Source organism: Thunnus maccoyii, chromosome 16 (assembly GCF_910596095.1).
Source record: "Thunnus maccoyii chromosome 16, fThuMac1.1, whole genome shotgun sequence".
NCBI lineage: Eukaryota > Metazoa > Chordata > Actinopteri > Scombriformes > Scombridae > Thunnus > Thunnus maccoyii.
The window spans coordinates 4,385,781-4,518,675 of NC_056548.1; the positions used below are offsets into that span (position 1 = coordinate 4,385,781).

General features: G+C 39.5%; 5 protein-coding genes across 25 annotated transcripts; 2 read left to right on the forward strand and 3 right to left on the reverse strand.

Moving 5' to 3' along the window:
- Positions 1-11,930: 11,930 nt before the first annotated feature.
- LOC121881354 (MAP/microtubule affinity-regulating kinase 3-like) lies at positions 11,931-97,856 on the reverse strand. 17 transcript variants are annotated; one of them, XM_042389090.1, is made up of 19 exons: positions 97,743-97,835; positions 97,172-97,290; positions 90,194-90,376; positions 88,841-88,894; positions 78,107-78,155; positions 75,970-76,035; positions 71,447-71,517; positions 69,753-69,809; positions 66,511-66,747; positions 65,377-65,517; positions 62,823-62,922; positions 58,469-58,581; positions 58,097-58,244; positions 56,686-56,903; positions 56,035-56,138; positions 51,500-51,772; positions 28,159-28,505; positions 18,920-19,186; positions 11,931-12,291 (listed from the first exon to the last, which is right to left on the reverse strand). In XM_042389090.1, the coding sequence occupies exons 2-19, from the start codon at positions 97,220-97,222 to the stop codon at positions 11,978-11,980; spliced, it is 2,793 nt and encodes a 930-aa protein (XP_042245024.1). In that variant the 5' UTR covers positions 97,223-97,290; positions 97,743-97,835; the 3' UTR covers positions 11,931-11,977. The 17 variants fall into 17 exon arrangements, with proteins under 17 accessions (XP_042245024.1, XP_042245022.1, XP_042245025.1 ...); XM_042389088.1 differs by having other exon boundaries at positions 97,481-97,835; XM_042389091.1 differs by having other exon boundaries at positions 51,500-51,769; positions 97,172-97,836.
- On the forward strand, positions 28,934-34,846 carry ckba (creatine kinase, brain a). 3 transcript variants are annotated; one of them, XM_042389107.1, is made up of 8 exons: positions 28,934-29,052; positions 32,420-32,607; positions 32,737-32,891; positions 32,979-33,111; positions 33,463-33,634; positions 33,730-33,853; positions 33,995-34,184; positions 34,436-34,846. In XM_042389107.1, exons 1-8 carry the CDS (start codon positions 28,940-28,942, stop codon positions 34,612-34,614), a joined length of 1,254 nt encoding a protein of 417 aa, XP_042245041.1. In that variant the 5' UTR covers positions 28,934-28,939; the 3' UTR covers positions 34,615-34,846. The 3 variants fall into 3 exon arrangements, with proteins under 3 accessions (XP_042245041.1, XP_042245042.1, XP_042245043.1); XM_042389108.1 differs by lacking the exons at positions 28,934-29,052; positions 32,420-32,607 and adding exons at positions 31,185-31,303; positions 31,716-31,917; XM_042389109.1 differs by lacking the exon at positions 28,934-29,052 and adding an exon at positions 31,829-31,917.
- A 4,199-nt stretch (positions 97,857-102,055) lies between the features above and the next one.
- Positions 102,056-112,294, reverse strand: eif5 (eukaryotic translation initiation factor 5). Of its 2 annotated transcripts, none has more exons than XM_042388336.1 (12): positions 112,194-112,294; positions 111,382-111,597; positions 108,786-109,065; positions 108,545-108,626; positions 107,576-107,748; positions 107,224-107,335; positions 106,962-107,092; positions 105,634-105,795; positions 104,996-105,157; positions 104,690-104,854; positions 103,902-104,042; positions 102,056-102,557 (listed from the first exon to the last, which is right to left on the reverse strand). In XM_042388336.1, the coding sequence occupies exons 3-12, from the start codon at positions 108,855-108,857 to the stop codon at positions 102,459-102,461; spliced, it is 1,299 nt and encodes a 432-aa protein (XP_042244270.1). In that variant the 5' UTR covers positions 108,858-109,065; positions 111,382-111,597; positions 112,194-112,294; the 3' UTR covers positions 102,056-102,458. The 2 variants fall into 2 exon arrangements, with proteins under 2 accessions (XP_042244270.1, XP_042244271.1); XM_042388337.1 differs by lacking the exon at positions 112,194-112,294 and adding an exon at positions 112,094-112,118.
- An 896-nt stretch (positions 112,295-113,190) lies between these two features.
- Positions 113,191-118,887, forward strand: vps29 (VPS29 retromer complex component). Of its 2 annotated transcripts, XM_042388338.1 has the most exons (5): positions 113,197-113,261; positions 114,922-114,933; positions 116,656-116,847; positions 117,432-117,667; positions 118,677-118,887. In XM_042388338.1, the coding sequence occupies exons 1-5, from the start codon at positions 113,259-113,261 to the stop codon at positions 118,792-118,794; spliced, it is 561 nt and encodes a 186-aa protein (XP_042244272.1). In that variant the 5' UTR covers positions 113,197-113,258; the 3' UTR covers positions 118,795-118,887. The 2 variants fall into 2 exon arrangements, with proteins under 2 accessions (XP_042244274.1, XP_042244272.1); XM_042388340.1 differs by lacking the exon at positions 114,922-114,933 and having other exon boundaries at positions 113,191-113,261.
- A 2,173-nt stretch (positions 118,888-121,060) lies between these two features.
- LOC121881115 (family with sequence similarity 216 member A) lies at positions 121,061-125,166 on the reverse strand. Its single transcript, XM_042388761.1, has 6 exons — positions 124,805-125,166; positions 124,648-124,676; positions 123,381-123,511; positions 122,957-123,083; positions 122,051-122,222; positions 121,061-121,606 (listed from the first exon to the last, which is right to left on the reverse strand). Exons 1-6 carry the CDS (start codon positions 124,846-124,848, stop codon positions 121,531-121,533), a joined length of 579 nt encoding a protein of 192 aa, XP_042244695.1. The 5' UTR covers positions 124,849-125,166; the 3' UTR covers positions 121,061-121,530.
- Between the last annotated feature and the right edge of the window lie 7,729 nt (positions 125,167-132,895).

Consider the following 132,895-nt stretch of genomic DNA (forward strand, 5'->3'; position numbering starts at 1 on the left):
ATCCCCAAAGACTTGTTTAAATATCTGGATGAAGAAATAGTTTGTCTGCTGCACAATAAAAAAGATTTTTAACCCATTTCCCAAGTTGCCCCTCTCTATCTGAATCAAAACAAAGATGGCTACCTGGATAGGAAGCAGATTGTAGTCTGGTTTGTCTTGATGTCTCCATGTTCTGTCCCTTCTACCACTGTCGCACTGCAGTAATAATTAAAAAAAAGAAAAAAGTTGCAAGAATTGCAACGTGTTCATTCAGCAGATGGAATATTTTTTCATCCAGATGGTTAGAAAAGTCTTTGGAGAGCAGAAGAGCTGTAAGTGTTTTTAAACGACCTTCTGGGTTTTTCAAACATTGCCAGTTAATTTTTAATAATTTTTAGAGAAACCGTTGTTTATCTCTGTGACCAGAATATATGCTAATACAAGACTGTCCTGCCAAGAAAAACACAATAGGTTGTAGCAGCAACTACCACGACTTGCGGCTGAAGTACCTTAAAGTGCCACCGTCAGCTGCTTGATGCTCCAACTGACTCCCATTCAGAAAGCCTCAACTTCTCTCTAGAAAGTGAATTATTTTTTTCAATGACATTTCAACATCATTATGGTCTCAAATGATAAATTCAGGCTGATGGTCATTTTGGAAATTACTGCTCCTTTAATAAGATTTGAAGACTTTGATGTCTGCCGTGTGGGCGTTGATTCAGTTGGTTCATCTGCTGCTCTCCCCGGCTGCGGGACTCACACTGAGTTGGACTCACTAAGTTGAATGTTTCTCGATTATGATACCTGTCCTGTTAGCACTGATCGATGTTCCCAGTAAGCTAGCGTTAGCTTTGGTCTGAGGTAGCAGGGCGTGTTTCCAGAGCGTGACAGGCAACACACCACACTTCTTATTTCAAAGGTCCTGGATCCAAACAGAAGAGATGGTGCCAACTCTGGGCTTCCAACCGGCTCCACTGCAAACAAACGATAGACGTCACACCTGACTGCATCCATCTCTATATACAAGCTATGTTCCACACTTGCTTCAGCCTCCAGCTGTGGAAGCTGTCACTTAGTTCAGAATAAACATAGAGGAAACTAAGAAGTGATGCAAATGTGCACAAAGTCAATGAGAAAGTGCTCAGAGACACAGATTCATGCTAACAAGTGTCTTCATGTTGTTTTCATTCCTTCAGTTTTTTGCTCCAGAGTATGATGTCATTTTATAATCACCTTGTCAGGCTTCACACAGTCACCTCTGCAGAGGACTTACAGAAAACATAAAGATAAGAGCCCGCATTCATGACGCATATCTGCTCTTATATGTACTCTGTTTGTCTGCAGGCGCAGAACAGGCTTCACATTTACACTTTGTCCAGATAAGATATTGACGGCCGCTGTTCGTTCCCTGCAGCTGATACAAGTACAGTATGTCAGCTCAGTGACAAACAGAAATATAAATAGTTTTTGTCTATATTTGTTAAAGTATGGATGCATTTTCTTTTAAGAGCTACTGAAACGTTTTGGAACAGAAATACCTGCTTGTCCTGTGCATCAAATCACACACTGTGGTCCTTCATTTTTCTGTAACTTCACTTCAGTTTTTGATTTTTTTGGTTATGTTTTCTGAGTTTTTGTCTTTTATAATTTGTTGTATTTTCTAAAATGTTGTTGTGTTTTCTAATTTTTTGTTGTGTTTTCTGATATTTGTTGTGTTTTGCACATCAGGGTCTCCGTATAAAAGTGTTTTGACCTGATAATCATCAAGTCAGTGCTTACTTTAGCTCTAACACTTCTCCCTAAAGCATTTAAATAACAAAAAGAAAGCAGAACCAGTGATGCATGGCTTCACATTATGTTACTTAAAAAAAAACCTGCAGGGGAAAATAGATATTTTGTGAATTAGGCTGAGAAGATGGGTGCATTATTATATAAAAATGTTGCACTCTGAAGGACAGGGCATTTATCGTCGAGTTTACAAGCATGTTACTAAAAATGTATTAGAGATATTTAATCTCTTGCCCTCTATAAATCCTCTCAGAGCTCTCAGTGGTTTGCAGCAGAACACAGGAGCCATTTTCAGAGCTGCAGATACTGTAACAAAGACTCAGCTGACGGGTCGATGACGTCAGAGCGAGGCAGAACAAAGCCTCGCCTCTGACCTCTGAGAAATCACCACTGATAACACACATTGACCACATGCAGCCAGAGATACAAAGACTTACAGTGCAGCACACACTTGCTCAGCCTCGTCTTCAGGCGTGGACACTTCCTGTCTACAGTTTTAGGTTTCTTACAAGAGGATCTGTAACGGGGAAGGTGATTCATAACTACCAAGTACTGAGATAATCATTGTTGTTTCAACAATCAGGAGGAGATATGTTGTAACATGTTGTGCATAAAAGTCGGTGACAGATTTATGCAGATAACATGTTTTTGCATGTTTGCACACACACTTTTCTGATTTCCAGTGCTGGGAGAAGAATTGAGATCTTTTACTTAAGTAAAAGTTGAGATACCACAATACAAGTAAAAGTCTTGCATTCAAATCTTACTTAAAGCCGCTATAATCAACATATTTTATAATATCAATGAGCTGATTGTGTGTAATATGTGTGTATAGTAGCAGGATTTCACGACTTTTTCTCGTTCTTTATGCAAAATGTCCAATTCTTAAATACATCTGTACATGTTTCAGCCAGAATTTGAAATATGAGAGTGGACGATGCAAGCAATACATGGAAAAACCTTAGCAACAACCTCAGCAACAGACGGCCGTTTGTAGGCATGCGTGATGATCTGACGTCAGCTCGTCGGCAAGGTAGAAAAAAACGTTGCAAACAAAGCGTTCAAAGCAGGTTGAAGCCCTGATTTTTGACTTGCAGGGATAACTTCTATAAACGTTAGCCTCAAGTTTTGGAATCTGACATCATAAGAGTATATAAATAACAGAAAATCAGAAAAAGTGTAATATGTCCCCTTTAAAGAAAACAATGTCGTCAAATTTTAAATTTCGTTTAAAAACAAGCAGCAGAACATGAATTCTGCCTGCATAAAATGCCTCATATTGGCAAAATGAAGATAAAACTGCTTTTGGAATTTGTCATTTTTTTAATTTAAGTATCAAAATATTTTCAATTATCTCAACACTTTATGTTCCTCTATAACACTTTATGATACTCTGTCCTACTTGCAACCAAGAGTTGTTTTATCAGATTTACACAAATCTGGATAAATTTGTAAATGTTTGTGTAGTTTGAGTTTAGAAAGTTATTTGAGGATTTTGGATTTGAGGTTTTCTAGGGTGCTCCTGGTCTTAGCAGACACACACACATACAACAGCCCTCTTTTCCGGGGACAATAATGGTCCCCAGTGTCCCCACTGCTGAGAGCCCATTTACAGTGTTGGATTCCTGCCAACCAGTTCTTCCATTAAATGAAGACGAGCAGAGCGGCCCTGCTCTCTCTCTCTCTCTCTGAGCGACTGTAGCGTAACGCTGATTAACCCGCCATTGTCGTCTTGCTCAGAGTCTGACCCCACACCTCGGCGTTCAAAACAATTGGCTGCCGTCCAAACTGTGTCGCAGGAATGTCGGTGGAGGGTCGCAGCAAGACGAGAGTGGTGGCGTGTTCTAATGAGCCGAGTTCCCAGGGTACAAATAACTCAGTGGATGGTTGAAAAGCAGTGAAACTATCCTGTAATTCCATTTTTTAAAATCTTTTTGTTTATTTTTCTTTCATGTTGCCCCAGTTACATCATGAACCAGGCTCATATGGCCTCAGTTTTATCTCTCAGGTCTCCTTTTGTCATCCTGTTTTTTTTTTTATATTTTCATTGTTATCTTGTCTATTCTGTACTAACAACAGCTATCGCATGTCTGTTCGTGCTGGGAGAGAGATCCCTCCTCTGTTGCTCTTCATGAGGTTTCTTCCAGTTTTTCTTTCCCTGTTAAAAGGATTTTTTTTGTGGAGTTTTTCCTTATTTGAACCGAGGGTCTGAGGATAGATTATACTGTGTTGCTGTACAGACTGTAAAGCCCCCTGAGGCAAATGTGTGATATGTGATACTGGGCTATATAAATAAAAAATGACTTTAGATATCGTGACCCAGAAAACACTTAAATTTGGAGATCATGTGCCTCTTTTGACCTTAATATGTTAAACACATTATTCCTGACAAAAAATGGCAAAAGTTCTGAAAATCAATCAATCATTTCAGTCATTTATCAGGCATCAAGAGTTTATATGTCAGCGTCATACTAACATACCAGGAAAAAGATATTAATTTCATTCACAGTGGAATCTTTTGTGTTTCCCTGGCAGGACAAACAAGCATCGGTTTTCCATCCTGATCAATTGTAATTCAGGAGACGACTGGAACAGATTCAAAACAAGCTTATCAATATTTTATATATTAATTAGACCACAGAGGAGGCCGGTGGCTTTTTAATGCCCTGCAGAATGGAAACAGTTGCCCCTCACAGACAATGACTGCATGTGAAACTGGGTCACAGACATATTTTTTTTTAACTGGAGTATCTACAATAGCAGGCTCAACAGCCTGTTTGATGGCTGACAGTTTGATTTATTTTGTGTGTGTAAGGAACTCAGGGCAACACACCTCCTGTTAACACACTGTAAAGAGGAATGTGACTCACCAGATAACAGCAAGTACATTGAAATATTTCTAGCTCAGAAAAGTTGTCTGCTAAACACACCTGATCTTCATCAGGAACATTCCTTCAAATTCAACATGATTGCACCATGATGTTTACATTCTTACAGTCTTACCTGTGGTGAGGATACAAATGCAAAGTTTGCACTGTTTTTTAGAGGAAAAGCAACAGAAACATTAAATATTATTAGTTAAGAAAAAGAAATAATGAAAATCGATGCAGCAGAACATCAGATATCCATGAGATTCCACACATTCCTGGTCAAAACATGGTGCCTACATTACCCACAATGCAAAGCAAACTTGAAGTCTTCAACCCTAACTGATGCTGACTCTAGTGACATCACTTGAGGCAATTTATCAGATTTCACACAGTTCCCTCTGGAGTCACAAAAGGCTTCATACTGTTTATGCTGTCAAAGTGCATAAACTGCAAATACAGTATATAAACATATGCATACAGTATATACAGTGTATATGCATGTGTGTGTGTGTGTGTGTGTGTGTGTGTGTGTGTAATTATGTAAAAGTCTAAACAACCTTAAAGGATATATCTGGTGATTTTATATATTTTTCTTATTGTCAAATCTTGTGCAGAGCCGAACCAGCAATGAACTCATCGTACTAACAAGTATTATGTGTGTATCCAAAGCCTGATATATCTCATTCCTCTGTGCCGTCGACCTCCGTTGTTGTCCAAAAACTATTAAAAACACATCAGTGAGCCGCACCGCTGCACTGGGTGACATGTTCCTCTGTGTCATGTTAGTTTGTTTAAAAACGGCTACAAAGACTAATAACAGCGATCACGTTTTCAGTCTCTGGAGAGTAGTTCTGTGTAAGGCCACTGAGCATGTGCGTGACGCTTGTTGAAAACCTCTTGACTTTGTACTGAAGTTCTTTGAGAAATTTACAATGTAGAACAAAGTCAAGAGGCTGAAAATATGACCGCTGTTATTAGTCAATCTCAACAAAACTCATTAGATATGTTGACAATAAGAAAAACGCAGAAAATCGCCGGGGAAATCATTAAAAGTTGACAACCAGGGTTCAAACTGTGCGTGAACTCCTCCTCTACTCAAGTGTCCACGAGCAGGAGAAACCAGGGCAGCTCCACAGCTGTCACTGTGGAGTCAAGACAGAAGAGAATTCATATTTTTATCTCCTGATGATATCATTACTGGAAGCACTTCTTACAAACATGACTCCATCAGAATCGCCAGGCTCACTTTCACTCTGATAGACGCCGTTATTGATCTGATTCGATCTGTTTTTAAACCTCATAAAACTGCCATTTTGACAGAGACAAGAGAGATAAAGTGAAGCTTGTGTAAGAGGTTTATTAGAAACCTACGAGCACCAACACAGCTTTGCTCTCTGCGTCTCTTTTCAGCTCGTAATCTCATCATCGCTACTTTCCTGCCCCCCCTCCCCTCTCCTCTCTCGTGCTCTTTTAGTCCCACCGGGATTAAAGGGTTAAAAGAAAACTGCAGAGCTGAGGCAGCACTCCGTGAACTCGCAGAGTCTCTCCCTGTCATGATACCAGGCTTTTGATGGCATACAGTCAGATAAACACAGATCCGCAACAGCAGGGAGGCGGCACATGTGAACTCCTGACAGCCTTCTTCATTATAAAAGAATGAGAAAATGAAATAGGAATATTGTTTATTTTGCAGAAAAAAAACAATAGAAAATCATCTTACACTGCTGTGAGAGAGATGAGAAATGGGGAAATTTAGATTATACGGTGGTTGAGAGTAAATTATCAAATGAGATGATATAAAATTTCATAACACCAAAACACTGAAAGAGATCCGAGACTTCTCGTGCTCTACTTGAGTGCAGTTTTTTTTTTCACTTTAGCCCCTTTAATCCAATTAGAAACTAGTTTTAATTGAAAAATATTAGTTTAAGGGTGAATTAAAGCATCCTCTTAAACATAAAACCATCTACCTTCACTTCCGTCTCTTCTCTTTTTAAACTATTTTAGTCTTAAACGATGAATCCAATTTCTTGTGTCCTATTTTGATGTCCCTCCAAATCTCTTTATCTCCTTTAATCCAATGAGAAACTAGTTTTAACTGAAAAATATTAGTGTAAACTTGAATTAAAGCCTCCTCTCAAACATGAAACCTCACTTCCGTCTCCTCTCTGGCTGTTACCAACAAAATCTCAACTGTGTTAGTCTGAAAAAACATGGCTCTTGTCTTACGTTGAAGTATATTTTCTCCTTCCAAGTTAATATCTGCTTCAATTAAATTAGAAACTACATTTAACTGAGAAATATGAGTGTGAATTTAGATGAACGCCTCCTCTTTCCACCGTAAAACAAACTATCCTCATTGTCTTCTCCTCTCTGTGAAATATTAGCTCAGTTACCAACAAAACTATTTTAAGCTTTTAAATCACTCACTCAAAGTCAACATCTTGTGTCCAGGTCATCCCTGACCTCACTTAGCACAAACAGAGCTGCGGAGGCCCGACACGCCCCCCCTCACCTCGCCCTGAGCTCTGTGTCGACGTCGCGTGCCGCCCCGGCCCGTGCATGCTCTCTTCGCTCTTTGGCAGCGTGGTGGTTTCAGTTCTGGACTTTTGCCGGGTATCAGCACTCGGCTCAGGAGGGCAGAAAACAAGCTGATTAAGCAGAAGGATTTCCAGCAGCTCAGAGCTGCTATTCCCAGCCTCGGCCCGGCAGATTAGACCCTCCGGAGCAGCCTGCTGCTTCTGGTCTTCACTGACTGCTGAGGAATTATTTCAGCTTTCACTCAATTACACGCCTCAGTTTTCTTAAAGCTGACCATTTAAATAATTATATTTTAAAATAAGCAGCTATTATGTAAAGTTTACAGTCATGTAAAAAGTGACTCTATCCCTGCGATTTTATTTAGGGTCATACACATGGATGTGAGAGCTGGATATGACACAGCGAGTCATTCCTGATGCCAATTTGGGTGATTTCAAACCTATAGTTTTATAATTTCTTTTCACACAGAAAAAAAAAATCCAAGCAAACCAAAATGCATCTCTAAAAGCCAGAAAGTTCTCTCCTCTCATTGGTCACGTGTGTCTGGGGCAGGAGCAACAACGTAAACACAGGAAACAGGTGCTAAAGAAGCTCCTCACTGCCAAATATCCAGAAGGCACAAAAGCATCCAGATCGAGCCTCCATTCATTCTCCAAGCAACCGGACAACTGCTCCAGGTTCACTGCATAACAGTTAGTTTTAATCTGATTACTTGCTAATTTGTTGGGGAACCGGTGCTACTAAAATACAATGTCAGCTGAGGCAGATCCTGAATTTTTATATATTGTGTGGTTATGTCTGGTGTGTCAAAATCACGCTTAAAGAGCGTCATCCTACATTATATTGTGCTCTAATGGTACATATTCCAAACTAACACAATTAAGTGTTATTGCAGCAGCACTGGTTGGACTGGACTAAATGGGAACTTGGAGGCATCCGGCCACGCATGATGGCTCAAGTATTATATAATTTCCTGTTAAACCTGCAATAACTAATTTTTTTGCCACTTGAGGGCAGCGGAAACAAGTAGTGAACAGAACACTTGACATATCAGCACCTTTTAAGTTGATATGTTGAACTTGTTATCAATCAGCTGATTATTTCCACATCCGGCAGTTACGGAGCAACATTATCATTCATTTGGAGTCGCGTTTCTGTCCACTTGGTGAATTTAAGTCCAATATTCACTCTCTTTTAGCTCTGTTTTTGTTCTCCACCAACTCCTGAGAGAAATATCTGGCTCTTTAGCTGCTAAATGCTCCACTATGTTTACCAGCTAGTCTACAGCTAATTGTGTCTGTTTGCTGTTTGGTGCTGAGCAGGTAGCGTACAGTGGCTTTTTCGAGCTTTTTCTCTGAAAACAGCTGCCTGCTTCGGCCGAAAACAACGCCATGAGAGCGCCGAGAGTGAACCAAAACAGTAAAGTTACAGCCGTCATCTCCGCATAATGTACGGACATATGAGCAATAAAATGCATATATATATGTAATGTATGCTGTAAACTGTCATTTACTGTATTTTCAATTTTCTATCAGTCTACGTTAACCCTCACAACAAACTGAATCAGCTGTACGATTCATCATGTAGTTGTGAACATTTTCTTCCTCTTTCTCTCAAGACGAAGCAGAAAACACCAGATTTGACCACAGCAACACCCACCTCTTTAGCAGAGAGCATTACTCACTTCCTCTACCCACATAGTCCCTGCAGAAAAACTCAAAGACACCCAAACAGTCATTATTCTAGTTCAACGACTTCCCGGTTTCCACTGTTGAACGGTACCAGGAGAAGGCTTATTTATGACCCGTGACTCCCAACCTCACTCCAAAATAATTCCCAGTGGGTCTGGTCTTACATTGTTACCAGGTTTCTTTTGATTTTGGGCCATGTTTCCAATGAATTACAGCTGAGATATTGATAGTGAAACTGCATATTTTCCAGTGGCAGAGTGTGACTGGAGCTGGTCTTTGGCCTAGCCCAGAAATGGAAAATTGGCTGTTCTCACTCAGCCACTCGGTCATGCACGCTCACATGCAACAACCTGTCTTTACACACAGACTAAAACAACCTCAGTGCTTATTATAACCCACAGTAAACCCAGGCTTATACTTTTAACCAGCCCGTGCCGTCCCCGACGCACAACAACAGCCTCTAAATGTGGAAGGAGGCTTTCACTAACAGCAGCAGTTAGGTGTTGAAACACTGAAATAATTTGGTCTGATTTAATGTGATTAGGAAATCTGAACAAAATTACTTTGACAGTATAATAAGTATGATTTATCAGATATTAAACTCTTCACTCATTAGGGGACGCCGGCCTCCAGTGAAGCTACAGGAAAGAAACAGTCATGAAAGATGAGTATGAACGCCCAGAGTCCAAATTAAATACAGCAGTAATGATTTTCCGGAGCTTCTGGCAGCACCGGACATGTCTCCCTTCGGAGACGAGGGGGAATGGGAAAGCTCAGCCGACACAGTTGATGCAGCGCAGTCAATCAGCCAGGTTGGTTATGAAAGCTGAAGCTGTCAGTGTGGAAGTCTGGGAGAAGGAAAAGCACGTCATTCTGTAGCTCCTCCGTGTGCAACTGCAGCCTTTTTTGGTGTGCAGGGACGGTGTCTGCAGGGAGATTCTCACAAGTTTACAGGAACAACAGATGTGCAAGAAGAGGATGGTTTAATACAGCCGCTTTTGAGTTTAGCGTTTAGTGAAACTGATTTTTAACTGGATATAAATGAACACTATTAGTTGTACAAAATTGGATGTTATAATTAAGACAAAGTAATCCTGAAATTGTCAATATTTAGGTTTTGTCTCTGTGTCTTTTCTTTAGTAGGTGTTATTACAGCTCGGAGGGCAGAAGCTGCACATTTCAACTTTTTATTTATCACTTTCAGTTATCTGTCTCAACTTGTCTGCTTGCTTGTGTTTTTAGGTGCACTCTCAATCACAATCAAGCGGCGTTAAAGTAGATATAACATGCTTTTTGTTGTTTTATACTGTTATGACGTCAGACGTTAAACATGGTCAAAGGTCCAAAACTTGAGGTGAATATATGTTAAAATACTCCCTGAAAGTCAAAATAAGGGCTTCGTATGCAACGTTACCTCTACTTCCTCCTCACTATGACGTCAGATTGTTCGCACATGCCCACAAATGGCCGTCTGTTCTGTAGCCTTGGTTGCTAAGGTTGTTGCTAAGGTTTTTCCATGTGTTGTTCATGTTGTCCACTCTCATATTTTGCAGTTTATATTTTGAGTAAAGAACAAGAAAAAGAAGTGAAATTCTGCTAAAACTGTTTGTTTACGTAGCCTCCGGAACCAGTGGAAGTCAGCTGAGGGGCGGCTTCTGGAAGCTAACCAATCAGAACATTGGGAGGAGGCCTTAAAGAGACAGGAGCTAAAAAAAAAATATATAGACCTACAAATGTGCATGATATATCCCCTTTAAAGTGGACGTATCATGCACATTTCCAGGTCTATATTTATATTCTGGGGCTTTACTTGAATATCTTTGCATTACAGTTAAAAACTCCTTATTTATCTTGGCTCTTTATGCAGCCCCTCAGTTCAGCCTCTGTCTGAAACAAGCAGTTTTAGCTCCTGTCCCTTTAAGGCCCGCCTCCTGATGAGCCCACTGTGTTCTCATTGGTCAGCTTCAGGAAGCTTCCTCCAGTTACAGAGGATATGTAAACAAACTATATTAGTCAGATTTTACTTCTTGTTCTGCACACAAAGCATTCAGAAGCGTTTGGTTTGTCTGTTCTGGTCTCTTGTAGAAACATGGCGGTCCAACATGGTGGGCTCCGTAGAAGAGGACCCGCCCCCTATGTAGATATAAAGGGTTCATTCTAAGGTAACGAAAACACTATTCTTACTCTCAGGTGATTATACACTAACTAAAACATACTTATAGATATTATATTCTGCCCAAGTCCGTTCCGCTAGATGCCACTAAATTCTACACACTGCACCTTTAAGGTGTGTTCGGTGCTTTTAGTCTATTGTGCACTTTGCACTTTGAACTGGATTTCTTGTATGAAAGGTGCTCTATAAAAAGAGTTTATTATTCTAGCAGGTACTTTCTTGGATATTGTGACAAAGGATCAGTCAAACCAATTTGTAGTTACTTTCCTCCTAAACATAAATATATGGGTATATTTTATAAATCTTTTAAAAAAGTATTTGGGGGGTATTTTTTATGCCTTTGTTGGAGAGATGACAGGGAATGATCGATCTGTGGTAGGTGATCAATGTCTTTCTCAAGGGCAGTTTAGCAGGTCAAATTAGCTGCTGAATGGATTAAACCTTTGACCTTTCATTGACAGTACTTCCTTTTCTGCAGCTTGTTGATGCTGTGACACAACAAAACAAAAAATCAAAAAAAAAAAGAATATTTTCCCACATTTATTGTATTTACTTGAATACAAAAGTGCAAAAAAAAAAAGGAAAAAAAAAAATAGAATTTCTTCCCCCCACAAATGAAAACAGTGATTTTTATAAAAGGGGAGGCACTTTCACAGTTATGATCCTCAAAGTTATAAAGTATATTCTTCTCAAATTAAATTGCTGTCGACTTTATTTTCACTCTCGCTTGATGCAAGCAACAAACCGGTGCCAAGCGACAGGAGCATAAAGTTATGCAACATAAAACTGTAAATCCTCTTGGCGCTGTAGTGCCAGCTGGGACCTGGAGGAGCCTGGTACCCTCGCTGGATTTACAGTCTGGGAAATACTCTAAAACGAGGCACAAAGTACAGATTATGAACCACTTCCTCTTTACTCGTAGTGAACATAAAGTTCTAGGTTCGTGGTTTAGTGGCGAAGGTCAGGTACCCCGTGTGACCCGGTATTTCTCTGGGTGGTGTTGTGGTCTTCATGGTGACAGAGTTGTGGTTCGGAGCAGAGGTCGGAGGCGACTTCTCCGAGGAATCGGGCTGGTTCTGAGCGGAGGGGTCGGGGCCGAAGTCGGGCAGCGGCAGAGAGACGGTTCGCACGTCGTGGACTCTCAGCAGGACCTCCAAGGTGTTGATCTCCTGAAAGCCGTGATCCGCCAGAGTCTCACACGTCCTCTGAACCTGCTCGATGCACGGAGAGAACGAGCACACCCGACCTCCTGCAGAGAGAAAGAGAGAGAGAACAAACCAACAGTGAACAAATGATGATTCTGGTCACGTTTTGGGCTGTTTATAGTTTTAATAAACAACTAAAAAACACAAAATTCTTTTTCTTTTACCCACAAATTCGTTGAATAAATGACAACCAAATGATTTTACTCTGTTATTTATCTTTCACATCCTCTTTTTTCCTATTTTTTCTGTCATTTCACTTTAAACCTGAATGGTGGCGCTAGAGGAAAGTCAAGGGATCACCAGCAAGATAGCTGGTGATCTATTAATCAATTAATTGACTCCAGCACCATTTCCATCTCTAGAGCAACGCTGCTAGTGTGGCTAAAAATTGCATCTGTTAACTTGTGTTATTTATCTTCAAACCTTTGGTTCATATTGTCAAAGCAGTCAACTACCCAGTGACACTAAAGCCTCATGTTTACTCCAGACCGTTTGGGTCTAAATAATTTGATTAATTAGTTAGAAATTTGCACCGATGATGTATAACATCAACTCTGACATCTTGTGGTCCTGGTCTCGAAGAGGGAATCTGTATCAAAATCTAGTTTTAAGACTTTAATAGTTTATATTGAGCTCATTTGTTGTAAAGCTGTGTTTTATCGAGGGACAGGTAGTATTAATCCATCATAGCAGTACTGTAAAGCTGCAACATACTATTATTTTCATTATCAATAGGTCTGACGGTTATTTTCTTTAATAATCGATTGATTGTTCAGTGTATAAAATATCAGAAAACAGTGAAACATGCTGATCATTATTCCCTGAAGCCCAAGTTAACATATTCAGATTTGTTGTTTTGTTTGACAAAAAGTCAAAAACCCAAAGATGTTGAGTTTACTATCAAAGAAAACTGTAAAAACTAGCAAATATTGACATGAGAGAGGCTGGTGGCAGAGAATTTTTGGCATTTTTGCTCAACAAATGCCATCGACTAATTGATTAATCATCTAATTATTTCAGGTCTAGAGTGCTACTATGTGCAGTGGGGGTGTACAGGAGCCCCAGAGGAGGTTAATCCAGCCAGACATGTTGTCAAAATGTAAAACAGAAGCGATAACTCGGTCTTCTGCTTGTATTCAAACAGTGATCTGAGCTATACGTAGAGCCACACCAGGAGGTAGAAAGACTCTACCAGCTGTAATTTACTCTCAGGGATTCTCAGATCAAGACAAGATCCCCGCAGATCCACTTAACCCAGGATGTCTGTTCACATGACTCTTTGGAGGCCAAAGAAACGTTGCTTGGAGCAAATCACACAAAATGCTTTTGCACGGGGATACTAAAAAATATTATGCAATAAACCACCGGTGCAGAGGGAAAAACATGATCATGCATCTGGGCAACAACAAGCCTTCCTCGAAGCATCACATCTCAAAAATAAGTGAAGAAGGGCGGTTCAGTGTTTTTTCTCTCTGTGTGTCATCTGGCAGGATTACACTTCAAAAAAGAAAACAGCTCTGGACAAAGATAAATAATCTGAAATGAGGATTTCTGAACATAATATGGACGTAGAAGACATTTAATCTCCCTCTAGGGAAACCCGTAATACTACAACTACTATTAATAATTTGTTTTTCTTACATCCAAACACAGTCTCAAAGCATATCTTTTCCTTAACTAAGCAGGGTCTGAGAGCCGTCGGGCTGCGGGGATGAGCCGCCGCTCTAATAAACACAGATCACCTAGCGGCTCTGGCCTCTCGCCACTAAATGAAACCCCGCAGTGATTCTCAGCGGGGCGGCCGAGCAAAGAGCCAAGAAAACTTTCACCGGCTGACCTGAAGAGTAAAGAACGTGACCCTGACAAGCGCAGCTGAGGAGGGGTTAGAGTTTTCTATATATTTTATACTCTGAATCTGATTCACTTAGATATAATTTAGAGTGGGGCATTATGGGTAAAAGGAACAGCTATTCATGAGGTGGATTTTGCAGTTAGAGATCATTTAAGAGCTGTTGAAGCATGAAGTTGTTATAACTCAGTTTCACAGACGTTTGGTGTGATAAAAAAGGGATCAGCTGAATAAAAAATGATGATGTCAGGTTTATACATTACTGTGCGAGGACGCTGTTCTCTTTAAAGTAAACAACCGCCATTTTTTCACGCTCGTCGTATTGATCCGACTCACCGAGACATTGTAAATTTCCACAAGAAGTTTAGTACATTGTGACACATAGCAGAGCGTCAACAGACACAGATGTGCGAGATGGCATCTTAACACGGAAACGTTTTCTGGAGAATGAAAACCTGATCGCTGTTATTTGTCTTTTGGAGCCGTTTCTAAACAAACTAAAGTAAACACAGGACAGGAACATGTCACGAGGCGGTGCGTGACTCATTGATGTGTTTTTAATAGTTTTTTGGGCAACAGCGGAAGAACAGGGCACACACACGCACACACACACACACACACACACACACACACACACACACTTCTTAGTAGGATGAGTTCATTGCTGGTTTGGCTCTGCTCATGAGATTCGTTGACAATAAAAAATAAAATGGCCAGTCATATCTAATTTTCCTTAACGACATTTGGAAAGGAACTAAGCTGCAGTGTTAATGGAAGCCAGAGAGATGAATCACCGACCTATAATGCAAACTGCAGAGTTACTAAGCGATGTAAACGAGCGGCCTCGGTGAAGAGCCCATTGTGTCCGAGAAATATTACAAGAGGCTTTCGGGGATGTTTCAGATAGCGGTCGTTCCTTTGGCTAACAGGACCAGTGTTCTCCCTCGGGACTCGGCCATAAATACAACTGAAAGGTCTCCTAGCAACCGGGATGAACACACAGGGAGGGGTCGAGTTGATGATTATACAAGAGAGTCTCGAGTCGGTATTAATAGCCTGGAATATCAACCGTAGCTCCACAGCTGGGATCTATACATGCATGAAAACTGTGATGAACGGTATCAGATCAGCTTAAGCGTGTGTGTGTCTGTGTGTGTGTGTTCACGGGACATGTTTGCTTTATGCTTACATAAGACTCCTAAGTCTACGAGCGAGTAGGGACAGAGGGAGGGAGGGAGGGTTCTTCTCAGAGAGCAGCTTACTCTAAAGAGAGCCGGGCTGCAGGCCAAAACATTAGAAGAATTACAACATGGAGAGAAGAAAAAAAAAAAAAAAAGAGAGAAATATTTCACCAGCCCTTGTTTTACTTTCTGTCCAATGCACTGCAGTAAACAAGCTTTTAGCAACTTCTTGTGGTGCATGAGAAAAGATCAGTTAAGACTCATGTGCAGAAAAAAACATGAACAACGAGGTGATGAATTTTTGTTTGTGGGTTATGTATCTGCTTCCTGTTGCTTTTGCAAACACTGTGTGTGTTGTGGTGAATGGATGAATTTTACACTTTCGCTTTTCTATTTCGCTTCAGGTTGATTTTTGTTAACTTTTTAAAAATCTTTTTGTTTGTTTTGTTGAAGCGTTTCGAGGCTCGGTTTATGCTCTCTGGGAAAAAACATCCAGTCTGAGCAGCGGAAAGTAAATCGAGCCATTCCTTATGGAGACACGTTCACCGGCTCTCCGCCTGCAGCATAACCCTGTATGGTCATGAGACTGGTTCTACAATGGAGAACTGGCTGCACTGTATTTATCTGTATCTCTATGTGTGTGTGTGTGTGGGGCTACATGCTCACGAAAGGAATATGTAGCAGGGGCACCATAAAAGGGAGTCAGAGAGGAGGTGGGAGAGAGAGAGAGTCGCGAAGCAGCATCCTCGCTCCTCTCGCATTCCTCTTCATATTGGGGCTTATTTTTTTTTTAATCATTTAAGTGCCTCAGGAATATTAGCAAGTCCTCTCTCAGCCTCAATGACCTCTGATTCTGTGCGTCTTAACAGTAAAAAGATGCATCAGTAAAAAGATTGGAAGCAGCAGAAAATATGAGTTACTGACGACTTTCCCATCGACTGAAATTGTGCAACAAAACAAATCGTCTGGATGGGAAAGAATCCAGGATGTAACGTATGATATATGATCTATATGATACGAGCCTGACATGTCTGTGACATGTTCAGGTATGTTGTTGGATGAGTTCAAACCTGCTGCTGAATAAAAACACCCCGACTCTCTTATGATAGTTTTATTGCACCTGTCAGACGAGACTATTCACCTTCACGTCACTGGTTTTTCTGCTGCTTCTTTGCGTTCCAGTTTGCGTTCCAGTTTGCGTTCCAGTTTGCGTTCCAGTTTGCGTTCCGGTTTGTGTCGCAGTTTCAATCTCCGCTGGAAAGAAGCTGGAGCAACATTTCTAATATGGTTAACAGATGTTTTTAATACATTTCTGTGGTGTCTTACAAGCACAGATACACATGTGCAGCTCATTTAGTTGTGGTAACAGATGCTTTGGGAGTTTGTACTTGAATACGACAATAAAGCCTTATTGGGGCATTTTTTATGCCTTAATTAAATAGCGACAGTGGAGAAGTGACAACAAAAAATGAGCAGAATAGATTAGTTGATTGACAGAAAATGAATCGCCAACTATTTTGATAATAAACAATTGAATCCCTGATTCAAGCTTCTTAAATGTGAATATTTTCTGGTTTCTTTAGTCCTCTGTGATAATAAACTGAACATTTTTGGGTTGTGGATTGTTGGTCGGAACAAAACAACATTGAAGGAGCTTTGGGAAACACTGATCACCATTTCTGACCTTTTACTGACATTTTATTAACCAAACAACTAATGGATAATATATAATGATAATAACTGTTAGTTGAAGCCCTGCTGGGAGCAAAGTGGATCCAGGACTTCTGGTCTGTGTGTTTATTTAGTGCAAAAATGGACCAAACTGCTCGATACAAGTTTGATGTGAACCCTCAACATCCTGCAGGACCTCTCCACTCTTTTAAAACAAAACTGGGTTGCTATGAGCTGCAGCTAAAACATCTATAGCCTGAGTTTACTTATAAACACCGACCACCTCAGTGATCCGCCAGCCTGCCCGGACATGCTGCAGGTCCCGGTTGCTACAGCAACCTTGACGGACTGACTTTATTCTGTGAGCAGGAACAAACAGAGTAACACACACACACACACACACACACACACACACACAGGAGGGCAAAGTTAATGAGAGTTGCGCCAGGATCGATGATCATTCTGGGAGTGCAGAGCGAGGCAAAGCGGCCGGGGGGGGAAATAAATTCACTGGTTGGTATTTTAAAATGTGCCCAGTCACAGTCATGCTCAGTCACATGACGAGTCACAGAGAAGTCATCGTCAGGTGGCAGTGAGCGTTGCTCCGAGGCCACGCCGTGTTAACACACACATACATGTAGCCGCACAGGCAAAAGATTCATGTTATTTACTCCACTGACCTTCAATCACTCCCTTGCGGTTAGACTGTCATGTAATACTACTGGGAACACTGGTTGCAAAATGGGAAAGTTGTTGTGAAAGATCTTACTGTTTTGCCTTTATTAGACATTTTGACACAATCTGTGTAGCACACGCCATGTCTAGTTACCATCCTAGTGATGTTTTATATCTAATAACAGTCAATAATGTCAGAATCTGCAAAACATAATAAACAGTTTAAGAGAAAATCTGAACGTGTAGACACACCGAGTCAGACCAGTCTGCCAGTAACTGGGTGTGACATTTTGACTGGTGGTGAAATAATAACAGTATCAATAGGAAACGGTCATTACATAACATTATTAGTCAATATTATGACATCATCTGTTAAAAATGTTTCACAATCAGCGTGCTGAACAAACATTTTCCTCGTTCAGGTGCTGAGTTCAAAAACTTTTCTGTTTGTTTCTCTCCTGATTAAAAATATTTGACTTTGACGTGTTTAGAAAAAGTTTAAAGGCCGGATCATCAGTCATCAGGATCAGGAGGATTGTTTGATGCCTGATGAAGAGTCAGTTTGGGGAATAAACATAAATGTTTAAAACGCAGAAATTAAAAAAGTTACACCCTGTTTATAAGATAGTGATATTACAGTTCAGCTTATTTTGAAGGTTTGACTTTAAAGCTGAAACAATTATAAATCCATGAGACAACTGACTGAAGATTAACCGGCAACAATTAAGATTAATCTTTAAATAATTTATCAAAATAAAAATGTACAAAATTATCTGTTTCTAGCTTTTCAAATGAAAGGATTTGCTGATTTTCTGTATTTAAATCAATGTAAACTGAACAAAACAAGACACTTAAACTTGTAATATACTTTTTCTACTGTTTTCAACTGATTAATCAAAAAGAATAGTTAACAGATTCATGTATTTATTGATTATTTAACAGAGATGATGCACAATACACTTCTCGTACCAGATATAGGTAAAAGCTAATTTCTATCTATAGTCGCAGAGCAGAGGCTTTGTTTAAAACGTATATACAGTATATATAAAACATAAAATGCAGACATAAGTTTGAAATTATTGTGTAATCTAGGTTTTCTTCGATCACTAGTTTCTTCAAAGAACAAACAAAATTTCCACATGCAGATCATTTTCTTCACCTTGTTACTCAGTTTTTTTAAGAATCAAAAACATACTCAGGATCGGTGTCGGCTTCCAAGACCCATCAGTCGATTAATTTCAAGATACTTTCTCACACACACACACACACACACACACACACTAACACACGTCTCACCTTGCTTCTTCATGGCAGCCTTGGCGTGTCCCACCGCCTCCCAGGGGCTGGGGATGTCCAGGAAGACGGCGTCCGCCACGCCCGTCACTCCGAACCCATCCTTGCACACGTCCTGGTTCCTGACGGTGACCAGGTGATCGACGCGGTGCTCCTTGAACTCCTCGGCCGCCTTCTCCGCCCGCTGCTGGTGGAACTCCACCGTGTGCAGGTGACCCGTGGGGGCGATGGTACGCAGTATGGCGTGGGAGAGCGAGCCGCTGCCGGTACCTGCGACACAAATACCGCAGACTGAGCTTAAATCTATCAGATGAACAGTTTGGTTCATGTTTAATAAAGACACATTTAATCTTTGTTGTCACCATTTCAGACTTGGAGCTTTAAGCTGAAAGCAGCGTGAGAGAGCGAGCTGCTGCCAGTACCTGCGACACAAAGACCGCAGCAAGATGACAAATACATGATGGATAGAGCTTAAATCTATCAGAAGAACAGTTTGATTCATGTTTAATAAAGACACATCGAATCTTTGTTGTCACCGTTTCAGACTTGGAGCTTTAAGCTGAAAGCAGCGTGAGAGAGCGAGCTGCTGCCAGTACCTGCGACACAAAGACCGCAGCAAGATGACAAATACATGATGGATAGAGCTTAAATCTATCAGAAGAACAGTTTGATTCATGTTTAATAAAGACACATCGAATCTTTGTTGTCACCGTTTCAGACTTGGAGCTTTAAGCTGAAAGCAGCATAAAAAACTGAGGGCAGGATGTCCGTTTAAAAACAATTTTAATCTTCTAATCTTTAAGCTGCATTAAGAATTATTTTGCCAAACAGAAACAGATTAGAAAGACTCCAAAATAAACAAACAACTCTGATAAAACTGTCATCTTATCATCGACCTCGATCTAGGAACAGTCGAGAGAGGACCTGAGGCTGCGATCTGGCTCATAAAGGGTAAAAAGTTCAGAAATGTAGTTTAGAGCTGTTCAGACTTGAATGTAACCAGTAAGATTAAAAAAAAAACTCAAATAAAGCCAAAGAAGAGAAGCCAGGAGAGGGGGGAGAGAGATGTGTGTTTTCTTAAATTAGTTAAAATCTTCGCTGCTGCATTTCAGACCAACTGACAACTTCAGACGTTAAAGCAAAGAGTAAATAGAGCTAAAGGAGTCCAGATGTGATGAGATAAAAACGTGGACCACTTCCTCCAAGTCAGCAGAGGATTTGATTAAAAAAAAAAAAAGCTTTTGTTTATGTGGCTGTAAGTGAGTTAAACAGGACAGCTGAAGTCAGAGTCAAGTAGCGCTTCCAGGTTTCAAGCGACTGTTTGAACATATATTGATAGAATGTCGAAGTTATTGTGGATAAAATGACAATATCTCAGATTTAACTGTAAGAAACTGCTGGACGTCCAACACTTAATCTCACTGAAGCAGTTTCTAACAGATTGTCAATTAATATGCTGATGATTTCCTTGATTAATCGACTAATCGTTTGGTTTATAAACCATCTGAAAACAGTGAAAAATGCCCCCTAGAGTTTCCTAAAGTCCAATGTGACCTCTTCAAATTGCCTGATTTGTTCAACCCACAGTTCAAAACTCAAAGATATTTAAATTTACTACACGTGAGACCAAGAAAAGCAGCAAACAAATGACTGGCTGGGACTGGGGAATGCTTGACATATTCGCTTTAAAATAACTGAAACGATTTAATTGATTATCAAGATGGTCGGAGCTCCGCTCATCTGCATAAATGTGTGAAAAATGCTTGTCATGATTTCCCAAAAAGTGTTGTTTTATTCAACCAATACTCCAAAACCCAAAAGATATTTAATGTACAAAGAGAAAAGCAGCAAATCATCACATCTGAGAGGTTGGAACCAGACTGAAGCCGACGCAGAAGCACCTTAAAGTATCACCGATGGCTGTCAGATTCTCCAACTGACTCCCATTAAAAAAGCGTCAACTTCTCTCCAGAAGTCAATAATCATCTTCAACGCGTCATTATGGTCTCAAACACTAAATTCAGGCCCTCTAATGAGTGTCTGGTGATCATTTTGGAAATTATTGCTCCTTTAATAAGATTTGAAGACTTACAGTAGCTTCTAAATCTAATTTTAAACACATATGAGATGAAGCTTGTTACCTACAGCTGTACGCATGAAGCACCAGTAAAGACACACTGTCAGTGACACATTGTGGATGTTACTTCACATCATGTTGCCTGTAAACTGATCGACAAGCATCTCAGAAAAAGTCACGTCACTATCAGGTCTTCAAACCAGATAAAGAAAAGCTCAGACTCAGCTCTTACAGCTTGTGGACATGAAGCCGTGTACTTTCAGGAAATCTAAAAGGATTAGGTCTTGTTGTGTCTTAAAAATGTCATTAAAAGCTTCACTCCGTCCTCACACAGTCTAAACAAAGAGCTCACAGCTGTTACTACAACACACACACGCCCACGTTTTCACACCGAGTTTCTCTCCACTCCGGCTGATAAGTGGATGCTACATTTCTGAGTGGGCCTGAAAGTGGAGCTCTGGTTGGTCCTCCTGCGGTAAACAATGCCTGCTCACGTACGGTATGAGAAGGACTGATGCGCGTGTGATTTTACAAGAGGAAAAATAACACCAGTCATGTGACTTGTGGAGGGTTGGAGTTGGGGGGGGGGGGGGGGGGATTGGAGAGTTGAGAACACAGCTACAAGCCAGCAGATCCCCTCCTCCTCCTCTTTCTTCTTCTTCTCCTCCTGACATTACGTCACCGCCGCCTTTGTTAGCGTGGCAACAAAGAGAGCAATGTTTACCCCCGTAGCAGTACTTTGACTTGCTAAAAACCTCACACTGCTGAAGCGGATGGTCTGTGGCTGGAAACGGCAGTAAACAGGAAACTGTGGATGGATCTTTACGGTGCACCGTAGGAATGAGGATGCAACCGATGTAAACAAGCAGATTAAAAGTTGTCAAATATAAGGCACGACAGCAGAGAGACAGACAGACACTCCCTGATAAGCTTTATACTCAAATTACCTCATTTATTGATAAAAGACGGCTTTGTTATCGTCATGGGTGAAGGACTGACTGTGCTTGTCTGTCCTGTCAGTCAGTAACTGGACTTGACGTTGATATACAATCATATCAGAAAACATAGAACCTAATGTACAACGTAATGCAATCAAACAGAGCTACTACCATTAAACTGGAACTGTTCTGATTATCAGATGACTGAGAAACGCCCAACAGTTTCTGGATCCATGTTCTCAAACGTGGAGAGTTGCTGTTATTCTTTGTCTTATATGACAGTGAACTGAATATCTGAAGGTTTTGGACTGTTAGTCGGACGAAATAAGCAAATTGAAGACATTACCGTGGCCTCTAACAAATTGTGAATGCGATTGTTTCACTATTTTTTAACATTTCATAGACTAAACAATTAATCAATAATGAAAACAATCATTTCTTGCAGCCCTAGAACTGAAAAAACTCTGATGAATGCAACCTGTTCATGAGATGTATGTTAACTAGCATCATTTCCCCAATTAATCGATTGTTTGTCACTGTTTCCTGAAATAAACACTACATAAACTGGAAAATATTCACATTTGAGAAGCTGGAATCAGAGAATTTGGACATTTTGCTTTAAAAAAAAAAGTCTCAAAACAATTATGTGATTATAAAAATAGTTAATGATTAATTTCCTGTTGATCGACTAATCGTTGCAGCTCTAAAACTGAGATAAGAAGCCAATACTCAGGTTTGAGAGGATGGAACCAGTGTGTTTGGTAATACATGATTAACAATAATCTCGTTTTAGCGTTAATCACCTCCTGCTGTGATCATATTACTATAACACACAGCATATAAGACAATCTTACTATCCCACAAACGACAACCTCAGATGTACCGTGATGCTGAGGCTGCAGGCTGAATTTAACCGTGTGAGAGAGATCGATCGTCCTCTCTAAAATAGAGTTTACTGTTGAGAGGAAACGGCTGTGCGGCTCCTGCAGAGTTCTGTCTGACTGATGGGTGAATCCAGACCTCCGCTACTGCGATACAGATGATCAATACGCTCAGAGTCGACACTGGACTTCAGGCTTCACGCCAGGAAGCTGAAAGGTTCAGAAATACACTCGACAGCAGCAGCAGGAGAGTAAAATCATGTCACAACACATAAACACAAGTGTGAAGGTTATTATACGGCATTATTATTCATCAACAGCAGCATTTTAGGATAATTACATAATAATTAAATGTACTTCAGGGTCTCATGGTCAGCTCAACTCCAACATGTAGCTTTGTTTGACCTCATTATCTGTAGGAAAACATTCAAAGCTCTTAGCACCATTTGTAACTTTCCTCTGTTGGTGATGAATTGATGCAAATAGTCAAGGCGACTCATGACTCATTTCAACACTTCTGGTCTGCTCGCAGAACAAGACGTCAAGTCAGCAGGCAGCGACTGGCCTGAGAGGAAACAGCCATAGACGAGGATGAAAACAGAGTGGAGGGGGGGGGAGGGGGAGGGGGACCGACGGCTCCCAGTGAATCTGACTGCTGACCTGAACTGCAGCTCATCCCCTGCTCTCTGTTCTCCATCTTGTTCCTCTATCAGAATCAATACGGTCGTTGCGCAGAATGAGAAGCAAAATCAGACCAAAAGTCAAGAGATGTCAACTTCCCAGGAGACGCTTTAGAAAGCGAAAGTAAGAGAGTAACGGCCTCTCATCGTTAACCCACTTCTGTCTGTGTAAACTTCAGTAAGACACTGAACCCTTGAATGTCAGTAGCGGGGCGACATGAAGCTGAACTGAAAGTGGCCGTCGTTATTCTGACAGATATCGAGAGTGACGGTTTGCAGCTATGAAGAGAAGTTTCGGGTTTCGGTTTTCCAGAGCCTGCTGATACAGTTGCTGCAGATGTTTCTGCGACGGCTGATTCATGCCTTAAAAATCTCAAGTATTCAGTGTTTCCCAGCGGTTCATTCTTGTCGGTGTGGAAATACATCTGCAACAACCATTAAGACCATTTTAAGATTATGAAACCAGATAAAAAGGAAATTCCTTCAGAGCAGTTTCCCCCTCCATCATATCAGCTGTGACACATCTGATCCAATTCTTGCAAATTCATGTACACAACATTGTAAGTATGGCTGCAAATAATAAAAATAATAGTTTTTTTCAATTCATTCATAATATGTTTAGACTAGCTATTCATAAGTTACCAGAGACTAAAGTGAATATCTGTTAATGGTTTATTTTGTTTGGCAAACTGTCAAAAACCCAAATATAGTATAAAACGTATGATACAAGACAGACAAAAGCAACAAGAATAGGTGTTGTGATGTTTGTGGTTGATAAATTACTTGATAAAGTACAATTTCCATTAGTATATTTAACGGATTAATCAACAAATGGTTTCAGCTCTAGAAGGAAAGCTCTGTACAAATCAATATATGACAAATGACATATGATCCCTCACCGGTTTCCCACCAACAAACACTTCCACTGTATTCACTGGAACACAAAACCAAACCAAAGGCACCGCCACCAGGCGCTGAACACTGAGGGTGTTTGAGTTGATGTATGTTTAAGAGAACTGGACATGGTGTTCCAAGATGGCGTCCCATTCATTCCCGTGAAAGGAAGGCTGAATCTAAATGTCCGGACTGAGCCGTGACGTGTTCATCATCATCGTGTTAAGTCTGCGAAGTCGCCGGTCCCTGAGGCTATAAAATGCATTACGAGATGGGACTGAAGACCTCGAGTGTTTCCATGGAGATTAATTAAAATTCCCTGTAGCGCTTCTCGACGTGGTTTTTTCTGAATGGTTCTTAATGGTTTTGATATGTATCTATCTGGTCAGAATGCTGCATGAACTACTGAACATGGCAGATATTACATTCACATTAAATCCTCAACTGAGGCCCTTCATGCTGTAGATGGACAAACCTTTTCCTGTTCAGCTCAGCAGATCATAATAAACAAAAAGTGCAGTGAAACTACATCAATTTACAACAAAACTGAAAAAAAAAGCAAATGTCATCAATGTTTTATTTTATTATTGATGAAACACTGTCATTTCCATACTGCTGTGGATTCTGGGTCATTTTCTGAGCTAAAGTATTGTTAAAGTCAGTCTACAGGAAGTCCGCTTGAGGCCCCTTGTGGACTTGGTGAAATGTGGATTTGGACGGCCCTCTTCACTCGCAGACTTCCCAGGAATGTGCCTGCAAAAAGTCCATGAGTCTGCACGTGCGGTGACGTCTGGACATTTGGATCCAGCCATAATCACCGGGCTTCCACATTTTTTTGGGCCCACGGAGCATGCTCAGTATCGTCCGTCTCTGGCTGAGCTGTGGGTCCTTGACTTATTTTGGCTTGTAAACTTTTTTTTTTAAATTCTGTTGGACAGAATGGATCAAATTCTGATGATCCATCTGCAATCTGTTTGGTAGTCATGTGGGGGTTTATTCATCAGTTTACAGCAGTTTCTTCTGTAATAAATGTGTATGGGGAAAAAGTATTAAGGGCCAATGTGCATCACATGATCCTATAATACCGAATGTGGCCAGAACGCCACTCTGGGGGCTTCGTTCGTCCCTGTACAGCCGCTTCGACAGCTGAACTCGCCGTTTTTACACGGCCTCAATATCTCAACTCAAAAGCTCCGCCTTCTGTCATGCAGGTCATTAACATCAACAGACCTTGACTTGTAGTATTTGCTCAGTATGGCGGCTTTGGAACCCGCTCAACGAAGCACTGATACAGGTGGGGGGAAAAAAAATAAAACACACGGTAAATAATTAGCTCAAAAAACTCTGAGCCGGCCAGGGTGATTTCCAGAACCGCCTGCCTCCAAGGTGACCGCTCTACGTGACCGACCGCTCCTTGGATCGACCCCGGTGTGTAGGCGGAGTGAGAACAGCCAACAAAATTATCACCTCTAATCTGCGCGTGTTTACACAGCTCAGTGACACGGAGTCGACCGTGAGGCAGCGCATACTTGTAACAGACTATCAGGCTGTGAGTCACCGCAGTGCCGTACAAAACGCTGATTATCACCTCATCAACGTATGATGATGCTCGAGTGTTATGTGCAGCTAACAGAATGCTAATTCAAGAAGTCATTTAATAAACCAAGTGACTCAAATGTCTTCCAGAGAGATGGTTTTATTCTGATACATGTATGTGTGCACACGCAGAATATTGCATAGACATAAAGAGATGCAAGAGAAACGTGATACCAATGCAGCGAGTGCAGCCCTCTCCATCCCGCTGGTGTGTGCTTTACTGACTAAGCAGATTTCCAGCTGAATTTATTCATCACCCCAAGGACCTTTCCAACAGCTCACACACACACACACACACACACACACACACACACACACACACACACACACACACTATTTCAGCTGAGTACAATCAATAAGGTGACATGCGCAGAGCTGTCAGCACTAAAACATGATGAAGCACTGCACCAAACGTATACAAACATCCTTGCCCATCCCCCCGCCTCCTCCTCCTCGCCGCCCTTGGACCGGGAAGAAACTGCGACAGCTAGCCGTAAAAAAAAAACCCACTCAAGCACACTCTGAGAGATTGCAATTAAACAAATGGAAGATGGAGGACAGAGCTGAGAGGAGGGGGGGAGACAGAATGTGAAAGTGTCGACAAATTGAGAATACCGTGTTACATAACGTCTGAATGTTCTCAGGCACACAGGTCCCATGATGTTTAACAGCTGATGCTCCGTCGGCCAAAACATCTGGCTGAGACTCAAAGGTGTGAAGAGGAGGATTCAAATCTGGCTTTTCATAAAACCGCAGTAGAAGATTTGAGGCCTTAATAAATCATAAAACACAGGCGGCTATAGAAGAACACAAGAACAGTTCATTCTGGTGTTTGGAAATCAAAATTAAAACCTGAAAACCAACTACAGACTGTTCAATAAAGACTGAATTTTACAGTGTGTATAATTTCCCTAAAGACACTTTCTTCTTGTAAAATGTTACAATAGTTTTCATGACTCATCTTGAACTAATCCTCACCCCGTAAACATAAATTTATCCATTCAAATGGGATTTGGTGCAAGTACCACCCCACCCATCACATAAAACCGCACCTTAATTCATGGGTCATGAATCAGAGGTGTGTTTGGATCTCAGTCTAATTTATTAATTTCACTCTTATCTTCCTCCTGTTCTAACTAAGTGGGTGAAGGAGATATGCATGGAGGCCAGTAGTCCTCTACAGCTCCATATCGCCCTGTATTTACTAAAAACACACATTCTGAGTGAACCAAATCCGTCATGCAATGGCTTGTAAATGTCACATTATGGAAGATAAAGACGCTCTTACTGCTGTTTTACTGCGACTTTAACCATAAAGCTTTACAGACTGGCCGGGTTGATACAAACCAACATGCTGTGAGCAGTTTACTGATGTCAGTTTTCTTCCAAATGAAGCTCTTGTCACCGTTTACAACACCCAACATGCAAAATTGCGCAGTGCAGCTCCAACCACACCATCATAAAACTGTGCCTCATGGAAATGCCACTGATAATGAGACCTGAAATACTGCTGCCTCTTATTTAAAAGTCAACTTTCCAGTTTCTGAATGGCTGATGATTAACTCGTGGACTACATACTGTATATATTGTGCTCACAAACCAAACATACTCGTCAGTAGCAGCTAATGCTCTTGTGTGTAATGAGTTTGGAAACCAATTTGAATGCATTATTGCTGTAGTGGCTAAAAGAAAGCCATGCGTTAAAAATAGTTCAAAATTAGATTGTGCAATATGGCTGACCACAAAGTAGGCACCAATCCAATGTGTTGGATCAATATCAGAATGATACTGCTTATTTAGCAGACTGAATATCGACCAAACGCCACTGATCAATACTAAGTGCAGGTTTAAGTTGCGCTCCTGTCGAAGCTACCGCTGATACTTCGCTACTTCCTGCTTGTGCCAAAGATCCTCGGCTTGCTACATCCATTTCCCAAATACACGACACTCTATCGGCATCAAAAGTCTCAACTTATGTGTTATTGATGAGTCAATGCATTAAAAACAATAAAGCAATAAAGTTGTGCTTTTGCACCATTTACGTCAGTCCAGCTGCAGCTTCTCTCATTATGTTTTCAAAGACATATTTACTCACGTTTTCATCTATAATTGTTTTGTAAAATGCACTTTGCTTTCTAAAAAACAACTTTTGACTTGAACGTGAAGCCGCCCTCACCTGACTCGCAGACAACGGATCCCGGCTTCAGCTCCAGCATCATGGTGATGGTGGCGATGTCTGTGGTGTAGAGGATCTGCGTACGGTGCGGCAGGGTGACCGTCCACAGCTCAGGCGTGGGGTGAAGGACATGGACCCAACCGCCTTTGCTGCAGGTGACCTTCGACCCGTATCGCTGGCCTATCAGGTCTGTGGAGTGGCGGATGACTCCGTAACGCGTCTGCGTTTGGGCGCCCTGTTGCACCTTGACTGGCATCATGGAGTCGTGGCTCAGGTAGACGATGGCTACGTCTCCGTCCTGAATGAAGTCTGAGTACTCCACAAAACTCATGGTGAGGACCGTCACTCTGCAACAGCAAGGTCAGAAATCAATAAATGGGTTGTTTTTACTTTGGGAATATACTAGAGCTGCAATGAATAGTCGATTAGTTGCCAAACATTAAATTAATCACCAACTATTTAGATAATCGATTCATGGAGTCACACATTTGTGTGTCTAAATCCAAACAGGGCTAAATTTCCACCTAATTTGGCACAGTTAAAACTAATGCTGCAAGGATTGGTTGATTAATCGATTAGTTGCCAACGATTAAATTAATCGCTAACTGATTGATAACTAGAATCCCCTCCTGTTCTGTTGTATCCGCTCCTGGATGGTGGCAGCAGGGCCCTTGTTGCCATGGCAACCGCTCTCCGGCCATTCTGTCACCCATGGCAACTCCATCATGTTGCTACCACGCGCACATACAGTTATTTTATAAAACCTGCATTTTCCAAACTGATGCCAAACGGCCGTTTTATTTCACTGCTAAACTTCGGAGAGACCAGGCGAATTTGTTGTTGCTGCTTCAAGAAAGAAACGGACGGAAACATGTCGGACAACACAGAGAAGATGTGAGTCAGATTAATTAATTAGTTAATGTTAAGAATGACTGTCTCTATATTTCTAGTGTATTTAGAGAAAATCAGGTGTTGTGTCGAGGTCTGGTTCCCCTTCAGGTAGTGTCCCTGTACCCCTCTGAGGTACTAATCACTGCAGAGATAGTAAGTGGTTGGCAGAGATAAGGATAAGTTTGGGGGGAGCACCAATAGATGGGAAAACAGACTTTAAACAATACCTGGCTGTTAAATAAGGTTTTCTGTAGCTAAACTAACGCTAAATTGGCGAATATCTCGTCCTAACTGAAGCTAACGTTCGCTGATTAACCGTTGCAACGGTTAGCTAGCTAACATTCAGTTGTTGGGTCACTTTTTTTTTTTTAACAGTTTCAACATTATAATCACAATTTCTACCCTCAAACATACAGAGAAGTCACAGTGCAAAATGTCTGTAAGCCAAACTTACTATTTACGACTGATGGTGAGTTTTGTTTGAACGCTGGTTCGACTTGCTAACTGCTAACGTTAGCAACGTTGGCTAACAGTTAGCTGCCGTTACCGTTGATTACGCTTCGCACAGAAAACAGCCGTTGGCGACTCTCAGCCTACCTTCTCCAGAGGTGATGTTCGGTGGTTTCCGAGATAAAAACGACCACAAACTATTGACCGTAAACGGCTATTTCTGCTCTTAACACCGGTGTGTGCGCATGTGGACAACACTGACAGCTACCCATTCATTCCCTTACACACGTGGTGTTGTTTTCAGAGGAAGTTGGGTGAGACAGACCGGATGGTGACCCGGTTCACGGATCGGTAAACTCTCTGAGCCGAAGGAGCCGGTTTAAAGAGGCAGCACAGATGATTTGTAGATCTGCGCTTTTCACCCTGCAGCCCCGCAGGTTTATTGTATTTGGATTAACGAACAAAATGTGAACATTTCAGGAGGATGTTGATGCACAGAATCTCCACAAAGCTATTTTTCTCCTCCAGACATGTTTTAAGATGTATATAACGGACTGTACTTTGAAATTAAACACATACAGTACCAGGCACCTACTCATACAAGGGTTTTTATTTATTTGAATATTTTCTACATTGTAGAAAAATACTGAAGACATCAAAACTATAAAATAACACGTATGGAATCGTGCAGTAAACAAAATCGTGTTAGACAAACCAATTTGTTTAACATTTTAGATTCTGCAAAGAAGCCTTGATGATCGCTTTGCACACTATTGGCTTTATCTCAGCCAGCTTCATGAGGAAAAACCTTTAAATGATGAACTGTATTGTTTAGGTTGCATTTCTCTGAAAACAAACAACATTAAACTCTGTTTAGATTGTTAAAAAAGGACAGATTGACAAAAAGGCTTACTTCACTAAAAGTTCATAAATTTTAACAGCAAAATGTATTTAAAGTATCAAAAATACCCGAGCAGCAGAGCAGGCCCTGTCATTATTATATTATGTGATTAATATTCCTGCTGCTTTTTTACATGTAATGTTAAAGCTGGTGCTTATTTTAACATCTTTATATACTGTTGGGTAGTTTAATCGACAACCACGCTTATAATTTTATAAACAGACCATATGTTTTGTATGTTTAATCTTAATCTGCAACGTAACTTACAACTACAGCTGTCAATTGAATGTGGTGAACTGCAAAAGTTCAGTATTACCCTGTTGGAGTGTGAAATAGCAGAAAATCTCAAGTAAAGTACACTTATCTCAAAATTGTACACAAACAACAGTATTTAAATAATGCTTAGTTGAGTTCCACCACTGCTGTCAAGTGTTTTTACATCTTTTTAGACTGTAAAATACACGGATGAAAAGAAACACTAATGTATTAATATCACAATAGTCAATGTCTCTGATCAGATTCACTTTGATTAGCAGCTCGGTTTCACGGAATTTAACAGTATGTTGAAATAACTGATAAATCCAATAAGAATATTGGATTGGATCATAATAAATAAATAATAATAAAATGAGCCTTGTTGTAGAAAAAGTTGAATTAGAGAGAAACCTCCATGTTTAAGGATTCCCCTCTGAAACCAAATGAACGCGTCCAATTGAATGAATGGACTACAAATACTGACCAATAGGAGGAGAGACGGTGTACTATAAATGACGATTCAGCTCATCAGTCCGACCGGAGAGCTGCTGGGAAGCTGCTGGAGGTTTTGTGAGCTCCTCGGCCGGAAAAATAGGGATCTTTGTATCAACCCCTGGTAGTAGTAGTAGTCAAATCCGACGACAACAGGTAGGAATATTGTTCATTTTAACTCAAATCCCGCACAGACAGAATATCTTTAAGTTTAAAATGAGGATATGATAGCTGGGTGGTAGAGGCACATATCTTGGCCTTATGAATATGTCCGATTTTCACTACGATGATTCGTGTTAACTTTGCTATTGTAGTAGTTTACTAATATAAAAAGGAGATATGCATGTTATGTTTCACACAGTGTAGCTGCTGCATATTTCTGCATCTGTTTAAACACATTAGATGGTTAACGGCGGGATATTTGATCGTCTATCTGTACTTCAGTCACTCGAGCTACATTTTAACATCCTCAATCTAAAAGTCGGTGTGAGGTCGAGACTTGTGCTGACTCTGCAGTCCGTTTGTTTCGCTGCTTTTTCACCGTGTCTTCCCTCCATCCTCCGCCCAGGGATCAGTCATGCCTTTCGGTAACACGCACAACCAGATGAAGATGAATTACGCCTCGGATCAGGAGTATCCGGACCTCAGCAAACACAACAATCATATGGCAAAGGTCCTGACTGCTGCGATGTACGAGAAGCTGAGGAGCAAACAGACACCCAGTGGATTTACTTTGGATGATGTCATTCAGACTGGGGTTGACAACCCAGGTAAAAAAAAAAAAAACCAAGCGGCTTTTTGGCGGAACAGCCATCTGTTCCGCCTGATCGACCGCGTTTAATGGCCGCAGCGGCGCTCTGAGCTTCATGTTCTGAGAGGAACACTAACAGCTTTTTGCACTGTGACCCTGGTGAGGGGGGGATCACTATAAGCGACACTTGCACACATATATAAGGAGAGATGAATCAGTTAGAAACGGTCATATTTCTCTAAACCTCCATTATCAGCAATATTGCACAGCTTTTATAGCAAATGGTAAAGATTACCAGTATTATATAATGCATGATGGGCAGCAGCTCATAATCCACAGCTGCTTTCACGGTCTTATGTCAGTTACACTTTTAATGCCTGATGCAGCTAGAACTGAACAGTGTGGCTGCTTCCCGTGTGAATATCCCATGATTCATGTTGAAACTATTTTCAGAAGAATTCAGATTAAGTGAATTATGGCAGGTGACTGGTCCTCACCCTGTAGACTGTGTCTCTGTTTAGCTCTGAGAATATGGCCAAGCTGACGCTGAAGAGGCTTTCAGCTGAGGAGGAGTACCCAGATTTCAGCCAGCACAACAACCACATGGCCAAATACTTAACCCTGGACATGTACAAGAAGCTGAGAACGCTGTCTACCCCCAACGGCTTCACCATAGATGGTGTCATTCAGACAGGGGTTGATAATCCTGGTACAGTACCACAAGTCCCATCCTGAGACCTGATGACACTCAGCACATTGACCAGAGTTAGTGAGGATGTTGGTTTGTCTGTCCTCCTGTCCGCTGTCTCCCCTGTGACCCTGTTGACTTTGTGTGCAGGACATCCCTTCATCATGACCGTGGGATGCGTCGCCGGAGACGAGGAGACGTACGAGGTGTTCAAAGAGCTGCTGGACCCCGTGATCGAGGACAGACACGGAGGATACAAACCCACAGACAAGCACAAGACCGACCTCAACTCAGACAACCTGAAGGTGCCGCAGCATCATGTAACCTGGCTGAATATATAAACTGATCAGATTTACTCTGCAGAGAAACTAACTGCTGTTCTTTCTCCAAAGGGAGGCGATGACCTCGACCCCAACTACGTCCTGAGCTCCCGAGTCCGAACGGGACGCAGCATCCGCGGCTTCTGCCTGCCACCACACTGCAGCCGAGGAGAGAGACGCGCCGTGGAGAAGCTCTCCATTGAAGGTAAAGAGCTCCAGTTCATCCTGGAGCTGAAACCGGTCTGTTACAAACTACAGACTCTGCTTCCATCTGTACTAAGTGCCACATATGCAGATGGAATCAGGGCTGTAGCTGAATGACTCACTGTAAGCTGAGACCACAGTGATGCTCCATGAAGTCAAACATGATGCTTGTTGGACTCATTTCTGTACAGAGAGCGTCCTCTAGTGGTAGCAGGTGGTATAACCACACAGGACACTAGAATCTGATCTACAGTCCTTCACAGGATGCTTCAGCGCAGCTTCCTGACAGCACGTTAATGTTTTGACATCTCTGAGCTCTTTGTTTTATTAAAGTCGTCTCTCGTCTCCGCAGCTCTGGACTCTCTGAGCGGAGACCTGAAGGGGAAATACTACGCCCTGAAGAACATGACAGACGCTGAGCAGCAGCAGCTCATCGATGACCACTTCCTGTTTGACAAGCCAGTGTCTCCCCTGCTGCTGGCCTCAGGGATGGCCCGTGACTGGCCCGATGCCAGAGGCATCTGGTGAGACCTCACTGCTTTTCACACAACCTTCTGTAAATCTTTCATATGTAGATTTAAATTTGAAGTAAACTTAATTCCACTTTGTGTGTCTGAAGGCACAACGACAACAAGACATTCCTGGTGTGGGTGAACGAGGAGGACCACCTGCGTGTGATCTCTATGCAGAAAGGAGGAAACATGAAGGAAGTCTTCGCTCGCTTCTGTACCGGACTCACCAAGGTTTGTAGGAAATACGAGATTAGGTGTCATTAATCTGTGGTGGTTTGTTCTCAGGAGCAACGCTGAAGGATATTTTGTAATGTGCATATAATAATCATTATATAAGATTATATAAGAATCTCATCAGCCTGCTTGTTTTAGATCGAGAGCCTGTTCAAAGACAGAAGCCATGCATTCATGTGGAATGAGCATCTGGGTTACGTCCTCACCTGCCCGTCCAACCTGGGCACCGGCCTGCGTGCTGGTGTGCACGTGAAGCTGCCCAACATGAGCAAACACGCCAAGTTCGAGGAGGTTCTCAAGAGGCTGAGGCTCCAGAAACGTGGAACTGGTACGTAGAACTGCTGCAAGTGGTTTATAGGATCTGAAAGTTTTTCTGCCCACATGGACATGTTTGTCTCAACATTAAGATCTTTTCTTCAACATCTGTATTTCTGATCTGTAGAATGTTGTGAAATAACCAGATTTAGTTTTTAATTTGATCAGTCAGATGTTGGATTTAATATTTAGATTGTAAAACAAAGCTGTTAACCATTAAGTCTGAATCAGTTTGTAAAGTGTATTTTGTGTGTTTGCCGTCAGGTGGCGTGGACACGGCCGCTGTGGGTGGAATCTTCGACATTTCCAACGCTGACAGACTGGGATTCTCTGAGGTGGAGCTGGTGCAGATGGTGGTCGACGGCGTCAAGCTGCTGGTGGAGATGGAGAAGAAGCTGGAGAAGGGAGAGTCCATCGACAGCCTGATGCCCGCCCAGAAGTAAAACCATCCAAACACCCGACCACCTCCCTTCCCCTCCCTCCTTCCCTTCCTCTCCCTCCTCCCCCTCCCTCTCATCTACACCCCCACCCCCCCCCCTCCCCTCTGTCTGAATGAATGTCTGACTCTGTCCTGGAATGCACTCTGTACTATGCAGTTTGGATTTGTTTGTGTATTTAAAACAAAACGGTTCCTGTGAGGTGAAGATGGATCTGAAATAAAATGTTCTGCTTAAAGTTGAACTTGTGATTTTTATCCAGTCCAGTAAATCATCATCATCATCCAGGTGACATTTAATCTAATAACCTGATCTGATGTTTCTCTGGTTCAGTTTTCTTTCATCATGGGTCATTTATGTGTAACAAAGTTGTGGATTGTGGCAGAATCATGACATGAATCTACACCCTCAGACATGTGGAGTCGCCGCCTTCACTGGATCTTTGACTGGTTTAAAGTTTGTGGTTACCAGTCGTACAGATAAAACACAGTTCAACATACATGTAGAGCTGGACCTGCACGACTGACACGACAGGAAACTGAGTCCCTGAATAAAACATGTTAGTAAAGCTGACAAACACTGTTTACATTCAGCAGTAAAGCTGTTTGAAAAGGATATTTTAGGTTTTAACAGATAACTGCAATGAATCATTTCATTGACTTGATTGGAAATGTTTCACCATTTTGTGGCATTTTAGACTAAATAGTTGCATTTCATTTTTATTCTTTAGACTAAAGCCAAAGCGTTTAGTCACTGTTTGTTATGACGCTGAACTTCCTGTCTGCAGTGAAAGAAAAGCTCAGAAAATCCTGAAACTGCCTTCAGACAATCAGACGTCTCTGAGATCTGAATGGAATTTACTTTGTGACTTATCTGCCTCATTTAAACATTTCAGACAAACTGAACTCCGAAGCCGATTCAACATCTGAAACAAATTTTTAAATCATTAAGAAGCTCAACTTGAGCTTCATGTCAGTAAGTACTGTTTGTTATTTTCCTGGGTTACAACTAGGCCTGAAATTATGATTTTCATTATTGATTAAACTACAGATTATTTGTTCTGTCTATAAAATGTAAGAAAACAGAAGAATGTCTGTTGTGACGTCTTCAAATATTAAAATATTCACTTTACTTCATGTACGACCCAGAAAAGCATCAAATCCTCACATTTCAGAAGCTGCAATAAACACATTTTTCACATTTTTGCTTAAAGATAGTGGCAGATTAATTTTCTGTCGACTAATCGTTGCCGCTCTCGTTTTAGTTGTTCTAAATCAGGTTGAAGTTTAACCCTGTTTTGACGGACGTTTTGACTCATCACCTAAATACTAAGCAGCCATCATGAGTTTAATCACTTCCACCTGAGCTTTTCCTGCTTAGACAAGTCTAAATGTTCCCTGTGAAAAAGCTCTTATTACTAAAACACAACGCTCCGTATCCATCCTGGGAAACAAAATCATTCCTCTTAGTTTAGTAGATTCTTTCTATCAGTACTTTCTAGGTGAGTTTTGTGCTTTAATGTATCATTGATACATACAAATAAACATTAAATAAATAGTCTGGTATTCTCAACATGTACAGAACATTGAACTCCTTCACAGATCAAGGACTCAAACTCCCACATAAATACTAAAAGAAAACACCATCAGGGAGGCAACTCATGATTGATTTCATTATCAATTGATCTGTTGATTATTTCCTTGATTAATCAAGTAGTTATTTGGTCCATAAAAAAAACTTCAGTTTCCCAAAACCCAAGATGACGTCTGCAAATGTTTTGTTTTATCCACAAACCCAAAAATATTCAGTTTACTGTCACAGAAGACTAAAGAAACCAGAAAATATTCACATTTGAGAAGCTGGAATCAGAGAATTTGGACGTTTTTTCCTTAAAAACAAGACTCAAAACAATTAATAGATTGTCAAAATAGTTGGCGATTAATTTAATAGTTGGCAACTAATCGATTGACTAATCGTTGCAGCTCTAGAGGCAGGTGAGTCGATACATTTTTATTTTTAACCATCTGTTTGAGTGTCTGTAATTGGATTTGTTTTATGCCTCATATTTCTTTTTAAAATAAACTGTTCCAAAAGTACGTTTCATTTTTCATCAACACTGAACATTTCATTTCAAATACTGGAATAAAGCTCCACAAAAAGGAAAAGAAAAAAAAGCACCATACTCCTTTTTTTTTTTTAAAAACCTTGAACGCATCGCAGTACGAATAACCAACGTGAGACGAGACGTTCAAGTTGACAGACACTTTAATTGAGACATGAGTGACCCTTAACCATGTGGGCATTTACACGGACTCCCCCCCCCCATCATCTCTACTTTGTAACGAAATACAAAAAGAAAAAAGAAAAAAAAAAAAAAAAAAGGAAGAAACAAAATGAGTATTGCAGTGAAGCTGTCTTGAAAGTAAGATACATTATTTACACTGAAAACAAAAAAAAACGCTACGTAATTTTTTTTCTTTTCCAGGAGAGAGAGAGAGATAAAGAGAGAGAGAGAGAGAGAGAGAGAGAGAGAAAAGATGAAATAAATAAGACTAGAAATGCTTTTTTTGTCCACATTCACAGCATGACAAATCATATTCAACTCGTTAATGTCGACCCCGTGTGGCCAGAATAGACTGAGATATTAGTAGGTAATTCAGTGATTATTGCCAAAAGCCTTAACCTATACATTATAATATTCAATACATACTCTGTATTTTGTTTTTTTAAAAAAAGGAGACATTTGGAAACTGCTACTTGGATGATTGTACAGCTTAAATACTTCTAGATATATATATGTATACTTTTAAACCCTTTTGTTCATAGCTTTAACTCGTTGGCAACTTTGGAAGCAATGTTTTTGAAAGCGATGGATGATCCGGATATCCGTTTAAACCTGACGCCGTTGAGGGAGAGACGGGGCAGCTTGCAAACCTCCATCTCCCACTGGACCAGGTTTTCGGCGCGCCCGTCTCCGTGGACGCAAAGAAGCAGGAAACTCTCTTGCTGTTCGTAGTCGCAGTTGTTGGCGTCGAGCACCTTGCGAATCTCCCGCATGATATCACAAGGCTCCATGGAGCTGGTGGTCCTCATACTCCAAGTGAATCTGAGGGAGCGGGGTTTACTGTCTTTATTTTCCCCTTTTTGATCCCCAGGTACATGGCGACTGTCGGCAGAGAACAAAACATAAAGAAAAGATTGAAACCTGCAGATTTATCGACTGTTTTCTCATCATAATGTCAGGAGATTGTTTTTAAAGCCGTGTGAGGTGGATTAACAGATTCAACAGCCACTTTGTTTCACTAAAAATATCTTCTTTTTTATTCTTTAGTAGCCAAAAGCAGCTGATCCAATCGCCCGAACCGAGAGAAATCAACAATTATACATTTATCTAGTGGCTGGTGTCTGTGTTTCCACCTCCGGCGCTTCAGCTCCAGTCTGAGCTTCTCAAATATCGTTACTGCATTTGAGTCACAGAGCGACAGTTTCTCTGAAGAGATGAATAAAAACATTTACTGCTCTTCTGACTTTTTAAAACATCTGGATGGAAAATGATTCTTCTCACTCAGTTTGTACATGAACCGACATTTTTCATTTTCTATCAGTTACATTCATTTGTATTAATGCGACTTTTGATAATTTTTTTATCTGATAGTTAAAAGGATGTTTTCCTTGTTAAAAAGGTTTTTGGGGGAAGTTTTTCCTGATCTGAATAATCTGATAGTAGATGTTTTATAGCTGTACAGATTGTAAAACTCCCTGAGGACAAATTTGTGATACTGAGCTACACAAATAAAAATGAACTTGACAACAAAGATCCAAATCTGAAAACAAACCAGGACGTTGTGGTTAATACGACTCACTTTCTATTAATTTAGTTCATTTCTATATTTTTCCTGTGTTATAAAACGTGAGTAAGGAACTAGTTTATTTCCAGCTACTTGGATAGAAAATAGTTAATTTTACTCTTCATTAAACTCAAATTATTATCAAAAAGGCAAAAATCAATTCAAAGTCAAGTGACACAATATGAGCAACAGATTTAGATGTGAACAACTGTAATTTAACTGTAATTTCCTTTGGGATTAATAAAGTACAATATAATATAAATTTGAGGTTTTCACAGTTGATTTAAAAAAAGGTTCTAATAATAATAATAATAATAATAATAATAATAATAATAATAATAATAATAATAATGTCTATTGAGCTGCGACTAACAGTTACTTTTATCATTGATTAATCTTTTCTTGATTAATAATTTGGTCTATAAATGATCTGAAAACTGACGTCTTCAAAAGAAACAGACCAAAACCTGAACATATTAAATGTAAGACAAGGAAATATTTGCTGATTAGTTTTCTTTTGACATATTGTTGCAGCTCTAAATGTTTCCATACATTTAAAGAGTCTTAAGAGTATAATAACAGTTAAAAATCTGCACTTTCAGATATAATAGTTGCCAAAATCAACAGGTTGTTAAACAGATATTCTACATTCATGTCCTTTAAAATGAATCTACAGGACAGGAAATACAGCCGACCACCTGGGAAACATTTTGTGCAGCAAACTAAACATTTTTTCATCCAGATGTTTAAAAAGTGTCTCTGTGGATTCATGAAATTCCCTCCCAAACAGCAGTAAATGTATTTATTTCCTGGAAAAACTCTGTGACTTGAATGTAACGTGAACTGGAGCCGGATACATCCATGCTGGATTAAAGGCAGGGTTTTTTTTTTTTTTTGGAAGGGGGGGGCGGGGCAGGGGGGAGTGGGTATTAGGAGGATTTCTCAGGCTGTCAAAGGATAAAAAAAACAAACAAACATGCAATGCAAACTGAGCAGCAACACGAGTACGATGCAAACATGCAGGTGTTCAAACCGTCCGACACATTCAAACATCCCGGGAGAAACCAAGCAGAGAGAGGAAGAGGAGGAGGAGGAGGAGGAGACAAGGACAAACTGAAGCCTACGATAAGAGGGGGAGGGGGCACCGACACCTGAGGGAGGAGGGAGGGGAGGGAGGGAGGGGGGGAGTGTGTGTGTGGGGGGGCAGGTAACCTCACCTTGAGCCCTCAAGTCTCCCGTTTCTCTCAAACTCGGTTGAGACTCTGAGGCGCACGAGAAGATCAGACAGGGAGGAAGAAAAAATCAAAATAAAAAAAGAGGAAGAAGAGAAAAACAAACAAACAAAAAAAAGAAGATGTGGATTGTGCACGACATCAATCATTTCAGATCAATTTCCAGTGAATAAAAAACAAGACGTACAATAAGAAGGAGAGCGAGAGTGACACCGAGGTGAAGCGACACGAGAGCCACCACCGAAAAAAAACAACAACAGAATACACAAGTGCCACAAGAAAAATGGAAGAATTGTTTTTGTTTGTTTTGTTTTTAACTTCCATTCAGATCAGTGAAGAATCATGAGAGGAAGAAATAAACAATGAGAAATGCAAACGAAGCACCGTGATCCCGACAGACACAAATAATCCTTCAACACAAAGCCAAAGACGGAGAAGCATCTCATGAACTAACGCAGGACAAACTACTGACAGAGAAGGAGCTGAGTTTTTACTTTTGATCGAAAACTTGTTTAAACTCAGGCTACGTTCTTTTCAAGGCTGCGACTAACGATTATTTACTCGATTAGTCGTCTATAAAATGTCAGAAAATGGTGAAAAATGTCGATCAGTGTTTCTTTGTTTTGTCCACGACTCAAATATGTTCAGTTTACTGTCGGAAACCAGAAAATATTCACATTTGAGAAGCAGGAATCAGAGAATTTACACATTTTTCTCCTGAAGAATGACTTCAAATGATTAATCGATTATCAAAATAGTTGGCGATTAATCGATTAATCGACTAATCGTTAGAGCTCTAACTAGGGTTTAATGTTTTAAAGTGAGAGAAAAATTATGTCAAGATGTTAATAAGAATATTTCTCCAGTGTTGATTTATATCACGATGTAGAACATTTAAACACAATCACATAAAATAATCAAACAGCATCTTAACTCAAGGTCCACTTGCTAGATTTTTCCAGAGCTTTCAACCAAACCGAGGAACGCTGCAAAATGAAAGGTCTGGAAACATCTAGTGAGTGGACATTGAGTTAAGAGTTAATATCAAAATCAATTAGATGCTTTTGTTTTTATTAGAGCTGCAACAATTAGTCGATTAATCAATTAGTTAATTGACAGAAAATGGTTTTGATGATTGAATAATCGTTTTTTTAAGCAAGAATACAAAACATTTTCTGAATCAAGGCTCTAAAATGTGAACATTTTTTACTTTTCTTGATCGACATTACTGTAAATATAATATTTTGGGGTTTTAAATGTTTAAACTAACAAAAATATAAAAGTTTGAGGACTTCAGATGCTCCGATGGACATTTTTCACCATTTTATCGACCAAATAATCGTCAGATTCATTGATAATAAACATAACCTTTAGTCACAGACCTACTTATATTCTAAGTTTGTTTTATCTACCTTTTTATAGTTCTATCACTCATTTTCTGATCTTTATGTTTGACTTGCTTTATTGATTTAAATTGCTGTTTTATTGATTGAATGAAGACTAGTGACAGCTTTGTGGACGCTGATGTGGATCAAAATAAAGAATAAAAAATGCTAAAAATAATCTGTGTTCCACTTTTACACATCAGAGAAAAAAAATGTACAAAATAAAACCTCCACTGATTTGTTCTGCTGATCTTTTATTAAAATTTGCTTGAATCATGAATTTAACTGAACATACTGATATTTTTAAGACTTCTTTACTTGTTTTCATTCATTTAAACATTTGATTGTTGTTCGTCTGACTTTATATTCATTTAACTGTGTTTTTTTTGTACACTGGTTGTGTGACTGTATGTTGAGATCTGATTGTAAACTGATTATTATTTATCTGAACTACAACACCTGATATGAAACAGTTACTTCATCTAAACATTGGCAAGAAAACATTTCACCCACAAGCTTCGTAATCCACGATGACATCCATCACAACAGTAATACTCACAAAAATGAAGATTAACTGTTGTGTGACTGACAGTGTGTGTGTGTGTGTGTGTGTGTGTGTGTGTGTGTGTGTGTGTGTGTGTGTGATGTCTGCCACACAGACGGCTCATGTGGATGCTGGTGTTGAGGATTTTACATGCACATGAACACAGACACAGTTTTTAAGGCAACTTTTCTGGGCTGATGCAGACGGGAAACTCTCTACAACAGGAAGCTCTAAAAGAAATCAAACCAAATGAATAAGCAGCTACGATTCGTCCCTGATGCGACTGAAGCAACATGATCAAGAAGAAGAAGAAGAAGAAGTTCTTAACAGTGCTGAGCGACAGAGGAACTGTGTCAACTAGCCGAACATACACAATACTCTTCCTCACTTTGTCTCTGGACCAACAGAAGAATTTGATATTTAAGAGAAAGAGGAAAGAGTTTAAGGAAGTGTTTGTTAGTTTCCCTCATCTATAACTTCCTGGTTTAATAACTGACCATCAGCAGTTTGGACAAAAGGTTCCAATACTACTACTACTACTAATACTAATAATAATAATAATAATAATGACAGATTTACACTCAGTGAGCACTTTATTAGGAACACCTCTGCAATACAACAGCTCTGCCATAAATTCTACTTTTATGATAACATTATATTAAAAAGTGTTCCTGATGTATGTTAATGGAGTGGACACACTATTAGAAACACTTCAATATAATGCACTCCAGTACATCACCACCACCCACTACGACCTCAATAATAAACATAAAGTAGAATTATCACCTTTCTGACAATGTCAACAAAAACTGAGAATATAAAAGCTTCATAAAAGTAGAATTTAATTTATGGCAGAGCTGTTGTATTGGATTGTATTAGATTATAGAGGTGTTCCTAATAAAGTGATCGGTGACTGTAGTTTGACGGCATTTGCAGAAGCATCTGTGCGACGTCCTTCGCTGACAATCACAAAGTGTGTTGGCTTGATGTCAAAACTGCTGCTGCCGCTGCATCATTCAGGTAATTTTACTCTCCAGAGAATAAATTAAAGTTTATGAGTTCTCAGTGATTCTTTATCGAACAGGAAGAACAGCTACATCAACCATGAAGGTCAAGATATGAAGTTATACATTATTTTTTGCATTTAATGAATATCACCTGATCAAAGCTTACTGGCGACTTGTCATAACTCATCAGAACGATTATAAAAACCACTGAAAAGCTCTAAACTGTAGCTGACGGCTCTAAAGTTTCCTGCACTGAGCTCAAAGTCAAGATTAACGATCTATAACATGAGACCACGATATCAACGCCAACACACGGTCTTTGTAGCTTCTATACTTCACTAATAAACAGATTCTGATCCTGAAGTTCATGACACGGCAGCTCCCTTCAATATTTCTGTATGTCTCAGGTTATTGTGAGCAAATCAATCAACAGGGCGGCCGATATTTGTATGATTTTTGCATCGATGTGATAAAATATGTTGATTTGTTAGATATTTAATTTGCCAGTTCAACCAAAAAAAACACACTTTCACATTACCAGTCAAACGTTTGGACACACTTCCTCATTCAGGTGAACGGGACGGTGTGTCCAGACGTTACTGAGTGTTATTTTGTCCATTAGGAGTGATTTTTTTTTACTTTGTCTTGATCTACATCAGTATTGCAATATAATATTACATGCTGTACACCAAGAGAGGAGCGTATTAATTTTGCTCCAACTCGAGGTTGCCAGAAAAGATTAATTTCTATGAGAAAAGCAAAAATATGCAGACCAGTCGAGCAGGTTCTGCCTCTTCACATTGACTCTTGTGTATTTAAACTGTGTAAAACAGACAGCAGCTCGTCCTAAAACAGCCCCTGAATCACTACAAACACACAATAGAAATATCTGAATAACTCAAATAAGCAAATAAGCACCCAGCTAGCTGCAGTTAGCCCCCCTGCTCCTCTAACACAACGGGTTTATGGTGTCAAGCTCCCAGCATGCACTGCAGCCTGCGTAACAGAAAAACAGGACAGGTGGAGGAGGAAGTGACTCCAAAGCTTTCCCGACAGCTCGAGGGGACTTGACAACAAGAGGGTGAACAGACAGGACTGACAGCAGGTCCTGGATCGGTCGGGGCGGCTCTGAATGTGTTAAATCACAAGACCGAGAGGGTGGAAGGGGGGGAGGGGGGGCAGGATGGTGAGGGAGGGAGGGGGGGTGGGTGAGTCCCTCCACATAACCGACACTGAAAACAGTCCCTTACTCTAGATCTTCATCTTCCTACAACTCTCTATATCTTCTGCTCCTGAATCTGAAAGAAAAAACGGGATTCTGAAAAGATGGCAAAAAATTTCTCAATGGACACATGACAAGAAAGAAAAGAGAAGAGGGAAAGAATATTAAGATGTGAGACATGACTACTGATCAAAAAAAAAAAGAAAAAAAAAAGAAGAAAAAACATGGAAGGATGATGAGAAGGAAGGAAGGAAGGAAAGGCTGATAAGAGACTGGAGGGCAGAAGACTTACTAAGGGTCTTTCCTCCCTGGGTAGAAGGGATGGCAGGCCCTGTTTTGGCCGTCTGCCGTTTGGCCGGGTCAATACTGACCCTAGGCGGAGAGGAAGAGCAGCAAGAGGTCAAGGTTAAAGGACACAGGAAGGTTAGGAAGACAAAAAACACACAAAACTGTGAGGAGAGGAGTGAAGGACGGAGCGTGAGATGACTGAACCTAAACGTCCTGAGAGGAGGAAACTTGTTGATTAAGTTGCAGGATGTGATGAGCAGTTTTTTATCAGAGATGTATGGAGTCCCGAAACGGACAAAATGTAGTAAAAAGGTAATTAAACAAGTCAAAAATATAAATGAAAACACCAATAACTAATATTGTTTGTTAAAGAATTAAAATGAAGTGTAAAAATAAATATAAAGCTTCTTTTTACTTTACTTTTTTAATCTGTTGATTACTTTCTCAATTAATCGATTAGTTGTTGACTAAAGAAATCAGAAAATATGTTCAGAGAATTTGTTAATTTTCTTCTTAAAAATGGCTCAAAATGATTAATCGATTATCAAAATCGTTGGCGATTAATAGTTGGTAACTAATCGATTAATCGACTAATTGTTGCAGCTCTACATTTGATCTCCAATCAGTTGGTAAACAAGCTGAGCTAAACGCTAATGTCAGCACACAAAGTGCAGCTGAGGCTGATGGGAAAGTCAATATTTGGTCATAAATCAAAGTATTGGATTGAAATGTTGACCTGATGGTTTCTGCAGGATGTAAAGTCACATGATCAAAATTATTTCAAGTCGTCCTGACGACACAAATGTGTGAACCAAGTTTTATGGCGATCCATTTAATAATTGTTGAGATGTATCAAAGTGACAACTTTAACCTGCTGGTGGCGCTAGATGAAAAGTCAGATGATCACCAAACTAATTTTGATTGATCCTCTGGACATTTGTACAAATTTTCATACCAATCAATCCCACAGTTATTGAGATATTTCAGTCTAGAAAGTGATGGACCAGCCGACCTACACAGCCATCCACAGAGCCTCGTCGCTAGCATGACTTAATAAAAAACAAACAAAAATCTTTAAAGTGTTTTCTCTTTATCACCAATCAGTTGATAAAATAATTAAAACCTACTTGATTTTACTCTGAAATGCATCTTTCACTTGCTCATTTTATTTTTCAACTCCTCCATTTTCCACATTCAATCATTTATTTTTCCAGAGATAAACATTTCCCATTTACCTCAAGCTCATATGATAGTGAAACAGGTGCATGTCCGGGGCTCTGATTGGTCCAGAGTTCAGGCAAATGAAGACATTGAAAAATAAAAAAAAACCCAGTGAAAGATAAACGGAAGAGTAAAATAAATTAAGTTTTAATTGATTTTATCAACTGATTGGAGGTTCAAGAAAAAGTATAAAGCTTTACATTTATTTTTACCCTCAATTTCAATTAATTAACTGACAATATGATTAATTGATGTATTCAGTTATATTTTTAACTTGTCTGATAACCTTTTACTACATTTTGTCAGTTCTGGGACTCCATATAATGAGGACAAACACATAAACCAAAGTGAGGTGATTCAAGCGAGATGGGAGGACTGATGACAGATGAAACCGGAGCCTCTGGATAATGTCGACGCTGCCAGAGGAAGAACCGTCTACCAATCAGCCACCAGAGGGCACCGCCGAGCCTCCAGACGGCGCCCTGCGAGGGCCACAAAGCTCCTCTACTGCATCGTTCTGGGAGGTCAGAGCTAAAACAACAGCTGGTTCAGTTTATCAGCAGCAACCTAACCGTTTAAAAAAGATCTATTTTAAGATTTTAATTGGCTTGTAAAATAGTGAAAGTTTTATATTGGTGTCCAGGCCTGATCACAGATCAGTTTTACAGCCTTCTTTTCCAACCCTGAACCCATTAGGGAGAGAAATGAACTGAGACTGACCAGACTCCTTTGAGCAACCACAGGAAACCACAAGTCCTAATGTGCTAAATGTTTTTAAAAAGGTTATATTTTTCCATGAAATGAGAGATTCAGAGAAGTTGTTCTAAGGAGTTCTGGATTTCTAAATTTGGCACTTTAAAAAACTGAGAGCAAAATTAGGATTTCGTTTTTGTGGAGTCAACTGGATTCAAGTTTTGTTGTGAGAACAAAAGGGAACTGACTTGAGGGACAGTAAAAGTCAACCACAGACTGACTTTAAAATTTGTTACGGTTATCCATAAAAAAAATAAGATTTGTGTATATGTTTTTTTGAAATATGGAGGTTGAAAGAGTCCAGAATTTGCCTTTTTATCCACTGATGGATGAAAATTACAGAGAAAATATCTAATTGTGATTTTTTTTTGACCAAGATTTTTAATACATTAAACTAGAATTAGACAAGATATGACTGCATCATTATGACATTGCAAACTTTTCCAGTGTTCTATAAAAAAACAACCAATTTATTATGTTTTTTTGGGTGATTTATATGTCTGTCCTTAATTTCTGTAGCCAATAGGCATAAATGTTTATTACATTTTGGAAAAAAAGGATGACGGTTGTTTTGTATAAACTGCACATATGATGATCTACAACATGTCACATGACTTATCAATCGACTGTATACAAGGAGCCCAGAAACGACCTCTGACAATAGCCTGAAGGAGGAAAAGAGGGTTTGAAGAATAAAGTCTGATGTACTAGAGAAGAGTTACACGATGTGTTTTCAATTCTGATGGGACTTTTTTTTACTGAAGCTTCACGCTGTTTTGCGTCTTTGCTGTCGTCTCTCGTTTTTCAGAAAATGATTCACTGAAACACACAAGAAATCCGGTCCAACCGTTCCCAAAGACGAAGGAAAAAGAAAAACAACAACTGCAAAATGAAGTAAAGAATCGACCGACAGACCTTTCAAAACATATTAACTTCCAACTTAAATAAATAAGTTGGAAGCAAAAGCACAACGAAACATTTACCCCCCCCCCCCCGACTGGATAGATCAACCTACACAAACACGTCAATCTAAAGAACACACACATCTGCTTTTTAAGCTCTTTATGAAAACAGGAAAATTCTCTTTCTGGGTGATTTCTTTCTGCTCTGACAGGCCCGAGAAATCACTTCTGAGCCAGAGAGAGTAAAAAAAAAACAAAAAACAACAACAACAACAAAAAAAGTGTTTTATGGTGAATAATGCAGCAGAATAATGTTTAAGGCACCGTCTAAAATGTGCAGTTTCAACAACAGAGAGAGAATTCAGTCGTTAACAACAATCATTTGTGGTGAAAAAAAACAAAACAAAACAAAACAAAAAAAAACACAAACCACAATCAATGGCAGCTGTAAGAAGCGAACCCCATGCATGCATTGGCGATTGATTAGTGGCAAGCTGCTTTGTTGTTGCTGTTGGTTAATCGACTGATTGTTCAAGGAGTCCGGTCTGCTCTCCCAATCAGCCTTTATCCACTCAGACCAACCACAGCCACGCTGAGTACATTTACACTCACACACACAAGTTCAACCTGATTAATGCAGAACTCAGACTAAACCATCATTTATAAGCTTTGCAGTAGCGTCTTCTTCAATTTACCTTAAAACAAACATTGTCTTATAAGGAAAATTTTTCTTATTGTGTTGCATTCATCTTAAAGGAATAGTTCAACATTTTTGAAATACGTTTATTCACTTTCTTGCCAAAAGTTAGATGTGAAGATTGAAATCACTCTCAGGTCTGTGCGGTAAATATGAGCTGGAGTCAGGAGACCGTTAGCTTAGCTTAGCTTAGCTTAGCATAAAAACTGGAAATAGAGGGGAAAACAGCTAGCCTGGCTCTGTCCAAAGGTTAAAAAAAAAAAAATGCCTACCAGCACTTTTAAAGCTCACAAATTCACACTTTATGTCTTGTTTTTCAAATCCGTACAAAAACAGATGGTAGCTTCTGTATCTTAAATGTCTCATTTAGTGTTTTTCATTCGTCTTTCTGAAAAAATGAAGCGTGATCCCGGAGTTTACTCCCCACTACAGCAGCAGCAATCAATTTAAACCTTTATTTTAACAAAGTTAGACAATGTGAATATTGAATAAACAAGCTATGAGATTGTTTTTCAGAAAACTACCTTCCTTATCTAAACATATGAAGCGAGCCACATGATATTCTGTTGAGAAAGGTTTTGTTTCAAGGCTGAATTTTTAGTTATTAGCATAGTTACAAATGTTAATGTGATTTTTAACGAAGGTTTCTGGAAATTCCTGTTTCACTTTGGCTCTATAAACAACAATTTACCAATTTCACGGGGCGTTAGAAGTGCTGGTAGGCGGATTTTGCAACTTTTAGACACAGCCAAGCTAGCCGTTTCCCTCTGTTTCCAGTCTTTATGCTAAGCTAAGCTAGCTAGCTGCTAGCTGTAGCTTCATACTTACCGTACAGACATTTGAGTTATCAATCTTCTCATCTAACTCTTAGCAAGACAGAAAATGCCAAAAACGTCAAAACTATTCCTTTAATAAAAGTATCGACAAATTAGATCATGTTAACTCGGCTCTCGTCACTTTGTGAATCTTAAAATCTGATCACAGTAATCTGATTGTGTGTGTAAATGTACCCAGAGACAGTTTTTTTTTATTCTGCTAAGCGGTGTGTTAGTTCAGTGCCAGCAGCCCCACGCGTCTGGAGAGTTTCAGTTTCAGTGAGATTTGTTTTTTTTTTCGTTATTTTTTTGGCACAGAGCGAAAGGCAGTACAAGAGTCCTACCTTTTGGTAAACCTGAATGACATGTTTCTACAACAGAATCAGACAAAGAAACAGTGAAAATGGTGAAGGAGAAGTGAAAGGAGGGGGAAGGGGGGGATATGAGATAATCTGAATGAGTGAACAAAAATGGGGTGATTGGAATCATCAGCTGTGGAGAGGAAGATTCTTTTTTTTCTTTTTTTTTTCTTTTTCATTGATTATCAAATGATTTCAATTCCTCATTTTAGGTCAGTCATTGCAGGAGTGATGTCGCTGGCCTGGCTGCCGCTTTTACAGCCTTTTTCATGCCGAGAAAATGTCTTTTTTTTTATTGAATATGGCTATAAATTCATTCATAGGTTTTTTACTGGGACACGGCTATAAAATATTCAATTTTCTGAGTAAGAAATGTTCTAAAACTTCCACTAAACTTCTGAGAGAACAGTACGTTTCATGTTCACACTGACTTATTACAAACGTACCGAGAGGAGTGAACATTACGATGATCTGGACGGACAGGTGACAGTTTTGGTGATGTCATCTCGCATCATCAGCTCCACATAAACACCCACGTGGGGAAATTCCTTCTTATTTCTTCATGAGCTCTTTTTAAATATGAGAAGATAAATAAACACACGAGTCCCAGTGAAGTTAAAAGTGATCAGAATTTCCCCACAATGATGCAGGATGACGTCACCAAAACTGTCCAATAGAGTCGTGAAGCGTGAGGCGACCGTTGGATCAGGAAGTGTTTTTCCCCCCATTTCATTTTTTTTTCTTTCAACGATCCTTTAGGTTTATATTTTGACCACCAGCCTCGGTCGCCGTTGCTATGGAGATGAAACCAGTCAAAGGCACTAATCAGAGCGGTAATTAATTTAAAACGCTTCCTCGTTGCAGTTATAAATAAAACACGGCGACCGATTTCACTCAAAAGTGACCCAGATATTAAAAACAAACTGATTAACGGTAGATTGTAAAATCTTTTATCTCGACATTGTGATCTTTAGCTTCTGCTAAGAACGGAGCCGTTCTTTGAGTTAACGTACAGCCGACCAAGATTTCTTTTTGTTGTTTCCCCAACTGGCAGAATTAACATTAATTAGCAACAGCTGAGTGAATCTGCGGGTGAAAGTTGGCATCATGACTGATAAAAAAAATCAAAGTCACAGCTTCAGATTTCACTTTTTACAGCTCATCAGCTGTTAATTATGCAAATTATGATTAAAAAATTGCAGCTCTGGTGATATAAAAATTACCCTCCTTCAAATTGCAAACTTTTGGTGTATTTAACATTTAATATTAGATTGTATTTGCTAAAGAAAAACAGTCTTTTTTCTATAATTTCATTATTATTGAACATAGAAACTCAGGACTCTCCCTGATAATTTAACACTCCTGTAGGTTTATATTACGATCACCAGTTTGAATTATTTCAACTTTGTTCCTGAGAATCATGTTTTGTTAGTGATTTTAGTTTGGTGGACGGCTGAAAATACTACAATACCCATGAGCCTCGGCTGCCGTTGCTATGGAGATGAAGTCAGTTCTTCATTGCTGCATTTGTAAACTAAGAAATTAAAATCTGTAAAATCTTCAGCTTCTGTCAGCCGTTAGCTGTGCATGTGACTGGACTTTAATCTTTTAAATCATAGTTAACCTCTACCCTGATATTTGTGCCTTCGACTTTAAAACCCGGATATTTTCAGGAGAACGTTGTGCCGATCCGAGCCGTAGACGAGCTCCGACTGTGAGTCGCTGATCTTCCCATAAACGCCGTTTATGGGAAGATCAACGAGATGTTTACTTCCAGAACGGCGAAATATCTCCTTCCACTTCACGACTCTATAAATGAGTTACCTGTCAGCTTGAATGACTTCATGTTTACTCCTCTTAAAGTAAACCAACAGAACAGCTTCCATAAACTGACTTCTTTCTACAAACACTGTATACGATCGGAGAGTCGGACCGGATTAAAAATGTAAAGTTTCTGCTTTGATTTGGATCAAAGACGACAAACTTGAAGTTTAATTGCAGAAGAATTTCTAAAGCGAATGTTCTGTGTGAAAAGATCTATTCAAATTGATCAGCAAACATCTTTAATGAATCACAGAACTTGTCTGAGATGATCTGTCGTGTTACGGTCCAGGAACTGGTTGCGGCCCGGTTCCTGGACGGTAAAAACAGCCTCAACCGTTATAATGAATCTCGTTAAAAAGAGGTCAACTTGTGGTTAATTCAGAGTGGTTTCGGTTTCTCTGGCAGGCAACCAGGCAGCGACAGATAAACAATTTAGACTTAAGAATAAATCACATCGTACAGGACAGTGCAGTGTTCCCCCAGCATGTAATTAATCATCCTAATTCTACAAGGCACTGTGTTGATTGGCTTCTAATTCGAACAGACAAGAGTGGCAGGAGATTATACTGTACAGAGCCGGGCTGGAGTCTATCCGCTTTCTATTTCAGTCAGGAGGAGGGTTCGCCTCGACGTTTAGCAACTCAGAAGTGGTGAAAAAGTCAAATATTTTAGCCTGAATTTAAGCTTTAAGCTGACTGAAGAGAAAGAGATAAACCCCAACCCGTTCGGATCTTCACTGAAGCCTGACCTGAGGCGTTTGTTTTGTTTTTTTTTTAAGGTGTTTCGTCACCTACCTGCGGGTGAGTTTGGAGGTGAGTTTGGAGAAAAGGTTGCTGGTTCCACGGCTGCGGGTTTGGGAGAGCGGGGTGGCGTCGTGGGATAGGGTGGGGGAGGCCGGCGGGCCGTTGTACGTGGCGGTGCGGCGGTCTCTCAGCTGGCCCCCGTGGAAGGTGCTGCGGCTGGCGGTGCCTCGCGGGAAGCGCAGTCTGTCGGGCGTGGTGGCGTTGGCGATGCTGTGGGTGGACGCCACTGGGTTCCTCTGGCCGCCGGGCGACACGGCGACGCTGCTGAGGCGGACGGAGGAGGAAGAGCAGAGGAAACAGTTACTATCATGTAAGGTTTGAAGATCACAACAGTAACGTTTTTCCACTGCAGTCGATACGTCGGCGCTCCTGACACACTTTCCAAAACTATTTCATTCATCTCTCTCTCTCCAAAATAAACCAACCAAACCTGTTCAGTGTTTACAGTGAAGGTCAAAGGTCACCTCAGTAATCACAGGAACACAAACGTATCACTGCAGTGGAAAAACCTTTATAACAGTTGCATCACATTTTCCCTCCTTATCTTCAAGATGGCCGAGTGTTGCTATTCCTACATGGATTTCTGGTGTTGACATGAGTTTAAAGTCAATGAATCTTGCAGGTTAGACGTCAGCAGGGTAGGAAATTGAAGTGGTGGATGAAAAGCAAAAGTACTCTGATTTAAAATGTTTCCATCTTGACATTAAGTGCCCTCTTTTCAACTAGTTTTATAGACCGAAGAGCCACAGGAAGTAAATCAGGAGCTGAAGCAAGAAGAAAAAGTCCCTTGTGTACGAAGTCTTGTTCCTGTTGAAGTTAAGATTTATTACATGAACAGAAATAGCCTGAAGATTTCTCAATAAATGTAAGAAATGCAAACTAATTCATTTCTATCCGCTGAAAATGTGAAACTGCAGTAAAATGAAGGAGATCTGGTCGTAATCAATGGATTAAGGACATGTCTTGTAACTCTGCTGAGAGGTAAAGTAACATGGTTGTGAGGAATTGTACACATATGTCATTTTAATTTATTAGTTTTTACATTTATTAATCAACTATTTTACTTGTGTATATGTATGTTTTGTTTCTTTTATCTACTCATTCTTTCCCTTTGTAACTGTTTAGTTATTTTATTTAATATCATGCTTCTTATAGTTTCTTGTTTTACTGAGAATTTTAGAGAATGTTATTGAGAAAGATATAATGAGGGAGGGTTTCTTCATAAGTGTTTATGAGTGTAATTGACAAAAAGTCAATAAACACAGTTTTGAAAGTCTTGTTTGTGTTTCCACAGCATCTGAAGAAATGTGCAGATTAGATTTTTTATTTCGATAACGGATTTAAAAAAACAACAGCATTGTTTGAGACTCAGTTTCCACACTAGAGGAAACAATACAGTCGTCTTGTGTTTTTTGTTGCACAACCGTTGGAACGGAGTAGAAACGTTGACTGAAACCTGCAGAAGTAGACGATCTGCTTACTGATTGATGGTCGTTTAGTTTTGCTTCACAACATAAAACAGCAATGAAACGATTAGATTAAGATTAACTTCTCGTTACAGTACAAGAAATGTCCAGTTACAAGTTGTTGCAGCTGCAAGTTTTTATGTTTCATCAGCTACTTTCAGCTCTGATAGTTCCCGTGTGATCAGAAGAGGGACTTTTTGGGGGGTCGGGGTCAAGCTAAGGCACTAAATGTTGACCCCAGTTGTTCTGTCTGAAACCAGTAAAGTCTGACAGTTCCTAAAATGGTTTCTGGGCTCCTGGAAAAAAGCTCCTGTAGTGAAAATGGGCTTCAAGTGTGGATACAGGACCAAACGTCTAAAAATAAAAAAAAGTGAGAGAATTTTGGCAAAAAGGACAGACTGTGAAAAGTGAAGACAAATTTCCCACCCTGGACGTCAAGCTCTAAGCTCTTATCGTGTACAATGAGAAGAGTGAGTCGTGCCCCCTGATCGGTTAGCGTCTAAACAAAAACAGACGATGGTCTGAGGGTGTTGGGAGAGCGTGGGGGGGGGGGCTCGGCCATCGTGTCGTAGACGAACAAGTGAAGGGACCCAGACGGAGAAGATCGGGGGGGGGGGGGGGGGTTTATAAAGTTGACAGAAGAGGATGGAGGAGAGAGAGATCAGGAGCAGAACTGTGAGAGTTTGTTATTGCAAATGTCTGCAGCGGAGCCAAGAGGGTCCCTCCGGTTTCTGGCTGGCGGAGGGATGATGCAAACACGGAAAAATATTATCACACAGAGTTTAAGACCTCGTTCGTCAAAACGTAGCTCCAGTGTGTGGATATATATTTTTCCCCCCCCTCCCCCCGACTTGTGCCTCCACTTTTATCAGCGTCTAAATCAAACAGCCATCATGTGCCGAGCGCAGGTAAAATCTCAGTTATCTTCAGTAATGAGACGTATTTCCAAATCAAACAGAAATGGATGTGAAATAGTTAAAATAGGGATTTGAATCAAGTCCTAGAAGTTAGATCAAGAGGAGGACGACAAAGAAGGAATTAATAAATTAGACTCGTACCACGTACTGCTGTTAGTCTCTACGACCTTCAAGTTAACGGTCGAGAGCTTCTTTATATGACAGCAGGGATAGAAAGTCGCCTCGAACCTCATTTGACTGGATAAAGTTAAGTAAAAACTTCCAAATGAGTCAATAAAAATACATTTTCCAGGAAGAGAAAAGAGGCATTTTGACATAAAAACAGTCACAATAATATTTTTGAGATATATTTGGCAACTTTACATGCTTTATACTAAGAGATAATGGAACAATTCACACAGATCAGACCTTGGAAAATATGTCTTTGTCTTCTTGTTTTCTTCTTCTGACCATCATCTATTCTCTGACTGTGTTCATATCAAACTAAAGCAAAAGCCTAACTCTGTATTCAGAGTTCTTATTGGTTGATTGATACGCTACTTCTGCACAAATCAGTAGCACTGAAACACTGAGCGCTAAGACTTCAGTGTCTAGAGTCATCGATGTTTTAGAGACGGTTTGAAAGCTGCTCTTGTGCCACACTCGAGTGTTTTTGTCGTCTCTGATAAAAACCATTTTTGGCCGAGACACAGACATGCAGAGAGCTTCAACCAGACAACAGCCAGTAAGTTCATTTTTTTCTTGTTTTGCCAACTAACAGAATTAACGTTAATTAGGCCGGGCTGAGTTAATCTGCTGCTGAAAGTCGTCATTACGGCGCTGAAATCAACACTCGACTGCTTAAACTTAATTATCTACAGCTTTTTAAAGATGCGGTTTATTATGCGAGTTATATTTAAAAGTCGCAGCTCTTGTGTTGTTGAAATTGTACTCTTTTGATATAAAAACAATTAATTGTTAAGCTGTAACTCAGAAATTCATTTATATTTCATCAAATTTCAGTCTGATTTAATAAATTATTAACATGTAAAATCTTGTCTTTTACCAGCTCTCGGCTGATGAGCCTTAATTTCAGACGTTGGCACCAAAAAAACAAGTTGGACGCACACTTTCCTTACTGTTCTTTGCAGGGAATGAAGTCCATGGTTTAGTCGGGGGTGTTACAGAGTGTGAAGCTGGCTGGATGTGTGGGTTAGCGAGGGGGGGGGGGGCAAACAGGGGCGGAGACATGAGACAGGAGACAGACGGGGGGTGGGGGGTTGGAGGCCCTGTCGTCTTACTTGGGCGTGCAGTAGTCCAGAGCGTAGTAGGAGTGGGGCAGCGTGGCCCAGCCTGCCTGGCAAGCGTACAAAGGGCCGACGGTTTGATACCTCAGCCGCACCGAACTGGACGAGGCACCGAACGCAGCGGCCGCAAAGGCAGAGGAGGGGCTAGTGGCACAAGCCATCTCAGTCATGCTGGTCATGCCACAATGAAAACAAACCCCCCCCCACCCCCCCACCCAATTCACAAACACACAGAGGCAGAAATGAAAAATAAGATGATGAGAAAAAAGGGAAAGTAAATACAAGAAAGAAGGAATAGAAAGAAAGAAAATGAAGGAATGAAAATCTTTTCTAAGAATCCTTTCTGGCTTTTCTTCCAATAATAAAAAAAGGACAATATGGACTCAAACACTTCACTGGAGTTCAACCAGTTTGGGTTTGGAAGGCTGACATTGATATTTCTGTACCGAGCCTACCAATATGCATATTTACAATCCTCGACTTTGACCATGTTTGTGTTCTTAATGAGGATTTTTGCATTCTTGTCGGGTGGAAGAAGCTCTAAAAACAGCATTTAGACCACAATACTGGCGACGGACAACACTGACCTGTGGTTAAATCTAAAAAAAAAAAAAATACATACTGACTTCCCTAACAGGTTCCACAAATATGAGCTAGCTCAATAATCTCATTAAAGCCATTTCCAAAAAGTAACAAAATATAACCATTAAACAGTTAGTTTCCACTGGACTTCACTGACCCGACGGTAAAGTGGAACCATCTGAAACCTTCTGCTTTCTGTTTGTTCTGACACAGATTTCATGTTTTTTTTTTTTGAGAGGAAAACAGGTCAAAGGCAGCGAACGTCCTGGTCTCACCTGTTCTCCTTCCCGTTGGGAATGACGGAGAGGCGGTCCGTGTTGTTCCTGTCGCTGCAGACGTACGTGTTCCTCCTGGTCATGCCTGCTGACGCAGTGTTATTCTGCAGAGAGAGAGAAACGAGTGTTTGTGTTACTATATTAATACAAACAACATGTTATAAAGGAGAGAGTTTCAGTAACACTCTCATGTCTGTTTGGTGAGCTAACACTTAGCTTAGCACAAAGACTGTAAACAGGGGGAAACAGCTAGCATGTTGTGTGTGTTTGTTTGGTGGATTTTGTTACTTTTGGACCAGAGCTGGAACGACAGACAATTAGTTGATTAACAGATAATGAATTGCCAACTATTCTGATGATTCATTATGATCATTTTCTGTCATTTTTAAGCGAAAATGTCCCAAATTTTATGATTCTAGCTTCTCAAATGTGAATATTTTCTGGTTTATTTAGTCTTCTGCGATAGTAAACTGACTTTCACCATTTTTGGGCATTTTATAGACCGAACGACTAATCGATTAATGGAGAAAATGAACTTATTTTCCAAAAAAACTATTCAAACTATTTAGTAAAAATCATCAGGAGATCATCCAGCTGTCGATAGATGAGCGTAGAGTGTGTTTTTATGTTCTAAGTGATGAAGAGACTCACGCTCGGGCCGGTGGTGGCGCCTTTCCTGCGGTCAGGGATGTCGGCCTTGTTGGGGTTGTTGGCGTTGCCCAACAGAGGGCTGGCAGGTGGAGCGCCGCGGCTCCCCGGGGTGCTGGGTTTACGGAGCTGGACTCCACCTTCCTCCTTGGCGCTGTTCTCCGCTGTGGTGGTCTGACTCCTCTTCGGATGAGCCATCCCAGGAGGGACGTTCTGACCGACTACGGAGAGAGACGAGACGCGGACTTTCTTTAATTTCATGGCTTTTATATGAAATGAGACGACCTACAGACGACCTACATCATCAGCACATTCTGGTATTTTTTTAGAAAGTGATTTAGTTCAAGGAAGAAGAAAAAAAGTCTGTTTTCATGCAAAATAATAAACCTGAGGCCTCATTTTTCAACAACAGTCCAGTTTCAGCTTCTCAAATGTGATTCAAGTATGTTAACTTGGGATTTTTAAAACTATTTTCTGACGTTTTAATTAATTGTTTAATCAATAAAATAATCAGCAGCTTAACTAACAGTGAATAAAATCATTTGTTGCAGCCCTACATGTGTCATTTAGTGAAACTTTGTGAGTGAAGTCTAAAAAGTAGAAACTTATTTACCAAAATATTACAGTTGCAGTGCAAAAAAATACAGAAAAAACCCTGAAAATAGCATGATATTCTATAAATGTACAGCGGATAATACTTGTGAAGAGGCGTGTGAGAGTTTAAAAAGGTTTAAGTGAAGCTCTTTAAGCTGCGGATCTGAGAGGAAGAGGAACAAACTGAGGTCACTGACGAAGCATTACATCACTGAGCTGTTCAAACAAGCCAAAGGTGAAGTGACCGGTTTGATTTCACTGCTTTTATCAACAAGCTACTGATGAAAACCAACCTTTATACAGAGTTAAAGGCACAACAGACTCTACTGTGTTGTTACAAAAGAGAAAATAACAACTGCTCACAATGTGAAATAAAAAAATAACCACATTCAATATAAACCAGTAAAACCATTTTAAAGACCCTGAGAAACGTTTTCTTGATCCGCGTCTTGCAGTAAGACATGAATCCAACATGAACACCAGATTTTTCTGCTGAAGTTACAACAGTTTTTGCTTATTTCACACAAGAGCTTTCAGTATTTTTTTAGTTTCATTAAGCGCTCTTGACTGGTTTGTGACTGGTTTGAAATGGGCGGGGCCCAGTAGGAAAAACATGATGTCACATATTTCTGTGCACCAACCAGGATTCAACAATATTTGAATCAAAATGTGATGACAGTTGTTTGCTTTTGTTGCCAGCACTGTCAGTCAAATCTGTAATCAAACTAAACTGCAACGATTAATTGATTAATAGATAATCTGCAACTATTAATTGGACAGAAGAAGCATCTCGAAAAAGACCTGGTTGATGCCTCCTCACCTTGTTCACTGTAACGTCTCTGTTTGTGGTTGGAGGAGACGCTCCTCTGGACTTTGAGGTGGGAGGGCGACTGGCCGTTGAGCTCGCTGTTGGGTCTGGGTTTGGCCAGAGACAGGTTGCTGCTGGAGGCCGACTCGCTGGGCTCCAACTGGGAGACAAACAGTAAATAATCAACTTTCAGATTACTGACGCTGTGATGCTCTCTGACGCTCTAGTCACTTCTGTCCACAAGACGTGATGAACCAAAACTTCATGAGACAGACAGAAGCCAAGTTTCCATCCAGATGCCGATTACATTTACCTTCTGTAAACTACAGAGTGATTAACAGACAGGAAATGAGGAAATCCAGACACTAGATCAGCTGTTTGTACCTCAGAGGCCTTCCTGCCCAGCAGCAGGTAGGTGGCTGTGATCTCGTCATACTTCATCTTGGCCAGAGAGTCCTGGATCTTCTCCAGGTTGTATCCCATCCCCACCATCACATCTGGACAAACACAAACCACAGATTCAAAATGATGCATCTGACATTTTAACAAAACTTCTAAAATATGTTCTAATGACCGTTTTGAATAAAAACAAAACAATAACTTTATTAAAGGGCACATAACAGTTATAGTCATTAATAACTAGTCATTTTATTCTCCTTGTAAAGTAAAAAAGAAACAGCAGGTAATGTTTGCCATTTCCTGACCATAAAAAAAGGACTATAAAAGATTTATATTCAGGAATATCCAACTGCCTTGAGATAAAACTCTCCATGTAGTTTTAAGAAAAGAAAAAGTCATTAAATAATGATTACAGAACATTTCACTCTTCAGTGTTTTTGTATTTGACATCTCTGCTGTGTTCGTTTTGTGTCATTACTTCCCAGTAACTTAAAAAAAATACTTGAATGTAGTGTGATCACATATATGGCGTGTGTGAAGTGTTTCAGGCGAGTGAGTCGGGCAGCTGTGAAGCTCAGGTAATCACTCCCCCCCCCCCGCCCGCTCTCCTGTTCTGCCACCATCAATCAGAAGCAGGAAAAGATGCTGATTGGAGAGCGTGTGTGAGAGCACATGTGCAGTACTGACACAGAGTGCTTCTCTAACGTGTAACCGCCCCATCCCCCTCATCCCCCCCCCACTCTCACGTTTACAGCAGCATGTCAGAAGAAGCAGAGAGGTGTTTCCTGCTACAGCTCCCGCCTGCTCACCTTTAAACATTTATTTATGAGTGTGTCGCTGGCGTTTATATTTTTGTGAGGACTTATTACAATTTCACACCATTGTAGTGAGATTTCACTACTTCAGAGGACGTTTTTAAAAGGTTTTAAATGGTTTTAAGGTTAGAATTGGGTTTAGGTTTAGTTTAGGGGAAGGGTTAGGAATCTATCTAGGAACATTTAGGAACACAACAGATAAAAAAACACTGAAAATGATGAAGGGAATTATTTCCCAAACACACAAAACAACAAGACAATGTTTGAAAAATGAAATAAATCCAGATATTATAATGAGAATAAGGTTTAGCTGCAGTGAGGTATTAACTCCACATTCCTCTCATTCATGTGTTTGATTCTGCTGCAATTCTACTGAAAGAATTTGAGGCTTGAAACCATTAAAAACTGGAATAAAAAGTCAAAGCGGGCTGAGAGGAGGATTAGTATTTCACATTCCTTCTTCTTATAGTTCGTCCACATTAGACCTAGCGACTATTTTCATAATCGATTTGCTGTTTTAAATCATATTTTCAGGCAAAAACCCCAAACATCTGACAGTTCCATCTTCAGATTAACAGTAAACCGGGTTAAAAAGAGCAGAAGAAGAAGAAGAGATTTAGCTGTTTTCCTTTACTGTTCAGTTGTTTATGAAAATGACGTGGAGACAACAGAGCGGACTCAAGTGGTTTCAAATATTAAACCAGCTCAGCATCTCTCTCTCTTCATTCTCCCCCCCGACACGCATACATGAAGGCTTTTATGCTTTCATCTCCACAATACGCAGCCTATTAATTTTTAAAAGAAAAAGACTCTTCCACCTCGAACATGTGGGAGAACATTTCGGAGCAGAAGCAGGTTACAGCTTCAGAAACAGAGCTGGTTTTTTTTTTTTTTTTTTAAGCGAAGGCGTCTGGATGACTCAGAGGCTTCACCGTGACCCGTAATGTGCTCGTCTTCCTCTGTCAGTGTCAGGTTGTCGTCCGTTTCCACCAGGAAGGAGCTCAACCTCGTTTTGAAATGAAACCCTTCATACATTTTGACCGATCTGTTCCTCGTGTCGTCTGATTATTGTTTGAGCAGCTCAGAAGCTTCTCTGGGATGTTACAGCGAGAGAGAGAGAGAGAGAGAGAGTGTGTGTGTGTGAATCCTGCGTGTGTGTGTGTGTGTGTGTGTGTGTGTGTGTGTGTGTGTGTGTGTGTGAATCCTGCAAGGACGTCACAGCGTCGCTGTATTTTTAGCAAATGTTAGCTTCTACGTGTCCTTGGAGCAGCCTGCTTTACATTTCTCCACAGCAGCTAGAAGCTCTGCAGACAAATAACTGCTGTCTACTTTTATCTGGGATGTAATGAATTAATAGCTGGTTATTAAATTATATTACACATATAAAAGATAAGAGCTGCATTTTGTAAAATACGCGTTTAATTACTCATTAACAAAAAAACTAAAATGTAAGAGATCAGTTTTATGTAAATGAGGAAGGCTACACTGAATCATTAGAGTCTGAGATGTTAGTTCATCGCAGATATATAATCGATATCTGTGTTAAAATAAGTAATAGGAAGTAGAACAGAAACCACTATGAAAAAGGTGTTTTTAAAGCTGAAACAGCGTCTCTATTACACAGTTTTAGGGCTGCGACTAGTGATTAAATCAAGTAACTGTCTGGATCTATGAAATGTTAGAATATAGTGTTATAATGTCCAACAGCCTGAAGATTTTCAGTCTACTATCATATATCACAGAGAAAAGCAGTAAATCCTCACATTTGAGAGGCTGAAACCAGCAACACTCTTGCTTGGAAAATGACTACAGAGTATTATATTAATATATTAATGACTCGTTTTGAGTCATTTTTTTATGAAAGAAAACGTCCAAGTTTTCTGATTCCAGCTTCTTTAATATGAGTATTTTCTGGTTTCTTTAGTCCTCAATTACAGTAAACTGAATATCTTTGGGTTGTGGACACAACAAGACGTTTTGGGAAACAGAGATCGATATTTTTCCCGTTTTTCTAGCAAATAATCGATCAATCGAGAAAATAATCCACGGATGAATTGATAATGAAAATATTTGTTAGATGCATCCCTAAATGATTAAAATAATTAATACACAGTCCACCAGAGATAACTGACGACTTTACTTTCTACTGTAAATTGTCCCACTCAGCACATCCTGTGGTCACAACAATGAAAACTGATTGTTTACGTTGTGTGACTGAATAAATAAAACTGAATATTCGTCGTTATATTGTTTAAATCTTCAATATCAATATTGTTATCAGCCTCCAAACTCCAATATAGATCCAGCTATAATAATAATAATTAAGGCTTTTATCCATAATGTTTAATATATTTATGTATTATAAGACAGCTGTAGACTGTCGCTTCACTCTGCTGTCCGACTATTTGACAAAACCAATAAAACTTTATTTCAACCCTTCAGAAACGTCACCGCCGTCTTTACCGCAGTTCCATAATCTCTCTAGCAGAGAAGATTTTTTACATTGACAACTAATTTTTTTTTTTTTTAAAAAAGGGAAATTTCATTCAATCTTTACAATCTGTTAAATGGTGCAGCAGTTATTACTTAACCAGCTGTTACGTGCCATTACTCAGAGCTGGCAGTGTTTTACTTTAAGATTCCTGCTGCTGACAGCTTTTATGCAGATATTTTTATACGTTTCTTGTTTTAAAAATATCAAAAACCCCCGACAGCAAAATAAAAATAATTAATCCTCTCCGTGTCGGGGCGGAAAAGCCTCTCAGACGTCTCCGCTGACAGCCGTACTAAAGCCGTTATTTTTGGTGAGTTTTTCCTTCATAGGTTTTTAAACTGACTGACATCTTCTGATTTAGTGGAATTAAAACCTTCCACACAAACATGGGAGCGATTCATCCCGGCAGACATGACACTGATAAAAACACGCTCACGAGACATACGTTTAAAAACAATATCGGTCTTCTATAGATGGAAACCGACTGCTGTGTGACATCAGGTGAGAGAGAAACACGCTCCGCTGCTGTAACCGGGCGGATCGCCGTCTTCCCACACACACACTCCCCACTTTAACAGCTTTCATCCAGGACACGACGGGGAGGCTTCTTCTTTCTCGTTCTCTCTTCGCATGCGACAGCATTTCTCGTGTTTATTTATTCATCATCACGTTTCATCTTTTCTTTTAAAGGCTCTTCGGCGCATGAAATAATGAGACCGCCTCTGTGTTGCGGAGCCCCCCCCCCCCCCCCCCGCTAAACGCCTCACACATCCTCTCCCCCGTTGGACAAAAACCACGCAGACTTGAGTTTTTAACAGCGATAAAAAGGAAGAAGATGATGTTTTTTCTGATGCTCGTGCACTTTTTAAGATTATACAACCGGGGTATCACAAGCCCGATGGTCATAAAGCTCGGTAACATCTGAAATGACTATGCAAACTTTCCCTTTGAAGGAATAAAACTTGCAGTTACTTGATTTTACCTGCAACTTTAACAGTTTCACAAACATCAGCAGATTTTTTTTTTTTACCTATTCTCTTCTGATCCGTGATGTCCAGCTCTGGTTCGCCGTAAGGCTTCAGCTCGTCTTCTTCAAATCCTGCGTTGATCCATCGATCCTTCATGATTTGCTGCAAAAACAAAAGTGACAAAATTAGACCCCGACTACTTAGACCTCTGACTGGTGCTGGAGCTTTGACAGCGTAGGTGTGGATTTATTTCTCAAAGGTTTATTTTATACACGAGACGCTACACTACGCACATATGTTTTATGAAGACAGTGTGACATCCAGGTGACTTCTATATTGATACTACAGTCATGTGATCTCCGTGTCTTTCTGAAACCTCCTCCGTGTCGTCTTCATCGACAACCTCTATCAGCGTCAGACACGGTTCATGTCGTCTCCACGTAGCCCTGACGTGAAGTTAAATGTATAAAGCTGCAGCAGCTGTAGTGAGCTCAAAGCTACTCTGTAAACCCTTGTTTTAAGACAGACTTGAATAATTTTAAACTTTTCCTTTTAATGCAACCCAGATTGATCCATTGTAAAAGCCAGATTTACCAGGAATATCTATTTTTAGTATCTCAGTTGGTTTGACAGTCAGTAGAATCCTTCTCTACTTCTATTTCATGTCTAAACTCTTTCATATTTTGAATAACAACTTCCCTTTGTATTAAAATCATCTCTATAAAAGGACTTAATTTTAAACTGCACGTTAAAGAAGACAGCAGAAGGAAAAATTGACCAAATGTGTGTGTGTGTGTGCGCGCTCTAACTCCTCTGCCCTTTCACAGCGACGTCCACATCCTGCCGCACGTCATTTGTTTGCACCTTTATTTTTAATTTGCTGCCGATCAATAGCTCTCGGGGAATTAATTTGCTTCCTCATTAAAACCCCAATGATCACGCTCTGATGTAACCGGAGCTTATGCCATAATCCAGGGCAATCATGTGGCAGCCGAGGCCGACACATGTGAGAGAGTCCAGCCGACCACATTTAGTTTAATTCACTTACGTTCAAACTCGACGAGATGCAATAAAACTGTTTTCTTCTAAAAGTGAGCGAATTAAAAGACTGAAAGCAGCTTTGATAACATTTCCAACAATAAAAGTTGCTTTTAACGTCGAGCCATTTTATCCACAAATGATATTTTATATGTTCATGATATACAGTTTGGTATCAGTTAGAGCAGATTGCAGCCAATCATCAACGTTTTCCTGACGATGTGATCGCCGCTGATGGATCTGTGGAACCTTTCTCCGTCTCTTAGATCAAACACTCTTGATTATTAATCTTAGTCTGAGTGGAATAAAAAATGTCAAAAATATTTCCAGTGTTCTCTGATTATAAATTGTGGAAAATGAAATTGCGGTTCAACGTGTTTTAACTTGCGTCAGTCACATTTTGACCTTTAACAGACTCTGTGGCGGCGGCGCCGTCGCAGCCGACTCAGCAGTCTGATGACTTTTCTGACATTTTGGACTCGACTCTTGTCTCGTTGCTGTTTGGACTCTAGAAGTGCTGGTGTTAGTGGTGAAAATATGTTTACTAAGTACTACATTTAAGCACAATTTAATAATACTTAATACTCCTATTTAGCAACATTCTTTTTACTCCACTGCTTATTAGTTATTTTACAGCTTTCACATGCAAAACATCATCATCACTTTAGATTAAAATACCTGACAGTGATTTAAAATACCTAATAAATGTCATTTATGTACTGTTATGATGTCAGATGTGCTCAAAGTTCTAAAACTTGAGGTGAATATTTGTAAAAACGCTCCCTGCAAGACAAAAGTCGGGGCTTCGATCTGCTCTAAACGCATTATCTCTTCCCCGTCGAACTGACTGTCTGATTGGTCGTGCCGTCTGCTCCGTTGTTCAGTTGTCCACTCTCATATTTCAGGCTGGAACATGTACAGATGCATTTGAGAAGTTTATATACAGAGTAAAGAAGAACGGTTATAAAAAAGGAAGTGAAATCCTGCTGCTATAGTTTGTTTACGTAGCCTCTGGAGCTGGCGGAAGCTTCCTGAAGCTGACCAATCAGAAACCTTCAAGAGGCTGAACTGAGGGGCTGCATAAAGAGCCGGTATAAAGATAAATAAGAAGTCTTTTGAACTGTAAATCATGCAAAGATATTCCAGTAGAGACCCAGACCCAGCTAGAAGTGTGCATACGGTGTCCCCCTTTAACTTTACTTTTTCTGGGAATTGACTCGACCGTTTATTTTGTACTGTTCAAAAAAACGTTTTGGTCCCCTGGACTCGCGGATAAAGACGGGGAAGTGAACAAGAAAGACAATTTTGGTACAAACACAAGAATGACGATGCATTATTCATGGTTACAACATCAGAGAAGGAGGAGGAGAGTGTGGGCCAGGCGCACACAGAAAAACAGGACACCGTGGGCGGCAGAGAAGATGATTTAAAAGGGGGGAGGAGGTGGGGGGGGGGGGAGATGCAGGGACCAGGAGAGAGAGAGGGGGGGGGATTGTTGGAGAGGTGGAGGATAGATGGCATTCTCCGATGGTGCAGACGTGCTGGAGGAGTGTTTTAAGAACTGAGAGGTATAATTACATTTTCTGCGTCCTCCCTCACCTCGAGAGTACCCCGCTTGGCCGGGTTGAGCACCAGGAAGCGTTTGAGGAGGTTCTCGCAGTCTGTGGACATGTAGAAAGGGATGCGGTACTTCCCTCTGAGCACCCGCTCACGCAGCTCCTGCAGAGAAGAAGCATGAAGTTAGCAAGACGCTGAAACATGCTACAGAAAGGGATGTGAGAAGAAACAGACGCATGGATGTCAATTTAATGGTGGAAGAAATGAGGTCGATGATGCAGATTATAGGCTCTAAACTCTTGTTGATGCTTTCATTTGGTCAATATAGACTGTTGACAGTTATTCCTCTCACATCCCTGCCTGGCCGTCAGCGACTGGGTTGTTTCCCTACTTTTCCCACTTTTTTTTTTCTCCCGACGTTGCATCTCGCTGCTCTGATTAATTGCTGCGAAGCCCCCGTGCGACGGGATCGATCGATCACACGCTGAGCTGAATCAGACGGATGCAGCCACATCTCGTCCTGTGATTTAGCTGCTATATGGTGGTCTGAACAGTCAGCTCACTCCTTCAAACATCTGGCCTTTGCTGTGTGAATTATCAACTCTGCTCATTTGCCTTGAAGCTTAAAATATTTCAGAAAAGTAAGAAAATACTGAGGCTCTTTATTCCAGGAAACTCTGGTGTTATTATCTAACTTCTACACATAAGATGCAACATCCAACACCAAAAACAAAGATTCATACTTATCATATATACATATACACATGCAATAGGCCAGCGTCTAGCATTAGTGTGCATATGCATGGGAAAAAATTCAAGTCTCTTTGGACTAAAGACTGCAAAAGCAATATAATGTAATAATATAAAGTAATATAATGACCACTATCAATTTAACTGAGATGAAGGTTTCATACAGAGCAGGCCAACAGCTGTAACGTTATAACAGTATTAATTATGAATCCCATTTTTCATTCTAAAGACTAATGAAAATACAAACTTGAAGGGCTGTTTAGCTCAGAGGTTGATTTCTGTAAAGATTCAGTGTCAAATCAACATGTAAACATGACGAACCGTCACAGGTCAAACTAAACAATATTAACACATTAGAAATGTTAACTGTATCTCTGTGACGTCTGTACGTCCACACTATCTCACCTTGAGGTTCTGTCCATCAAAGGGCAGCGAGCCGCTGACCAGCGTGTACAGTATGACCCCCAGGCTCCAGACGTCCACCTCCGGCCCGTCGTACTTCTTTCCCTGGAAAAGCTCCGGCGCGGCGTACGGCGGGGAGCCGCAGAACGTGTCCAGCTTGTTGCCCAGAGTGAACTCGTTGCTGAAGCCGAAATCGGCGATCTTGATGTTCATGTCTGCGTCGAGGAGCAAGTTCTCAGCCTGTGGACAGATAGACGGACGGACGGAGGTCAGGGTTACGGTTCTTTTTGATGTGCTGAGACCTTTAAGTTGTGTTGGGATTCAAACTGGAGGTAAATCTGAGAGAAGTCACAGTGAAACAGAAGTTAGAGAGTCTTTAGCTTCTGTTATTTCCCAATGAAACAGAATATTTGAGCGGTGTACAGTTGCAAGAGGGATTTAAATTGAATCCTCAGATGTGATTGGACTGATAAAAGTGGGCGGGGCTTTATTTAGCACCATACGGAGCTGCAGAAGACTTGGCTTCCACACACACACACACACCACCCTTACTTGTTGTTACATCAGGAGGAGGATTAGGGAAGAGATGAATGAATCAGACTTCAACCACATTGTTTTGGTAATTAAAACCACTGATATCCAAACACACATCTCTCTTATCTCTCTCCATATTGTCCTGTTAGCGACTATGATCCACAAATGGAGAAGTGCGGTTTGATATGACCGGTGTGGTTATCTACTTCCCCAAAGTCACGTTTGATAAGATGAATTTTTGTAAACACCCCTGAGTGCAGGATGAGTCAGACATCTGAAACCATTTTACAGAAAGAGAAAATGATTTATCAGGCGTATAACGAGAGATAACTGCACAATTAACACAGGGACGCAGTCTATCCATATATATAAGTATTACCTTTTTCTATTTATCTGTATCGTGTTCTTATCTTCCTCTCTAGTTTCTTCTTGTGCTGCTGTAAAACTAAATTTCCCCTCTGGGATCAAGTTCGATCTTATCTCAAGTTCCAAAACACAATTTCTACTGAAAAAAAAAGGTTAAAAATGTCCGTCACAACTTCCCAGAGCCGAAGAAGAATTACTTCAAGAAGCTGGGAACCCAAAAAAATGTTAAACAATTAATCAATTATCCAAACTGCTGCTAATTAATTCTGTCTAATCTTGTTTCAGCACTTTTCAATAGTCTCAGAGGTGATGTGTGTGTGTGTGATTATCATCCGATACAATAAAACTGTAAACATCTCCCGTTCTAACGTAGGCGAGGGGTTTCCACTGCGACATCTGCTCGTTACTCGCATGAAGCTGTGGGCAAAAGGCTAATTAAGGAAGCCGAGGCAGAGCGAGCAGAGAGAACTTCTATCGAGCCGACGTCCTGAGAGGCTTTTATCTGCGTGAGGGGTAAAAAAAAAAAAACAACACCAGCTGACCATAACTGACACCAGGAAAGAAACATTTTAATGTCAGCGGGCGACATGTTGAGCTGAATCCTCTGGAGCCAAAAAAAAAAAAAAGAGCAAAGTGGCCGACGAGCCTGAGGGAACGCGGTTGGTTTGGTGGTTAAAATTTAACTGTAAACACACAATCAACACCTGTGACATATGGCCACGCATACACTGACACCTGCCCTCGTTACACACAAACACGTGTATACGGTGCATACGCAGAAGATACCGCTCACATCTTCCCTCCTCATGGATCATTCATGAAGCTCTACAGAGGAAACAGTTTAGACATGCGACTGTGTGGGTTTTCTCTTAGCCGTGTGACTCCCACTGACGCCAAGATAAAAATACAGAAGCATCAATATTTATACACGGAGAAGCAAAGAGCGTCATGGCTGCAAAGCGGAGGAGAGAGGAGGGAGGGGGGTCCTTTTACACTACAACCAGTGATGTGGCGGAGAACATGTGAGCAGTTTAGAGAGGCCGCCTACTCGTGCATCTACAGACACCCCCCCCCCCCCCCCCACCGACTGCGGTGTAATGATACATCTTTAAAAAAAAAACAGTCAGAAAAGAGCAAAGTAGAGGCTCATTAGCAGCGTGTGCGTCGTTAGTAATTAAACATGCCGTGTTCGAGCCGTTGACGGGGGATACGGGAGTCACAAAACACGCAACGCTGACGTCAGCTCCCTTTACTGTGACCTTTCTATCCGGTATGAGTCAGAGGTAATTAGCCTGAAAAAAGGTGGAGACACTTTGAGTTGATTTAAACTCGATAGTGCTGCTGATAAACGTGAGCGTTATTAACGGTGTGGATTCATTTCTGACACTGTGGATCAACACTCCCGACTTATTTAGTTTAATTTGAAAGAAAGCCAACAGATATTCACATCTGAGAAGCTGAAACCAGTAGATTTTTATTATTTTTGTTTGCCAAAAATGGATTAAATGACTCATCACTTAATCCACTATTATTTTCACTGTTTCTGTCATCATTTCATATTTACAGTTGCTCATATGTTTGGATATTTTGATACTTAAAGGAGACCATCTCATGCACATTTCCAGCTCTATATTTATATACTGGAATATCTTTGCATGGTTTACAGTTAAAGGCTTCTTATTTATCTTATACTGGCCCTTTGTGCAGCCCCTCAGTTCAGCCTCCGTCTCTAACAGGCTGTTTTAGCTCCTGTCTCTTTAAGGCCCGCCTCCTCATGAGCCCGCTCTGTTCTGATTGGCTAGCTGACCTCCGCTTCACAGCAAAGTAGAAAAAAATGTTGCAAACAAAGCGTTTAGAGCAGGTTTGGCTTTTGACTTGCAGGCAATATTTCTACATATGTTCACTCAAGTTTTGGAACTTTGATCATGTTTAACATCGTAACAGTATATAAATGAAAGAAAACCAGAAAAAGCATATTATGTCCCCTTTAAGTTCAATATACAACTGAAAATGTTCCGTTTCAGTTCACAGAACTTTTTAATAACCACGTCTGAGGTTTGCTTTTTATACATTTTCTGAAAACTTTATATAAAATCAGCCGTCCAAACTCCAGTGTAAAGACTTTAAAGTAAAGTCATGGGCAGATTTGTTTAGTTCTTCACATCTTTCGCCTACATTTCCCAGGTGGCCTGAATGCCAGAGAACACTGATGTTTCTATGATCAGAGCCACAAACTTTTCTCAAATCAACAACCCATTATTCTGATCTACTGAAGCTACACACTGTGAAGCAAAAGTTGTATCTGCTGAACCGACTCCAGACCAGTGTGGCTTCTCTGAACTCACCTTGAGGTCTCTGTGAACGATGTGCTTCTGGTGGCAGTACTGCACCGCCGATACGATCTGTACGGAGGAAGAGACAAGCAGAGAGTTTAGTTAGATGTCTGGTGTTCTCAGACTGCGATAAAAAGGAAGTGGTAGAGGAGGAGGAGATGTGGTCGAGACTGACAGGAAAGATAAAACATAACGCAGGTGGGGCGAGAAGTCGCCGGGAGTCTGAGAGAACAGGTTTCCTCTGTGCAGTAGCACGACTGTACATCAGTCTGTCTAACGGGCCTGATAACAGTCTGCACGAACAGTACAGAAACACCGTGATAGATTATCAGTATCAGGGGACACGGGTTTCCTACACAAACTTTAAAAAATACTTTGCTCGTTACAGTTTCATTTCTCATTGTTTTGTTCAACCTTCAGCCTGAAAAACATATTAATGACAATAAAACTCCACATCTACAGCTCTGTTCAAGGATCCTACAGATGGCTGCTGTCATCCTGACCAATAACAGATTGTTTATTACGCTGATGTTCCTGTTATTGCAGTAAGTTATCCGCGTTTGTTTTGTTCTATTTTTGCTGAAGGAAATATTTGCAAATCTACACTGCTGCAAAACGCAGCTGGATCCCTTCCTTCAACGAGAACAGAAACCAGCAAATGAGACAAAAATCATCCTCGAAAGCATAAACGCTGCCCAGAACCTGAAGATAAATCAGTTTATTATCATAGAGGAGTGTTAAAAATAGAAAATATTCACATTTGGGAGGCTGGAACCAGTGAATTTCTGCCATAAAAAGCTTAAACAAATTACCTGATTATCTAAATCATTGCCAGTAGTAGCAGCTCTAAACATCTGCATGATGCTGCATTAAACACTCTTAAAGAGTCACGAAATCTCTCTAAGCTGGAGAAGGATGTGATGTCAGTGTTTTGTTGTGAGTAATAAATAAATAAATATTGATCAGAACGAAACTTAAAAACTGTTAGCAGTCTGTTAGAGAGATGCTGCGGTTCCTGGTCTGGTGATGTGAAGGTGTCGGTATGGTTGAAACCAGCTAGTTTGTATCACGTCTTTTCTTACCACGTCTGAAGCCAAATGTCATATCTGACACCTCAATATTGTCTTAAACAAGGTAAAACCTGCTGACATAATACACAGTTGTGAGTCTGCTGGAACAGACCTCGAGATCGCGCATGTGATGGGAAACACATGCTTGAATCAGTCCTGCAGGCTTTAATTTAAAATGAATGGAGGATGTAATGTGACCATACGTTACGTTTTCATATGAGTTCTGAGTTTGTACTTTATTTTGATGATTTTAAAACAGTTCTTCATGCTTTACTGACATGCAGCTGCTCTGCTAATGTCTCCCTAAAATTTCTCAGCAACAAAGTCTATTTAATGACCTTGACTAGAAATTAATAAGGTGGATTTTCTACGAGTTCTAAAAAACATGGAGGTTGTTTGGCCAGCTTTTAATCTTCACACAACAGTTAATGACTTTGAACTGCGCGTGACAGTCACTGAGAGATAAATGATGAGGAAGGGGCTGAGTTGGGACATTTCTCATCAGTCTTAAGACGTCAGAGACGTTGCCCCTCCCCACCCTCCCCCCCCTCGAGGACTGAGGACAGCGACCTGTCTGAGATACAGCCAGGAGCAGAGGTGTGAAACCAGAACACTGCAGGGGGAGAAAGCTGGTACCTGTCTAAATTTAGCCCTGGCCTCTTTTTCCTTCATTCTTCCATGTGCAACCAGGTAGTCAAAGACCTCTCCTGCAAAAGAGAAAGAGAGAGAGAGAGAGAGAGAGAGAATTAGAAAAATGACAACCAGAGTGTTTGGAGATCGAGTGAGAATTCAGAGAATAAGGAAAAGACACAGAAGGTGGAGAGAAACAAAAAGTGAGTCACAACTTATGAGTAGATAAAAATAACTTCACGATGAACTGCGCCCCCCCCCCCTGCCTCCCCCTTCCTTCCCCTCCCCTCCAACTTTTCTACGCAGCTGGCCTGCACTGTCACCCATGTGCATGGTTGGAGGGTGTTTCTTGACCGTACTGAGGTTTCCTCCACACTGAGCCTCTCCCGGAGGCACAAGCTGCTGCCGAGCAGGGCTCCAGCAGGAGACCCTTCCTTCGGCCCACACTTCTGCACACTCGGAGCCGAAACGTGACTGCGCTCGCTCGTGTGCTAATTGAACTCAAGTGGCTGCCGTGTGTAAGTGTGTATGTGTGCAAAGAAGCAAAAAAAAAAAAAAAAGAGGAACCGAGCAAAATAACAAGCAACAAAATCTACAACAAAAAACGCCTCCCCCTTCTTTTCCTGAATCCTTGAAACCCTCCCACTCTGTCAGCGCTGACCTGCAGAGGTGGTCATAGCGTACGTTTCTGTACTTCACAGCTCTAGAAAAGCAACAATTCATCGACTCTCTCTCTGACTCAACTGCTAAAGACAGAATGTGCCGGGCTAACGCTTTGCATGTCAGAGCAAAAGGGCACACCATGTGCTGTACATGGGAATGAGATTAGGGAACTGGAAAATAGTGAGCAAACTGTAATGTTCTTTAAGAAAATGAGAGGAAAACGTGTTTAAAAACAAAGGAAATCTTGTACGAATGTGAGATAAAAAGGTTAAAATTCAGGCAGTGTGAAATTTATGTATGATTAAATTATGTTGAGGCAACTTTTTAAGCCACATTGCTCAACAGGGATTGCTCTCGTTTCACTGCATGAAGGCAGCGAGCCCTGATCCAGTACCCTATACTATATATCATATCCCAACAGTCTCCCAGAACTTGTAAATTTCAGTGAAAGAGCTGCTCTTAAAAAAAAAAAAAAAAGTTACAGGAAGAAAGTTGAAAATATGACTCCACTGGATGGTAGGAAATCTTCTTAGCAACCTATAAGGTTTTGTGCTGTAAAGTAACAGAAACCATCATTTATTCCTAACAGAGAAAAGCTCCGTGCTGCTGCTGCAGGTCGAGAAAAGCTAAAAGTTTTTATGTAAGAAGTTTAATGTGAGTGTCTTGAAAGGTTTAAATGTGATTTTCAGACGTATAGACAGTTTCGAGGGTTGTAGTTATTGGTCTTAACAAGCTTAAAAGGTGTCATGCGGCTAGAAAATCTGCTCATGAACTGTTTGAAATGTTTGTAAGCAGAGAAAATACGTTCCAAATGTAAAAGTGTTAACCAGACAGTATTTGAGTAACACATGAAGACATTATTGTCATGTTAGACTAGTTTCACATACCGACACTGCCTGTAGGGAGTAAGAGCAGAGTTTGTGAACTTTTAAACCGTAATTTTAATGTTTATGTTGTCAGGAAACTAGATATTTGTCAAATTATGTTGAATTGTGTTGTGCTTATTTTTGTTCGGGAAGGTTGTTTTAATAGAATTTATATTTATTTTTTTAAAGAGTTATTTTTTTCTAACTGGCGTCAGCTTGTCGCACATGCCCATAAATGACTGTCTGTCCCGCAGCCTGGGTTGCTAAGGTTGTTGCTAAGGTTGTTGCTAAGGTTCTTCCGTGTGTTGTTTGTGTCGTCTACTCTCATATTTCAGATCTTATTTCAGCTTGAACATGTACGGATGTATTTGAGAAGTTGACATTTCGAGTAAACAACGAGGTGAAGTAGTGAAATCCTGCTACTACAGTTTGTTTCCCGGTTTGTTGACAGAGCCTCTGGAGCAGACGGATCGAGAAGCTGGCCAATCAGAACAGAGTGGGCTCGTGGGGAGGCGGGGCCTTAAAGAGACAGGAGCTGAGACAGCCTGTTAGAGACGGAGGCTGAACTGAGGGGCTGCATAAAGGGCCTGTATAAGATAAATAAGGAGATTTTAACTGTAAATCGTGCAAAGATATTCCAGTGGAGCCCCAGAATATAAATATAGACCTGCTGCATTTATCAGCAGCGGCAGCACTGAGCGCTCTGCTACTGAGCAGCTTTTTGATTTTATGCATTTACAGTGTATCCACTTCATTGGAAGAGATCATTCGGTTGGAATAAATCACGTTATTTGTTACTTTACACTGATTACTTTTTCCTCCGTCTTATTGCTCTCTAAGAAGATTCATTCCTCTCATTGGGTGAGTTTCAACATTGCTCCTGTCATAAATTTTATGAGCTGATCTGCCACTGAAACGTACAAGTTTTGGGAGATATCCATGCAGTCCTGGATCATTACAAGAAGGCAATCTGCTGTGCTTCAGGGAGAGCTGAGGGTCGTCTTGAGATTCTGCTTGAATTCCAAGAAAAATCAATGCCAAAATTGAAAGAAATATTAGATTTACTTCATTAACATCTAATGCAATTGGCCTATGATCATAGTTCCCATCTCGGTGCTAATGTGATTTGCTCCTCGGCAGGCAGGTCTTCACAATTTGTCATCGCCGCTTGGCTCAACGGTTCGAATACGACCTTTCCAAGAAATCAATGACAAGATGTGCTTTTAGGTCCTGTGTATGTGTGATGCTGCATTAAATGAGCAACTTTTAAAAGATCTCGCCAAAATAAAACTTAATAGTTGACTCATTGGATGTCTTTTGTTTCTTTCTATTTTGTAGCTGCGATTCAAAATGAATAGTAGCTGTAAGGCTGCAACTGATGTTTATTTTCATTAATGATTCATCTGTTGATTATTTTCTCAATTAATCGATTAGTTGTTTGGTCCAGAAAATGACAGGAAATTGTGAAAAATGTCTTCAAATGTCTTGTTTTGCCTACAACAATCCACAACACAAAGATATTCAGTTTACTGTCATAGAAACCAGAAAATACTCACATTTGAGAAGCTGGAATCAGAGAATTTGGACTTTTTTTTTTCTTTAAAAAAAAAACAAACAAAGGGACTCAACTGTATCAAAACAGTTACTGATTAACTTAACAGTTGGAAACTAATCGATTAATTGTTGCAGCTTTAAGTTGCTGCAGTAGTTTTCTTTTTTTGAACAAGCCAAAAAGCTGTAAACATACGGTGGCCCTGAGGGGCAAAAAACATGGATTAAAGGTGTAAATAATTGGCCCAAATCGAGCATCTACGGTCGTTAAAATCCAAATATTATCGCTGATCAAACCTTTGTTATCCAAGAACTCTGACTGACTGCAGACCTGTACAATCATCAGCAAGAATTATTGTCCCTATGTTTACTGTTTTCTAAAATGCTCTTGAGTTTTGTTTTGTTATTGTGTTTTTTAAAATGATGTTTTTTTTGCATTATTGTTTCTTGTGTTTGATGTTTTGTTGTTGTGTATCCTCATAGCCACATTAATAAATATGAGCTCTCTGAATTTATCCTATAAAAAAGGACAGAATTTGGCATTTTAACGTCCCATATCACCTTCGTCTAATTGACGTACACGTGTAATTTATTTGTTTACCGGTTCTCTGAACTCTTTCTACATTAGTCCACCTTTGAAAGCTATTCCGGGAAATGTTTTTCTTCCTCCTTCCATTGAGCATAACTCCCAATCTTCCTTATCTACTGTCGCACAAAGCCACTTATCAGTACTAATTGTGAGGACAAACGTGGGACCTCGCCTGCCTCTGCAGACTCGTCACTAAAGCGGAGATTCGGGATATTTAGTCACAACCAGGTGTGCGGGGCTGCGGAGGAGGAAGAGGAACTACACTGATCACGTTTCCCTGAGTGGAGGAAGCGCATCATCCTATTGAGAACAGCTTCATTCGAACACTCATCGTATACATTGTACAGATGTGTGATTTCATGCAATTCCTTTCAAAGTTAAAGACATTTTCTTGTACAATATTCATCAACATTATGACTCATCTCTTTGAGGAAAATATCGCACACATTTTCTCAGATTTGTACTCGTCTACATGTTTTTTTTCCCCCTTTCCTGTAGAAGTAGAGAGCGCAGACTACATGCCGCTCCCAAGGTGTATAAATTATTAACACACACATTTATCACATTTGCTGTTAATAAATTATACTTGGGACCCTGGGAGCAGCACACCGTATGCAGATGTCTACCAAATATATCTGGCCTTCGGTGCAGCAGCTTTGGGATGCGGATTTTATGTTTTTTTTTTCTTATTTGTCCGCCTCATGACTCATAATCACTTTGGTGTGAGGACGGTAGGAAATAATGTTAAAAAGGTGTTTCTATTTAAGTACAAAAATACATTTCAAACTACAAATGAGACGGTACATCTCCGTCAGACAGGTTTGACATGTTTTCAACGGTTTAAACTTCTCGTGTCTCACCTCCGCTGGCGTACTCCATCACCAGGTAAAGTGTCCTCTCCGTCTCAATCACTTCAAAGAGCTTGACTGAAGAGGAGAAAGAGAAGACACGGACAGGAAATTATAAATTCAATTATAACTTCAGACGGAGGAGATCCACACACACACACACACACACACACACACAGAGAGACAGTAATGAATTCATGGACACGAACACCGAAAATGTTTCCTAACAGACACCCAGAGACAGTGAGTGGAAGGAGGGGAAGGTGGCGGAAGAACAGTCACGTGTTTCTGTTTGTGCCACGTCGTGACGCTGCTCGATATTTACTGTACAGGTCGAAAAAGTTGGTTCTTTTACCACCGTATGTTGAGCTCGCTGATATAAAAGGAGTGAGTGATGAGCGGCGGTGAGCTGCTAAATATAGACAAGGTGGGATGTAAGACAAAGAGAGAGAGAGAGAGAGAGAGAGGGAGAGAGAGATAAAGAGTGTATGGGCAGCTTACTATCACCCCCGGTAATTATAATCACATTTCTGCAGAGGAAATCATGGAGCGCAGGGAAAGGAAATTAAAAGTAATTAGTGGGGAATCACGGCAGGCTTGTCTGATGTGCACATGGTGTGTGTATCCGATGACACACACACACAAAGAAAACTCTTTTGGAGCTTTGGTCTGACATTTAGGATCATGTTGGACCTTGCAAACACCATGTCGGCTTCCCGACTGCCAGATCTAAATCACGGTGCCATTTCTCATCTTTTTTTTTTTTTTCCCCTTCTTCTTTCCAGTCCACGTTCGAGCCCTCAACAGCAGAGGTTTGTGTGTTATTGGCTTCTTCTTGCTGGTGCAGTGGTTTGGTGTTAGCTGGTATTTCCTCTCGCAGCCGGCTGTGTGAAGCCAAAGTTTTGACTGCTCCCGGCAGTGTGTGCTCGCTCTTGTTTATTGATCAAAACCGCTTGATCTTCTAACACCAAACAAAGCGGAAAGAAGTGCTCTCCAGTTTTGGACTCAATCAATCACCTACAGCTGCCCGGAGAGGACAGGAGTCAAAGTTTATATCATGTTAGCGTATCATTATTTCAATTTGTACGCCTTTTACTTAAATGTCAAGGATGTTTTTTTTGGCATTGGCTTTAATGTGTGACCTCCTAATATTCTGCATGGCTTGCATATTTACAAAAACCTCCAAATTTCCAGCTTTGACAGGATTTTTTTTTTTATATACAAAAGAATGTAACAGTCTTCTGTGGTGTTTGTATAAAAAAATGCACTAAAAAGCTTCACTAAAACTATGTGTAACATAAAACAGGCAACTGCAGATAAAACAGATCAACATGCTGGTGGTTCATATGACTGTCCAGGAACAGAAAGGTCAAAGGTCAGAGCTCTTGCACGTCAAGTTTCCCCAACCTGATCAATATAAAACGTAAATAACTGAGTCTTCATTGGTAGCAGAATATAAAAAATATATATATATATAAACAGTTTTGGAAATATCTGAATTTACATGTGCAGGAATTCAGAATAGATTTGGATCATCAATATTTTGGGAAATACACATATTTACTTTAAGAGACAAGAAGATCGATACCATTTACAAGTCTGTGCGTTAAGTAGAGAGTAAGAGTCAGGATGTGGTTAGCTTAGCTTAACATAAACACTGAGAGCAGGGGGAAACACCTAGCCTGGATAGTACAAAGTTAGAAAAAAATCCACTTACAAATCTACCACTAAAGCTCACGAATAAATAAACTGCATCTCATTTGACATGTGAAAAGAAAATGAGTGGTTTCAGGGGTAGTTTCGTGTTGTTGCTGGCAACCTTACAGTGACAAAAAGAAGGAATGAGTAATGTTGCAGCATGTAAATTCTCTCTAAAACCACACATTTTGCATCTTTGTTTGGGAACAGATTAATATAACAAGATACACTGTGTTAATTAGTTCTGAACTTTCCTCCCGTTTCTAGTCTTTATGCTAAGCTAAGTTTAGCCGACCGCCTGCAGCTCCATACTTAACATGCAGATATGATATTGATCTTTATATTTAACTCTGGAGAAGAAAGCAGATAAGCACATTTCCCACAATGTTGAAGTATTCCACTTAACTGAATGTGTGCTAATATACAGTGTGCATGTGTAAGATCCACTCACCTATATTGGGATGATTCAAGATCTTCATTATTCTTACTTCTCTGAAGAGCTGAAAATAAAGAGAAAGTGTTTACAAATCAAGCTGCAGGGTTCAGTAATTATACTACATTCTGTCTTTAGTAATATTCTTCTTTGTAACACCTCTGACACCAGTTAATTAAGTCACGCAGCAATATTTCATTAGAAAACACATTTTCAGATTCATTATTTTCAGTTTCTGTCTTGTGTCTGAAGTTTTTGTGTCCTGATGTGATTCCTGATGAGGAGGAAATACGTCAGCTGCTTCAACACTGCTGTTCTTATTCTTAGCTCACTCCTATTCTTAGACGGCTCATAACAGGAGATCATGAGTTCAGAAATCCAAACACTGGTCCTTGTGCTCGCCAACGTCAACACATTTGTCAAGGAAATGTGATTCATTTTGTCACCGACCGGCACCAAATCACGACGACAGGATTCCCGGCAGCACAGCGCCGGTTTAAACCAGCCTGAGAGATGCTCGTACGAGACGGCAGACTACCCGCTGTGGGGTCGGAAAAGGGATCTGAATCAAGTTAAACATGCAGCATCACATCTCCACCCCTCCCCACTAATAATAAGACACTCTGTAGGCACACGCTCGCTTCCCCATCAGCATTCAGAGCGACCAGACAAGCAGATTTGTAACAGCCAAAAAATGCTTTTTAGCCTTCCGTTCTGTACGAGTCATAAAGGAGAAGCAAGTGCTATTTATTATTGATCCGCTGTTAACTACACCGCGCTCGCTTCCTTTCCATAAAAAATATAAAAAGGCATCAATCTTTCATGAGGCAGGAGTAGCCGCTGAGTGCTAGTTAGCTCAGCGAGGAGCAAATCACAGGCCAGAAAACACACATATCTTCTATCAAACGCACAAACACATACGGCAGGAAATGTATCGCTACAGTGTTTAAACTTCCTGATAATCAAGTGGTCTTTCTGAATAATATCAGATAATGTATTGATTATTTAATCCACTGAGTAAAATATTTAGTCTATAAAATGCCACAAATAACGACAGACGTACATCCTGAAATTGCTTATTTTGTTTGAACGTCAAAATAAAATCCCCGCTGTTCAATTAATAATGATAAACAAAGAAAATCAAGCAAATACTCAAATAATTAAGCTGTAAACACCAAATGCTCAACATTTTATTTGCTTAAACCATTAATCAAATATTAAAACTGTTGTAATGTTTTCATTTTATAGATGATCATTTCAGCAGCACTGGTTAAGATGTTGTTTTCATAACATTTATTTTGAAAAATTGTGTATCTGAAACATATTGTTGAGACAATCTCTCATTTATCGCTCTCATACACAACTGTTCTTTTCAAATTATTTATTACTTTGGTGACTAAGTAAGCAAACATGATGTCAGGTTCCTCCTAAATTATCAGAGCATAAAATATCTTAAAAATGTCAATTTTGTTTGAAAAACAGTCACAAATTCTACACTATTGAATTAATAATGATATGAAACAAGTTATACATTTTTAAAGCTATAACCACCAACTGTTTGACATTTTTTTTCTGAATAAAAAGATGAATCAATTATTAAAACTGTCAGTTTTCACTGAACTGCCAAGTTATTTCAGCAGCACTGTAAGTGTGTTTTTTTAGCTTTAACTTTGACAAATCGGCTGAAATATCTCGTAAAAGTAATAAATCATTTTTAACTTGTGTTTTTTTTTTTCTCATTTATCTGTAAGCTTGTATCTATTCTCTCAGCGGGGAGTGAAAGGAACGACAAGCGACGAGACAAAAGGCTCGCTGACAGATTCGAACCCACGGCGCCTCGAACCGGCGGATCCACCGGGACGCCCTGTGAAAGCCTTCTGTCCTGAACCCTCCACTGCTGGAGTCTGCCTGAGAGGCAAACAGATGGTGACAAACAGCGGGTGATGTTTTCACATTCAGTTTGGTGCTGCACGCCGAGCTGCTCAAACACACACACACACTTACACAATGCTGTAAAAATGTGATACATGTCGTTCACCGTCTCTCGTGTTTCACACCGACCCCTGTGCTCTCTGATCTAGGCCCGCCCTTGTGTGAGTCCACTGTGCTGATCTTCCATTTAATCTTGTTTTATTTCCTGTCAACAGTTTTTTTTTGGGGAGTTTTTTTCCTATTTGAATCACAAGTCTGAGGATAAAGGATGTTGTTTGCTGTAAAGTCCCCTGAGGCAAATTGTGTGTGATCAGTGATGTCGACAGTTAACCGTTAATCAGTTAACCACCAAGCAAATTTTTGACTGGTTACACATGTCTGTCTACGGATTAATTTGCATACTAAGGTTGGGTACTGAACTTGTTACTTCATGTTAGATCAATCGCTGCCAAATTTCGGTACCTTGTGGGGCTGAGAGTGAGCACAGCCCCGAAATAAGTTCTTAAAAAAAACACACATTTACCAATCGAAGCGTCTCACTGACAGGAGCACCGACCCCGCAGATACAAAGAGACGTGATGGATCAATTTTTCCAACCTGCACGGTGGCTAGCAGCTAGTTAGCATGGCTAGCATCGTTAGCATAGCCGTGCCGTGCCATGCCGTGTATAAAAATAAGGGGTGTAGCTGCAGTGTCTCTGGTTTAAGAGCACCGTGTTGGGGCAGGTGACAGGTGTGTTTAACCCTCCTGTTGTCCTCGGGTCAATTTTGACCCAGGAGGTGTCATTATGTGCTGAGTAAGAAATTATCAATTATTTTAACTATAGTTGAGATCAGACTGGTATGTGTAAAAGTTTAGTCGAGATACTGTTAAAACCATTTCAGTTGTTTTGATGACAGAACCTGTTGTCCTCCCGGGTCAGTTTTGACCCGGGAGGACAACAGGAGGGTTAAGGTATTTGTATGCTCTGTAAGACGTCACGGCAAGGATATAAAGTCACACAGCTGATGGACTGTTAGCCTAGCATGCTAATCCTACGGTCTATCTGTAATTACAACGTATATGTTAGTTTGTTATTAAGTCATCGCCCAGTTGATGAGCCGAATGATTGAGAACAATATATAAACCAAACAATTAACTATAAAAATCAGTAGTTGTAACTCTAATTGCATCTTTTATATTAATAAAATGTTTAACTTGAAGACTTTTAATAATCATCATGAAGACATGACTGTTCACACTCTTATTTATTATTAAATATTTGTACTCTACTGTGTTTTTATCTACATTTTATTTATTCCTGTCTCCATTTTTATCCATTTTCCTTTGATCCTCATAATTATGTCTGTGTTTGTGTTTAATCCTCATCTCTTTGTACATGTGTCTATGTATAAATAAATTGACTTGACATATTCTCATTGTTACCAAAGCAGATTCCATCTTTCTGCATCCTTCAGTTATGTAGAAATCAGCTTAAAAAACAAAAAAAACTGTTGTAAAGATAATAACTATCACTTCAAATCATAACACATTATTTCAAAATAGTAATTCAAACACTCAGGGAACGCCGGCTGTGGGAGTTACAGATAATAAATCTTGTTTCGTTCCCGGCTGTGAGACGGCTGAAGGGTTAATTATGAGCTGCAGTCAGGACGGGAGTTTTGGAAGCCATGTTAACAAACTGAGTCTGTCTGCTGCTACGAGGAGGAGGAGGAGGAGGAGGAGGAGGAGAAGAAGAGCCTGAGGTCTCCTCACTTGTCATTACTCCGCCTGTGATCCCGCTCTGCCCGTCATTATACTGAAAATACTCTCCTGAGCTCTCGCAAAAAGTACAGAGGAATAAATCTGAGCTGCTTCTCCGCGTCACAGCGGAAACATCTTCACTGCTGCTCAGGAAGAGGGAAATAATTTTAGGGCGGCTGATGCTTGCTTTTAATATTGATAAGTGTGCAGATCATTTTCACAATTGTTATGTCTATGAAATGTTATAATTCCTTAAGGCTCAAGGTGACGTCTTCAAATGTCTCAAAATCCAAATATATTCAGTTTATTATCATGTATGACACAGAAAAGCTTCAAATTCTCACATTTGAGGAGCTGCGAAATGAATATAAGCTGAATATTTGGCCATTTTGGTTGAGAAAAACTACTTCATTTATTATTTGATTATCAAAAATAATCATTTTCAGTCAAATAACTAACTTTATATTGATGGTTAATCTAAAGAAACAGTGAAATAGATCCAGTCCAGTTATTCTCTTAGTCAGAAACAAGTTTTTTTTTTCCTCAACTCTGTGACTTTGTATATTTTTTTGGGCACAGTCTGTACTGTCCTATATAGCAGATACAAGCCTTCTGACACCTGGATGTGTTGGAGGAAAAAAAAAAAACAACAAACCAGCTAGTATATGGGAATACTTTGTCAGGTATGTTATGCAGTAAACAGAATTAGAGGAAAAACACGAGAGACTGATGATTCACCGCATGATACAACCATTAAGGTTAAACCTGCTGGTGATCTGCTCATACCAGCGAGATGATGCACAGCTGTCGTCCTCGGTTACATAATCGAGTCTCGTGATCGATACCAAGCACCTTCGGGTTGAAATGACACACGGTTTGAGGGTGCGATCACACCCGACTGTTTTTTTTTTTACAAATCTTGGTGTAAAAATCTCACCAAGTGTTTTTCCTGTTTAGGTTAACACAACCTCAGTGACAAGTGATCTGCAGCTCGTTAACAACATCCCACGGTTAGATCAGTCACAGGGTTGTTTTTTTAGTAAACTTTGATCCCACCAGGTTACAAAAAATTCAAGGTGAGTCACAATAAATCTGTTTATCAGCTCCTGTCTGTGTGCTTTTTTTTTTTTTTTTTGCTTTAATTGATCTCCGGTGTTCATTTCTGTTAAAAAGAAATTTGCTCTTTACCGCATTTTGTTAAGCTCGGCGTCCCGAGAGAGAGAGAGAGCGAGAAAGATAGAGAGAGAGAGAGAAGCTGCTTCTCAGTGCAGCTATTTAACATCCTCTAAAGCTCGGATGTTATTGTTCTCATTCGGCCAAATAAATCTACTTGAGGGAGTAAACGCTCTGGTTCAGATTTATTGCTCCCATCACACCCACTTTAGGACACTTCAGAGAAAATGTTGTTTTTGTTGCAGCCTTTTTTTTCTTTTTTTTGGAATCATGAGCTGCAGATCAAACTGCTGCAGACTTTAAAAGAGAATTATAAACTTTGAATTAAGAGTGTTTGGGTTTTCTCTCGCCGGATCAATTTAGGTTCCTAACATCACAGGTCGTCCTGTGTGTCTCTAACTGGTCAGCAGTTTGATTAAAAAGTGATTTTCCTTCATTGTTTCTCAGACTTTTGCATTTGAGTCATGTTAAGAGGCCTGCAAAACTCAAATTACAGTATCTCACCACACAAAAGCAACAATTTGAGTTAAATCCAAAAAGAAAAAAATGTTTGTTTTTTGTACTACTCCTGTAATCATCTGATCAGACTGGCAAACACTGGTTTAGTAGATTAATTAATATGACTGGATATTGTTGGAACTGTCTGACACCTGAACTTCAGTGCTGATTCCAAAGAAATACGTTTTTTAATACAAGTTTTTCATTAAAAGTCTTTTCTTTACATTTACAAAAAAGCCAAATTCCACCGATGCAGAGTTTTTGTGACTTCTTCACACAAAGACGTCTAGAGCTGAAAGGATTAGTCGATTGATTGATATTGTGTGATCAGTTAATCATTTATCAAGCAAAAATGCTGAACGACGACGGCGTCGCAAATGTGAAGATTTGCTGCTTTTCTTATGAATTAAGTTATTCTTATAAATTAGAGATGTTTGGATTTTATCTACATTGACAGTTGGACACAAAAAGCTGTTTGAAGACGACACCTTTAACTCTGACAGACATTTTAAACTGTTTTCTGAGGTTTTACAGACACATTTAGTGCGGCTGCGGCTAACGATTATTTTCATTATTGATTAACTGAGTTGTCATTTGGTCTATAAAATGTTATAAAGTGACAGATCAAGATGCAACCTAAGAGCCCGACAAACAGTCCACAACCTGAATATATTCACTTTACTGTCATAGAAGACTAAAAAAAACAGAAAATATTCACATTTAAGAAGCTGGAACCAGAAATTTTTGGCTTTTTTCTTAAAGAATGACTCAGAACGATTAATCAATTATCAAAACAGTCAGCGTTTAATTCCCTGTCGGTCGACTAATTGTTGCACCTCTTCAAAAAAAACAAAACTATTAAATCAGAATATATAATTCAACAAAACTAAGAGCAAACATTCAATGACGACTTTCAGTACATGTGTTCAATATTCAGTCCTATTAATTAATGTAGCCGGAGAAACTGTAAATATTTGTTCACATGATGAAGAAGAGAGCGATCCTCACAAATCAACTCTTGTTGATAAATGAGTTTATATGATGCACTGCGGAGTTCCTGCCTCCAGGCTCTAATAACTGCTTCATCAGAAGGATAATGTGAGTACAGGGAGCGGAGGTCGCCCCAGACTTCAAGCATTTGATGGACAGTGTTTACATTTAATCAAGACTTCCCAAGTGTCACACTCCCTCCTCTGACCTTTGACCTGGAAGACGACAAGAACCCTCTGCAGGCTGAATCGGGACACGAGGAAGAAGAGCAGAGCGCGAGCTGGAAGCAGTTCGCCAGCAGCCGGTGACAGATGTGAACGTCGACTCAGCTCCTCCAAAACTATTAAGAACAGTGGCTGAAAATAAACATTTAGGCTTCGGAGACGATATCCCCCGCTATCAGCCTCTCGCCAATTCTTCCAGTTACATAAGAGGTCAGGACACAGAAGTGCCGGCTCCGAGGCAGGTTGGCTGTTACAGCGGCGCCGGCTCAGAGGCAGGAGGGAGCGAGGAGGAGAAAATAAACATCAGATCCTATCCTTTCAAAACTCATCTGAACCTGGACGCAGCGTGTCTCGTGTGGCTCGTAGTGATAAACCTACAGAGAATTATCAGCGGCTCTGCAGCTCCGCTCGGCTTTACCGAGCTTTATAGTGAGTTTCAGCTCATTGTTTAGCTGTCTGGCTGCAACTTTACTGTTTTGGTTCGCTCTCATAGCGTCGTTTCCAGCCGTAGCAGGCAGCTGTTTTCAGAGAAAAAGCTCTTAAAAAAGCCACTGTACACTACCTGCTCAAAACCAAGACAGTTAGCTGTAGACTAGCTGGTGAACATAGAGGATCATTTAGCAGCTAAAGAGCCAGATATTTCCCTCAGGAGCCGGTAGAAAGCAGAAACAGAGCTAAAAGAGAGTGAATATTGGACTTATATTCACCAGGTGGACAGAAACACGACTCCAAATGAATGATAATGTCGCTCCGAAACTGCTGGATGTTTGCTAACGAGTTCAACATATCAATTTGAAAGGTGATGATGCAGATTGGTGACAAATTAAAGGAATAAACAGAGTAAATGAGTTGAGAGACAGTCATTCAGGTTCTTCTATGGAGGACACGAGGAGTCACTGATTGGTTTGATGAGTCAGAAAATGATATGAATCACATGCTGAGGCCTTCACAGTCACCACATCTCAACCAAACCTTTGGAGCTTCTGGATGACAAATGTGTTTTATATCATCATCATTTCTAGTTGACATTATGAGTGTATGTGATGTGCTGTGTGTAGCTTTGTATTTTGTATTATGTGTTCTTTTTACTGCTTGTTGTGCTGGTGTATGTTTGTCTGGGACTACAGATGCAAATTAGCTTCAAGCTAACTCTGGTGCAGTGCATCTATAATGTTTCAAACTGCACACTGTCCCGTTCAATAAATAAATCAAATAAAATCAATCATCATCATTCAAAACACCAAATGACGGTACATGATTTGGAAGAACGATGTTAATCTCTCACTTCCTTTAATTTGTCACCAGTCTGTACGTCACTACTTGTTCCTGCTGAGAACTAGTGGACAAATAAATCATTTAATGCAGATTTAAGTTGTTGAGCCCCGTTCAGGACTGTCTGGTTCCTTCGTTTTTCCACAACAGCTCTTTACATTTTTGTGATTGTTGTCGCTCGTCTCACGATGCGACTTAGGAAACGTGCCGTCCGTTCTGTCTAGCCGCATGTTACTACGTTATCAAGAGAACATATCATTGTCTAATTTTCTTATCAAGGACATTTTCTATCACAATCTGTGTTTGTATCGTTTGTATTTCTCAGATCTACCACACACGCGCGTCGGTGGTTTTAACGCCAACAGGCCCTAATGAAGATCAAACCCGCAGGATTAGTGCTCGCTGAGTTTGATATCCTTAAGATCAGCCGCAGATCTGATCCATGTCAGGGTTTCCTTCAACTGAATCTCCAACTCATCGGCAAAAATAGAAAAGATCGAGCCTATATATAGAAACACATGACATGAATTGGAACATTTTATGTGTCAATCATGTAAAAAAGGTGCTGAAGTATTTAAATGTGTTTTCTTTTTTTAAGAGTGTTCCAGTTCCTTAAAATAAACATCAGAAGGAATATCAATCCCTTGTGAAGCAGCAGGAAAAATAACATCTAAGAGATTTTTTTTTCCTTGACTGTGACAAAGCAGTAACCTAAAAACAACAAGGATAGCCGACAAAAGCCTCACGCTTTGTGTTTCCGTGAACAGCGCTGTCATGACTCAGTGTTTTTCTGTCAGCGTAGTGTCACAGCCAACGCCAAAGGGCCCGGGCCTCTGAGATACAAAGGCCAGAATCAATGGAGCTTTGGAAAAACTGATGGAAAACCACTGCCGACCGCTGAGAGAGGAGCCGAACAGCGGGGGCCAGCTGAACATCAACACCCGACATCATCACCGTCACCACCAGCCGCCGCCACGCTCTGCCCCGTCCCCTCTTATCTGTCTGATGAGCAAAAAAAAAAAAAAAAAAAAAGCCTCCGGAGCTGCAACAGCCCAGTCGATATCGCTCTGACTTCCCCGAAACCGCTTCCAGGCCGAGAGACAAAATGTACAGCAGCGCAGATCAAAACAACCACACACACACACACACACACACACACACACACACACACACACACACATCTCCCTTGCTAATGAGTGTACACACAAAATAAAAAAAAGGAGACAGGCTTATGGGCAGCTCATTCTTAGCTCACTGACTTCAAACTGTAAGTGAAACTGCTTTTCATCTGGCAGCAAAAAGGAGCTTTCACTCTCTCAGCCTGTGAATTTGCATTTTAAAAAAGGCAAACCCGCTTCTTAAACTTTTCAACTCCTTGTCGTTACTCTACAGCCGTTAACGCTGTGTGATCAACATTTACTTCATAATTATAAGTTGAAGTAAAACTTAATTTGGTTGATTCAACACAGAAAACAAAACTGTCACACTGACAATCAAACAGCATGAACTGAGGAAAAAAAAAAAAAATCACACTTAGTTTCTCTCGGAGGCCGACAGATGTTCAGAGAAAATAAAAAGCAACAGTTTCCAGCAGAAAAGTCTTCATGTGGGCAAATCTGGATCTTCAATGTCTTAAAAGAGGCAGAAGTAGAGCTGGATTCCACAAGTCCAGAATCGATTAATACTAATGTTGCATAAAACGCTTCTCAATTAATTCTGGGAACTTAAAATTTCTTCTACATTTAACAAGTGAGCGACACAGTTGTTTCCTTGAATATAAAACTGTGTATCTGCAGACGGCTGCTAGCTAGCGTTAGCCACCCGGTGGCGACAGACTGAATACAGAGTATTTTAATTGATCGCCAACTGTTTTCATAGTCGACTCATTGTTTTGAGTTATTTTCTTAAGAAAAACACACCAAAAAAACCCACAAAGCAGCTTTTTATGTCATTATACAATTAAAATCAGTAAGCCACACTTAACACACTTTACAGTAACGAGGTTACTACAGTGCATGTGAACCGATTAACCATGTGACCTGTTTTTTCCTGATAAATCTGCTTAATTAAGTCCATGTAATCACACTGATAGTTAGTTAGTTACAGGTTAGCCAGAGTCAGCTGACCATCCTGAGACACGACACACCTGTAAACTGAAGCACAAACTTAAACTAATCACGTCACGTTTATGAGACTGTTGTGATTCAATGCGGCTAATATATCCAGCTATCATCTACGTTAACTTTTTATTTAAAAAAAATAAATAAATCTGCTTTTTCCACACGTTGAAATAACTCAATAACCACAAAGGAGACATTTTACACATCATGCAGCTAACTGAACCATTTACAACAAATAAACACTGCATACACACAACATTTAGAGCTGATGTACGACTGCTTTTCCTGAGAAAAGGTGAGGATACAAAGAACGATGTCTGGATTTCAAGAATCGATACTGGATCCCTCAAATAAAAATCGCAATTAATCAAAACAAGTTTTTACATCCAGCCGGAGGCAAAATTACTTGAATTCACTCTTTTTTTTCCCCCCTAAATTGTCTGAGAATCAAACCTAACACACACATACGATCTCCTCTGAGGCCTTGTGTTTCAATTCTAACAAGCTTTAAAGTCCAAACTCTCATCATGGTGTCGTCGATGTAGAGCTGAATCAGCATCTCCGACGCAAAAAGCATCAAACTAAAAGAACACAAGCCCTTAATTCAACCCCGGGAAGCTATATGGAGAACACATGCTCCCGTCCCAGCATGCCCCGCTTCCCATTTACACAATTAATACTCAATCTGTTGTGCTTCATGAATTAGTAAATGAATTCTGCCACAGCGTGAGTGTATAACAGGGGAGAGAGAGAGAGAGAGGGAGAGAGAGAGAGAGAGAGAGAGAAGGGGGGTAAATTACCTTCTGAAGGCTGTTTGGATTCAGCTGTGTCTTGTCTATTATCTTAATTGCCACCTGTGGAGAGAAAAGAAAACAGCATTGAAACGGAGCTAAATGGGACACAAAGGCAAGAGAAGTGAAAAAAAGAGGAAGTGGAGTATGACATTGAAACTAAAAAGAAAAAAAAAAAGAAAGCAGCACAGAAAAGGAAGCAGACACAAAATGCATGTTTTTTTTTTAATGGGAAAACTGGATTTAAAGATTTAAATGGCAAATCTGAGAGAACTATAAGACAGTTTCAACATCCTCCTTTAGAAAAAAATACAGCAACTGGCGAATAACAAACAACAGACTCGGGGAAGGGATTGAGTTAAATGTCGTACACTGTGTTATGAAGAAGCTTTTTCTGGTCATAATTATGAACAAATCAAATGCTCGGCAGCGACAGCTCTCCCTGCGTACATCCATTACTGCCAACGAGGTTTACATCGATATATCTGGCAGTATATAGAGCTGGCAGGGCTGGTGCTGATACCACGTCAGAGTGTTGGCACGGATACCAAAACATCTTACTTTATCTACCTTACTTTGAGCCTTATTTTACCTCTGAAATCTCTATATAATCCTGTGTTTCATCCAACAAAAGAAGCCAAAACGTTCTCTAATTATAAGCAGCTATACAAGAACTTTGCCAAACTAAAAGAGTTAAAAACAGGCAAAATTTAGATTCAGATCAGGAACTGTTTTATCAAACAATAAGCAGGAGACAATGAAGCTGACTGGAAATTCACTGCCGGCTTTTTTGTACTTCTGTTTTCAATAGTCGGTGCATCAGACACATTCCAGTAAAATATCAAAGTATTGACGTTCAATTTCCAGCCCTGAGAGCCTGTATGAGCCTGTTAATAAAAAAGAAATATCAGCCTAGTGTGTGTGTCATCCTCCACCAAAACCACAGAGATAAACTCATCAGCTCTGTGAAGGAGAGAGGAGGTCGAACCAAATCAGTCCTAGTGGTCAAATATTGGTGTATAATCAACGTTTCATAAGAGATTCAGGTTCCAACAGCAGATATTGTGTTAAAGATTGTGGTTTTCCTTTAGGCTACATGTACTTTATGTATTATTTTATGTTATGAAAGTTATGTTTTGGCTTCATTCTTCTTCTCTGCTACATTTCATTACATTTAAAAAATCTTTATTCTATAAATATTCTAGCGACATACATCTAACTTTATCTATTTTTCCAAAAACACGCAGATATTGTTCACCGTATTCCTCTAATTGACATCATCAATATCTAACGGCGTCAAAACAATAATATAACCTGATTAAACTTCCTCTCATTATAAACATTTCTCTTTTCCTGCCTCACCTCTCTGCCGGTGAGGATGTGTCGGGCCAGTTTGACCTTGGCGAAGTTGCCCTTCCCGATGGTTTTGAGCAGCCGGTAGTTGCCGACGTGGGGCTGCTGCGGCTCCTCGGAGCTGCGGGGACGCACGCCGGTGCGGGCCGAGCGCGTGCTGATCTCCTGACGCCCATTGCTGTGAGACGTGTGCTGAAAAAAAAAAAAAAAAAAAAGACACATTATTTTAGATGACGTTGAATCGTTCTTATTGTGAAACATCTACATGTATCAGCGGTGACTCATGTTGACCCACTGTGACAAATCCACTCAGGATGTGCAGAGCAAAAAAGATATTTATAGTGCTGCACCAGACAAGGGAAAAAAAAAAAAAGCTTTTTATCCCTCAAGCACAGGTGGCAGAAATACTGCCAGTATTTTCCAGGCAGTTTCACCATTTCATCAACTATATAAGAGCCTCAAAACCACAAAGATATTTTATAATCACTCAGTACTTTATATTTCTATAATCTACCAAATTCTTTGATGACTAATCTTTATAATTTGGTCTATGAAATGTCAGAAAATAGTGAAGAATGTCCATCACAGCTTCCCATAGTCTTTAAAATGCTTGTTTTGTCTAAACAACAGTTTTAAACCACAAGATATTCAGTTTCATTTCACACAAGACCACAATAAGCACAAACCCCCCTCACATCTGAGAGGTGAGAACAAAAAAAAGTGATAATGGTTAATCTATTATCAAAATGGTTGCAGATTAATTTTGTATCAACCTGTTTTAGCTCTAAAATAAAACAGCAGCAGTAAAATCTGCCAAATAAACACTTAAATTAAACTGGTAACGTTTGTGTAGGCTTAAATCAGAATAAATAATTTTCTGCTGCTTATGGACGTGTGCTCAGCAGGTTTTTGAGTAAAGGTTGCTTGGACTGGCATGAAGTGGAAAGACGTTCCCAGTGATTGGCTGTCACAAAAAAATAAAGGTCATATTCACACTCAAATAATTGACAAGGAAATTGCAAAAATGTGAACAGGGTTGAGGGCAAACTGCAGAGTTATTGACCTCTTCTCTCCTCAGATATTCAGCCTTTTGTCCTCCTTATTATCTTATCAACAGCTGGTTTGGTTTTTTAGCTGCCACGACAGTAGATACAAAACTAAAACTGCATATTTCTATTATATTTTCTTCTTCATTTTCTTTTTAAACTGGCTCTGAATTGCCTGTGTTTGAAATGCGCGATACGAATTGGCTTGCCAAAAATACAACATTTAACAAATAAAAAAATTCACATTCTGTGGTTAGCAGGTTGTGCCAAAGTCATATCCTGTGGTGGGCACGCAGACTAACTGAAAACAGGATGTAGATCGGCGCACGGAGCAACAAATACAGGTTTGAAAAAAGGTTACTGAAAGTAACAAGGGTCAACCCATTTACAGCAGACTGGTTAAAAATGCTGATAGCACACTTTTTATTCTAATGAATGAGATTTCAAAAGAGTTAATAGCATCCTGTAACTGACAGTATCTGATTATTTCTCTGTCTTGTATGGTTTGAGGCTGTAAAAGTTGGTGTAACAGTCAAATGTGTGATGCCGAATGTTCAGAAAAAACCATGATCAAAGATTAGCTGCAGGCTGCAGGATGGGAGTCTGGTGTTGTGGTTTTGTTGTGCACAGCTCTGACAGCACCACCAATGGAGAGATTGATTTTTTTTTTTTTTTGGAGGGGGGGGGGGGGGGGGGGGGGGGGGGGGGGGTTGCTGTATCAACCCCTCCCAGGCCATGTAAGTTAAAAAGAAAAAAAAAATCTGATAGATACTCGGTGCGGCCTCGGTATCGACTATCCACCCAATGCTTCATTAACAGTGGCAGTGTCCTCTCTGCCCCGCCCCGGCTCTACCCCCCCCCTCCTATCCTCCCCCCCCAGCCACAAAAAAACTGACCCCATTTACCCCGGAGACGCTGCAGGCGACAGTGATGAAGTGGCAAAAATTAACAACAAGAGTGCAGATTTTCACACAAACCATGAACTTTATATAAACCAAGAACAGAAGGTCGAACATGATGAGCGAGAAACATCATCTTGACTTTTTTTTATTATTATTATTCCACCCCACAGAGCACCAATGCAATTAAAAATCACCATACAGTTATCACATCTTTAATTATATAAGATGTTGTGCAGATATTGCAGCGACTATGAGGTCTCTTTAAGAATATTATAAATAGGAATACCACACAAGATAAAGTTACTATTAGGTAGGACAAGGTCACCACCAACTGAACTAACGCAGCAGACGTTCAAAGTCTCCACAAGAATATTTCAGAGGAGATATAGAACAGCGCTAAACCACAATAAGGTCACTTTAAACTCTCCTACTAAGCAGCACAGACACACTTTAAGTCACTAAAGGAATATTTTAGGACTTCTACAGTGATAGCAACTGAGATAAAAATACCATCAACTAGGATAAGGTCACTGTTGAATACCACAGACACACCACAAAAAAAACCTCCAGCAGGAACGTTAAGGGAACTAAAAAGATCTGCTCATCATAAAAGAAAACAAAAATCTCTACATTTTTATGTTCTTAAACCAACAATCCCCTCGTTTTTTTTTTTTTTTTTCCTGGTTGCCTTTCATCCGGCTGACAACTTCCTGTAATGCCTGTTTAATTTGATCCTTTCCTTTTCAGTGGTTACTCACAAAGCTGCGGTGTCTCCTCGCTGCCTGGGAGCCCGTCATGTTTCAACAGGAAAACACTCTGCCCCGCTGATGATGCCCATAGAGATTCCCACCACACCAGATTTTCCCAACTCAGAGCCCCGATAACCACAGAGAGAGAGACAGAGAGAGACAGAGAGGGAGACGGCAGGAGGGGGGGGGGGAGCGCCGGGAGAGGGGGGACTGGGGGGGGGGACTGAACTGCGTCAAACCAGCGACAGGCAGCAACACCGAAACCAGGAAACCACAAATTGTCCTGTCAGAGTAAAAGCATTACATCGGCTGCTACAAAGTCCTACCTCTGTGTTTTTTTGAGACTATTTTGTTTCCATACATTGTCACACTTGACTGAAACGCAGCTTTTTAAGAAAATGTACCATAACTGCTGTGTAAATTTGGTGTTTTGATACGCTGAAATGCTAAAATTGCCATCAAGACATGTTAAAATAAACCTTTAGTTCATCATTTTCTACTTTTCTTTGGTATATTATTATTAATGCTGCAACTAACAATTACTTTCATTATCGATTACTGTGCTTAACTAATCGTTTGGTCGATAAAACGTCAGGAAACAGTGAAGAATGCTTGTGACAACCGGTGGAAAAACATTTCCATAGTTTTGTAAGAGAACCAGTCCAAAAATATTTAATTTACTATAATGTAAGGAAAAAGAAAAGCATCTTCCATTCTTCCATTTCAGAAGCTGCGACCATTAAAAATGACCAAAACAATTGATGGATTATATTCTCGATTAGTTGTTTGGTTTATAAAATGTCCAAAAATGTTGAATCAATGTCTCCCAAAGTGCATGGTGACGTTCTAAAATGTCTTATTTTGTCTCGACCAACAGTCCACAACTCAAAAATATTCAGTTTACTGTCACAGACGACTGAAAAACCAGAAAATATTCACATTTGAGAAGCTCCAAACAATTACTCGATTATCAAAGTAATTGCAGATTAATTTAATAGTCGGCAACTTATCGATTAATAAACTAATCTTTGCAGTTTTAAATTCAATTTCTTTTAATTGCCTCATCATTTAACCGACTAATTGCTACAGTTTCATTATTATCCTGTTTTCTAGAGCCAAAGTGCTCGGCTCAATTAACGGATTACTCGCTCGACAGAAAATGAATTGTCAACAACTATTCTGACAGTTGATTAATCATTTTGTTCTGTTTCCAGCCTCCTGAATGTGAATATTTGCTGGTTTCTTTTGTCTTCTATGACAGTTAGTCAGAGCAACTGAATATCTTTGGTTTGTGGACTGTTGGACGAACAAAACAAGACATCTGAGGACGTCGCCTTGAGCTCTGAGCAATTATACTGAGCAATTATACTGAACCCATTTTCTAGACGAAGCCATTCATTCAGAAAATAACTTGTAGATAAATCAATATGAAAATAATCATTGGTTGCAGCCCTTCTGCCTGGTATTTCCTGCCTGGTGAATCTTTACATTTACAGCTACTGAAGTGGCCCTATTTTCCCTACAGGGATCAATAAAATTTCACCACATCTTATCAACATCAGTGTTCTGTTTGTACAGTACGAGGTCTTATCTCCAGCTGACTCTCTGCTGCTTGCTACCGTGATGAGTCATGAGATTCTGGCGATACCACATGCAGAAATTACGAGGCTGCAGCTGCACGAACGGGGGATATGGAGAAGAAAGACAGAAAAAAAAGGAATGTATGGATGTAAGGATACAACAAAACGGAGATAAATGGAGCATTAGTCTGTAGATCAAGATCATGCCAACTGGAAACACAAGGTCCATGTGAGAAAGTTTGCATTGCAGCTCCAAGAAAATATGCAAACAGGTATAGAAATAGCAGGTAAATATTTAGGTAAAGAAAATTTACAGCTAATCAACATAATATTATTTATTTGTTTAAAGTCGCTCACTCCCCCCCATTCCCTATTAGAAGAGTCTATTCTGCAGCACTAAAACAAACTACGAATGTCAATGACTTTACTGGTCTGGAGCTGAAAAATTACTTGATTAAATCAATCAAACAAAGTCAATCAAGAACAGTTTTAACATAGATTGCTCGATTTAGAGTCCAAGTCATTTATCAAGCAAAGCTGCTAAATAATTAGTGGTTCCAGTTTGTCAAATGTGAAGATTAACTGGTCAGAAATTACTGGTTTTGGAAATTTTGAAATGGGCATATCCCAGTATCTCCTTACATCTTACAACCTCAATGACAGATTAACCATTTCAGTCCCAGATTAGTCGTTCAACAGCAAATTAACTGCCAACATTTGCAGGTTGTAGCTTCTCAAATGTGAAGATTTGCAGCTTTTTTATTTTTGGCATTTTGAGGGCGTCGATTCAGAGTGTAGGAAAATATGATCTTTGCAAGTTCTTTGCTGGGCCTCATTCAATGTATTGATTATTCAATTAAAAGGTGATTTAGAGCAGAAATGATTAGTCGATTAACAGAATATTAATGTGCAACAATTTTGACAAAAGGAATAATCATTGAACTTATTTATCATGAAAAAAAAAGCCAAACATTTTCTGTTTCCAGCTTCTCAAACGTGAGGATTTTCAGCTTTTTTCTGTTTTATATGACTGCTGAATCAATATCTGAAGATTTCACTTTGGGTCTTGGAAAATTTTGACAGATATCTTTCACTGTTTTTATAGACTAAGAATAATAAGTAGATTAATCAGAGTAATTGTAGCCCTCATATTTTATTGTTAGTTTTTTGGCAGTTGGTCAGGAAAAGTTATGAATTTTACATCATTACTTTGGGTCGAAATGAAATCCTTTTTATCCCTTTTACATCATATCTGGTCATATTGTGCACCTATTTTAACAACAAAGGGCCAAAAAATACAAAATTTCTTTGTATTCTTGTATCAAAATCCAATCATGTTTTCTTCCTGCAAAACAAAATATGACGTGTGCTTACGTAGGCTTGAACCAACCAATTTCAACCATAATATCAGGACATCCACCCATCAATCATTCTTAAACTTTTAGCATCACAGAGCTAAGATTCATAATGACTCGCCCACTTTTCAACATTTAACTCAAATACCTCCCAACGTTACACCCCGCCTGTTAGATACTCTCAAAATGCTGTTTCATCTGGGCTTTAAAAAAATATATTTGACATTATTTGTAAGGTAAAAAGCTAGAAAATAACAGTACGTTAATTGTTTCCCCTTCCACTCATTAATGTGTTTTTCTTCTTGTTCCTTCAGTTGTGTGTTTGATCTTCACTGTGCGGATGATGTATCTGCCGACACTGTTTTCACATTTGTCTGCTGAACGTGGAAAGTTTCTCTATGACCATCGGAAACTCAGATTTTAAAGGAACGTGCCTATGAGCATTATTTGTAACATCACAACTAGTTTGGAGCCAATCGTGGTCCAATATTCAACAAGTGTGATGTGGAAACTTGAAGCCTCCAGTGAATTAACACTGAGAATGAACTTTACAGTAAAGCAGGAGACATCTTGTGTCCAGCAGTTAAACTTTAGAAGTGAATTATATTTGAATATCCATACATTATGGAAGAGATGTAAGGATTTCAACAAGATAACTGGACTTTATTTTTATGGGGAAAACCATATCAGACACACATTATTATTCAAAGTAAAGTATTTTATAAATATCTTAAAACATGTCTGGAGGATATTTAATAATTAAAATAATTCTGTGTTGTAACATGTTTTAACAGATTTGTCCTTCTTTGAAAATCCTAACCGGAAGCACTAATTGTTACCTTGACGACACTTTTTTTCAGACAGCAGATTCTGTTGGTCACGAGGGGGCGGGACTACTGAAACCCATATTTGGAAGCTGAACGGTTGAAACCCTTGAGTGACAGCTGGAGGGGCCAATCAGCAGCCTGAACAAAATCTACTGTTGCCTGCCAGAACCAGCAGGCAAAGTCCTGTAGTTTTTGTTCGTGGTTGGGCCTAAATATCCTGAGTACGTCCTAATTACCAACAGTCACATCAAAACTTATTGCAGAAATACAATTAAACACATAAATGAATCCCGAGCAGCAACACTGACTAAAACTACAGGGCGTGTTTGACGTAGAGGATAAGCTTGTTTACGATTTACCAACAAAGTGTGAAACAATTAGCTCATCATGCAGCCCAATAACGCAACAAAACGCCATTAATTTCACTTAAATATTCACCTCTTCTTAGGGGTAATTCGATGATATTTGCACCATCAAAACACAGTACAGTTTGCTAAATAAACCCGATAAACAACCCTTCATACTTACACTTTCCGTCACCTTCTCGTTGACGGTAGGCAAAGGAGTTTTTGTTGACATCTTTTATTCGTCCTTCCTTTAACCAGTCGCCCTCTGACGTCCAAAAATCCACCGACTCCTTCGTCAGTCTGGCAGCCGAAAAAACGCAAAAATTATTGCTTTTGCTTTGCAGCTCTCTCCGAGGAAACAGTCTCAGCATGGATCGTGACAATTTTCAAACCAGACCGGACGTGTTAGAGCCGAGCACCTGAACTGTTAAGACACCGAAAAAAAAATCCTCCACTAAAGAGCATAATAATGTAATGTTTAGATATTTACATGGCGCGTACACTCCGTCCTCGACAGCAAAACGAAATCAGCACCGTCTATCCGTTTGTGTTTGAGTCAGTGAAGCTAACTAAACTAACGTTAAGGCGCTGTCGGTGTCGGTCGCCACTTCCAAAAAAAAAAAAAAAAAAAATCGCCCTTAGGCTTTCTTTTCACAATAACAAGTCAGTCTAGCAACGAGCCATGGCGTCTAATGTCACCCGTCAATGTTTCTTGGAGGGATTCAGAAGGTTTTGGTGGCTGAAATACTCGCCGTCGGCTCGGTTTCTTCCATCTCCGGCGGCCCAAAGTGAAGCTGCTCTGTCTGTTTTAGGTGGGACCAAAATGGCTACTCAGCGGCTGGGTTGGATTAGGATGCGTTCACGGACCGCTTGCCGGCTCCGACATAAGAGTTATTCAAAAAAAACTGTCGAACGACCAACCGTTATTTTCCATTATCAACTAATTTTCTTTCGGTTATTTTCTCGACTAATCGATTAAATTTATTATTAGTCTGTTAATGTGATTTTGTGTGATTTAATGTGTGATTAGTGTTGTGTGCTATCTTGTGTTTTTAGTTTCTTGTTTGTTTTTTTACAATCCTTTTAATTTATGTAAAGCGTCTTTGAATATAAATAATATCTGTATGAATAAAATATATTATTATTATTTAAAAAACACAAACAAACAACTAAATTCATACAGATTAGATTCGATTAGAGATAAAATCAGATTACACATTAGGAAAAGCGAACAACTCTCCGCGTTTGTAAAGATACGCAGCAAAAGTCTGTTATATTTTACTTGATAAATGTAAAATAAAAATGTTATTAGAGTCACAATTCAGGCTGCAACTTATTTTACTTACAAGTTATTTTCCTGATGTCTGGTCTATATGTCTGGATTAGGATGCCTTCATGGACCGCTCTCAGGCTCCAACATAAGTATTTTTCATAAAACATCAAACAACCACCTGTTATTTTCATGGACAATTAATCTCCTATCAGTTATTTTCTCAACTTTCCAATTAAAATGTATTAGTCTGAATTGCAATCACATCAGAATCACGATATAAATGTATTCATGTCTTGTTTTTTTCTGTCCAGTGGACCGAAATCTTAATATATTCAGTTTACAATGATATAAAACAGAGAAAAGCAGCAGATCCTCATACTTGAAGAAGCTGGAAACAGACCATATTCAGCATTTTTACTTGATAAATGCCTTAAATGATGAATTGATAATCTAAATAGTTGCCAATCACTGTTCTGGTTATGAACTAATTGATTAATGGTTGCAGCTCAAATTCGAATCCATTAACTCTGTGAGACAACTAATCAACAGACTGAATTATTTTTTCAGCATCATAACAGAAAATAACTTTTATCTGAGAACTACAGTACAATATAATACATTACATATACAGTCTATTCTTTTACTTATATATTTTAAGTTATGTACACTGCAATAACTGGATCTTTTTCTGCAATTCAGTAATTAGCTGATTAAATTGGCCTTAATTAAAAAAAAGAAGATACATGTAAATCATCTCAGAAATGTGCAGTAATTTCAAAATGACCAATAATTAATACACAAGTTGGCTAAATAAAAGAAAAACAAATTGATTTATAAATAAAAACAGTAAAACTGAAAATAAGTCCTTGTATACGGTTGTTAAAAAGTGTAATTTGCTTTTTTGTAATTTCCTTTTTTTCTTCCTTGTTACAGGAAACTGCTGTCAGTCACCTCCTAAATGTTACAGAAACCGTCACTGGTCAGATTTAATCCTGATCAGCCTGCAGTGATCAATAACAGTATATTCATTCATCATCTCAAAGTACAAAATCACCTTTACTGGTCTTCTGGTTGATTTGTTTAATGAGATGATAGAAAACTACGTTGAAAATGATTCAAAGTCCTCAGTGATGTTTTTGTGTTTTTGGATGGTTTAATGATATGAGGATAATTTTAACAACTACGATTACACAAACATTATATTATCGTTGTTTTTTAAGGCTGTTTCTTGTATTTTTTTAGACTAAATTTGACTGTTTGTGGGCACAAAAACTAAATGAATTGCATTGAAAGTGTTTAGTATTCTCCACCATAGCCAGACTATAATGTAAGGACTTTACATTTACAAAATATCTAGTTGAAAAAGTTAAATTAATGAATAAAATGTTTAATTCTGTGATTTTTATTGTAAGACAATTGTAAAAGTTTTTTTTTGCGGCTAGACAGAAATATCTTTGTTGGGTTGTTTTTGAGGATTTAGGACTCAGGATTTCTAAAAACCCGACTGGCCGTTATCAGAGTGGATTTTGCATGTTCTCCATGTGTTTACATAGATTCCCCCAAATTATAATTTGTATATATCTCATAATTATAACACAGTATATCAAAATAGTTGCCATTATTTCATACAATACAATATACAATTACAATTCACAGTGTTGGAATATAGTTAAGTACATTTCCTCAAGTACTGTACTTGAGTACAATCTTGAGATACTTCTATATAATACTACTTTATACTTACACTGCACTACATTTCAGAGTGAAATACTGAACTTACTCATCCAGATTTATTTCACAACTATAGTTACTTGTCAGATCTTAGATTTTACAGGTAAAACAGATGACAATATTTTATATTTGTAATTAATTTAGATCACTTTGCAGAATCTGTTTTCAGTATGACATTAAAGGGTGATAAAACAATAGAACATCAAAAATTCCAAGAAAGGTGAATATTTTTTATTGTATTTTTGTATATACATACTAAATATAACACTGAGTGGAACCATTTTGCATAACGAGTATTTTACATTTGATGTACTTTCACAAAAGATTTTGCAATGCAATGCTTTTACTTGTAAAGGAGCATTTTCATACTGTGATATTGCTACTTTAATTTAAGTCCAAATACTTCTTTACAGCACTGATAATAATCCATGCCTACATAAAACCTTTTGTCAAACCGTTGTGACGGAAAGCTAACATTTCGATGTTTCCGACAGCCCGTGAAGGCAGCATCAGTGTGTCCAGTTGAGGCGGAGGAAGTGAGGAAACCGGCTGACCTCAGTCCCATTGGACCAGAAAGTACAGAGAAGGCTGTCATCATGCAGGAGGAAACATCTCTACACAGGAAAACATTTTCACTGGTTTCTCCCCTTCACAGATTCAAATATTAAGAGACAAATCACAGGAGACCGAGACAAAAGCCCTCCTTTCATTCTTTCAATTACACTCCGCATGAAAACACAGCCTTTAAATTATAACTTGTACATTTTTGGACGATGACAACTCAATAATTTACACATTTGTTCAGCTTTTTTAGTAGCAGAATCTGAGCTCTGACTGAGGGGAGGTTCATAATTTACAACATGTTTTATTTTCTATCCATACAAGCCTTTACAGAAATCTATTATGTCCATGTTAGAACCCCGACTTTCTCAAAATACCATGTTTTCCTGAATATTTTGATTAATTATTGATGATTAACGATCCTGTTGTGTCTGAGGTACTCTCTATTTCTCTTATGTTGTCACATTGGGGATTTTTTGGCACAACTTGACCTACTTCCAGGTGCATGAAGAGGGCAAAACTCCACTTATAGTATAAAGAACTTTATTGTTAGACCTCAAAATAACCTCAGAACTGTTTCTCCCATGACTCTGTGATATTATTTTAACAATTTGTTGATATTAAATATGACTGATTTTACAATACACAGCTATTCTTGCTGAGAGACACTATGTATAATTTGATTTTATGTATGTAAAAACTTTGAAGAAGCTTGTTTGATTGTTGATGAATCTGATATCTAAGAATCTTGTGTTGGACAAATTATTATTACTTTCCAGTTCAGCCAAAAAAAATCACTAATTGTCTTGTAACGTCTCCCACTAGTGGTGACAGAAGAGCTTTGAATACCTCGATGAAAAAATACTCCATTACAAACACAGGTCCTGCATTCAACATGTTAACTATAGAAGTATTGGCAGTAAAATGTACTTAAAAATATCAAATATCAAAGTATTTATTATGCAAAATGTCCTCATTTGGAGTATTATATTTATCTCATATATTAATGGAATATTAATTAATAGATATATGCATATAAGCAGTATTTTAATAGTTGAGGTAGAGCTATTTTAGTGTTAACTAAAGCTGCTTATTTTATATAATATAAACTGATGAATGTACATGTAAAATATTGATTTGACAAGTAGCTATAGCTGTTAAATAAATTTAGTGGATTAAAAAGTGTATTTCCCCCTGAAATGTAGTGAAGTATAAAGCTGCATAGAATTGAAATACTCAAGTTAAATGCAAGTACCCAAAATAATAAGTATATGTACCATAATTAGATATTTCCCACCACTGTCTCCCACTTAAAGGCTTTTAAAAAGAATCAGTTATTATAAATTGGGCAGCTTCTGATAAAGTAGGCCTGATGTGCAGCTTCCTCATCCATAACATTAAGTGTGCAGAAAAACCTGCCTGTCTTTCAGAAAAATATCAATATCATTTCCAGACAGTAAAAATCTAATAATAATAATCAGTGACCGTCACACAGTGAACTCAGTGTTGTGGATAGCAAAACATTCATTCTTTATTGACTGGAAAAATACAGGGACCAAAAAAAAAAAAAAAAAAAAGTGCAGTCAAACGATCCCCGAAAACACCCATGATTAAAATCCCCAAAGCGACTTCATTTCATCAACTGAATACATCTCAAAATTACAGAGTTAATGTGCAGCAAGTAAAGCGCTAATGTTAAGTCATGCCACAAAGCAGAGGAGGGTTGTGGGTGGAGGAGGAGAAGGGGAGGGGGGGGGAGAGGAGGAGGAGGAAGAAGAAGAGGGAGAGAGGGGGGGGGCAGGATGTAAAAGAGGGGAAAGGCCAGCCATTTAGGTCGTACAGGGCATCGTGAGTCAAAGCCACAACACAAGAAAAGCGTCAGCTTCGTCTTCAGCCGAGTCTCTCAGATCGCGTCGATGTCGATGTCGTCCTCGTCTTTTTCAGGCGTGTCTGGCTTCACAGTTTCCACTTTGAGCTCGCGGGCGGACGAGGAGTAAACCACCTGAGGAGAGAAAAGAGTCGACGTCACGGCTGATCGATGCAAAACTTACATCGTCCGCAGAAGGTTCAGACCGCAGCTACAACGTTTAACAGCTGATTGCATCTTAAATAAGGCTGAGTGTCTTAAATGTTCACAAACTGGAGCTGATACGACTCCCCAAAATCTGTATAATGTATTTTCTTCTACTGATACTTTGTGGTACAAAGAGATCTTTAATGTAGAATCACATGAGAGGATCAGCTCTGTGCTTTAAGGTTATGATCAGTCATTTCTGAATATTTAGAGGCCTCTGATGCAGCAGTTTGTCCATTTATTGTAAAAAGGGACTTAATTTCTTGAACTGAGACCTTCAGGACAGAATACCGGTGTTGGACTGAGGTGGAGGAACCAGAACTAGGCTGTTTTTGTTCTTGTCTAGACGGCTTTTCTGCAGCTTTTTTTGTTGATTGTATGCAAGTTTCTTGTTGTCTTTCTACTGTGTGGCCTCATGTTGTAGTGTTTTCATAATATTTGAAAAATTAATACAATTGTTTGGGGAAAATATGAACAATAACTGTCGTCTAAACACAAGCAAACGAGTTAAAACTTGATCTAAAACTTGCAAAAAGCTATGATTAAAAAAAAAGAAACGGATCAGAGAAAAAGTGAAACAGTTGGACTCAACTTTCAGTACTTTGTCAGATTTCACATTTTGGTCAGAACCAAAAGAAGTTTTGAGGTTTGATATTCAGCCCTGATCTTTCAAAGGCTACTTAGACTTTTTTTTTTTTGGCTTTGTGGTCCAGAGTGACATGAGAAGACTGACTCAACTCTCATCTGGTTCAATAGGAAGCTGCAGCCAGCAGCCGGTTAGCTTAGCATTAACGCTGGAAAAAAAGAGAACCAGGGCAAGTCAGCCAGCGGAGTCTTTGCTCCTGGCCAAGAAATAGTCTGGCACACCATGTTTTTACATTTTGGTTTTTGTACAGATTAAACAAATGAGACATGACGTGTTAAATCGGGAGCTACAGAGCTGCTGGCAGGCTGCTTCTAACTGTTAGCCAGACTAGCTGGTTCTCTGTTTTCACTATTGCAGGTGATGACAGAACAAGTTCTGAGTTTTTATACACAAAGAACTTTTTTTTTTTATACTGTTTGATACGAGTACCATTGAAGTGAAATTCTGGTGTTTGCAGTGAAGTTTTCACTATTAAATTAAAATGTGAGTCTTTTTATTACCAAGTTTGTTGAGCCGTGGAGCCACTTCACTACTGACGTTTAATGTTTTCTACGTACAATCATTTAAATTCAATATAAGAACTTCAGATAATCTGTCAAACTAAACTCATGACGTCTGCCCGTTACCTCTACGTTCTCATCCTCCTCCTCATCGTCTTCGTCGCTGCCCTCGCTCTCCTCCTCTGCCTCCTTCAGCCATTTGACAAAAGGAGCAGCCTTGGCGTGGATCTCTTTGGCGAGCTCCTTAGAGACGTACTTCTTAGATACCTGGCGGAGAAAAGCAAAGGTCAGTCAGGCAATATATTATAATAATAATAATTCAATACATATTATTAGTATTAGTGTAGGTGATTAACTGGTTTGCCTGCAATGTTTCAAGTAAAATTAGAGGTTTCAAAATGTCATTTAGAGCAGAATTTTGAATATTTTAAGTAATTAAGTGCCTAAGAGGCAATTTACATCGAGTGTAAGGTTCAATCTATTAAAATGTGAAGGAAGACTGAAATATATGTGTGATATAATGTGTTCAGAAGGATATTCGTAAGATTTAAAACATTTATTTTTCAAACCAGAGTCAATATGCAGCATTTTCATCACATGCTGTGCATCTGCTAAAAGAAATATTAATTTCTGTGTAAGAAAATATACAGACCTATTCATCCTCAAGTATAATCATAGAGTAATTAATACTTTTAGTTAAAATAACACATTTTAGAGCCAAAAATCTGCAATAAAACCTTTTGAAGTTATGCTAATTATGTAATACAACTGTCACAAATGCAAGTGTTAAAAATTCAGCCAAATCAAGATCAATATGTAACATTTGACTCTTATTTTTCTCTCCTCAGGGCCTGATAGTTTGAGGAATAGTATTTGAATCCTGATGTGATTTAATATTTAACTCTGATAAACACCTTCTCAGCCCAGGCGAATATGACGTCTTCCTCCAGCAGGTCTGCGTCGTACAGGTCTTTGAGGATGATGGGGACGCGCGGCAGCAGCTGGACCTGGTGCAGCTTCACCACACACTCAAAGCCTCCCAGCAGATACTTCTGAGCCTTCTTGTTGTTGTGGCAGAACTGAGGATGAAACGGAAAAGCGGACGACAAGCGTTGAGACAAGAATTCCCTGACGTTCACGCTCTGACGTCCTTAAAAGACTCAGAAGAGGAGGGAAAAGGTGACAAAAAAATATAAGAGCGGATTCCGAGGCCGACTTACTCGCAGGAAGTGCCGTTTGTACTTCTTGATCTGGTCGCGGATGTTTTCGTTGAAGAGCAGCTCGCTGAGGATGAGGGGGCCCATGGCCTTCACATCCAGACGCTCTGCCTCCGCCAAGATCTCCTTATCAGCCGCGTCGATGGTTCCGCTCTCTTTCTTTTGCTGGAGATTGAAAGATGAAAACGTGGAGGATTAAAATCGAGACTTCCTTTCATGTTCCTCGTAAATACTTTCAATAACAGCGTTATAAATAAAACTAATGATCCATAATCTTCCTCACAGATGTTTCCTGTTTGAAATATTAATATTTGTTCATGTTTTCAAGTAGTGCTAAAACATCATGAATCATTAATTTTTCAAACAAAAAACAGACATTTCAACTAATTATCAGTAACATCTTTCGTTTATAGTCGACTAATGCTGAAGAATTGCTGCTTTTCTCCTTTTGAGGTAATAAATTTGGGGTTTTTTGTTGCTTACAGTCACTTTTGATTCTCATAATGACAAATTTTGCATAAGTTACCGTATTACAGACTGAAGGACTACTCAATTACGATAACTGATAAATAAACAATAGTAGAAATGGAGAGAAAGCAAACAAAGAGTAAACTGTCTGGTTATGAATTGACCATCCTCACTTTCACAAAGTTGTAGAACAGGTTGACCCTCTCCTCCAGGGGTTTCTCCAGGTCCTCGCTGAGCGTGAGGTTCTTGGCGTGGTCGCTGATCTCCTCCATTCGCCGCCTCTGCGCCTCCTCTGTAGTCTCCTCCGCCCAGTCTTCATCGTCGTCATCTCCATCCTGACGGATGCGGGAGGACAGACGGCAGATACGATTAAGTCAATGTTTTACTGAAGGCTCAAACATACAGTAAATAAAAAAAAAGGAGTGACTTACTACACACAGTATGAATGGAAAAGTTTTTGGCAGGAAGACACTTCAGAATAAAGTGCATTTTTGTTTATTGGAGCCATCAGAATTTGTTTTGTTTGAGTGTTTTGGACAAACTTAACCTCAGATTGACCTCTGGAAGTAAATGTTACCAGACTAACAAACTATTTTTTTGCAGTAGTATTGCAGAGGTTTGTGTTCTGAGAGTGAGTGCCATCCTTTGAGCCGCTTATATACGCGTGATAAACGATAAATCCCTGCTTCAAAGTTGGACTGCAGTATATAGTGAAACCATCTCGAGCCTCTGAGCCTATAGCCAACGATGAAATGTGGATCAGACTTTCAAAAAAAAGCGAGTCAGTGAAGTTCATCCAGAAGGGCCGGTGCTTCAGTCTGTTCCCACAACACGTTTCAATTTGTTTTGAGCGTTTTCCACCGCCGTGCTGGTGCTCGCCCAGTAAAATAGCTGGCATGCCAGCACCTTAAAAAGTACTGGTTTTGAACCATGAAACCTGAGAAAACAAGGCGTCATTATCATGTACAGCGAACGTCTCACCGACTGAAAGCAGGAGAAAAAGAAAAAAAAACGGTCCAAAAACAACATCAAAGCCATGTTTTAGTGATTCTACTTCAGAAAGCCTCGCATATAAAAGTTGATTACATTTAATCTCTACGAGGATTAGAAGAGCACGAGTGGCGCTGGACTGTGCAGTGAGTTCAGACTTTGTGTACTTACTGCTAAAGCAAAGATCAGCACTGAGTTCACTGGGTCATTGAACCTGGCAACCGCAGCGTCTGAGCAACTGTGTCAAGTTTTTAAAACTTCTGCAGTTTTTAAAGCCAGTGTAAGCAAATAACACCAAAGTGACCCGGCGTTATTACGATTAAAAAAAAAAAAACTGTTTGAAACTCCCACATCTGGTCATGCGGCTATTTGACTCTCAAAGCAGCGGAAATGTAGATCAGCTCGTAAAAAGGAGAGTTTTTTTTTTTCTATCTGGTGCGCCCAGCTCGGCGCCGCTCCCTGCTCGGTCAGAGATAAGGAGGAGAAAACCTGGAGGGGGACGTGAACGCACCACAGCTTGAGGAGCGTCGAAGTTGTCTTGGTTGCCTGCCTCTCCGCTGCCAGAGCCGTTCTCCTTGTCCTTCTTACGGTTCTTCTTCTCTTTCTCTTTCTTTGCAGATGCGGATCCACTGTCATTGTTCTCTGTTGTAACAGTAGCAGAGTAGTTATTATCAAATCTTTCTTGGGGTTTTACAGCTACATGAGTGCCAAAGTTTCCATCCAAAAGGGGGGAACTGGACCGACAATCATGGTTGTATGGAGTAAAATCTCACCTGGTGGGTTTTTGAGGATGAACGTGCAGAGTTTGTGTCTGGTGTCAAGCATGCCGCGGTATCCACAGGCCTTACAGGCAGTGCCAATGGTTTGTTTCTTGGGGTTGACATTCTGTGGGGAAAAACAAATAAAAATGTTATAACAAAGTGAAGCAACTTCACTATAAAAATAAACCAATAAGAGGAAAAACGTATCTATTCTTACATAGGTAACATTGCTTTATATTGTAAAAATTAGTAGCTAACCTCTAAAGCTGAAACCTCCTCAACATTTTCTCACTTTTTTACATTTCTAAACACTTCAGAAGCCGTGTCAGATCAGTCGTCGTATCTGACGCTGTGAGATATTTACCAGATCAGTTTCAGGGTTGTCACACTCGGGACACAGCACAAATTTTCTGATGAACCCATCAAGCATGTCCTGCAACTTGTTCGCCTCGTGGGATCCGTTGACGATGTAACGGTCGTTTTTGGAATCAAACTGGGTCTGAGCGCCGAGTTCACAACCAAAAAACTTGGTCGGGACTACAGAGAGATCACAAGAAACATCCAGTCAAGATAGCATCAAAAATGATCTTTTACAGTTTTCTCAAAGCTTCTATTTTAAACTTTATGGAACAAAATGATTTTTATATTAAAAACTAAGAAAACATATAATCCTTTCCTACAACTTCCACACATTAGTTGAGCTTTACTGAGCTCACTATGACACCAAACTACTTTTACACTTCTTCACACCAACATTTTGTCCCTCTAAACATCTTGATTCAGCCACAGGTGACAAATTAGAGAATTAAAATGACTTTTCCTCCTGACTTCATCTTCAGGGCAGCACTTTGGGTTTAATATTTTGCAGCAGAGAGAGAGAGAGAGAGAGAGAGAGAGAAAAAAAGCAGGAGTATCTTGGTTCTGTGGCTTCTTTGCCTGTTATGTAAAACGAGGATTTGTTTGGTACATCTGTTAGACTGAAGTCATTTTACTTTAATCTCTTGACACTGTTCGGTGGAGTAGTACGAGTACGTTCAGTGTGAGGTGATTAAAGGAGGGAGGAAACATCAGTGGAGTGTTTGGTGGATATTCAGGTATAAATGATTTACACAAGACCTCAAATATTCAAGTGTGTCTTAAAAATAACGGTCAGGAGCAGAGATGAACACTGAAACAGCTTTTTCTCTGTCACTTTTGACGTCACAGCACATTTGAAGGATCTTTTAATATCCAGTATGAACAAGAGGAATGATTACTCTTTCACTGATCAGACGGACATCTGACTGTTGTTTTAAGACAAATGGACGATGTTTCTTCACAAGGTGCTACTTACATGTTGGAGGCCTGTTCAGTGCCTTTGCAACATCAACCATGTTGACAATGACCGTCTTGATTCCATTCCCTTTGCCTTCAACCTGGATGGGAGAAAAAGACAAAAAGATGCTTCTACATACTGAACTTTCAAACTAAAAGTCAACTTCAAATTTGATGAAGCTAGCCTTCTCTCCCGCCTACTTAGAGCAACTTGAACATGTATAAATTATTACTGAAAACCTGCGACGGCGAGTCGTTACCTTGGCAATCAGACGGGGCATCTTGTAGCGATAAAACTGGTCTGACACGCTGCGGTTGACGTTGACAGACATTTTGGCTGAATGTTAGCACTATCAGTAAGATAAAAGGATCTTGGTTGGGGATTTTTCGGGATCTTCTGTCTGGAAAAGAGGGGATGACATAAACGACTGCAAGCGTGCTCGGTCTCTGACATGAAAAACGTTGTGCCGCTGTGGCCGCAAGCTCCTTGCTTGAAGGCTAGATTTCCACCACACAGGTTCCAACGGCTGCGCAACAGCTCTGAAAGAGGAGAGGAGAAAAAATTAATCAATATTTAATAGCAAACATTCACTGGTTGATGATGCCAACTTGTCTGAATTTGGATTTTAATAACTATAGTGTTTTTTCTTCTTTTCTTTTTTGTCTTCCCAGTACCATCAGTGTAGGTGTGCTTTTATTTTATGTTTTTAAGCCTGTGCCAGTATTCAGAAGAAACCTCTGTACAGTTATTAAGCACTTTATTAGGAACAACTGTGCAATTTAAGACAACAGTTCTGCCATTAATTCTATTTTCACAAAGCTCATCTGTTCTGTTTTTAATGACATTGTCAGAAAGGTGATAATTCTACTTTGTTTATTATAGAGGTCATAGTGAAGTTTTAATATTTTGTCCACCCCATTAACATACAGTACATGAATATATTAGGATATATGAGGAACTTGTTCAATATAATACACTCCAGTTCACCACCATCACCTGCTACGACCTCAATAATAAACATCAAGTAGAATTATCACCTTTCTGACAATGTCAACAATAACTGAAAATGTATAAGCTTCATAAAAGTAGAATGTATGGCAGAGCTGTTGCATTAGATTGAAGAGGTGTTCCTCATAAAGTGCATTTACTGAGTTTTGATAATAGGATTAATTGTATAAATCATTTTTAAGCAAAATTGCCAAAAACTCACTAGTTCAAGCTTGCATTCTGGCTGCAAATGTAAATACTTCATCATGATTAAACATATTTGGTTGTTTTGGACTGATAGTGAGACACTCCCTCTGGTAAATATTGATGAACATTTTTCACTCTTGTCTTACACTTTATAAACCACTAAATTCTTTCAAAACTAACACGCAAATAGTTGCAGCCCGGTTCGTTCTTTTTGCAATTTAAAAACTTTTTTTATTTGCAAAGCTAACAATCCACAGGAACAGAAATATAAAAAGATTCCTGTGGCCACGGTTGATCCTTGAGCCGCTCTTAAACCGAACCAGATCGAGTTATAACGCAGGTATGCCAATCAAAACAAGAGAGAGAGGCGGTGCCAGCACGGAGGATCCAGACAGACTCGGAGACGAGCCGGCTGAGGCGGATTGCAGAGTCCGTCGAATTAAATGTCAGCATAAATTCCTTTATAGTCGGATAGATTACAGACGTGAATCAATAGGGTTGAAGCCTTTGCACTCTGGGAAATAACTGCTGACACCATCGGATCCAGGTGAATATCTCTGAGATTCAAGAGTGAGCAAGAGATTAAAGGGCAGGTTTGCATTTTTTTTTTTTCAAATAGTCAGGTGCCCGAAGAGGTTTTCCTTTAAGTTTCCTCAGACAGTTGAGCTGCGGTGAAGGTATAGTAATAAAAAGAGGGACTTTGGCCCTAAAACACTGAAAGATATCTACTTAATTTTACTGATTTGGGCAACTGAAGCTCCATATTAGCTTTAGATTAACTTTTAAATACATTTTTGCACAGAGAGGACTGTAGATTTCTGCCTGCATCACTTACATTGTAACTGCATTATGAAGGAATCTTCTATGGAGGAATACAGCAAGAAAAACATATTTCTACATCCATATGGGCTCCTGACTGTTGTTATAAGACACATTCGTGACAAATTGTGAACCCGGCCTTTAATCCGACAGATAAATAAAATCCAGCCACAATAACTGGATGCTTGCATCAGCTTTTGTTGCCATATACGTACATAAATGGTTTTGTAAAAGCCTTTTGTTTTACATGAGGGCCTCTCTTTAGTCACATAAGGCCTGCTCTTGTTAACAGGTCACAAACAGGAGGCCTACCTAGCAGCTGCCAAACATCTCTCCCCCTGCTGACGCTTTAATACCAGCTATGCAGCGAGTCTGTAGCAGCGGGGTTTTTTTTTTTTCTCCCCCTCAGTTATATCAGCGTGAATCGACATGAGACGACTCACAGCTAGTTAAGATAGAGTCACATATGTGGATGGAAAAAGTCTATGTGGTGTCCGATCCTGGAGGTGCTTCAGAGGGCAGAGGTCGAAGCTATTTTAGTGTGTGTGTGTGTGTGTGTGTGTGTGTGTGTGTGTGTGTGTGTGTGTGTGTGTGTGTGTGTGTGTGTGTGTGTGGAGGGGAGGGGGGGTTAGTTAGCTTAGCTGGCCGCTTGGTGCATAGTGCGTCATACAGTCACTGCACACGAGTGACGGGACTGGGAGACGCCATTTTAACACAGTGGCGCAGGAAAAACATGTCATATTGCACAATAATCACTTTAATAACTCTATGGTAATATCAGCACACATTTTACACGAAGCAAAGCGTGTCAAAATACATCATTCATCGTGGCTGGGACTTACCGTTTTCGCAAAACAAAGACATAAACACAACGCTGATCGTCCAAGAGCCGCAGTGAACGGTTGTCGATGGCTGGTGCGGGTGTTGTATTGACTGCAGCAGGGTCTCTGAGGGGGGGTTTCTCGGCACAGTTAAACACCCTGAAGCGTGCAGACGGTGCAGGTGCCAGGCTCACAGACAGAGGGGAGGAATCCGGAACGTCCGCGGGGTTTGGGGACCTTTTTTTGGGGAGGGAGGGGGGGGCAGAGAGAAAGAGAAAGAAGCGTATTGTTCATATCCATACAAACGCTAACGTTAGCATCATCATCATCATCATTATTATCAGGTGTGACAGTAGTTTGATTGGCTGTAAAGCTAAATTCGTTACACAACTGTCACCAGAAAAGTCGCGACAATTCTCCAACCTTCCATTATGTTCGGTAAGTTAGCTTCGACGTTAACGAGAAGAAACGGCTGTTACACGTGTTTCCTCGCCAAATACCCCCTTAAATAAAGACATAATCGACTTTACAGTTGATAAAAAACAACAAAGTTATCCACAAGCTGACAAAAGTTAAATATATAAGTAATGTAAACACAGCATCCTATGTTAAAGCTCATAAACGTTAAGCTCCAGGAAATAGTCATAGCCCATATTGCTAACGCGAAGCCAACAGGCAGCTAACGACGCGATCGGACGAAGATAATGTGATTAAGTTGTATATTTAACGCTACCTAGCTAGTTTTATATTATCTGTGAAGCTACGGCCGTCGATGTGTAATCCACGTCAGGATGAAGCCGAGGAAAATGTGTTGAAATTATTTCGCAGCTTACCTCTCGAATGTTCTGCGAAATAAACGGCTCCTCACGTCGCTTTTACTCACGAGTGTGAAGCTAGCGCGTAAACGAAGCGTGCGACTTCCGGCGGTAGCATTGATTTCAAATTAAACGTCCTCCACCTGCGTTGATTTTTTTATGTGGTTCCTGTTTCCACAAGACTTTTTACTTAAAGGACGAGTTCACAGTTTTTCAAATTTGTCTTAAAACAACAGTCAGGTGTCCATATTAACACTGAAAAAGGTTTTTCTTGCTGTAATCATCCCCCCTGTTCATATTGGCCATTAAAATCCCCTTGAAATGTGCTTTCAATGTAAGTGATGGGGGACAAAATCTACAGTGTGTCTACCCAGTCATTTTATGCAAAAATGCATTTAAAAGTTGATCTGAAAGCTTATAGGAGGCTTCAGCAGTCTGAGCTAGTCATATCAAGTGGATATCACATTTACAGTCTTTTCCTCAGACAGTGTTTCCCTGTTGAGCTGCAGATAAACTTTTAGATAATTTTTTGCACAGAAGGACTGTGGATTTTGGCACAGGAGGACTGTGGATTTTGGCTCCCATCACTTATATTGTAAATGCATAATGTGCATTATGTGATAATACTGATACAGATTAATGGGAAAAGAAAGAAGAAAAAACAAAGTTCTGATAAACAAATCTGTTTTCAGTTTTTTGACTTTTTCTCTAGTCTTTGATTTTTGGTGAAATATTCCATCATTTTAACATTTATTGAAATGAAACCACGTGAGAAGTTTAGAGGGAAAATCACTATTTGGTGGAGCTGTTAACAATGTATGTAGCCTTCTTGTGAAGCCATTCGCAGTCGTAAAATACTGTCAAACATGTAATCTATCAGATTACAGTTGTTAATTAGATTTTTTTTTCTTAATTGCTTTAGATGTATCAATTTAATCTGTTTTATGTTGAAAGGATAACAGGAACTATTGTATCGAGCTTGACGTATGCTCTAATATTCTCCTTTCTGATTGGCTGAGAGCTTGACGCCGTACGTGCGTAGGCGCTTCCTCAACTTGACTCGCAGAAACAGCAAAATAGAAGATGGTGAGTATGAAATGGCGAAATAGCTGCAATTTCCCGACATTTACAGGTCGAGTTTCGATCAAGATGTTTTCTTAGACTTGTTGTCGACTTAAGGAAACCGATAATTTGGTTTCAGCTCGTCCACAAAGTCTCAGTTTTAAGGGTTTTTTTTTAGTGAAGCTTCATTCCGAGATGGATCAACGATCACATGACAGCTGAGCAGTTTAGTCCCCAAAAATTCAATGCAACAAGCTGCAAGCAGCCCTAAAGTCACTCTTTTCATTTGCACGGTGGCCTTTCATTTATCCATCAGCTATTCTTTGTGTCTGTTTGATTGAAAGCACGACAATTTGTTCACTTTTTCACCAGTTAGCTCGCTGCGCTAACAGGCTAACAGCTACCTTCCTGACAAGAGGCTCTCTTCCTGTGCAGGAGTAACGTTATTCATGTTTATCACGCAGTTGTTGAGCTGATCTGTAACTGTAAACGATTTCTGAATTTAATCAACTAGTTAGGACTACAACTACACGTTATACATTCATGCATTCACTCATTCATTCATCCTCTCACTGTCTTTCTAGCTCCTACTCATAAGCTGTTCAGTAGTCTGAAGCAATATATTTGTAAAGACAACAAGTTAAAGTGCATTTTAAGTCCATTTACTCAAGTTCAATACTTAAGTACAATTTGAGGTACTGAGTATTTCCATTTGCTGCTACTTTATTCTTCCATTCCACTACATTTCAGAGGGAAATATTGTACTTTCTACTCCACTACATTTATTTGACAGCTTTAGTCACTTTTCATATGAAGATTAGACGCAATGGATAATATAACAAGCTTTTAAGATACAACACATTGTTAAAGATGAAACCAGTGGTTTCCAACCTTTTTGGCTTTTAATGTTTTACAAAAAGCAGTGCGTAGTCGGGGTCATATTTCACCAAATAGTGATTTTTCTCTCTAAACTTCTCACATGCTTTCATTTCAATAAATGTTCAAATGATCCAATATTTCACCAAGAATCAAAGATCTGAAAACAGATTTGTGTATGAGAACTTTCTTTTTCTTCTTTCCTCTCCCATTAATCATCTCACAACTCCTCAGATTTATCTGCTGACTCTTTGGAGGGGCCCCGACCCCCTAGGTTGGGAACCACTGGGCTAAACTAGCTAACTGTATATAAAGTAGTTGAAACTAGCTCCACCTCCAGCAGCTACAACAGTAACATGCTGCTCTAACACTGATGCTTCACTATTAATAATCTAATGATGTCATATATAATCACTCTAGTAAAGGATCTAAATACTTTTTCCACCGCTGTGCTTCATCACATTGTTTTGTTCGCACTCAGTCAGACAAATATTACATATTTCTTTTATTGTAATCACTAACCATCATCAGCCATTAACAAGTGATTCAACCACATTGTCGTTCAACTTTTCTTATTTGTTTTGGAATGATTAATATCTGTCAACTTAATCCATTCACTTTTTAATTTCTAATTTCAGTTTTCCCCTCTTGTCCCAACTGTTTCTTCTTGTCTCTTCTTTTTATATTTTTCCTCCCCAATCTTTGATCATGCCTTGTGTCATTCTCTCCACGCACATCCTGCCTTACTTCCTATCTCACCCGCTCCTCTCATCCTACCACCCCTACTTGCCTGTCTCCAATCCACCAGGCTGGTCACCGGGTAAGTGCCCTCGCTCTGTGTTGGGTCCCTGTTTTCTGCTCGCTCTTCTGCCTGGTACACTAACACAGGATTGGGATTGAACAGCCCTGGAGGTCTGCTGTTTCTGTGTCTCACAGCACAACTAGCTGCTGCTAATTCAGCTACTGCAGTGAAGCGACCTGCACCTTGCAGCCTATGATGCTTCAGTTACACGTGCGCTCAGCTGTTGCCCTAAACAAAAACTACTCATCTACCCAAAACAAGCCTAAGGAGGAAATTTGACGCTCCAATATCAATTTTCTAGAGTTTGTTTAGATATCTCTGACTTGAAGGGTTAAGGTTTAATGACAAGATTCTATTTTGGGGGGGGATCCTTACTAGTGACACCTTTGAGAAGACAATCAGGACCAAGTTCACCAGGAAAAAAGGACAAAACCTTTGATGCAGTAACTTTAAATTTAGTAGAGCTGCAACTAACGATTACTTTCATTATCGATTCATCTGTCGATTATTTTCTCGGATTAATCGATTAGTCGTTTGATCTAATAAATGTCAGAAAATGGTGAAAAATGTCAATCATTGTTTCACAAAGTCCAAGATGCAACCTAAAATGTCTTCTTTTATCCCGACAAATAGTCCACAACCCAAAGATATTTAGTTTACTGTCATGCCAGACTTAAAAAAAACTGAAAATATTCACATTTAAGAGGATGGATCAAGAGAATTTTGGCGTTTTTTTCTTTAAAAAATGACTAAATAGTGGGCAGTTAATCGATTAATCATTGCAGCTCTTAAATTTAGTCACTCAAACAAATCTTTCAGCAATGTCTTGATAATGTATATCTGTATGAAGCAAGACAATGTTGTTCTTATAAGAGCACACATTAATCCATCAATCATAGTTCCTGGTGTATCTCTAAATTCACTGTTAGTTGTTCGCTATTTGCACCATTTTATCAGCCACACAGATATATGGCATCGGATAGGAGGATCTTGAAATGTTGGTGTCTGCTAGCCAGTGGAGTGATATAATTCATGGGTTTCATGTTTAGTATGAACCATCAGGTTTGTTGGTGTTTGTTTCTTATTGACTTATTGTGTTTGTGTGCAAACATAATTATCTCTCTCTAATGTCCGACATCTGTTCTTGAGTGTCTGATATTCAGCTGTGCTCCCATCAAATATGATCATTATTTTGCCACCATGGGCTGTTCTCACATATTTATTCAGTGTCATTTATAACCCAGTTTGAATTCAGACACTCAATATACACAGCTTTGTACTCACTAAATTTCAACATTGCTTATTTACAAGTCTGAGCTTTAAGAAGCCCTTGATGAGCCTGTTATTACATTTATCCACTGTACTGACTTAATCTGGATTAGGCTGTTGTTTGGGTGCCATAACACAAAGTATTTTGATTGTTTTTTAAAAAAACAATTCAAACAATTTAAAAAATAACTAACTGAGGAGTACAGTGGTTCTGGTGGTACTGGCATCATTCTCTGCTGCAGAAAGGACCTGTGGCGTCCCACAAGGCTCTATCCTCGGCCCACTTCCTTTTTCAAGGTTCAGATGTTCCAACATACAGTCTGAACTCTCTCAGGGCTCATTGGTGGGTGTCTAACGTGTGTGTGTGTGTGTGTGTGTATGTGTGTGTGTGTGTGTGTGTGTGTGTGTGTGTGTGTGTGTGTGTGTGTGTGTGTGTGTGTGTTTGTGTCTGTATCTGTATGATGCTCTCAGTTGGTCCTGGTGTTAGGTGATCTGCACATCCCCCACCGGTGCAACACCCTACCAGCCAAGTTCAAGAAGCTGTTGGTCCCGGGGAAGATCCAGCACATTCTCTGCACAGGCAACCTCTGCACCAAGGAGAGCTATGACTACCTGAAAACCCTCGCTGGAGACGTCCACATAGTCCGAGGAGACTTCGACGAGGTCTGTGTGTGTTTGGAGAAGACAGTAAAAGAGTCTAAAGTCCAGCTAACATTCACTACACCCCACAGTACAACAAGAAACTCTGCTTCCTCTATCAGTGCAAAGGGTTAATAGGACTTCTATTGCTTAGATGCATAACCATTAAAGGCAAATGAGGCTCACAACAGCAAAAACAATGTATCGTATGAAGCAGCTTATTTTCCAGACTAGCCTATGAAATTGTAGAAGACATGACAAAGGTCAGAAAAGCAGAATGTTATTTGACAGAATTTCTGATCTGGGGTTCTGAAATAAGGCTGCAGACAGGCAAAAAAGCCATAACTAATGTAGCTGAATATTTAATTGCATTGAGGGAGAAAATGGATCTCTTGCTAGTGCTAAACGCTAATTGCAAGGTAATTAAGTGGTAATTGCTCCCTCCTCACTGATTTCATGGTTGCTGTGTCTGGTTCAAGCTCACATTACAGTTTTCAGTGGTGCAAGAAAAAAAGTGTAATATTACAAAAATAGCACTGTCAAATGAAAATACCAGTACATAAACATCATTGTGCCTCATTGTTGCCCTCTTGTCCCCCCCCTCTCAGAACCTGAACTACCCGGAGCAGAAGGTGGTGACAGTGGGCCAGTTTAAGATCGGTCTCATCCACGGCCACCAGGTCATCCCCTGGGGCGACATGGCCAGCCTGGCGCTGCTCCAGAGGCAGCTGGACGTCGACATCCTTATCTCCGGGCACACGCATAAGTTTGAGGCGTTTGAAAACGAGAACAAGTTCTACATCAACCCTGGTTCAGCCACGGGGGCCTACAGTGCACTGGAAAGGTAAAAATTACATTTACACTGGTGAAGCCCTGAATTGGGTCAAATCAAGTGGTCTTTTTAGTAAAAATTTCCCTCTTTGTGGCTCAATGGACAGTGTTTTCCTGTTCAGCCACAGTGGAAGGATCATAACAAAACGAGGGACTTTGGCACTTAAAAGACTGTAACGTTGAAAGATATCTACTTGATTTGACTCATTTGGATGTTGAAGCTTCATATTAGCTTCAGATAAACTTTTAAATACATTTTTGCACAGAAGGAGGACTGTGGATTTTGTCCCCGTCACTTACATTGTAAGTGCATTATGAAGGGATCTTCTAATGGTCAGTATGAACAGGAGGAATGAAAAATTAAAAAAAACATGTGTCAATGTTCATTTGGGCTCCTGACTGTTGTTTTAAGACAAACTTGAAAAATTGTGAACCCGTCCTTTAATGTTGCCCACAGCATTAAAAAATAAAAAAAATAAACAGTGTGTGTCCACATTAGGGCTGCAACTAATGATTATTTTTATCATCAATTAATCTGTTGATTATTTTCTACGTTAATATATTAGTTGTTTGGTATATAAAATGTCAGAAAATGGGGAAAAATGTCAATAACTGTTCCCCAAAGCCCAAGATGACGTCCTCAAATGTCTTGTTTTGTCCCGATCAACAGTCCACAACCCAAAAATATTCAGTTTATTATTACAGAAGACTAAAGAAAACAGAAAATATTAATTGTTGACAACTAATCAATTAATCAACTAATGGTTTCAGCTATAGTCCACATTACACTGGTTAATCTACAGAACTGGAGCTGGAAGTGGAACTACTTTCTATCAAAGAAATAGATTTTATGGAAATATTGCTGTTGAATTTCTGTACACTGAGACGTTGACAGTAGCTGATGCTCTGCTCCAGTGTGACATACAACACAACCGCCGTGACACTGGAACCAGACTGACTGTAATTTCAAGCAGCGCTGGAAAAGTCTTGACCTAAAACGCATCTGTCCTCTCTCCTTACAGCAACATCATCCCCTCTTTTGTATTAATGGACATCCAGGCGTCTACAGTGGTGACGTACGTTTATCAGCTGATCGGCGACGACGTGAAGGTGGAGAGAATCGAGTACAAGAAATCTTAAAGGGAGTTTGTGAGGAGGAGAGGCGGGGGTCAGTTTGGCTCAATGTAATGTTTCATTCCTTTCCACCAGGGGGCAGCAGCTCACCCCCCACAGTCACCACAATATTAATGCTGTAACGAACTGTTAAGTAACTTAACTCTAAAAGACCTATGTATTATATTGTTTATATGTCATCAGCATTTGCTTGTATCCAGGCTGTCATGTGGTAACCGTAGAGAATGCAATAATGTCACATGTATTTGTTATCAAAAGAAATATTTGGTGCCATTTTCTTTTCCTGTTTCTTTTTTAATTTTCCCCCTCGTCATGTCCTGTACGCGTAACAAACAGGCCTTTAGCTTCCTGTAGTTGGCCTTCTTTCTTTAATTTCTTTCTCACAATAAAGATCTAATTTCACTCCATCAGTTATTCTGTCTTCACTTGTAATACCAGTGCTCATTTGATGGTGCAAACCACTGATGTAGCACAATGTATTCATGTAATCAACGGTGGAGGAAGAACTCAAATCCTTTATTTAAGTAAAAGCAGCCATAATGTAAAAGTACTCTATTGCAAGTAAAAATCCTGAATTTGAAATCCTTCTAAAGTAAAAGTACAGAAGTATTATCTTCTCAATTTACTTAAAGTATTAGAAGTAAAAGTCCTGCTGCTGTGACTTTATTACATTAGATTATTAATAGTGAAGCATCAGTGTTAGAGCAGCATGTTACTGTTGTAGCTGCTGGAGGTGGAGCTAGTTTCAACTACTTTATATACAATTAGCTAGTTTAGTCCAATGGTTCCCAACCTAGGGGTCGGGCCCCTCCAAAGGGTCAGCAGAGAAATCTGAGGGGTTGTGAGATGATTAATGGGAGAGGAAAGAAGAAAAAACAAAGTTCTGATACACAAATCTGTTTATAGCTTTTGAATTTTTTCCCTAATCTTTGATTTTTGGTGAAATATTGGATCATTTGAACATTTATTGAAATGAAACCGAGGAATGAAAGGAGACACAACTTAATGATTTTATATAAGACTCCAAGACAAAAAAAAGTTGGAAACAGCTGGTTTAATCTTTTAAAATGAAAAGTAAAGAAGAAAATAAAGCTGTCAAGTAAATGCAGTGCATTGTGCATGTGTTGAACAGTGAGTCACTGGAAATAAATACACGTAAATATTAAAGAAGCACAACAATTTTAAAACGTTAGAAAACAAAATGATTTAAAAGGGACACACACAAGTCAAAGTGATACCAACAAAGTTTGACAGTTTACATATAGAATTCAAAACTACAGTAATGCAATATAACATTTTCACAATAACAACCATGGATGATCATGATTATACAGTGAAGTCTAACACTACTATTGATCAAAAATGTGTATGGTCAGCAACTAAATCAATAACACAAAACGACAGACACTTAAAGAAGAAAACTTCACTTTCAGGAGCAAAATTGAGCCAAGTTGATTGATTGATTAGTTGATTAATTGTTGTGAGCAGTTTTCTCTGATTCCAGCTTATATGTGAATATTTTCTGGTTTCCTTAGTCTTTTATGACAGTAAACTGAATGTCTCTCGGTTGTGGACAAAACAAGACATTTTAGGACGTAACTTGACCTTTGGGAAACAGTGATCTACATTTTTTTTTTTACAATTTTCTGACATTTTAAAGACCAATGACTGATTGATTAATCGGGAAAATAAACAACAGATAATGAAAATAATCATTAGTTGCAGCTCTACACATAAACTAATATATTAGAGGGCTCTTAATGACCTCTAAAATAAATTGTCAAAGCTAATGTAGGGATAAAGATTTAATTCTCATATCAAGTTCATCAGCAGGGCCTCGTTTCTCTTGATAAATGATGAAGAATGTGTGGAGAATTTGATATTTACAGCTTTAAAGGTTATTTTTATATCAAAACAAGACACAAGAGTCCCAGCAGTCACTGATGGGACATCTCTTCAATGGACTTAAAAAAAACAAAAAAAAAAAACATCCAAAAATAGGACACTTGGTTCTAAATGACAACTGCTGAATGCCTGAACCTCACCTCTGCATCCCCAGATGACACTGCAAAGACAGAAATGTGGTCTGAAGACTGCTGCCTTCATTTAACTTTGTATTAACCACATGTAAGACTGTGTAAAATGTTCTAATTAGATCCTTAGTGGTTTAAATAATGAATCATATAAGGCTCAGATTTACCCATGTCAACAAAAACAGCAGTTTAAAGTATTTAGATATCAAAATATTCAGTTGTTTTCAAAAAAATACAATAAACTCTACTTTTTATCATCTGCTGCTGTTTGTTTTTAGTTGATCCTGAAGTTGCTGATAAAAAAATGTATGTGGTTGTGGCCACTCCAGAGAGCCAATCATGCGAGCACATCCAATTTTAGTCAATGAGATGTCATCCCATTATTTCTCCTCTCAAATCCAACCAGCAAGCACGTGACTGCTGGGAAAATGATCATGTGACTTCTGGGAAATTAAATCTTCAGAGAGATTCCTCTTTCTGCCACTGGGGAGCATCAATACACAACATGACCTAGTACATGTTTTTCCACTAATGATCAGGCATGTGTCATCTGCAAACTGAGCTGTTACAATCTTTACAATAAAAATCCCCATTCACTATTGTTTTCAGGTTATTTTCAAATACAAAATGTTATTGTGATAAACATGACATGAATCTGAAAATGTGTCATCATCCCATAGAGAGTGAACTCATACATTCACTCATATAATCATCCAGACCATTCTCTTCTTCCTCCTCCTCCTCCTCCTCCTCCTCCTCCTCTTCCTCCAGCTCGATTCTGGCTCCTGGAAACAAAAATGAAAATATTAACTCAACTAAAGTATCATTTAGATGTAGGCTTGATATAGTGTTTTTTTAATGGCCCTAATTTTGCCTAAACTGGGGAAGATACTGTAAAAAATCAGTCAATAACCCTCAGTGAGGGTGTTGTTGTTGTATGCTTCCTATCTTTCTATGTTTTGATGCAGAAATGTTGGAAAGGCTGCAATCTTAATGAAAGACTGGGGTGTTTGAAATGTTCAAAACTTCTGTATAATGAAAAATGACTGTATTCAATAGAGTTAAAGCATATTCTGCAATTTTTTTTTAGCATTTCTATTCAGCCACTGGATGACATAAAGAAGCAATTTTTGAATAGTGATTACATTTTTTGCTCCAAATGGAAGTGTAATAATCTCCTTGAAAACATGTTTTTGTATATAAATATCTGTTGGAATTGTGTGTCCCACCTGGCTTGTCTGCTTGGAATTTTGGGGAGAAGGGATTTCCCAGGATTCCTTGCACCAGTGTTTAACTTCCCCTTGTGTTTCACCCTGGAAGGAACATCTGATTGATGTTTTGCACTCGCATCATTTGCCGCTGAGGTCGCAACAAGGTTATTGTCTCTCTCAGGATTGTTGCCTACAAACACAGCCACGTTCAAGATAGAGTTAAAAACATTTAAATGTTTTATTTATGAAAATGTTCCTTTTTTACAACACAAAACCCAAAAACGAACAAATAGACACGACAAGGTAGAATAAAATAAACCAAACAAACTGCCAGCTCACAGAGGAAAGTACACATATGCATGTCAATCCATACAATGACTGAAATGTCCACAAGTGTATTGAGGGTCAGAAATAGAGTCGATGGAACCAAAACCAGTACAGTCTGATACAATTAGTTCCCAGGTTGACACCTCTCCCTCCTAATATGTTCAATAAAAGGTCCCCAGATCTTAAGAAACTTGAGGTGGGTATTGGACAGAGTATACCGAATTTCTTTAAGGTTTTTCACTCCTCTAACATTGTCAGACTCATGATGGACAGAGAAGAAGAATCAAAATTTATGCAGCAGAGCCAGAGATGTTGTGCATTTTTATGTCAAAACTTGGTGCCTACATTACCCACAATACAACTTGACCAGGTGATCAGTTAGTTGGAGATTTGGGTGTGTTATGCTAGTAGCAGCTAGTCTAGCCTGGAGCTGCTCCTTCTGGAGACATGAATGGCTCTGTAGGACTTTTTTCACATATGCAGTAGTACTCCTCAACACCTAACAGACTTTGATATGTCAAATTTGTTGAGCGAAATCTGTTGAGTTCCCCTTTAAGACTCAAGCTGAGGGCAATTAGCTATTTGTTTTTTTCTCACCTGCTCGTATACACCTGTGCAGCACATTCATGTAGTGTTGGGTGATGAGGTCACGCACGTGTGTTGTACTGTAGGAAGCTGCAACAGTATACAGATACTCCTTCTGAGCTGGTGTTAGTGCCGTGTGCTGAGGGACAGACAGAGGTCACGTCATCAAACACTGATCTGGCTTCTCGATATTACTGTTTTTTGTATTGTATTGCATTGTATTTCAGTTTTTCAGTATTTTAGAACACAGGATTACTAAAAATTGGGTTACTTCAGTTGTAGAAATTCCAACATAAGCCAACCTTGGCCTTGTGGTTTTTTTGTTTTTTGACTACTTCTCCAATGACCTTGTAGGAATCACCTGATCACAGAGAATAGCAGAAGTGAATGAAAATGTTCTAGATCCAAAATAGATCACAATGACATGATAGTGTACCGTCAAGAATGGGGCTGTGGTCATGGTTTTGGGGATTGGTATGGTCGTTGTGTGTTGGAGTTGTGGTTCACATCTTGCAGCTGGTTGTCTGTAGATTTTCAGACCATTTTTGAAGTTTACAGCGGCTGTTACTAGAGAGAAAACAGAAAGGAAATTTTTACAAAATTGTACCTCAGAGCCATGACAGCTAAAGATGAAAATAGTATGCACTTGAATTCAGTTTGTTAGCCACCATGACAAAAAATTTTCTTTAACTGTATCCCTCATCATCCCATTTATCTTTTCTCAAATTCACAAACAAAAACAAACACATCTTTGTTTAGACTCACATTTTCATACAGTATATTTGATCCTTTATCACAGGCTACAGTCTCATTAGTGTAACTAGGTTAGCTGGCAGCTAATGTAGCTAGCTAGCTAAATTCAAGCAGTTGCCATAATTCCTGTGAATGCAATAACTTTTTAACTGTTTATTTATTTTTAAAGTTTATTATTTATCAAATAAACAAACATATCTCTGTTTAGGTCCACATTTTTATACAGTATATTTGACCCTTATCGCTATAGCCTACATTTGGTAGCTAGCATTTGGGAACTAACTTGCTGGTAACTAACACAGCTAGCTTGTTAAATTCAAGCACTTCCCATAGTTGCTATGCAGATTACTAGCTAACTTGTGAACTGTTTAGTCAACTTAAAGTCCTGTACTGAAGTTTAGTTTTAGTTTTACATATTTGTGGGGATGTATGTTATGAGAGCTATTATACTGATTGGTGTACATACAGATTATACTTTGCCACCAAGGGATTCCTGATGTATTATTAACGGCAATTAAGAAAAGTAGCCTATATTTTGGTACACGTGAGACAAAACCAGAGGCTTGTATGTGGGCTTAGTTAAACTGTCAAACCAAAGAGCTCCTAATTAGAAAACAGCACAAGTGAGCTTTCCTCCTGTAACAGATCAGGCGTGACCCATGCAGGTCAGGTTCAGGTGTAGGATTTCTCCTGGTTTCCACTTCTGTGTCCTCAATAAAAAAAAGGCTCTCAGGTTTCAAAGCAGACAGGATACTAGACATGTTTTGTTTCATTTAACAAGGAGATAATGCATTGACCTGCACTGACAAGAAAAGACAGTGAAATAGACAGAATACAGTGGATTAAATAAATTGAATAAAGAGCAGGCCCAGTAGAGTCCTTAGCTTTTTCCTGCATACTTTTCTTTAGTGCTGACGTGTTTAATTTTCATGAAAACATCTTGAACTTACCCATTTTTGACTCATTCATCCCGCTATACCTGCAACATAAATTTAATCTCAGTGGCATCATTACAAACTCACTGATTATAAAATATAAAAAGGTGAATTAACTGAATTTTAATACATACACACACAAAATCAAACAAGCATGAAATCATTACTTTACCTGTGTACCATCTGATTTTCTGCAAATGTCACTTGTTTTTTCATGTCAGGAAGAAGTGTGATGACTCAGCTAAGCCTCCTCTATACAAGCAACAGCAGCAGCAGCTAGAAAAAGCTGCAGTTTAGCACATATCCGTCCTCCCTGAGGTCAGTCCAGGTGATTAAAGTAAGAGGTTGTCTGATCTTACTGAGGACCTTAAAGGCCAGTGGGTGTGGCTTTTTACATGAAGCTCCTACTGAAACAAGCAGGGAAGACAGACTGTTGAAGTTATACTGAGCCTTGCAGTAAAAACAGCCTTGATTCAACCTTCAAAAAGACTTTAGCTGCATTTCCACTGCAGGGACTTTCCCCAGGGACTAAGAACCTTTTGAGGAACTTAAAGGACAAGTTCACAATTTTTCAAGTCTGTCTAAAAAAGTCAGGAGCCCAAATGAATATTGAAACATGTTTTTCTTGCTGTAATCATTCCTCCTGTTCATACTGACCATTAGAGGATCCCTTCATAATGCACTTACAATGTAAGTGATGGAGGACAAAATCCACAGTCCTTCTGTGCAAAAATGTATTGAAAAGTTTATCTGAAGCTAATATGAAGCTTCAGTCGTCCAAATGAGTCAAATCAAGTAGATATCTTTCAACTTTACAGTCTTTTAAGTCCCTCTTTTTGTTACTATACTTCTACCGCAGCTCAACAGGGAAACACTGTCCGAGGAAACACAAAGAGGGAATTTGATGCTAAAAAGACTGTAAATGTGTCAGATATCCACTTGATATGACTAGCTCAGACTGCTGAAGCCTCATATAAGCTTCAGATAAATGCATTTTTGCACAAATCACTTACATTGAAAGCACATTTGGAAATGGATCTTTTAATAGCCAATATAAACATGCTGATTACAGCAAGAAAAAAATATTTCAATGTTCATTTTAGCACCTGACTGTTGTTTTAAGATGGACTTGAAAAATTGTGAACCTGCCCTTTAATTCCCTTACCTGGTTTTCCACTGGAGGAACCAGGATCTAAGACCATGTCTACATTAAACCATCTAAATTCTAAAATGCTGTTTTCATGCCAAAATGACATGTGTCCACATCAGGAGTTTCAGATCCTCTCTGCAAATACCTCTATCCACATTAAAACTCCATAACAGGTAATTCTCCACCCACTGGGCATGTGCAGAGGACAGACGAGCAAGTCAACCACAGAAAACCAGCAAAGAAGAAATGTTACATTGCGTCAGTTTCTACAGCAGTTCCTTCACATTTCGTTTATTGTGAGCAGATGACAACTGTGTCATAAACAGATGGTAGAGAGCTATGTTAACTCTAAACAAGCTGTCACAGTAGACAATAAAGAGAACAGCACTCGAATGAAGCTGCTGGCATTGTTGTTATTGTTGTTGTGTTTCTTCTTCTTACTCTTCCTATGAAATCCTGCGCTACTGCCACCATCTGTTTTGTTAGTGATATGACAACATTTCTACAAAGCTCTGTTTTCCCCGTACACACCACAACGCACATTTACACACTCTGGAGGCCGAAGATGTGTTTATGAATTTTAGTGTGGACACAGTCTAAATTAAGTTCCAGGGAAATTATTTTACCCTCCAAAAAGTCCCTGCTCAGGTGGCAGTATTTTCCAAAAGTTCAGGAACTTTGGCAGCGGGGTGTCTTGGGCTGACCATCTCTGATTGGTCAAACACCAACACTGCTGCTGCTTCAACTTGTGCACTATTTAATTCATAGGACAGGGAAGTGCTCTAGTGGTGACATTAGCATGAGGGACCTATATTTCTCATCCGACAAGTCCTCCAAGTTAAACGATCAGATACGTCGTTTGACCATGTGACTCCAGAACGACACATAGGAGCGTTTTCTAATCTGGCGCCACTAACGGCAGTAATCGGCAGGACAACATCATTTGTCTGTGCTATCCAAAAATTTTACAAATCACTGTTAAAAAATAATGCTATTTTATCATGTGGCAACGCTGAGGTTAAGGTCTGGTTAGGTTTACGCATGGCTACAATAATAACCACAAGGTTAAAGAGTTAATATCCTCCCACCATCCCTCACCTTCCAAATGTGGAAAATTGTCAACTTTTACATACATCATCTGAGCTGCACCACTGCTCTGGGTCATAATTACTACAGCCGCTAGATGGCATCTGTCACTCAAACATAAATTTATATCTTTTTTTTGTGCGACTGACATTATGACCTATTATGTTGTTTTTGTTGGAAGGATAGTCTCTTCTCATCATTTGTTAAAGTCAAAGGCAAAGTGTGTTCTTGGTGATAGAGAGAACAAAGCCAGTGAATGATAGAAATAAAATGTTATTTTCTGTTTGTTTTTTTTTTATGATGGTTACATTCTAAAGCAGAAATAAATTCAAATCAAACACTCAACAGACGATTTACTGTGGAGACAAGAGCTCAGCCCTTGACAACACAAGAGCTGAGTTTTACTTTCATTTTCCTCTTCTGGATTTCATTTCCTATTCATTCCTTCATTTCAACTGACTCATGCAGCAGCAAATACAAAGAACAATAGAACAAATCTGTGTTGTTTTTTCCTCATGTGTTTAAGTCAAGATGAAATGAAAAATGCCTTATTAACCCTTTTAGATCACATCCCCGGTCATATTGTGCACCTTAACCTTTAACAATATATGCCAAAAAACCCCCCCCAAAAATCAATTTCTTTGTATTCTTATATCATAATCCAATCATGTATTCTTCCTATGTCGTGTGTTTACGTCAGCTTGAACCAACCAGTTTCAACCAATAATATCATGACATCCACCCATCAATCAATCTTCAACCTTTAGTAGCACAGAGCTAAGATTCATTAAGACGCGCCTACTTTTCAACGTTCAAATCAAATTCCTCCCAACGTTACGTCCCGTCTGTCTGTCCTGTTTCACTCGGAAATACGTCACGATACAGAAGTTAGATACTGCCGTTTCATCTGGCCTTTAATACTATGTTTCATCACTTTTTAATTCATCTTGGGTCTAATTTGCATGATCTATCTGGTTCCTCAGATGCGGTGGAAATGCAAACAGGACTGTACAACAGAGACTTTTAGTTCCAAGTTTAGCTCCTGACATTAGTTCCTCTGGAGCCAAAGTACCTGGAACTTTTGGTTGAAAAGGTGTTTTTGTAACTTTTGTGCAGACTTTGCATGGCCTCATTTGGAGATTTTACCCCAGACACCTGCAATTCAGGTGAACTGAGTCTGAAAGCTTTAATTTACGCGTTAATATTATTAGAATAGAGTGAATGTGTGTCTTTGCTTCTTATGTAAATCCCCTTATCCCTAAACAGGATAAAGTGAAAGCATTTGTGTTTCTTTTCTTTTTGTAATCTGATAATGTGGATGGACTATGTTTGTTTCATGAAATTCACTTCTAACTATTGTTTGTGTTTATGCATGCACAAATGTGGTTTTGGCACACTTATAAACAGACAGAGGAGTAGGAGATAGTGGAAATTATTCAAAACTAAAAATAAACACATCACATGGTGGAAAATGTCTGATGAAGGTTGCTTGACTGAAATGTTGCCACTGAATAAATTTACCATAAGTGTTGACAGTGTGCAGGAGCTGATTTTTTCTTTCTATGTTTATGAAAAACTCACTGGCTAAGGTTCAGACTGCACTGATGATACAATCCAGAATAATATTGATCTTAGATAGTGTGGAGGAATGCTGGACAATGGTCAACTCACCGGTGAAGAAAGTGTACAGGAAACTTCTTCTTCTTCTTCTTCGTCTTAATGTTGAGAATATTTATTGAACACTGTTCTGCACTGAGATTCAATGCAATTCAATTCAATTTTATTTATGTAGCACCAAATCTCAACAAAAGTTATCTCAGGGCACTTTTCACATAGAGCAGATCTAGACTGTAGAGACCCAACAATTCCCCTATTAGCAAGTACTTGGCAACAGCTGTAAGGAAAAAACCCCCTTTAACGGGAAGAAACCTCAAGCGGAGCCGGGCTCTAAGTGGGTGGCCATCTGCTTTGACCAACTGAGTTGAGGGCTAAAGAAAGAGAAGAAGGGGGGGGGGGGGGGGCAACTTAGATGTTGTCTCTTAGTTTTCATTGAAGGGCCCCGTGGAGTTTTCTTGTAAACAAACAAAAGTTATATTTACACTTTTGCTCACCTTCAGGTCTAACAAACTTGCATTTTCTTCCTCATATACCAAACCGATTTCCAAATCTTTGCATTGTTTACATGTTTACTAGCTTGCAGTCTTCTTGCTGGTGCACTGCACTTTTTTTTGGGTGGGGGCGGGGCATTACAATCACCTGTAGAGCGACAACCACCAATGAAAAAACTGCTCCATAGCGCTGCGAGTGATCAAAACCTCCGCAGGGTATTTTTTAAGTTTATTGCAGGTTATCAACATGCTGTAATGTCATTTGTCTATGAACCAATACATTTTTACAGCTCTTCATCATAAAAAGACTCTTTAAATGTCTGTACTGTCATCTAACTATTAAACTATCAAGACAACTTAGATGTTGTTGTTCTGAAGATGAAGGTCTGACTTTTGGTCTTTAACCCCAACAGATCGTCCCACAATATGAAAAATTTGGTTCATTAGTTTCTAAACAAGGAACTGCACTTTACCCGTGTTAGTCTGGTTATGCCGATGTAAATCTGCGCAATCACCTATCTGTGGTGTCCAGGGAGTCTCGGGCCATCTCCCTGACCTTGGTTACCGGGACAACGCCAGTTCACTCTTTACCAGAGTGGCTCCTGCATTCCCCAAACATCCAGACAGCCGTGCACCCGAGGAGAGAAACAGTGTCTATCTCTGTAAAAACCGATATTGTTTACTCTGTGACCTCAAGACCCACGCTTGACTTAATGTAACCCAATTTGTAACCCCTAAAGTTAGAATTTTCCATAACATTAGATACAGGAAAAGTCATTAATTATAATGTAATGTAACGTAACTCAAATATGAAAGTTATAATAAACAAATAGTAAAGAAAACGTTTTGTCATATCCAATGCATTATGCATATTCTGTTAGATTTCATTAAGTTTTCATTGAAGGGCCCCTGTGGAGTTTTCTTGTAAACAAACGAGAAGTTATGTTTACATTGTTGTTCACCTTGAGATCTAGCATTTTCTTTCTCATTTGTAAAGCTGATTTCTTACATATTTTAAATCCTTGCATTGTTTACATGTTTACAACCACCTGTAGAGCAGCACCCACTAATAATAATAAAAAAACCCCAAACTGCTCCATAGTGCTGCTAGAGATCAGAAACTTCCCAGGATATTTTTTAGTTTATTGCCGGTCATCAACACGCTGTAACGTAATTTATCCAACATGACAAAACAAATCATGTACCAATAAATTTTTACAGCTCCTCATCATAAAAAGTCTCTTTAACCTCCTGTACTGTTATCTAACTGTTATCTATCAATCACAACACAGACTGCATGCAAAACAAGCCACATTTGCATCAGTACAATAAGCTACATGATAATGTTAAGTTTTTGCTTGATGTTCGCTCTCGATGTCAAACAGAATGTGTATTATATATTATATGATAAGCTGTACATTCAGTCTGCACCTTTAACTCTTTATGTTGTGTTACTATGTATTGTTTTCAACTGTGGTATTTCAGTAATTTTCTTTTCTGACATGTCGACATGAAGTGCAACAAGTTTACAATATTCTATAACTATTTTATAACCACATTTTAAATTTCTATCTTATATCTATATTTATATATTTAAGTTCATATCCTGATGATCTTTTTATCGCACAATAATCTTGTATTCGTATTTTTGATACTTTTGCATTGGTAGTTCAACAGAAACTAAGAGATGCAGCTGGTTTTTATTACCAAAACAAAATTCTCTTGAAACCGGACTTTAGTCTGAATTTCATTCAAAGCCGTTGTTAGACACCTAAAAAAACAAACACACATACACAGCAGCTCAGTTGAATGCACCAGGCGGTTGCTAAATGGCATTTTTGGCTCATCCCTCTGATGTTTAAACAAACCAATCAGATTTATTCTTCCTCTTCTGGCATCAAAACAAAATGTGCATTCCGTACTGTAGTTGGGAAATGCGGGTCTGTTTGTTGGGATTTAAGGGATTTTTCCTATCCAGCTCCGGCTACACTTACGGAAGGATAAAAGACCGCTCTCTCTCTCTCTCTCTCTCTCTCTGTGTAGGAGACAATGGGGAATAACCCTATTAATTTTCAAATGGCTGTTTCTCTGGAAGGGAAATTTAGTCACACCCCACACCCACACAGATGTGCAACTGTACTCTAAGATTACTCCACGGAAAACAACATTATATATTTAACATTATATCACATTGAGTTTAAGCTAGAATAATGTAAATGATCACATTTGGATAAAATACCAAGTTGTCAATATAATATCCTAAACAAATCAAATAGTTTCACATTTGAGTTCGCTTCGGATTTCATTTTCAGGAATGGTTTTCCATTTGCAAACACACCTTTCTAACCATGACTTGAGTATAATGGAATGCCTATTAGATAGTGAATACCTGCCTGCTGAAGTAAACACTCCCACATACATGCTGCTGTTTCCGCCTTTCAGGTTACCAACAGAAGAGAGAAAGTGATGTACAGTGTGTGTGTGTAACTCACTAAAAACACATAACCTTAAGCTTTGAAGCTGCAGCCATTTGTGATTTATGATTAACAACTGCATTGATCTTGTGTCGGTTTTGTGCAAAAGGTAAAATGGGGTTGCTGGTATGACCTTTATGTAACCAGGAAGTGTCTTTAATGGGTCACCTACATGCTTTTGTTGCTTTTATTTGTTTTTTTGTTAACGTCACATCACAGTGGACTAAAGTGTCCTTCGAGTGGCAGTCTGACTTTGACTTTTTGCATGTAATCTCACATCTTGATACAGGCCCCAGGTATAATGTTCACCATGTTCACCAGTTAACCAGTTAGCAGGCTAACATTAGCAATAAACTCAATTAGTTTTGCAGGTATTCAGTCGTAAACCAAAGTACTGGTTTAGTTCAAGTTAAAATTTTGACCTGATGATGGCGCTACATGAAAAATCAGAGGATCCCCAAAGTTGTTAGAATTTATCTTGTGGGGGGGGTATGAATGTGAGCACATAATTTCAAGGTATCTATCTAATTACCATGAATGTCAACCTCATGGTGGCACTCGAGGAAAAGTCAGAGGATCCTGAAAGTCATTAGGGTTAATTTTCTCTGGAATATCCATGTCTGAGGCAAAGTTCATGGCAAATAATCTCATAGATGTTGCAATATTTCAGTCTTTTTGTTGTCAGTTTTGTCAAACCACTATTATCAAGGTCAAGAATGAACTTTCACACTCAAATTTTCAAACATAAATGTTACATCACAGCTAATTATATGTATTATGTGTAATGAGATGTAACAATAAAGAATCTCGAATCTAGAATATTGTTTTGGGCCTTTCTACTTAAGCAGTGCTCATATCCTAATATACAATCACTGCAGTTGTAAAAGGAAGAAAAAGGAGGAAAATTGATTTGAAACCTAAATAGATGCTTTGGGTCACAGTAACAAATGTAATGTGCAAATGAGAAGCGAATCTGTTCTGTCTAACAACAGACCAGCCATTGGTTTCCATTCATTTCCATAGAGAATATAAAGCATGGACTTAATTTATGTCAGTTACATTATCAACCAATCAATCTGCATTTAACAGTTACCACGCCAACATAATGTAAAAGTGATACACATTTCTGGTGATTGTTCCGCAAAATATGAACTACATATGATTTGTAGTTAAGGACCTTTCAAAAACACGGTTCAGTTCAGAACATATCCTTCAACGTATAGTGCAAAACATGGTGGACAACATGAAGTGCAAAAGGACAAAAAGACAACATAAGGTGCCAAGACAAAAGCCAAACAGTGCAAAGATGATGCAAACCAGCCTAAAACATGATAAAACAGTGTAAATAGTTGTTGTAAGGATGTAGACTGTGAACATTGTAGATATTTGCCTTTAGGCTGTTGAGGTAGAGTGGTTGCAGAAAAGTGAATGTGTATTTAAGTTAG

Excerpts from the sequence above, each read along its gene's own strand:
- ckba (XM_042389107.1), top strand. The coding sequence starts at position 28,940 with ATGCCAAACGGCCGTTTTATTTCACTGCTAAACTTCGGAGAGACCAGG. Across the intron at positions 32,608-32,736 it reads GACAGGGGTTGATAATCCTG|GACATCCCTTCATCATGACC; the intron begins GTACAGTACCAC and ends CTTTGTGTGCAG. Across the intron at positions 34,185-34,435 it reads GCTCCAGAAACGTGGAACTG|GTGGCGTGGACACGGCCGCT; the intron begins GTACGTAGAACT and ends GTTTGCCGTCAG.
- LOC121881354 (XM_042389090.1), bottom strand. The coding sequence starts at position 97,222 with ATGTCAACAAAAACTCCTTTGCCTACCGTCAACGAGAAGGTGACGGAA. Across the intron at positions 76,036-78,106 it reads CTTGAATCATCCCAATATAG|TCAAGCTCTTTGAAGTGATT; the intron begins GTGAGTGGATCT and ends TCTCCTCTTCAG. Across the intron at positions 65,518-66,510 it reads TTGATGGACAGAACCTCAAG|GAGCTGCGTGAGCGGGTGCT; the intron begins GTGAGATAGTGT and ends TCTTCTCTGCAG.
- vps29 (XM_042388338.1), top strand. Across the intron at positions 116,848-117,431 it reads TCCGAGGAGACTTCGACGAG|AACCTGAACTACCCGGAGCA; the intron begins GTCTGTGTGTGT and ends CCCCCCTCTCAG. Across the intron at positions 117,668-118,676 it reads GCCTACAGTGCACTGGAAAG|CAACATCATCCCCTCTTTTG; the intron begins GTAAAAATTACA and ends CTCTCCTTACAG.
- eif5 (XM_042388336.1), bottom strand. The coding sequence starts at position 108,857 with ATGTCTGTCAACGTCAACCGCAGCGTGTCAGACCAGTTTTATCGCTAC. Across the intron at positions 105,158-105,633 it reads TGTTCTACAACTTTGTGAAA|CAAAAGAAAGAGAGCGGAAC; the intron begins GTGAGGATGGTC and ends TTCAATCTCCAG. Across the intron at positions 104,855-104,995 it reads ACAAACGGCACTTCCTGCGA|TTCTGCCACAACAACAAGAA; the intron begins GTAAGTCGGCCT and ends TTTCATCCTCAG.
- LOC121881115 (XM_042388761.1), bottom strand. The coding sequence starts at position 124,848 with ATGAAAAAACAAGTGACATTTGCAGAAAATCAGATGGTACACAG. Across the intron at positions 124,677-124,804 it reads GAAAATCAGATGGTACACAG|GTATAGCGGGATGAATGAGT; the intron begins GTAAAGTAATGA and ends TTTATGTTGCAG. Across the intron at positions 122,223-122,956 it reads GCACAGGTGTATACGAGCAG|GCAACAATCCTGAGAGAGAC; the intron begins GTGAGAAAAAAA and ends CTGTGTTTGTAG.